This window comes from Leuciscus leuciscus (genome assembly GCF_965113295.1).
Source record: "Leuciscus leuciscus genome assembly, chromosome: 5".
Taxonomy (NCBI): domain Eukaryota; kingdom Metazoa; phylum Chordata; class Actinopteri; order Cypriniformes; family Leuciscidae; genus Leuciscus; species Leuciscus leuciscus.
The window spans coordinates 46,533,822-46,678,000 of record NC_138729.1 but is presented as its reverse complement, the minus strand read 5'-3'; the positions used below and the strand labels follow the sequence as shown (position 1 = coordinate 46,678,000).

General features: G+C 38.6%; 1 protein-coding gene across 3 annotated transcripts; it reads right to left on the bottom strand.

Moving 5' to 3' along the window:
• Nucleotides 1-45,703: 45,703 nt before the first annotated feature.
• On the bottom strand, nucleotides 45,704-134,327 carry rtn4r (reticulon 4 receptor). Of its 3 annotated transcripts, none has more exons than XM_082170845.1 (2): nucleotides 133,739-134,327; nucleotides 45,704-47,816 (listed from the first exon to the last, which is right to left on the bottom strand). In XM_082170845.1, the coding sequence occupies exons 1-2, from the start codon at nucleotides 133,758-133,760 to the stop codon at nucleotides 46,399-46,401; spliced, it is 1,440 nt and encodes a 479-aa protein (XP_082026971.1). In that variant the 5' UTR covers nucleotides 133,761-134,327; the 3' UTR covers nucleotides 45,704-46,398. The 3 variants fall into 3 exon arrangements, with proteins under 3 accessions (XP_082026971.1, XP_082026972.1, XP_082026970.1); XM_082170846.1 differs by lacking the exon at nucleotides 133,739-134,327 and adding an exon at nucleotides 49,836-50,044; XM_082170844.1 differs by lacking the exon at nucleotides 133,739-134,327 and adding an exon at nucleotides 49,871-50,044.
• Nucleotides 134,328-144,179: the final 9,852 nt, after the last annotated feature.

Below are 144,179 nucleotides of genomic sequence, written 5' to 3'. Positions count from 1 at the left end.
ATTGGTTCAGGGGGTTGGTGAATGAGTTACATGTTGTGGTCATTGTGTCTCAAGTATCAGAAAATGTGTGTAAACAATCGAGAAAAACTGTAAATCAGGGGTAGACCACTATCCTTCAGAGTTTAGCTCCAACCCTGATAAAACTCACTTGAATAAGCTAATCAATGTCCTCAGGATTAGAGGAAAGCAGGTGAGTTTTATCAGGGTTGGGGGTAAACTCTGCCATGTGGCTCTCCAGGACCAAAGTTGCCCATATATGCCTTAAATGGCAATTCACTGCTGGAAAAGTGGGCTTTTGATAAAATTTTTGTCTGTCTAAAAAAAAAATGGTGCTACATGACTAGAGATAAAGGACAGTCGCATCTGTAGTTTTAACAAAAGCCCTGGAGCTGTCAAAAGTTCTGGATGCAGGCAACACTGTAAACAAAATCTAACCTCCCCAACTCAAAATTTTCTAGTGACTGGTCACATCTAAATTTTTCAATTGGCCCAGGTGAAATTCTGTCAATTATCAAATTGAATTTACAGAATTTCACTTGGGCTAAATGAACAATTTTGATGTGATCAGTCACTAGAAAATATTGAGTTGGGGAGGTTAGACATTGTTTTATAGTGAGAAAGAGTACCAATTGTTCATTTATATATTACAGACATTGCAACAATACAAAGCTGAAAATCAGCAAACTAATAATGTGCACTTACTGATAACTTAAAGGATTAGTTCACTTTCAAAAAATATTTTTGCTGATAATTTACTCATCCCGATGTCATCCAAGATATCCATGTCTTTCTTTCTTCAGTCGAAAAGAAATTAAGGTTTTTTAGGAAAACATTCCAGGATTTTTCTACACAGAATGGACTTCAATCACAACCAACTAATTTATTTTCGACTGAAGAAAGAAAGACATGGGATGACATCGGGGTGAGTAAATTATCAGCAAATTTTTTTTTTTTGAAAGTGAACTAATCCTTTAAGCAAGTTTCACCACCAGCCAAAGTTTATTTTTTGAACATTTATGTTTCATGATCCTAAAAACCTTTTGATCTAAGGCTATTTAATACTAATAAGGCTATTTATTTTATTTTATTTTATTTTATTTATTATTATTTTTTATATATTTTTTTATTTTATGTTATAGGACAGTTAAGGAAAAGCACCTGAGTTTCTAGCACAGATGTTGAGAGTTTTCAATACAGTACTTCCATTTGTTTTAGCTAATATTTCTATGACTTTTAAGCTTATTATTTTAAGCCAATTGTTTGTTTTCTTATTTAGTGCTTACTACAATATTTTGTATTAGTGTCTTTTGCTGGTGTCTCTCTGGAATACTTGATTGTGATTGATTGATTGATTGTGATTAATTGATTGATACATTATTCGTTCATTAATCATGTAAATTGCTCAATAGTGAAAGTCTCTGACGGAAATATACTAAATATGAAACATTTAGCAATTATATGGATTGTAGATGTCTTATATGCACATTCCAAAAATGCCTTATTTCCACCACAACAATATGTGATATACTGTTATAACCCTTCAATCTAATAATGGATCTAGCATGCATCCCAGTCTACTTCATCTCTATTCATTCTGCTCCATCAGTCATTTCATCATTCAGATTCTTGTCTTGGCGTGACACAGATGTCCGTGACATTTTCTGTCACAAACGATTTGAGGGCAAAACCTCATCTGAAGTTCAGAGGCTGGGCAAGGAATGCATTTGAGCAGCCAGACTTGTGAAAAAAAAAAAAAATCTTTTTCAATTCCTGCTTTCTGCTTAGCTAACAGTACTTTATCCAGATTGGCAACAAAACTGCTCCTCACCTCCTTGTCTGTGGTCATGGAGTGAGCCCAACTCCACAATAAGGTTCTGACCTTTCCGGAAATTATCCCAGCGTCCCTCCTGCACCCCTGATTACCTCAGCTCTTGTTCAGACCCTGCTTTGACCTCCTGCTTTACAGAGCTGGAAAGGTATAAGGATTGTACCCAGATCTAGAGTTTACTAAAAGCATGTGATAGAGGACTTTTCTCACTGCGTGCAGTTTCAATGACGCTCTTATCTTAATTATATATAATTTATATTTTTTTTTGGTGCGTGTGTGCGAGTGTGTGTGTGTGTGTGTGTGTGTGTGTGTGTGTGTGTGTGTGTGTGTGTGCGTGTTGGTGTGTGTGTGTGTGTGTGTGTGTGTGTGTGTGTGTGTGTGTGTGTGTGTGTGTGTGTGTGTGTGTGTGTGTGTGTGTGTGTGTGTGTGTGTGTGTGTGTGTGTGTGTGTGGTGTGTGTGTGTGTGTGTGTGTGTGTGTGTGTGTGTGTGTGTGTGTGTGTGTGTGTGTGTGTGTGTTGTGTGTGTGTGTGTGTGTGTGTGTGTGTGTGTGTGTGTGTGTGTGTGTGTGTGTGTGTGTGTGTGTGTGTGTGTGTGTGTGTGTGTGTGTGTGTGTGTGTGTGTGTGTGTGTGTGTGTGTGTGTGTGTGTGTGTGTGTGTGTGTGTGAGAAAATATTTATTTATTCATTGACCCCTGGATAGTGAAGAAAAAGCTTCACTATAAAATAAATTCATTCATTATAAATAATAAAAAAATAAAGAATTAATTCATAAAGAATAAGTATATGTTCAAACTTTTAACTTGTAATGAAAATTATACTATATTAAATGATTACTGCATACAAATACTTGTATATTTTGCTCCTGCACAGATTGTTTGTTCAGAATTTTTATTTTATTTTGTTATGTTAATTTATTTTTTTATTTTTTTATTTTACTCTGATGCCATGGTTATTGTTCAAAAATGTTATTATTATTTTATTTGTTATGTTACAAATACTATCAATTTCAAATATAAGTGCAATTTTCAAAGCATAATTTGCTTTATTTAATTATTAATATTTAACATTTACAGTTAAAGTATGTCAAGAGATGTTACATCTCATGTTACAGAGATGGCTTACAATATAAAAAAAATATATACATAAAGGTGAATAGCAGTCTTTCCAAAAACTCAGGATAACCCCATTTCATACTTGACCTACATTCATCTGATGATAGGAATAAGATTAAACTTCAAGATAAAAAAAAAAAGATGATGAATTATTTAATCATGTCATTTGTAATGCACATATGAGGCATGTTACAAAAAAACATGCCAGTCTTAAATTAAACTTTGACAAAGTGTTATAAATGATAAACAAAATTACATGACAACTAAGTTTCTCACTGAATGATTTTTATCTTGTATGGGAGCTGACAGCAGCTCACAAACATGTCGGCGGTTTCTCGAAACTCAACTCTTCAGATTAGTGACAAAATCGAGCTGTGGATGATGCGTTCATAAAAAAATAAATTAAAACAACCTTTTCTCTTTTCTGCTTCAGGAATCAAATTTCTTATTTTGATTTTTGTAATTCAGTGTGCATGTCTGAAAGCATCTGTATAGCTCAATTAATGTGTAGTTATTATGCACAAAAGCATTAAAAAGCATGAAATAGTATTATGCTTTACCTGCATATTTATAAGTGGGCAATCAGAAGAACTGAAAACTTCTCTGCTACTAAACATATTTCAGTAATATCACATCATATCAGTGTTTGATGTTATATGATCTCATCTGTGATACTGGCATGAGTACAGAGGCTTGTGATCATGCTCTGTCTATCATTCAGGGAGATGTAATGGGGAATTATGAATCTGCTTGGACCATACGTAGAGGATCAACCATATTATTCGGGATAAGCCTCAGCTTTAAAGCTGCTTTGATGCTTTCCACAGAGCTCAAATCACAAGCCATATGGTTTTAAATGATCTGTGGTCATTTTGGGGTAGTGTAAAGCCTTAATCTGTACTATTTTCATGACATAGTTGTAAAAAGTTCTGCTTTCACTATAATGCAAGAGGTCACTCAAATCACTTCGTTTTATCCATATACAGTAACAGAGACGAAACTGACCTAATACATATCCTATTCACAGCCCTTATCATATAGGATATACTGTATATAAATATGCAACCAAAGCACATTCATTTATAGTAATTTTTTATTGTGGTGCTCAAAGAGGCCATATTATGCCCTTTCACAAAGTCTTAATTTTGATTATTTCCCCCACATTTTACATTCTTGTCCTTCCGAAAGCACAATGTGCTTTACTTAGTCGGCTGGATCAGTGTTGTGATTGGTCAACCTCTTTGAGCGTGTTTCAGAATTGTCAAGTCCTGACCCTTACCTCGCCCCTTATTTTGCGAATGCTTTGGGCGGGAATTATTTAAATGAGAAATATTGTGACAGAAGAAAACTCAATACTGCAATCGAGGTGTTTCAGGGAGTTCAGAAACAGTGCGCATTGATTTGGAGAATAACTCCCTTTGGAGTGAATTTGTGCTTTTTAAATTTGCAGACCTTTTTAATGCTCAGACAGCAACATTACACACTAATAAAAAGTTGAACATGTAAGAACCATAGGTTGTCTTTAGGGCAAGCGTCATCATTTGAATGAAAATCATGATCACATATTACTTTGCTGTGTGACCAGACTTACATTTTTTGTTTAAAAATCTACTTCATCTATAATGACAGAGAACACTCTAGTTTTTGTATTGCAGCAGTTTGATACTACATTGCTAACTTTATTTTGAGTTAAGATTTCATCTGCACCACAGGGTGGATTGAACATATAGATGTTTTTCAACACTCCCCAGGAATCAGTTTATGCAACATGTAATTATTTATAACGTGTGAGCTGTAAAACTGACAGCGTGGGTCTCTGGCATTGGCGTTTTGATCTTCCAAAAGTGTTGATTGTGAGGTACTTAGTTTAAAAATGATTAATCCATTTCATGCTGCCTGGCGAAAGGCCATCTCTTTGTTTTTGTTGCCAATAAACACCTGCTTTCTGCATGATCTGATTGGCCAATCAATATAAAAGACTTTTTGGAATTGTGTGCATCAAAGAAACCCCTTTGTAACACTAATTGGAATCTATTCCTGCAAGTGCAATTGAGAAGGGAATGCTAATGTATTTCATTCTCCAGGGTTTTACAGACAGTGCAACTTTACTTGCAGTGCAACTTTATATATTTTAAGTATTATATTGTCAGAAATTTGTTATTATTGTAAAGAGAGTTTAACTCACATGTACTTGATGACCTAGATAGAAACAAGCTTGCTGTCCTATCTATGAACCTCCATGAAAACATAATTATTGTAAATGCTTCAATTCACATCATTAATTTTCCTGTCAAAAGCATTGCAATAGCTTAAGATTGCAGGTCAGAATTGCTAAACAAGATTTAAGTTTGTACTCTTTGATGATATTATAAAAGACCCGTAGTGACGGTGTTGAAGGTTCTTTGTAAAAAATAAAATAATTATTATTTTTGTGCAAAAAGGGACAATGCATATCTGAGAATCGAATACAAGCCACAACACATCTCAACAATTCTTCATTTAGACTTCTCAGTTTGCCAATGTCACAGCACTCTTTTGAAATTCAGTTGTTTCCAGCCAGAATAAAAGGTTTGTTTTTATGTTTAGTATTTGGTTGCCAACTGATTACAGATTTTACATTCAATTCAATTATTTCTATAGCGCTTTTCATATAGTGCATATCGTTTCAAAGCAGCTTTACATAAAATTTATTTTTCTACATTACAATTTAGCATTATTTCCACATCATGATCTGTATCAAAGTAATGTCCATATGACAGAATGTACAGTTCTTAGATAATACAAATCATGCAATTAAACATCATGTATTCATTTAAGCAGAAAACAATGAGCTCATTAAAGTAATTATTACAAGTTGTGATCATAATGATTACAATATATAGAACATTTGGAAGTTGTGTATGTTGATTAAGAGTTGACGTCATCTGAAGTCCTGCGTCATCTTTTCACAGATGTTGGGGCATCTGAAATCTTCGTGAGAGGCAGGATCCAAACAGGAGCTGGTGTAATCTCTAGTTAGAAAACAAAAAAGAAAAGCAAATAGTGTAGCTGCTGTTCATAACATTTCAAGCAATAGATAGTCATGTGCATTTGATCTGATATAACTGGAGTGCAAAGTTATGAGATGCATTATGTGAATGCTTGGCTAAAGAGATGCGTATTTAATCTAGATTTAAACTGGGAGAGTGAGTCTGAGCACCAAACATTATCAGGAAGGCTATTACAGAGTGTAGGAGTCGAATAAGAAAACGCTCTCCCTCCTTTATTGGACTTTGATATCTACTACCAAAATTCCAGAGTTTTATGACCTTAAAGAGCGTGATGGATTGTAGGGTGATAGAAGATCGGTATGAGCTAAACCATTTTGGGCCTTATAGGTCAGTAGCAATACTTTGTAGTCGATATAGAACTTAATAGGTAACCAGTGTAGAGTAACCATCAGTACAGTCAGATCAATAATATTGTTGAATGTTAAGTGTTACCAACTAAGCAAGCCAGAGGCGACAGTGGCAAAGAACGTAGGTAGTCTTAAGCGTAGGTAATAAGCCTAATTTACACAGACATGAGCTGTATTTGCTCTGAAAAGAATGACAATTGCATTATTTAGATAGTTGTTTTAGTGAATGTGCCCCAAAGGATCCAAAAGAAAAGATCCTGTGACATATTATATAGTTGTCACATCTCCAAAATATCTAATACTGTAGGTCAAAATACAGTTATATAGCCTATATTAGCTTAATGACTGCAGCTAATGTGAGTGTTGGATGTAAAATGCCCTCATTACCTTGATAAAATGGCGTGTTAAACTGTGCGCTGAGGATTCACCTCACGCAGAAGACTCCGACAAGTCGCCACACAAAAGACACACCGGTGCATGAATCTGATTACTTCAATCTGTGTGCATCTTTTATTCATGATGGAGACGGATATTTTACCAGACACTGTGTGAAATGGCATTAACATGATTTGAAGATCGTGCACATTATTTCCACATCATGCATGTTTTTTCTTCTTTTTTTTCTTGGCCAGGTCATTGCTAATGTAGCGGATTGCATCCCTCCCTCTGGTCTGGTTTAAATTGAGTGAGTTCTGCTGATTCAGGACTGGCTTCCCTCAACGGATCACTCACCATAACTCATCTGAGATCTACTCGAACAGGTTATATCTGTCAAAACATTTGAAAATGACTCAGATATTCTCATGATACCATAAAAGATTAATTAACTGGAGTCTATTCACAGATATTCATAGTGAGGTAACTACTAATTCTAATTCTAATGGTTTGCTTAGGCTATCATCTCTATTTATTGTTCTCATACTGAAGGTGAGATTTCAACAACACAGTATTAAATGTACAAATATTTTTTCTTACCGAATGATCCAAAATTGCACAACTTGACATGTGTTTTTGTTGTTGTTTTTTTTTTATCGATTAGACTATACATTTGTAATAGTAAAAAAATGAAAGGAGAAATATGATCCATATCTAGAGACCAGAATATCATCAGAAACTTTCTTCAGTAAATGTGTTTCTATCTTAGTTTATGACCATGTTTTGTTATTTGATAAAAAATGTATCTGCATCAATTGAGCACATAGGGTTTCTATGCACATTTTTTGAATTTATGCGAATCCTGGCATTTCCATCCAAAAATTTGTATGCGATATCCCATGCATTAAAATAGGTGGATGGAAACAAAGCTTGTGAGAAAAGAGGTGATGCTGCAATGTATAAAATGAAAGTGTGTTTGACCTTGGATGCATGTAAACCTATTGTGAGAGACTTTCCAAAAAATGTGGAACCTTTAAAATATCAAAATAGGGGAACAATTTTTTTTTTTTAGGAAACTGTGATTTTTTTTTCAGTGTGATTTGATGAATGTAAAGTTCAAAAGAACAGAATTTATTTGAAATGTAAATCTTTAATGTCACTTTTGATCAATTTAATGCATTTTTGCTGAACGAAAGTATTAATTAATTTTGAAATGATATATATCATACTGACTCCAAACTTTTGAATGTTAGTGTATATCCTATTTTTTCCAGATAGCCAAACACTGAACATAATGGCTCGGGTGCAGCTGTTTGCGTTTAAAAATTGTAAGCCATTACAATGAATGTTTTATTATATTTACAGAAATATCTGCGCTGCAGTGTTTGTCCTCACACAGGCAAACATCAATTCATTCAGTAGCAGTCTGGGGTGGGATTCCAGTACATATGATCAGACCCCTGCTGAACTGAAATGCTTTGTATATCTTGCTTTCAAATAAATATGTATAAGATGAATATTGCACTTGACATTTCAGTCCCCCTTTCCAGGCTTTGATCTTTCTGTAACATCTTCATTTCACAACAAGCATTACCCAGAAGACCAGAAGTGACGGTTAATGGTACTGAAACATTATTATTCTAAAATAAATTTGAATAACTAATAGGACTGTTTATCTGTTGTCTTTAAGGTTTGCTTGTTTTTTGCATGGGTCCATTTGATGACAATAACAGTGATTGCTATTTCATTGCTTGTCCTTATAGCATGGATTTCAGTTGGTTAATGTAATTGCGCTCATCGACAACTCACTGATTTCTAATCAGTTTCTTTGTGACGTCTTTGATTACATTTGAATGCAGATGCTTGAATAATCTGACACTGATGAAAACTCAGCATAAACTGCAGTAATAACTGTATAGATGGCAATAAATGTCCGATTTGCACATATAGATTAAAGCAAAAGGCCATTCGAGGCTGTGTTACAGTGATTTTACCATGGTAAAGCGGTGGTAAAATCGCCTCAGTACCTTTTACATTGATAAAATCACTGTAGAGTAATTCTCAGCATTGAGATGGCAGGTTTTGAAATGGTGCAAGAGTAATATAAAATACACCAGCAATAAGCAATTAAATTGATTAAACAATTAAAGTGTCCCTATTATGCTTTTTTCCCCAGATATTACCTTTCATAGTTATTATCTTCCAAAAGAAAGAACCGACGACGACGAGTCGTCAGTAATTCTAGTCTTACTTCCTGCACAAATTCATTACATTTATATAGCGATTTTCTCGGTTATATGATTTTCATTGGCTGCCAATGAATGTCAAATAATGTCTACTTTGTCCCGCCTTAAAACACTGTACTGAGTTCTGGAAATGTTGTTTTGAGTTGTCAACATGTCGAGAAGACCCTGTTTTCTGTACTACGAAAGCAAATCCACTTTGTCTGCACTTCCAAAAGATGAGGACTCGCGCTGGTTGATACAGAGCAGAAATTCCAGCCTGGTCTCATTAATACGTAGACTTAATACGTAATTTTCAAAGATAGAAAACATACTTTTTTGTACGTTTGGATAGATGTTGAAACGTATACGTATCTGCAACATGTAAACGTAACATTATTACGATTTTACAGCTAGACCAACAAAACATTATCAGTTTATGAATATTTCATATCATAAAGATATCTGTATTTCCCTTTTACCATTTTATAGATAAATGTAAGATCCCTCAACCCTATTCCCGAACCTAAAGATACATATTTTATACAGAATATAAAAAGGATAAAACGTAATGGACAGAGATGTGTAGGGTAATGGCAGTTTTATTAACAATATAGCATTCAAATATATTTTGAGCCACTAATCCTACTCCTACCCCTAAACCTAACGTTACCCATAACCATTTCTTAAAACTACGTAGACTACAATTATGAAGAAAAACATAACAGACAGACAAGTGTAATCACAATAATTTTTATTATTTGTATTGCGAAAATGTCAAAACCGGTACCAAAAGTCATTCACATGACTGCAGTCCGCTTTGGCAGTATATAAAAGTTTTGTATGAGGTACAGATCAGAATTTAAATTATTAATCCATGAAAAAGTTAATCCGGTTTCGTTCTGTGAAGGCGCGCGCGCTTCTCCATTTCAAATGTAGTACACCAGAGCTCGTCTACGGAGAGCCTTGGCACTTCCTATTAGCCCCATTGTATCGATCTCGGTTGCAGTTCCATTAGAATTCCACTGGAGGTGATCACGGGCGAGTGCAGACTGAATGGGAGTAGCTAGACGGCTAAATGTATCTCTTTCTCCTGCTTGTCGTTGAATCAACGTAGATTTTATTGTTGATTCCGCAAGTTCAATATAGATTATAGTCCAAAAGTTGAATGAATGAGTACTTATGTCCTTTCGATTGAACCGGTTGGGCCGTTGTTGGCCGTAACACGCTTGCATTCTGCTAATGAATGCTGATTGGTCAGTGACGGACTTGCGACTGATTACGACCAGAGACCCCGTTTGATGGCACCTGAAGCTAAAGCAGAATCAGAAACATTATCTTTAGGAGGACTTTCTGTATAATAGAATATATTATAATTTCTCAAATAGCAGCTGGTGTTGTCGTTGCCGATGCCACGAGAAAGGAAGCAATGAAGCGGAAGTGCCGAAGTGACTCAGAAATTGCCGTAAAGCATCACCTCTGGCAGTATGAAAATATGTGACGTCATCACATATTTTGAACGGATTTTTAGAACAGATAAGTGAACTTAAAAATGCAATTTTCAGCTGAGTGTATTATCTTAGCCCCCCCTTTTGAATGCAACTTTTATGTCAAATTACTTGACAAAAAATTACTGGGGGTGAAACCCGATAGACTCCCATTCATTCTGCACTCGCCTGCGAGCGCCCCCGCATGGACAGAGACATGTTACTGCAGCCAGTCCAGAAACCGGAAGTAACCAGAGAGTGCCAATTCTCTTCCTATTAGACATAGGCCGTTTCTCAATATGCGTTCTTGTCTGTACTTGTGTTCTTGTGGACTTGTGTAACGTCATCAGTCGCTGCCCAAGTACTGTCCCAATACACAAGTTTGCATTTTGACAAGAACGGTTAAAAATCCCGGAGTGTTCTTGACACGCCCATTTTACCGAGGATGCATAGGTTGGTAACCATAGATCTCATATAATAAAGGCTAGATGTCTCGTCCCTGCTGCTGGCCAATGGAGGTCGACGTCCGCACACGGTGGCCATCTTGCCACAGGGAGCTCGCTCATGCATGGTGCATGTACTTTTTAAATAACCATAACTTGCTCAATTTTCTTGGGTTTGGTTTGTTATAAACGTCAGAGATGTAGTTATGACACTGCATACTTACCAATACATATAATATTATATATTATATATTTAAACATGTTCAAGCATCCAGAATTATAGCCACGTTAATAACGTTTGTAAGAAACCAAACCGTTTGTAAATCCGTCAAGATTTCAGTGAGATAATAGGATTTGTGTTTGTGCTGATCACTCACCTTACTTCAGATACCACAGAGCTCGCCAGAAAGCTTCCCTGTGACAAGATGGCCGCCGGTGATGCCGTTCGAGACTCCGCCTTAAGACATCTAGCCTTATATGGATATCTATGTTGGTATCTTGTGTGAACTTGACGGCAGATATATCCCAGCATTCATTTCGGCATTCGAGGAAAGAGAGGCAGGTCAGTACAGCAAGTAGTTTTTCTACAATTCCGTACGCTATTTCATCACTAAATTCACTTCTGAGAACATTTGATGCGAGAAATCAACTGTGTAGATTTCAAATATTGGCATTTTTACGAAAATGTATGGCGAATCGAAAATGTGCTCAAACGATTTTGGAAGTGAGAATCTCCATAAGCGTAGCTTTATTGTTATGAATATACATTACATTTTAGTGTACAGTTGTAGAGTAATCCCTTGTGCTGAGGGTAGGCTTGGGCGATAAAGCCTGGCTGTTATCGTCAATAATTCTCGTTATGTTTGGGTACTGCAGACGGCGTCTGTGCGGGGGTATTATTGCGCAATACCAGCAAGAACACATCGTCTCAAACTGTCAGCAGCGTTCTGTGTGCTCGTCACCTTGTGAGTTCATTCTTCCAAGAACAAATAGCAATGAGCGTTCTCCCCAAGAACACAGGTCCGTTCTTTGCATTCTTGGTTTTGAGAAACACCCATTCTTTGAGTACACCTACTGAAACACGGCATGTCGCAATCTGTGACGAAGCAGGCGAGAGACAATGAGCGTTTGATATCACTGCCATAAAATATGTCGTAACGCTTCTTGAGGGCGCATTTTTAAAAATTTGAATTCATCACGAGCGCGTGATTTGACGTGAACGGTCGCTGCTGAGAATGGAGATGAAGATCGCTGGATAAAGGGCTGAATTTGGATCTGTTTCTTGCAAATAACGTATGGATTCTAAAAATCTGGATTACATCAAACTAATAAAATTGATGTCTTTCGTGAATTTATGTCGTGTTTTATTGTATTATTATGGTTATATAGGAGAAAACGCCTTTTGTGTCTCACGGTAAATAAACTAAATACAAAATGGTTAAACGATTAAAGAAGGTATTTTTAAGGTTTTAAAGTGTATTCTTGTTTAACACCATGTAGGCTAATCCTCCGAAAAGAGTTTGCAGCAGAAGGCATGAACAGAGCGAAATGTTATTATTTATGAGTATTATATGAGTAAACTGCATTAATAAATGCGACTGAAAACGTAATTGTTAAGACAATTGAATGCAATAGTCAAAACATTAATGCCACGATTTTAATATGCACAAATAGGAATACGTTCATTTGTAAAGTGTATTTGTACGTTCATTTGTAAAGTTCATTCTACATCGGTAAAGTTGATCATACGTACATAAATTAAGTTTTTGTGCTGTCAATGCTTAAATGTTTTACGTTTTAGTGCTGTAAATACGTCAGTGTTATACGTTTCTGTGTGAATAAGTATTCTCATGAGATCACGTTGCAAATTCAGATGTTAATAAGCGTTTCGTTTTCCGACTGTAAACTAGATCACAACAGACTGGGCCATCTGACCTATCAGAGCCGTGTAGTCTCTTGGGAAGGAGGGGTTTAGAGAGACTGAATCCTCTATTGAATAGTTTCAGACACGGTGAGAAGAGAGGTGATGCTCTAATGTCTGTTATGAGAAAATAAAGTGGTGTTTTTGTTTTGTTTTGTTTGTTTTATACCTTGAATGTATGTAAACCTTTTGAAGGAGCCTCCCAAAAGAAAATTAGGAACCTTTAAAATAGCATTATAGTTGGCATTTATATAGTATTCAGTTGATGAATGGCTACAGGTGCTTGTGCATAATTTGCAGTGGCTTTGAAAGGGGCTTACCTAATAAGATTGAATAGGAATCATTCATTGTATAAATGCATATCAATATCCGGTCCAAGCAGGTTCAATCGGGCAGCACATTGACTGCATGTATATTGAACATGATGAGAGACTTTAAAGGGAATCCAACTGGCATTTCAGGAGTTTTGTGTACTTCTAAATAACTGATGCTGAGCCACATTCATTGGCATGAGCTGGCGTGTGCTAGCTAACCTTCTGGTTCACATGCAGTATGACGAATATGAACCGAAATATTACATCTGACAATATTTAAATGAGCATTTTAATGGAACTTTCTCTGTGGCAGTGTTTCTATTTGGTGTGTACAATTGCACCATGAATAATGTGTTACCCAGTGATGAGATATAAAAAAAAGTTGAATATGTAATTGGAAACCATTCATTCAAGTTGTTCTCAGTTTAAAATAGTTATATTTAATACATAGAAAACAAAATATACTGTTCACAGACTTCATTAGTTAAAACTTTAGAGGCAAAAACGGTAGAGGTGTTGTTCTAGTAATGCTAAAAAAATCCCAATACTTATTTTTATTTTATTTTATTTTATTTTATTTTATTTTATTTTATTTTATTTTATTTTATTTATTTTTTCAAATTGAAGTTATAAAGTGTATAATAACTGCCATATCATATTCACTTTCATATTCACAGAGAGATTATGGATAAAGCATATAAGGTACACCAGTCTGCATTAATAGTGCTGGTTTTTACTCCATAGTTAAGGTGAATCTCATTCATATTCCATATAGAAACTGAAATGTACCATTATTAATGTACTGACACCATCTAAAATGTGACTTTTGCAAATGCACAACTTTAGAAATGTATATATAGTGGGACTGAAGTTGAAGAAACTATTGAATAACATGACTGGAGAAACTTATAAGACCTGTTTAACGAAAAATGTATTTATAATTGTAACCCAGATCAGTGCTATTTTTGAATTATACTCTTATAGTATTTTTATTTTTATTTTATAGCTTTTATTTTTATATTTGATAAAGTGATTTTGTGCTTTTGGCTTTTTTTTTATATTATTTTATTTAATGTTTCTATTTAGATTTAATTTAATTTCATTTCATTTTTAGATTTAGTGATTTTAGTCTAGCATTTTTTTTCAGTTAGTTGTCTAGAAAGCATTTCTAATTGCTGTTTGTTTAAAGTTTTTAAATAATAAAATGTTTATGTTTTATTTTATTTTATTTCAATGACATTAAATTATTTTTAATAGTTTTAGTTTCACCTCACAATATCAAAAGGTGTGACTAATAAGTCATTTACACTCTTACTCTCTATTCATGAATTTAATTCTCATCAGCATTAAACCTTAAAGAACATTTGCATGCCTCTGAAGTTGTAAATGCATAAATATGTTTACGTTTCAGTGTCTAATTGAACAATGCAAAAATTTGCATTTTCTAAAACTACACTTTGCAAATTAATACTAATGAGTTTAAATAGTTTCCATATAGGCTGCATAATCCAGGAACGATCCAGCTCATGTGCCTTTATGCAGGACATCCACGGTCACCTCAAAATGAGTAAGTGAAGTTGCTACTGTTACATGGCTATGGTTTCATTGTTTTTGTCATCATTTGCTTGTGGGTAATGGAGAAACGAACACTGTAGTTGCCGTATGCACAGCACTCTCTAATGATTGCTACCAATTACTGGCAGCTGTGTTACTCTAATGACAAGGTTTTAAAAGTCAATTGGACTTTCAGATGGCAATACAGCTGGAGGATTGAGTCGAGGAATTCTAATACCTGGAGAAAGCTGTCCGTTAGCATTCCCATTCATTTCCATGGCAGCTGCTCGACTGGTGAAATGACAAGGCCTGTGTACTTCTGCATTTGATGCAGTTGGTTTTGGAAAAAAAAAATTGTCAGCTGCTCACCAGAGGCCGGGTACACCAACAGTCTATACGTTACAACTTATCCTAGTACTACTACTGAATATTTTAGTTGCACCGTTAAATAAGTTAAAGGGATGGTTCGGAGTAAAATCAACCTAGGGTCCTTTGCACCATGACCTCGAGCCAAACACCCCCCCAGAAGCTCTTTTTCCCTTGGTCGAACATTATTAAAGTTAGAGCTTATTTAGAGATATCAGCCGAATGGCTTAGCGCAGACACTAATGGATCCTATGATGTATCTTGTAAATGACCCCACTAATAGGCCTAATGCCCGGAATTGTACCAAACGTCTACAGTAGTACAAATAGTTTATGTACTCATAAAACGAGGCATTGGAAAGTTTGTAAGTACATCAGGAGTTTATTTAAATAACACTTGCCTGACGGCTCATGCTACCGCTAACCCGGACATCGAGGTCACTTAAAAGTCCTGGCAGAAAGTGATGCATATAAGGACGCGAATTATAATTTTTTTTACGAAGTGTTGACAACTTAGTGTTAACTAATAATTGTTGCAAACTGGTACTACCAACAAAATATTAGTGTATTCCTGGAACTGGGTGTTGTTACACTACATCCTTGCATCGCTTTCTGCCAGGACTTTTACGTGCTTTTCCTAAATCACAGAAGTGACCTCGACGTCCGGGTTAGCGGTAGCATGAGCCATCAGGCATAAGTTTACTTATGCCTTTAATATAATGACACTGATATTTACACTCTGGTGTTTTAAGAGAGAGTGAATAAACTACTTAGCGTTTTTTTTTTTTTTACCCTGAAACCAAAAAGGTGCACTTTTTTATGCATAACCCTGTGTCACTTATTACAATTATTATTATTCTTTTTTAAATGCATCAAAGAGATTGTATTATTCATTGTGTAGGCTATTATTGTTTTATACTTACTAATTATGAAGACAGTTCCAGTCAATGTATTATTTACATATTTAAATATAATTTTTCATATATTTTATTAATATGTATATATTGTATTTCCATAGAAATGTATTTTGCAATTAACAAGGTAAGTGGACATGCACAGCTTTTAATCACTGCAAAAAAAATTGAAGGCTGCTTAATGGTAAAATATATGATATTTCTTATTTAAATATTGTGATTTACGTTTCATTGCGTCATGACTAATAAAACAATTGACTTCAAGCACAACTACATAAAATGCTTTCAAAATCTTTAACTATTGTTTAATAATGTTTGAATAAAAGGTGATGATTTCAATTTTATATTTACACTCCTTTGTATATATGTAGAGAGTGAATAAATAACTTCTTAGCCAGAAGTCACTTTTGGCCTCTACTGTATCAACGCTATCTCACGACCAATTCGTACGAATTCGTACGAATGATAAAAAGTTGGCTAATTCGTACTAATTCGTACGACCTCACTCGTACGAATTTGTACGATTTGTCTAAACCCACGTGATGGGTAGGTTTAGGGGCGGGGTCAGGGGTAGGTCATTCGTATGAATTCATACGAATTGGCCAATTCGTAAAATATGTACAATTTTGCAAAAATCTTACTAATTCGTACGAGTCAGGTCGTATGAATTCGTACGAATAAGCCACTTAGTAGAATTTTTACGTTTTCCCGTGAGATCGGGCTGACTGTATATATAGTGAATTTCCCATGTTTTCCTTCCATCTCCTCCTTTCACCCTGTTTTCTTTTGTTTCTCTTCTGTTGTTGTGAGCTGTCAGTCTGAGTGTGGGTCATAACACTTGAAAATGAAACATACCTCTGTTTGTGTTTGAGCATTTTATGTGCCTTCACTTGTGTGTTTTGTGCTCAGCTCTATTTTTATAGGAGCATGGTAAAAACATGTCCCGGCGGTCTATGTCCCAAAATGTTAATCATGCTAAGCCAGCTCATTATTTGTACCCTTTGGTAAAGTACAATCTAGTTAAGAGAAATCCCTCTATCCTGTTGGATATCAGCCCGGCCTAACCTACAAATCCAAAATCCTGACAGCCTTTTAAGCTGTAGACATAAGCAGATATGCTTTATAGTATTTCCTTTCTTGGCCTTTTTATTGTTGATTTTATTATTCATCGTTCAAATGCTGGTAGCTTAAAAAAAAAAAAAAAAAAAAAAAAAAAAAAAAAAAGTTAAACACACAGAGAGGCTAAATGGATCTGGATGTTGCATTGTATAATCAGGATTATTACATGATTCTCTGGAATACTTGATTCTGATTGGCCGTTCACAATATTCTCTTTCTTAATTCATAATCAATTAATAAAAACTCAAATTCATATTTCATATTCATTTATTTATTTAGGTAAGTAGCAATGCAATAAGCAGGATAATTTACATGGTAAGCAAAATAAACCCCTACTGACTCGCAGGAATATATGGTAAGAAAGAAGCAGGTTTAGTTAATGTACAAAATATAACCATACTTCATCTTGGTTACAAGATAATTCGTCACAATGTCTGCCAGCAATGAAATGAGCAATTAATGTACATTAAATTCTGATGTTGCTCTACTGTAACTGGATGTAAGGAGTTGGTATTAATGTGTCTATATAACTCACTCACCATGTGCGTCTGAAGTGCAGAAACAGAACTGAGATAAATGGAACATTTGTCTGCCTTGACAGAAGACAGCAAATTGGGATTAATAGAAATATATGACAGTGCTAGCAGAGCCAGGTGATCAATTCCAGCCAATTTTCAGGCCTGGCTCACTGTCCTCACCTCTGTCACTGGAGGGAAAACATAGTTTTATTTCAAAATACTGTGTCTGCATATTCTAGTGTGGTTTAGCCCCTAGTATAGTGTATTTCAGATGACCTAAATATGTTATCATAATGATGTAACTGTGTTAGCATACACAGCTATAATTTATATCAGACATGTTCTGCACTGTAGAGTTATTTGAAATGCAGAAATGAATCATTTTATATCACCTGGCTTCTTGTACTATTACTTTTCTAAATGATCAGTCAGTTAAAACAGGTAAGACACGAAACAAAACATTGCATTCTGTCTAAGATCCGCCCACTTAAAAATACCATCTGACTAACATGTACAGCAACCAGTCATACTTTTAGTTGTTATGTGCTGTTTTAAGAGGCCGTTACTTGGTATGTGCAATATATAAGTGTTTTCCAGCCAAGTCATACAGTAGCAACAAGCTAAAAACATTCAGAACACCCTATTGACTGCATAGAAACCTCTCTCTTTTAGAAAATGCATACATTTTAATTGAACCTTTTTGATAATGTCCAAACGATGAACGTTGCCTTTTCTTTAGTTTACTGAAAAAAAAAAAAAGAAAAAAAAAAAGATGGCAGTCTAAAAAAATGCTGCTTATTGAGTTGACAGATGGATTCCTTGCCCCCCCCCCCCCCCATCTCCCCATCCCCCCATCCCCCCATCCCGTACACTCAGTGAAGGTTAATGGTGTTTCATGGCATCAAGATCCCTGGGCGTACATTCCTACAGCTCTCTAGGTGTCCGCCGCTGCCTCCTCCCTCACGCTCTGTTCCAGTGTTACGAGGTGACATTGATGAACCATCTGTTCAGTGCATGTCACCCCCAGCAGTGCCTGTGATGTGCGGCATAGGACGAGAAGCTTTCTGACACTTGTGAGCTCCTGTACTGCCTGCTCAGCTACTTTAAGCCCCCAAATAATCACCACCGACCAGCAGCAAGTCATCCGTCTGTCCTCGGAAACTCGCAGGAGGGTTTGAGTAGAGGCAGAAGATGGGATTCGAATGAGTCTGACTTATGGGAGCAAAGGGTGAATCTCACAAAACCTGCCAAGCACACACCATATTTCAAACCACAATTACTATTTAATAGGACCATTAAGATTTCTTAGAATTTCAGTGCTTCTGCATTATTATTCCGTATTGATTTTTATTGAAAAAACAATATATATATATGTACATTTTATATATATAAAAGAGGATATATAAGAGTGGATTTTATATATGTATGTGTGTGTGTGTGTGTCACGCGGGGTCTGAAGAAAATGAAGACGTACGACAGGAAAATAAAATAAGGTTTATTAAACTAGAATGCAGCAGGTGTAACAGCGTGCACTAACGCAAATAATAACCGACAACTGAAGAGTAAACAAAGAGGAACTAAGGGGCTGTTTACACGACACAGTTTTTAACTAAAAACGTAAAACTTTTTATGTGTTTTGGCCATTCTGCGTTTTGGGTGCCTGAAAACGCAAACTTTTGAAAACGTACTCGGTTACTAACGTAACCTCGGTTCTCTTACGAGAGGTCTCTCGTACTGCGTAAGATATCTTACGCTAGGGGAAAATCCTTTTCCGCGAGATATTGAAGCCAAAAATTATCCTTAATTTTGTAATAATGCAAAACGCGTTGCAGCAGCAATGCAGACATAGGCGAGACAGCTCGCGCGCCTATTGGCTGCTCTGCGGCAACTGCAGCAGCCTATCGAGCGAGGCCTGGCGTGACGTCAGACCCAATCAGGGCACTTCGCGCCCGCTGCGTCACGTCCCGCCGAAATGGGCGTGGTCTAGGCCTATAAATATCGCTCGCAGGCAGCTATTATCTGATTTTTCATCCTTCAAGCGAAGTACACGCATCGCTGGAGCTGGATTAGAAGCCGCGCCGTCTGAAAGAGAGCACCTTCAGCGGGACGAGTCACTGAAGTCGCTGGCCGCGCCGCCTTCCTTGCCTTCCTGCTGCGCTTTCCGGCATTATATCCTTTCTCTGCTACTGTGTTTATGTATGTGTGTGTGCTCGCCGCCGCGACACACACTCCCATTGCACTAAAAGAGCTGGGCGTCTTTTTCAAGACGCCCCTTTTCCTGATCACGCAGCTCTCGCACTCGCTGACGGCGACTGCCCTCACTGCGAGTTAGGTACTGCCTATGGTGACTCTGAGGACTCACCTGGCATCCTTCTCCGAGACTGCTCCTCCGCCCCCCCCCCCCCCCAACCCGCAAAGCTTGCCGGTTCGCCCGCTTGCCTTGCCTGCTTGGGGGACGATACCTGTTCTCCCTCTGTTCGAGCCGCGCACACCGCGCCGCTCACAGAGGATGTCAGGAGCGGGCGGTCACGGGGCTAGCTTTCTCTCTCCCTCTGTTCAAGCCGCGCAAACTGCGCCGCTCACAAGGGAGGCTGGAAGCGGACGGTCGGGGTTAGTTTTTCTTTACGTTATAAGAAAGCTACCCTGCCTTCTGCGCCCCATTCATGCGTCACTCACCGGCGAAAGGAGAAAGATGTGTTTTTTAGTCCCTCCGAGGATGGACTGACCTTCAATTTCTCATACATATTCCCAGTTCCCTGATCATGCGACTGGAAATATCAATATTGCAGCAGGCGAGCCTGTTTTAATACAAGCGCGCCTGCAAGCATACGCCGAAGAAAGCATGTGACGCTGTTATATGCTCGTGCATCCGAAAACCTTTGCGTTCCCCCCTGTGGCTCAGTGGCGGAATCATTGGTTTTTCTCACGAGAGACCGGAGTTCGAATCCCGGTCTAGCGGCAGTTAAAATTATGCCGCCAATGCTTCGCTCTGTCAGTTCCCTGAAAAGCGACTGCAGACGTGCATTTTGCAGCCAACGAGCGCGTTGCACAACCCGCTCGCCTGCACCCAAACACCGTTTCTATGGTTTCCGTGCGTCACTGGCGAAAGGAGAAAAGAGCGTTTTCTGGTCCCCCCGCGGACGGACCGACCTCCTCTTTCTCGTACATTTCTCATTCCCCTCTGAAGTTCGGGCGACTGGAAATGTCTGTATTGCAGTGAGCAAGCCTGTTGTAATACACGCATGCCTGCAAACAAACGCCAGCACGTTGACGCTCTCTTATAATACTCGCGCTAACTGAGTTACAATGTGTCTCCCCCTGTGGCCCAGTGGCAGACTCTCAGGTTTTTGCACGCGAGAGACCCGCGTTCGATCCCCGGGTCTACCGGCAGATAAAACTATGCCGTCAATGCTCGCTCTGTCAGTTCCCTGAAAAGGCGACTGCAGATGTGTATTTTGCAGCCAACGAGCGCGTTGTACAACCCGCTCGCCTGCACCCAAACACCGTTTCTATGGTGTTCCGTGCGTCACTGGCGTAAGGAAAAAAGGGAGTTTTTCTGGTCCCGCTGCGGACGGACCAACCTCCTTTTTCCTATACATTTCCCATTCCCCTCTGGAATTCAGGCGACTGGAAATGTCAATATTGCAGTGAACAAGCCTGTTGTAATGCACGCAGGCCTGCAATAAACGCCAGCATGTTGACGCTCTGTTTCTATGGCAACTTCTCGCTCGTTCAGTTCCAGTAAATGTGACTGTTCCAGTGTATCCTGCAGTAAACAAGTCGGTTCTGTCACCCGCTTGCCTGCACACAAACGCCGTTTTTACGGCTACCCAGATAAATCCCATAAGTGTGAATTTTTTCTGGTGTCCCGGCCACGGCCGATGGTGCTTTATGTGTAAGAAGAATGCCCACTGCCCAGTGCCCATCTCTACACACAAGCACAGCCCGTCACACAGGGCTCGCGCACATGAATCGGCTCAGACCGATTGCGCTTCAAACATGGTGAATGTGCCCACTAACACCACGTTATGCATGTCTCACGGTTTCTGTAAAAACGAAACCAACGTGCACTCGCTTCACGCAAGCGGACGATGCTTTCGGTGTGATAAATGTGCCCGCTGTCCCGCGCCCACATCCACACATAGACATGACAGTTCCCACGGGAACCGCCCAGCCCTCCCCCTCGCGGTTAACCACCGCAGAGGAGTCGAGCGCGGGCAATCTGCCCGCTGTCATCAGCGCGCCCCATGCCTCAAATGTCACGAGCGACACGCTTGTGTTACAGCACACCGAAGCTTCTCCATCGCTGAGCGAGCGGAGCGCGCTTCGTATTCGACCCCTAGCTATCCATGCAGACGCATGGGCAAAGCTACCCGGGGTTTCGAAGTGGGTGCTGAACATTATAGAAAGAGGCTATTCGCTGCAGTTTCGCCGACGCCCTCGCCGCTATGTGGCGCGCGTCGAGACCACGGTAAAAACAGAAGTAGCACATCTACTTCGAGCCGAAGTGACGAAACTATTGAGCAAAGGGGCCATAGAACCTCTCTCTCAAGATCAGAGCGAGGGAGGGCTATACAGCAGATACTTCCTGGTACCGAAAAAAGACGGGGGTCTCAGACCCATACTAGATCTAAGGCAACTGAACAAAGTGCTTGTGAAGCGTCAGTTCAGGATGCTCACGACCAGGCAAATCCTTGTGCAGATTCGCCAAGGAGATTGGTTTGTGTCAATAGATCTGAAAGACGCGTATTTTCAAATACAGATAGCGTCACGTCACAGGCGATATTTGAGATTCGCCTTCGAGGGCCAGGCATATCAGTACACAGTCCTGCCGTTCGGTTTGTCCCTAGCACCCCGTACATTTACGAAGTGCATGGATGCGGCGCTCGCACCCCTCAGAATGAGAGGCATGCGAGTGCTGAACTATTTGGACGATTGGCTGATTCTAGCGCAATCTCGCGCAGTGCTCATAGAACACACGACCATTTTTACTCGATCACCTCGAGGATTTGGGTCTGAGTGTCAATTGGGCGAAGAGCTCCCTGTCACCCAGTCAGAAAATATCTTTCCTGGGCACAGAACTGGACTCACTATCCATGATAGCGCGACTATCACAACAGCGCGCGGTAGACATTCGACGCACAGCGAACTCTTTTCGCTGCGGCGCGTCCGTCCCGCTCAAGAGATTTCAGAAGATGCTAGGTCTCATGGCCTCAGCATCGTCAGTGCTCCAGCTGGGTCTGCTCCGCATGCGCCCGCTGCAGTTTTGGCTGAAAGCGCGAGTCCCACGCGAAGCGTGGGCACCCGGTTTGCTTCGCCTCAGGGTCAATCAGAAATGCGTTACAGCTCTGAAACCCTGGAAAGCGAACGACTGGTACCAATCAGGTGTAAGCCTGGGGACTTCCTCGAGGGTGAAAGTGGTGTCCACGGACGCGTCCACCTCGGGATGGGGAGCGCTGCTCGAGGGCAGACCGTTCTTCGACCAGTGGTCAGAACGGGAGAAGCTCCTGCACATAAACTGCCTCGAAATGCTGGCAGTAGACAACGCGCTGACGCGTTTTTGTCCCCAAATAAAAGGTCACCACGTCTTGGTCCGTTCGGACAACATGTGCAAAGCCTACATAAATCGCCAGGGCGGCATCAGATCCGAGAAACTGTACAGGCTGGCAGAACGCCTCCTGGTATGGGCTCAGTGCAACCTGCGCTCGCTCAGAGCAGCGCACGTGCCAGGGATCATGAATATAGGACCAGACAGACTGTCCAGGAACAATGTTCCGGCAGGCGAATGGTCTCTACACCCACAGACAGTCCAACTGCTGTGGAAGAAATTCGGCAGAGCGGAAGTGGACCTGTTTGCGTCTCAAGAAAACGCTCACTGTCAAGAATTTTTTCTCCAAGAGCAGGAGCGCGCTGGCCCATGTGTGGCCCCGCCGCCCGCTCTATGCTTTTCCCCCGTCTCTCTCCTGCCTCAGGTGATAGAACGGATCAGGGAAGAAGGATGCTCAGTACTGCTGGTAGCACCGTTCTGGAAAAAACAACCTTGGTTCCCAGCCGTGATACAGTTAGCAAGTACTGCCCCGTGGCCAGTACCAGTGAGGAGAGATCTCCTCTCACAGGCCCACGGCTCGATCTGGCATCCTCACCCGGAACTATGGTCCCTTCATGTCTGGGCCATCAACGGGTACATGTTGGACTCCCTAAAGGAGTATTAAACACGATCACGCAGGCTAGAGCTCCGTCTACAAGACGACTCTATTCTTTGAAATGGTCAGTGTTTTCGGGCTGGTGCACAGCCCGTGGTGTGTCACCCACAAACTGTGATGTGACGGAGGTGCTTTCCTTCCTACAAGAGCTGTTGGATGGGGGCAGGGCCCCCTCCACGCTCAAAGTTTATGTGGCGGCTATAGCAGCGTTCTCAGAAACAACGCTTGGTCAGTCAATAGGAAGGAACGATTTAGTCATCCGCTTCCTTAGAGGAGCTAAGAGACTGAATCCTCCCAGACCTCCCTCAGTCCCCGTATGGGACCTTTCTACGGTTCTGGAAGCCATGAAAGGTGCGCCATTTGAGCCTTTACAGTCAATCGATTTGAAACACCTGTCTTTCAAAACGGTGTTTTTGCTGGCTCTCGCTTCAGTGAAGCGCATAGGGGATCTGCACGCGCTCTCTGTGAGCGCGGCGTGCATGGAGTTTGGGCCCAATGACTCAAAAGTTATACTCAAACCTAAGCACGGTTATGTTCCAAAATCCCTCAACACACCGTTTAGGGCGCAGATTATCTCTCTGTCAGCCCTACCGGTCCCTGATGAGGAAAGAGACGCGAGCCTCCTTTGCCCAGTCAGGGCATTACGAGCTTATGTGTCTCGCTCGTCTGTTTTCAGACAGACGGAACAGCTCTTTGTTTTCGTTTAGCGGACGTTCTAAGGGACTAGCCGCGTCGAAACAGAGCCTATCCAGATGGATAGTTGATGCTATAGCGCTGGCATACGCCTCCAAGGGCATGCAGTGCCCTTTGGGTGTCAGAGCGCATTCCACGAGAGGCATGGCCTCTTCGTGGGCCTGGTCAAGTGGGATTGCCTTGCAAGATATTTGTATGGCGGCAGGCTGGGCCTCCCCGTCTACATTTATAAGGTTTTATAACCTAGAGGTTCCCGCCCTGCAGGCCAGGCTGCTGTCGGTCTAAACTACCAGTATTATCTGACCTGATGCATTCAGCTCAGAATGCTGCGTTTGCTGAGCACAGCTCAATGTTCGACAGTTTAAAGCTGGGCAAACTGTGTAAGACCCACATTTTTCCCCATCAGTTCAGGCCGTACCCCGCCCTGTCTGTATGATGAAATTCGCGTCCCATCGACGCTACTTTATGTGGAAAAGTGAGGCTGCACCCTTCCTTCTTCCCGGACTCTCTGTGAGTTCACTGAGTGATTGTGCACTATATGTACCCCGGGCTTTCGCCCTTGGGTCTTTGGTGTCAGATCTCAGCATGCACGGCGTTTTACATTGGGTCCCCTAGCGTAAGATATCTTACGCAGTACGAGAGACCTCTCGTAAGAGAACGTACTCGGTTACTAACGTAACCTCGGTTCTCTCTAGAAGAGGGAACGAGTACTGCGTATCTTGCCGTGCATGCACACGCTCTGGTTGCTTCGATGATGAAAAACCAGATAATAGCTGCCTGCGAGCGATATTTATAGGCCTAGACCACGCCCATTTCGGCGGGACGTGACGCAGCGGGCGCGAAGTGCCCTGATTGGGTCTGACGTCACGCCAGGCCTCGCTCGATAGGCTGCTGCAGTTGCCGCAGAGCAGCCAATAGGCGCGCGAGCTGTCTCGCCTATGTCTGCATTGCTGCTGCAACGCGTTTTGCATTATTACAAAATTAAGGATAATTTTTGGCTTCAATATCTCGCGGAAAAGGATTTTCCCCTAGCGTAAGATATCTTATGCAGTACTCGTTCCCTCTTCTAGAGAGAACCGAGGTTACGTTAGTAACCGAGTACGTTCTCTCTAGAAGAGGGAACGAGTACTTGCGTAAGTATCTTACGCTAGGGGAAAACCTCTTTTCCTCGAGATATTGAAGCCAAAAATTATCCTTAATTTTGCAATAATGTAAAACGCATTGAAGCAGCATGCAGACATGGGTGAGACAGCTCGCGCGCCCATTGGCTGCCCTGCGGCAACTGCACCAGCCTATCGATAGAGGCCCCTCATGACGTCAGAACCAATGAGGGTGCTTCGCGCCCATTATGTCATGTCCCGCCGAAATCGGGTGGGGCTAGGGCTATAAATACGTCCCAGAGAGGCTGGTTTGGTCAGTTTTTCATCGCTGAAGCGAATCAGAACATGACGCATGCACGGCAAGATACGCAAGTACTCGTTCCCTCTTCTAGAGAGAACCGAGGTTACGTTAGTAACCGAGTACGTTCTCTTACGAGAGGTCTCTCGTACTTGCGTAAGTATCTTACGCTAGGGGAACACAATGTAAAACGCCGTGCGTGCTTGAGACATAACACTAAAGTCCCAAGGTCAGGTGCCCGGGGCTCATATAGTGCCTAATCACAAGGGACTCACAGAGAATCCGGGAAGAGGGGCTAGAATAGCATCATTCCTGTAATATGGAGCTCTGATAAGAGCATGTTATATCAAGTGTTCCACACAGCCAGGGCGAACTCGGCCTGGACTGGTAAATATGGGGGACTTACGCACTGCCCACAGAAGTATACAGACGATCAGTGATCGACGCTCTAGCAGTTTCAGCATCCTGAGCCGATAGCATCGGGCGGGCAATACTGAAAAATTAAACCGAGAGCAACCTAGCTTGCAAAGCGGGAACCTCGAGGTTATAAAACCTTATAAATGTAGACGGGGAGACCCAGCCTGCCGCCATACAGATATCTTGCAAGGCAATCCCACTGGACCAAGCCCACGACGAGGCCATGCCTCTTGTGGAGTGCGCTTTGACACCTATCGGGCATCGCAGGCCCCTGGATGAGTAAGCTAGCGCTATAGCATCAACTATCCATCTGGATAGACTCTGTTTTGACGCAGCTAGTCCCTTAGAACGTCCGCTGAACAAAACAAAGAGCTGCTCTGTCTGTCTGAAAACAGATGAGCGAGACACATAGGCCCTTAACGCCCTGACCGGGCAAAGGAAGCCTGCGTCCCCTTCCTCTTCAGATACCGGCAGGGCCGACAGGGAGATCACCTGTGCCCTAAACGGTGTATTGAGGGATTTAGGAACATATCCGTGCTTTGGTTTGAGTATGACTCTCGAGTCGTTAGGCCCAAACTCCATACACGTCGCGCTCACTGAGAGCGCTTGCAAATCCCCTATGCGCTTCACTGAAGCGAGAGCCAGAAGAAACACTGTTTTGAAAGACAAGAGTTTCAGGTCTATTGACTGTATTGGCTCGAATGGGACACCTTTCATGGCTTCCAGAACCGTGGAAAGGTCCCAAACGGGAACTGAGGGAGGTCTGGGAGGGTTCAGCCTCTTAGCTCCCCTAAGGAAGCGAATGACCAGATCGTTCCTTCCTAATGACTGGCCGAGCGGTGGTTCAGTGAACGCTGCTATGGCCGCCACATAAACTTTGAGCGTGGATGGGGTTCTGCCCTTATCCAGAAGCTCTTGTAGAAAGGAGAGAACCTCCGTCACCCCACAGCGTGAGGGCGGAGTACCACTCGCTGTTGAACACAGACCATTTTGAGGAATAGAGCCGCCTCGTAGATGGAGCTCTAGCCTGTGTGATCGTGTTTAACACTCCCGCTGGAAGGTTAACGGGTACCCGTTGAGACCTAATTTCTCGAGGTGATAGAGTAATATGGTCCTGTGTTCTATGAGCTCCGACTGTGATCGAGCTAGAACCAGCCAATCGTCCAAATAATTCAGCACTCGTATGCCTCGGAGCCTGAGGGGTGCGAGCGCTGCATCCATGCACATCGTGAATGCGCAAGGTGCCAGGGAAAGGCCAAATGGCAGGACTGTGTCCTGATATGCCTGGCCCTCGAAGGCGAATTTCAAAAATCGCCTGTGACGTGACGCTATTTGTATTTGAAAATAGGCGTCTTTCAGATCTATCGACATGAACCAGTCCCCTTGGCAAATTTGCGAGAGGATTTTCTTGGTCGTGAGCATTCTGAACCGTCGTTTCATAAGTGCTTTGTTTAGTCGTCTTAGATCTAGGATGGGTCTGAGACCCCCGTCTTTCTTGGGTACCAGAAAATATCTGCTGTACATGCCCCCTTCGCTCTGAGCTTGTGATAAGGGTTCTATAGCCCCTTTGCTCAGTAACTTCGCTATTTCGGCTCGAAGTAGGTGTGCTACTTCCTTTTTCACCGTAGTTTCGATTCGTGCCGCTTAGCGTTGTGGGCGTCGACCAAACTGTAGCGAATAGCCTCTTTCTATAATGCTCAGCACCCACTTCGATACCCCGGGGAGCTCTGCCCACGCTTTCGCGTGAGTGGCTAGGGGTAGAATGATATCTGGGCTCTGGTCGCGGCCAAGTGGCGAGCGGAGAGCAACAGTGTGCTGTAACATGAGCGCCGCGTTTGCAGCGTGCGAGACTGGGGGCGCGCTGAACACAGCGGGCAGCCTGCCCGCGCTCAGTTCTCCTGCAGCTGTGTGCTGAGAGAGAGCGAGCGTGGTGAGCCCCGTGGGGTTTAATATGTCTGTGAGCGAATGAGGGCGCGGGACAACGGGCCCATGCATAACGCTGAGAACGCCGTCTGTTTGTGCAGACTGTATGTGCGTTGGTTTCGTTTTTACAGAAACCGTGAGACATGTAGTGTGTAGTGTTTGCGGGCACTGGGACGTGGGCACAATCACTACATTTGATGCACAACCGACATGAGTCGATTTTATTTGTGCGGCCCGTGTGTGGCGGGCCGTGTCTGTTTGTAGGAATGGGCACTGGGCAGTGGGCATTTTTACTACACTCATAACACCATCGGCCGTGGCCGGAATACCAGAAAATACACTCTTTTGGGGATTTATCTGGGTCGCCGTAAAAACGGCGTTTGTGTGCAGGCAAGCGGGCTGTACTGCCGACTTGTTTACTGCAGAATACGCTGGAACAGTCGCAATTACTGTAACTGAGCGAGCGAAAATTTTTGGTGGAAGTCCGGCCGCAGCGGGACTTGAACACCGTCGCTTCCGTAAACTGGCTAGGAAGACTTAGAGGCCTCGGGCGAGATTTAACTCAATCTTCGGCCGTGGCCCACGCAGCGGGGGGCAGCGGCCGGCGGAGCGAGAGCGCGGTCTCTGATCCCTGGTCTGTCGGCGCTGTGGGGCGGCGGCAGCTGAGGGTTGCGGCTGGGAGCTGCGAGCAGACAGCTGTTTAGAGCGACCTGCTGCGGAGCTCGAGCGCTTGGGCAGGAAATGTTTCATGGCCTGCGATGTTTTCTGAACCTCAGCGAATCTGTCTGCGAAATCCTTGACAGAAGATCCGAAGAGGCCAGCGGGGGAGACGGGGGCGTCGAGAAACGCGGAGCGCTCCGAGTCCGGCATCTCCGAGAGCGTTAACCATAGGTGCCTCTCAGCCACAGTGAGAGAAGCCATGTTCCGCCCTATGGCCTGCGCGGCGGATTTAGTGGCGCGAAGGGCGAGATCCGCCGCGCTCCTCAAATCCGTTAAATTCACAGCTTCCGGTCCTTCCTCGTCCATTTTGTGGAGAAGGTTGGCCTGGAAGATCTGGAGTATGGCCATTGAATGAAGCGCCGAGACAGCCTGCCCGGCGGCGGTGTAAGCGCGACCGTGCAGAGCTGAGGTAGTGCGGCAGGCTTTTGATGGCAGCGCCGTCTTAGCACGCCGTCCAGCAGAGGGCGGGCAAAGATGGGCGGCTACCGCTTCCTCGACGGGAGGAAGAGAGTGGTACCCTTTGTCCTTAGCACCGTCGACTACGGAGAATGCTGCGGACACAGGAGCACGCACTCTGGCTGAAAAGGGGGCGCTCCAAGACTTAGCTACCTCTTCGTGAAGCTCAGGAAGGAAGGGGGCTGGTCTTGAAGGCTGTGAAGCGCGGTCCCTTTGTAGAAAACAGCCGTCCAGGCGGTTGAGTGCAGGCTGCTGGGGCGTCGACCACTCAAGGCCGAGGCTCTCGACGGCCTGCTCGAGCAAACGCATAAGCTCCGCCTCGATGCTGGCTCTTTTCCCAGAAGGCCGGTGAGAAGATGGTGCGAGGTCCGCGGAGCTCGACCAGTCCTCACTGCCCGACGTTAGGAGAGAGCAACTGTCGTCCTCCACCCGTACAACTTCCTCATAATCCTCAATGGCGGAAGCGGCGGCAGACGGCGGCCGCTGACCGGCGGTGAGAGACTGAGGTGAAGCAGGCGGCGAAGCTAGCGGGCGCACCGGCGAGCTTTCGCGGGATGGAGGAGGTTCAGGGACCCGCTGAGCGCGGCTCTTTTTACGGCGCGGCAGCTCAGCGGGCGAAGGCGCGGGCGCAGCTTCGCGGAAAAATGCCCGGCGTGTCCGCAGAGTCACCATAGACATTAATTCGCAGTGAGGGCAGCCGCCCTCAGCGAGCGCGATAGCTGCGTGATCCTCACCCAGGCAGGAAACACAGATGACATGGTGGTCCCCGTCGCTGAGTGGAGCTCGGCATGAGCCGCAGGATGAACGAGGCATCTTGAAAAAGACGCTTGTGCTCTTTTAGAGGAATAAGTGTGCGTGTCGCAGCGGCGAACACACACACAGCAATAAAAGGATATATGTACGCCGGAAAGCGTCAGCGGGAACGGCGACTGAAGGCGGCGAGTTGTCGACCGGCAGCTTCAGATGCAGACTAATCCCGCTGGGTGCTTGACTCAGACGGCGCGGCTTCCTCTCAGGATCCAGCGATGCGTAAGCCCGCTGAAGAGATGAAAAAACTTACCAAACCAGCCTCTCTGGGCCGTATTTATAGCCCTAGCCCCACCCGATTTCGGCAGGACATGACGTAATGGGCGCGAAGCACCCTCATTGGTTCTGACGTCATGAGGGGCCTCTATCGATAGGCTGGTGCAGTTGCCGCAGAGCAGCCAATGGGCGCGCGAGCTGTCTCGCCCATGTCTGCATGCTGCTGCAATGCGTTTTACATTATTGCAAAATTAAGGATAATTTTTGGCTTCAATATCTCGAGGAAAAGAGGTTTTCCCCTAGCGTAAGATACTTACGCAAGTACGAGAGACCTCTCGTAAGAGAACAGGTTTCAAAATGAGAGTTTTTGAAAACGGTCTCCGTGTAAACAACAAAAATGCAAATCTCTGAAGAAGATGACGTCATGCACATGTATTATGTGTTTAATTTATAGTTTATCATCGCCATCTAATGGCCTGGCAGCAGAATACAGCATTTTTTGTCGTTTTCGCAGATCTGTGTGAATGGGGATCGTTTTGACATTGGTGTCGTCTGTACACGGAAAACTCAAAGGAAAAACGTCTCCGTTTTAAGCATATCGTTGTTGCGTAAACGTACCCTTAAATACACAGTGGTGATGAACTAAATGATGAACAGCTGAGATGAATGATTAGTGTCCTTGGAAACAGATGAGTGGCGGGAAACAAAGACAAAGAACACGTGACTGATGAAAACAAACTAAATGTTGCAAATTACATGTCATTATTTATTTTAGAAAAAATTAAGACAAAATGGAGAAGCCATGTGCGACATTCAATTGCTTGTAGAACCACCTTTAGCAGCATTTTTTTTTTCTGAATGACCATCAGTCTCTCACATTGTTCTGGAGGAATTTTTGCCTCCTTTTCTTTACAACGTTGCTTCATTACTTTGAGGTTTGCGGGCCTTTGTTTATGCTCAGCTCTCTTAAGGTCCTGCCGCAGAATTTCAGTCGGGTTGAGGTATAGACTTTGACTGGACAAGTGCAACACCTTGCTTGTTTTCTTTTTCAGCCATTCTGTTGTAGATTTGCTGGTGTTCTTGGGATCATTGTCCTATTGCATGGCCCAATATCAGCCAAGCTTTAGCTGTCGGACAGATGGCTTCACATTTGACTCCAGAATTCTTTGGTATACAGACAGAGGAGTTCATGGTCGACTTAATGACCACAAGGTGCCCAGGTGGCTGAAAAATAAGCCAAAATCATCACCTCTCTGTCACCGTGATGGACAGTTGATATGAGGTGTTTGTGCTGATATGCTGTGTTTGGTTTTTGCCAAACGTGGCGCTGTGCATTTTGGCCAAACATCTCCACTTTGCTGTCGTCTGTCCAAAGGACATTGTTCCAGAAGTCTTGAGGTTTGTTCAGATGCAACTTTTCAAACCTAAGCCATGCTGCCATGTTATTTATACAGAGAAGAGACTTTCTCCTGGCAACCATTCCAAACATGCTATGCTTGCCCAGTCTTTTTCTAAATGTAATGTCATGAACTTTAACATTTTTACATGCTAACTGATCCCTGTAGTGTCTGAGGTGTAGTTCATGGGTCTTTTGTAAATTTTCTGAGCATTGCATGGTCTGACATCGGTTTCAATTTGCTGGGATGTCCACTCCTGGCAAGATTGCCAACTGTCTTGAATGTTTTCACTTGTGAATAAGCTTCCTTACTGTAGAATTATGGACTTCAAATTGTTTGGAAATGGTCTTGTAACCCTTCCTAGATTGATGGGCAGCAACAATTGCTTCTCTAAGATGATTGCTGATGTCTTTCCTCCTTGACACAGACCTGAATGCTCCAGACCAGCAAAAAGCCAAAACTTCTGCTTCAAGACATTTGGTTATCATGCAGCGTCCGACTGCTACTTAACCTAATACTTCCTATGGAAGCAGTAAGAGTGTACTTAGTTTGTCACACATGGCTTCTTTTCATTATTTAAACAAATATGTATAATATTATTTTATTGATGTAGATTTTGTGGTAAAATGTGACCCAGACATAATGAGATTCAACAGAAGAAGCTGTGTAGACGTCAGAGTTATGTGTGTTCAGTTATGCCATTTAATATTATTTTTATATGCAGGAACAGTTAAAGGGCTGTGCGAATGTGCATTTCACATCTAAAAAGAGAAATGTGAACCCCTCCAGTTTGAGAGTGGGCGTTTTGGCTTTTTTTGAAATGCTGAAGTTCAAATGCACAGCTCTTTCAGCTGGCCTACACACTCATGCTGGATGTACGGCTGTATCAACTGTTTGGCTGGTATGTAGTTCTGTAGGAGTTGTGCCGTTTTTTATTTTATTTTTGGATCAAATGCAGGAGAGAGGAGGAACAGCTTCAACCTCCACATGCGGGCCTACGGTTTCAGAAGACCATGAACCTTAAGAATTGAGTCATTACTGTTTGCTTTGTACACACACCACTTCCGCATCTCAAGTTTGCACCTTGTTGCGTGTAAGATCACGGAAAATCGAAACAACCTCTTTTAGGAGGTTGCAAATTTAAAAAAGTTCACTCAAGAAACTTATGATGAACACATTGCGCTACATGAAATCAAATCAACGGGTGAACTTTAATCTGCATTAAACACAAGCTCCAGGATTAATTCAACCACCAATAAATGTTCTTCCCTATTTACTCACCCTCATATTGTTCCAAAGTTGTATGCTGTAAAAAAAAATTCTGTAAAACACAGAAGTAGACATGAATGAATTGCATAGTGACCAGAGGCTCCATGAAGAGACTTGCAAACAGCATCTCTAAAGCTCAATTAAATGGAACTGCATTTTCTGCAGAGCGCATCGTGCCTCTTCCCTCTTCAGTCTAATTATGTTGGATGAGCTCAAGCATGGATGCGGAACTTAGATTAACTTTCTGAGAAATAAACGATGAAGTTCCAAAGAAAATGCATGATGCATTTAAGTTTCAAAAGATCTTGAAAAGACAGTCATAGTGCAAAAAATACATCTTTGGAAGTTGGAACAGGATGTGTAAGTCTGTTGAATTAGTCCTGTGCTGGTTATTCCTTGACTGCTTTTCTCTTTTCTGCTTTGTTCTAGAGCACTGAAGAAAATCTTGCTGACAACACGAACCAGAGAACTGATTCAACAGTATTTAGGTTATTTTTATTTTTTTTATATACATTTTGTAAAAATGACTTTTTGACAGTCTGATAGCATAGTCTTGATCATACTAGAAATGGAAGGTCAAGTTTATAACAGTGCATTGTAGGACATGGTATTTAGTGTGTCAATGTTGTATGCATGTTTTTGCAAATGTAGTCCGGTTTATGCACAGAAAACATACACACTGTGTGTATTATATCATGCACAAACAATATCAACAACTGTCATATTGTGAGGTATTATTTCAATTTAATATAGCAGTTTTCTATTTGACTATATTTAAAATGTATTCCTGTGATGGCAAAGCTAAATTTTCAGCATCATTACTCCAGTCTTCAGTGTCACATGATCCTTCAGAAATCAATCTAATATGCTGATTTGCTGCTCGAGAAACATTTCTTATTATTATCAATGTTGAAAACAGTCGTGCTGCCTAATATTTTTGTTGAAACCGTGATACATTTTTTGTAATGAATGAATAGAACGTTCAAGATAACCACATTTATTTGAAAAAAAAAATCGAAATCATTTAAAAGAACATTATAAATGTCTTTACTGTCACATTAATTAAATATAGGCTACTGCATCCTTGATGAATGCATTACATAAAAAAATTATACGTTTTTTAGAACAACACTTTTAAAGGGCTGGTATAATGCCCTTTTCACAAGATGTAAAATAAGAGTGTGTCCCCAGAGTGTGTATGTGAAGGTTTAGCTCCGTTTTTGTGTCTGTCCCTTTAAAGGCAAATGAGCTTCTGCTCCCGTCACAGAGGGCGGAGCTTTAACAGCTTGTGTCCTTTTACCTCACACAGACATGCACTGACAATTTCAAAAATGTTTAGCCCTTCTATGTTCAAACCGGAGTCAGACAATGATGGAGAGACTCAAGAAGAAGTGACAACATGTAGAATCCAACAGGACATTTCTGAATGGTTAGTTGATGAATTTATGTAGCTGATGTGGAGTTAACTATCTTCTAGTCATTGATTAGCATATTATATCATGACAATCTATAAATCGTGTTCCCGGGGGGCAGGGTTTATGTAAATTCTACATAAAACCCGGGAGGAATGTCCTGTAGTTCCTACCTGCCATTTGTTGTAGTCCTTAAAAAATGATTTCTTTAAAAGCAAATATCTTCCTTTGCTGAGAACTCTGTATAGTAACTTTGCAGATGTTGTTTATGCTCAAAAATCTAAATTACACACTAACTAAAGTTACCACCCCATTAAGCAATTAGTGAATGAGAGATATTTTCTCTCTCTCTATTTGTTAACTCACATTACATTTGTATTCAATACCCACACGTTCCACTTCTTGGCTCAGCCTCTGTAATCTTTGCAGCTTTGCTGTGCCATTTGGCACAACCATACTGTTGATAAACTAAAGTTCAAATGGCCCTCAATGGTCATGCTCTTATGGCCACAGGCTAAAAGCATGTGAAATGTGTTTGCAGTCTTTAGCCAGATGGTCATATTCCTCCCATGCTAAAATAATTCACTGCTAATCTGCAGCCTGAACATATAAAAACATGAAATTTGTGATAAGAATATTTAAGGAATAGATCAATAGTTCAGAAAGGATGCAAAAGCAAAAGGTTCATCAATGTGATCCAAATGACTTGTGTAATATTTTTTTTGAAGAATAAACTGATTCACAGATAATCTTGCCATGTTCAAGTAGAGATTGTTAGATATGAGAACAAATTGCTATTTTGAATTGGATCTTATCAGTGAATTGATTGAGCTGGTTCACAAAAATGGGCAGAATGATTTGTTTGGGAGATGAACAAACAAACCATTTGTCTGTTGGTCAAATCAACTTAAGTAATAATATTTGCCTTAGATATCGATTTTATTTGTTTGTCTTATTTTGTCCTCTCACATTTCGCCATTAAGCCTCTCGTAGCACTTGATTGTGCCTTTAGAAGGTAACATCAGTTGATGCCTTGTTATTACAAAAAAACCAAAAAAAAAACACGTATTAAACTGCGAGACAGAATGTACTAAAATCAATTTAAATGAGCATTTTAGAGCCATTGACAGAGTAATTGACATATCAACAACATTTGTATAAGTCCCTTGAGTCACATTTTTTGCCTATATTGAGATGTTGTGTCGCTGCCAAATTGCCAGTTTGCTGTGGAATGAGTCTGTGGTGCAGATGGGAGGGTGATATAATTAAGCCTAATTTTCTGTTTTCCGTTCTTATGATAACAGGGTATACCGCAGACTCACAACTCAGTCCCAGCATAGCAGAATGTCTTCAGAACGGTGCGGGATGCCTACAGATTGTCATAGACGCAGAGACTGTTATTTCAGGCAAGTACAAATAGACAACTCAAAATGGTTGCCTCCAATGCCCAGTGAGTTTATACACTGCAAAAAAAAATATTTTCTTCCTCAGTATTTTTGTTGTTTTTCATTACAGATATCTAAACATTCTTTGAGAAGCAAAATCACCAAAGATATTAAGTCTTGTTTTCTTAACCCTATTTTGCATACCTCACTTTTAAGCATAAACTTTCTTAATTTGGATACATTTGTCAGTATACAAGACTTAATACCTTAATATTTAAGAATTATATTTTAAGTTTAGATATTTGTACTGGAAAACAAGACAAATGCTGAGGAAGAAAATCACTTTTTGCAGTGTAGAGAAAGGGAAAACATTTTTTTTGATATTTTTGTAGTCAAAGTCTGCAAACCCCAAAACGCAGCCACTCCAACTAATGTCTTCTCCATCCCAGTCTCTCACATTCAGAGGATGTTCTCTGGTGTCCCTGAGGGAACTGTTCACTTATTTCCTGTCTCTTGACCTCAGCTGCAGATCAGTGTCTTTTAAGCGTTCCTTCAAGCTATTCTGCTTGTGAAGGTTAATCGGAAACAATGGCTAGCTGCTGGGATTTGCAAAGCTTCTGCATTTAATCCCCTCATTCACTGTGAGATAAACTCTGGATTTTCCACAAGATCTTCTCTTAATTTGTGCAGATTATCTACAGTGGATGATTCCCAGCAAATATACCGACACAGCTTGTGGTCAATGGCTTAAGCAGGAAGTAGCCGCATATTTGTGAATATTAAAACTGCACAGCGGCATCCAGATGTCTGAGGCCACATTGAAATGGTAGGGTTTTTTCAAACAAGGAGAGTGTCAAGCATTTTTTTCCTGAATACATTTAATGCTACAGTGCCCCTAAAGGGACATGGTGATCCTAAAAAAAATGCATCCTAGACAGCAACATAGTGTCGGATCACATCTGGCTCACATCTGATACACGCGGATTCCACACAGCCCAGATGTGGGCCGGATCTGGGCCGACACTATTTTGCTTTCTGGTATTTCAATGCTTTTGTGTTCACTTACCAAATTTCTGCATTCCTTGAAAAAAATTTACATTTGTTGCATTCCCCCTGAGAAACGTTGGGTTTGCTTTAAAAACTTTTTTGGTTGGAGGAAAAACTATATTTCATGCTGCTGCATTCGTTTGCAAACTTTGCATTTTCCTCCCATCTCATATTAAAAAGGTTTGCTGAACATGAAGTTTTGGGGGAATGCAAAATTTTTGCAAACGAATGCAGAGTTTCCTGAGATGGGAGGAAACATATTTATTTGTGTTTTACCTTGCAAAACGTTTACGTTCAACGAGAAACGTTGCAGTCACTCGCAAAAGTTTTGCATTCCCTCAAGAACCTTTGCATTCTCTCCAAAAGTATTAGGGTACAACGGGCCTAAAGTCGCACCGGGGTAAAAGGCGCATTTGACTTTATTCTCTTTTAAACTACTAGATGGCACACAAATTAAGTTTAGCACTTTTTTTTACATTTTCTTAATTTTTGAGTCCACATGGATGGTGCGGATGGTGCCTTTAAGGCACAATAAGTAACATGATATTAAATAGCCGGCTGACTTTTCCATTTGTTAACATGACATGGTTAGATTGAAAATGAAACAATCACATTTAAACGTATTAATCATATAATAAAATGTCATATTTATGTGTTACTACTGTAAAGGTTTATTAAATTATTATAGGATCTCATGCAATGCTTTCAGAATCTTTACTTTTTAAAATAATTTTGTTTCTGTATTTTTTAAATATATTTTTTAGATATTTTAATTTCTTTTATTTATCAAAATTAACCGAAAATAGTGCAAATTTTGCTAAACTTTGATCGTTTTGAACAAGTATTAACTTAGACATTATTAAAAACATATTATTTTAGCTAAAGTGTTTGTATCAATACTTTGTGCATTTTACCCCATGCTGGTATTACCCTGTGGTATTACCCTGTGTGTGGGGTAAAAGTCCTCCCTCACCACCTCAAACATTTATACGATTTTTAGACCAAAAACCTAAAACCAAGACCCTTGTATTATTCATTTTCACACAAAATCTGTTGCTCCATCAATGTTCAATACAAACATATACTTTTCCTGTAATCATACACTATGGGAGAAGTGAAAAGCACATTTTTCTTAGGGTGTGCCTTTAGCCTCGTTGTACTCTGCTCTCCCCCATGAACCATTCGCTCGCAAAAAGCCTTGAAATATAAATTTTCCTCCCACCTCATATTAAAAGTTTTGCTAGCAAACAAAGTTTCTCAGGAAAATAAAAAGGTTTTATAAGTGAATGCAAAAACACAAATTTATTTCTCTTTTTTTATCACCATGTCTCTTAGGCACTCTATATAATGCAAATAAATTGCAAAAAAAGTTTTTTCTTTATGTCTTTTCTTTAGGATTAATGCATACATGGTTACACTTTATTTTAAGGTGTCATTGTTACAGTGTAATTATATATTTTATATATTTAAGTACTGAGTAATATTAATTAACAACATGTACTTACTATAGTCACCGTTATTTATATAGCGCTTTTTACCATGCAGATTGTATCAAAGCATGCAGCTTCACAGTGATAACATGAAAATATTTCAACAAAGTTTGTTTCTAGAAGAAAATTGCGTCATCGTCCACCTTAAGTAAGGCAGATCAAAAATATTGTTGAATATTAAATGTCCCCAACTAAGCAAGCCAAAAGCCAAGGCAACAGTGGCAAGGAACCAACCAAGGTGACAGAATGAAGAAAAAAACCTTGGGAGAACCCAGGCTCCGTCGGGGGCCAGTTCTCCTCTGGCCAACGAACAAACAGTGTATGATTGTGATCCAGGCAGCATTACAGGTCAGAAGTCAGACTGGATCAGAACATTCAGAATATTATCCAGTTCCATCTGGTTGGAAGTTGGAGTCATCTCGCCGGTATGGAGGCGACTTTGTTGAGGATCAGTGCCAATGGCTGTCGTGTCGATGAGGCCTTCACAGGGCTGATGGGATGCGCCGTGGATGGGTCCAGGCGCAGGTCCAACCATCTGATCTGGATACGGCACGGATCCGGCTGACTTCAGAAAACCTCGGAATAAACAGAAAGACTAACATTAGCGTAGATGCCATTCTTCTTATGATGTAACGAGTACATCAGGTGTTATGTGAAGTGTCCCCGGTTCCGGCTGACCTGATCTAGGCAGCCCAATAATCAATTAACTGATTTAAATAATAGAAATGTAATATTCTATATGAATGCCAGGTAAAAGAGATGTATTTTTAGTCTAGATTTAAAATGACAGAGTGTGTCTGCCTCCCGGACAATGTTATGAAGACTGTCCCAAAGTTAAGGTGCTAAATAGGAGAAGGATCTACCGCCTGCAGTCGATTTTGATATTCTAGGTATTATCAACCGGCCGGAATTTTGAGATTGCAGTAGATGTGAAGGACTATAATGCGTTAAGAGCTTGCTCAAGTACTGCGGAGCTAAACCATTTAGTGCTTTGTAAGTAGTCTGCAATATTTTTTAATATAGGGTTAGGGTAGGATTAGGTATAGGTTATAGTCAGCAATATAGGATTAGGATTCGGTTGAGGTTTAGTTGCATGTAATTATGCATACTTTACTGTTATTACTATTGTAAGTACAGTAAATGTAAAATATGTAACAAGCACATTGTAAAATAAAGTGTCACTGAGTCTTTTTATTTTATTTTATTTTTTGGAAAATACCATAATGATCCATGTAGTTTAACGGCTTCATGCACTACAGCCATTTTCATTCTTGTGTTGAAAGGCGGCTGCAGGTTAACAACAGAAGTTGATTAAAAGACATCAAACGACCTTCATTTACATCACAATCCAATCAAAACACATAAAGCACGTCTGATTGTTGGACACTCATCGGCCCACCGCGTGTGTGATTTTCCTGTGGAGATTCGTGATGAGTGATATTGTGCGACACTAAGAGTGGGTGGCGTAAATAAACTCAATTTCATCCTCTCGCAAGGCTGCGGCAGAAGCCCGGGGCAGATGATGTAAATACAGCGGCTCCTCGGCTCGGCGCCCGGAGAGAGTAAGACTGATAATTACCACTGCACATTATGACAGAGACACTTTCCCCTCCCCAGTGCCATCACTTCCCACTTTCCTCCTTATTACGACGTGTAGACGGCCCTCATAAAACTCATACGCAGTATTCCGGCAGAACGTTTTTCCTGTGCCGATAAAGGTTAAATGTGGGCTTTTAAGTCATTTCTGTGGACCCAGAAACCTTGCAGAAGATGTGAATTCTCTGTAGTGACAGTGCAGTCCTTTTTTTTCTTTTTCTTTTTTGGATAAATGATGGATGGTTTTTACTCTGGGGTTTCATTTAAAGCCACAAGCTATGAAAAACTTTGAATGTCAGTCACCCCGAACAGGTCATTGCAAAACCAGTGACCTTTACTTCTAAAAAGAATAGAGGAAGCACATCAAACAACCGTTCCCCAGACAGCCCTCGCTCAACGCAAGTCAATATGTTTTAAAAAAACAACATCTTAAGACTGTATTTTCTGCTTTAACCTGTGGAGTTCATCCCAGCGATGTCCTTATGTTTAAGTTCCTTGAATACCTTCGTTTTAGGATTGAATTTTAAATAATGCTGAGTGGATGCACCTTGTAGTGCATATCGTGTGGTTCGTGTGGAGACGCTATTGCCACACAAATATGACATGTAGAGAAGATGCCGTTTTCTGTGCTGTGAAAAGCAAATCCACTTTGCATGCATGTACTCCAAAGGACGAGGACTCGCACTGGAATGGAAGCCATCGTTACTGTTTGTATCACTGTATCAAGAGCTGAGAAAGCCTTCAAAAATTGCAATAGGCATTTAAGGTGTGTTCACACTTGGCATGTTTGGTTCGATTAAAACTAACCCTGGTTCATTTGAATAAGCGTGAACGCTGCCATCCGAACCCTGGTGAGCACCAAACAAGCTTCCAAACGAACTCTGGTGCGGTTCAAATGATATGTAAATGAACGCAACACGGACCAAAGACATGTTTACGAACCAAAAACTGGAAGATGCGACCCTAAAAAGGACAGAATACTCAAGCATACCTGTTTTTTCTCATCATAGTCGCGATGTTGTCCATCACAATTCGGTACAGGCATCAGAACCGTGTCTCCTCACAGCAGATCTTCTTTTGTGTGGCGGAGGGATTCCTGCCGCTGTTTTGACTCCTTTACAAGCTCTTCACGAGTTCTCAGCTGGTCAAAATACCATCATATGAAGGCTAAGCACATACAATACAACGATCAGATTTATCCCAGAACCAGTGGCGGTTCTACATTGAATTACACCCTGGGCGAGACCCCCTTCGAGCGCCCCCCAATTCCCCCCCAATTTGGACATAATTTTTCTAACCCCATTGGCAGATCATGTTTTGCTTGTTTTAAGCAAAAACTCAATTTTTATTTATTTCCACCAGAAAACAAGACTTAATATCTTATGTCATTTTACTACTTTAGTAATATAACGTTATGCATCTTTATTTAAGAAATGTTTGATATTTCGACTGGAAACAAGACAAAAATACTAAGAAAAGCATTTTTTGCAGTGTAATAACTGAACTTGTAACAGTTTTGTTGCAAAGCACAATATTATGGTGAAATTAGATCTCGTGTTTGAGTTAAAACCGAATTATTGTTAAGCATAGCAAAAATCATAGCAAAAAGGCTAACAAATAAGAGTTATACGCACCAATTAATATTGCCCCTTCATTCATGACATGGAGACCGTAATCATACAGAGAAAACATAGTTGCATACCTTTATCTTTCGCTCGTTTCTAAATTGGGCACCTGATGGCTTTGACCTTTCTTGTCCATGATCCATCTCTTATTTGGCACGTACTCGACATCGACAATCAACAGATTTCCCCTGATCCCCTCCATACCAACTGTCACTCACGACGAGTCACGACCAGAAGTCAAGACTAAACCAATTCACCTTGGTGGTGGTGACCAAGTAATCGTTTTGTATTACCTATTTTTATTAGCCATGCAGACAATTCAGAAAAACAAAAATGTGCAGGAAATATAGAGGCCTGTATTTATAATATTCTGAATGAAATGTGCGTTATTTGGAAGAAAGTCTAAGTGTGACTGACTTAGATAACTATATGGATCCCCCGTTCTCCCCCCTTGTCCGTTCCATTTGGGAGAGACCCAGAGTTGAACTGTCATCCGCGCCCGCGCCTCCGCGCCCCCTCCCCTTTCCCCTTCTCAAACAAACAGCTTCTGTGCACGGCATCTTCTCAGCAAGCAGGGGCGCCTGCAGCTGCAGGGGGCGCAAATTTGCCAATTCCCCACACAGTGAAATGATAGATAATAGAAAACCGCTTCGCGGCGCAGATTTATTTTTTGTATTTTTATTTTCTGCTCGTGCCGGCGGCGGCGCCCCCCCAAAAATGCCGCCCCGGGCGATTGCCCGGTTCGCCCGTGCCAAAAAACGCTACTGCCCAGAACACAGCATTGTTTGGGATGTTCGGTTAGTTCTGTCACAAAATATATGTAATAAAAGCCGACTAATCAGGTTGTGAACATATCCCTGTGCCTTTAGGTTTGGTATCTTTAGGTTTGGTGTTAAAATGGCAATATGAATGCTTAACAGACCAGGACTAAATGTTTTTTTTTTTTTTTTTTTGGACCAAACGAATCAAGCGAAACGAACTGCAAGTGTGAACACACCATTAGTTTCCGACATGCCTTATAAGCGGTAGACCAATCACAACACATTGGGCCGTCTGACCAATCAGAGCAGAGTAGGCACTCAGAAAGGAGGGGTTAAGAGAGACTGAATCATTGATCGAACCGTTTCAGACACTGTGAGAAAAGATGTGATGCTGCACTGTATATTATGAGAAAAATAAAGTGTTTTTTTGTCCTTTTATGCATGTAAACCTATTGAATCTATCAAATAAAATTAGGAACCTTTAAAATAGCATAATAGGGGCACTTTAACATTAAACATTTTATCATGAAATTATTATCTAGCATTCTGCCTTTATTCAGTAGAGCTAAATGTATTAAATAATTAATTCTCCTTTGTACATCCAGGTTCAGTTTATTCTATTTACTTTATGGAATTTGTACTGTTTTGTCTGTTGCCTGTTTTGACTAGAAATAAATGTGCAGGATAAGTTATTATTTTTGCTATAACCTGGAAAATGTACATTTCTATTAAACCATCAAAAGTTTGCCTTTACATCTGTAATTAAATGAGTGTATTGTTGAACTTCCAGATGAACAAAAATCAATGAACTTTATATTCTTAAGTCAACGTAAAAGAAAAATGGCTTTGTTGAGTCTTATTGTGAACAGCGTTGTTATTGTCAACTAAAACTATTCAAATAATGTTAATTAATTGAAATAAAATATAAATATTAGATGAAAAACTTAAAAAACTTAAATGAGAATTAGAAATGAAATGACTGAAATAAAATAAGTTGAAGCTGAAGTACTAAAATACAAAAAAACACAAAAAAACTAAAACTGAAATAAAAGTAATTTAAAGCTCAGTAGAATTAAATATAATAAAACAAAAAAAAGAAGAGAACAGGGTTTCTGAAACTTTAAAAAAAATGTTTATAAAAACTGAAAATATATAATAAAAGCTGGTCAATAATATTAAACAATACTAACATTACACTTATTGTGAGTGACATATTCTATATACAAGTTGAGGGACCAGTTTACAGTTAATGTCAAGTTTAGGCTTACAGCCAGGGTTAGGTGCTTCTACATCAGTGTTATTCTCTTGTCATTTCCCTTTTAAGGATAAGTTATGGGTAGGGTTAGGTTTAGGGGTATTTTTCTGCATCTAAAATGACTTTCTTTTTCTGCTTGTGTCACCTATACTACTTAAGTCTAAACCAATGAGTTCTAGCTGTGTTTTAGATGGGGCGTCGTCTGGTTCTGTTCTAATATGAAATGCCTATTTTTCTTGAACCAATCCATTCCCAGTGCACACAATGCTGCACAACATTGTTTTCTCAGTAAGTAAAAGATTTTATGAATACTGTTGACCTTTTAAACCTCAAGTGTTTGTCCTCATAATTGCACACCATCTACACTGCAAGTGTGCAACAGCAGCAATACGATTACACTCCTATTATAACCAACAAAGTATTTTCGTCAGTGCACGCCTACTGTATGTAATTTAGATTGCTTCTTTGATTATAACCTGAGTGTTCTAGGTTTGTTGTGTCACAAGCAGTGTAGACGGGGCGTAAGTGAGCTGACAGGAGTGTGTTTAGTATAACATACTACTGTTGGCTAAACCTCTCCCTACTGAAGTGTGCATCGCTGTCTTATGCCAGACTCCTGCAGCGCACGAGTAGTTGAAGGCATCGGACGAGGACTTGAGCGCCGGCCAGAATTGACAAAGCAATGGGTCATCATCCGCAAACAATCCCAGCACGCTCCGCCATCTGTTTATAGGAGAGGACAGAACATGGATTCCTACAGTGTGATAGTCTATGACCCATACTTGAGCACTTTTCAGTGCACAACTGATTAGAGGTTGTTCATTCTTCACGTGATATTTCCATTCCAAATTTGGCATATATGGTGCAAGGTTTCTCTTTTAAATGAATAAATATGTAAGAGTGTTTGGATCCCTGTTGAAGAGGCTACTTCACTAGATGACAACAAAAGTCTGAACTGCTAGTTGATGTCTTTCTATATGTTAATTATGTTAGAGTATTATGGAATATGAGAAAATTGAGTTCTTGTGTTTTTCAAGTTGAGAGAAACAATAGCATCACTTGATAATAAATGAGTGGATGCACTGTGTATATTAATAATGTGGCATATGGTTCACATTAACATATTGAATGATTTTGACATTAAATTATTTTTTAAATAGCATTTAATCTTCCTTTAGTTTAGGAAATGTATTATCACAATAATGTGTTGTCATTTGTCCATCCAGTTTCAGTATTTTCTTTAAATACAAATTAAAAATGAGTTTTTTCCATTTACTCTGAATGTGAACGATTGCATACAGTAACTATAAAGGTTTGGGAGAAACTTGCACAATATAAAAAATATATATATATAAAAAAATCCCATCACCTTGTTGCCCAAACCTATTATAATATCTTAATGAAATGCATAATTTTTTTTATTATTATTATTATTTATAATTACATGCAATTCTGTGGTGGTTAGTCTTTAAAAAAAAATGTCTAGTGCAGTGCTGTAAATCATTGCAATAAAATTTTTTCAACTTGATGCCAGACGTAGCCAAAGGATGTGATTTTTTTTACTGCTACTGACGTGCAATTTACCATACAAATTTAATCACTATTTCATCACACCACAAGCAAATGCTTCTTAATATTCTGCTTAATATTATGCTTCTGTCATAATATTATTGAAAGTCCTTAATAGTGAATGCCAAGTCGAAGAAATGTGTACTATGAGGAATCTTCTCAAATTCAGTCAGTGTCGCATCCATTAATTTGGTAATGAAAGATGCCTGGTTGTTTTGGCACTCTTCATGTTGTGAATTTCTGAGCTTCACACATGGATGAATCATTAGTCATTGTGTTAAAGTTCATTAATGAGCAGCAATATGCGCCTTTGAGGTTTCAATCCTAATGGAATATACACGAAATAGACATTCAGTTCCCCTGGGTTTAATTTAGTATTTGTATTGAATTGAATTGAATTAAAAACCTTCTTGATCACTAATGGATCTTTTAATATTCAATATAACTATATGCATGCTGTTGTTCTTCAGTCACTTGAGAAGTCAATCTGTAAAAAATGAGATATTTTATTTGTCATATATTTATGCTCGTACACCAGCAAAATAAAATGCATATCTATAATTCCATCGCAATGTCAGTGAACAAATAGACAGCATTCCTTCCCAAGATGCCACCTGCAGTGTGTCATGACGCAAACAGAACATAGCACATATTTGGGGAGAATTAAACATGTGTCTTTACTGAAATACTTAGAAACATAAAAAACAGCATCAAACAAATGTATCACTTTTAAAAGAAAGAAAAAAAAAATATTGGGAACAAAAATAAATAAATGTCATTTCCCTTCGGTTTCATATCAGCAACATTCCTGGGTGCTTTCGGCGATCTGGTTTAGTCATGGTTTAAGGATTTTTCTTCTTTTTTTAAGTGGTTCATCTACAATAGTCACTTTCTGGTCAGCTTTTTTGGAGGTGATGTGGGAATAGGGAGCTCTTCGCAGTGTTGCTTAAACACAGCACATTAAAAGTACATAGAACAAACATTTGGGCACCCAGTTTTATATACATTAGATTTCATGTATTCTGTAAAGGCATCCATTTCTTTTAATGCGTCATTAGCATTGCAACTTTATTCTCAACCATGCGGAGCAACGTCGTAACCCCCTTTTCAACGTCTTTTGTCTGTCCACTCAGGCTACTGCAGGTATTTTGTGTCATTGTCAAGAGCAAACTGATGGATGAGAGTATGAACTAGGACAAAACCAGAGACAACCAGAACAAGGGGAGAAAGAGAACAGCCAATACTTGAATGGTAGACCCATGACCCTTTAGGCAATACTGGTCTGATTTGGGCTTTTTGGAGCACTTTTTTTTCTTCCTAGATGGCGCTGTAGAAGGTTCCAGATTGTCCAGCAGCTCTGGGTCAATTTTGTCCAAGGTCTGGTCAAGGTGGTTGGACATGGTTCCCAAAGGACCATCATTGAGACTCTGCTTATTACGAGTGTCGTTTTTCGTTTGATCAACCTCCCGAAACTTGGTCTTGGAGATGTTCTCCTTTTCTTTCAGGGGATTGTTGGTGATCTGCCGGCTGTTGTAGGATGAAGGATCTGGGTGGGACTTGCTGGAGATAATGGAGGATTTGTCATTATCCGAAAGACAGCACCTGGGAATGCTTTCGACAAGAGGATCTTCAAGGGAGAGGAACTTTCCAGAGCGTGCCTTGGTGTTGAAGATACTGGTTTGAACCTGTGCTGGAGAGTCCACGCACCCCTCCAAATCGTCACTTTTCAGTCGTTTCAGGTCCTTCCCAGTCAGAGAGGTGGGAAGGTGGCACTCCAACTCGGAGCTAGACCCTTTGAAGCGTTTGAACCAGTCCCACAACGGCCTGGCTCGACAGTCACAAATCCATTGGTTCCCATTGAGCCTTAGGTACTGGAGGGACACCAGAGGGTTCATGGCCTCCCCTGTCAACATGGTGAGGTTGTTGAAAAAGAGAAACAAGGTTGTCAGCTTGCCCAGATCGTTGAAAGCCCGCTGCTGCACGTGTATAATGCGGTTCTGGTGCAGGAGCAAGCGGTCAAGGTTGGTGAGACCACGCAGCATGTGATCGGTCACCACCTTGATCTTGTTGTTATGTAAGAATAGGTAGGTGAGGTTCGCCAGGTCCAGGAAAGTGTCCTCGTGCAGGGCCAGAAGGTTATTATCCTGCAGGTACAGATACTGGAGCGAGAAGAGTCCTCGGAAAACTCCCACCGGGAGCTCGGACAGCCCGCATCTGTGCAGGTGAAGGGTGTGCAGCTTGGTCAGACCGCGGAATGCGGTGGGACTTATGATGCGAAGGTTGCTGTTGTCGCCGATGTCTAATTCTTCCAGTCTCTCCAGCCCGTAAAAGGCCCCCGCCTCAATATGGCTGATATTATTCGAGTACATCCACAAGACCGTGAGGTTATGCACAGAACTAAAGCTGGTTGATCGGACCACTGTCAGTTTGTTGCTCTGGAGGAATATTCGCTGGCTACGGACGGGGATCTCAGTGGGAATGGAGAACAGACCCTGCTGCTGACAGGCCACGGTTGGCCTCGGCTCGCTGTAGCACACACACTTCGCCGGGCAGCCATTCATCACTGGCACCATGTTAAGCCATAACACCAGGCAGAGGAGGCGACCACCTGTTGAGAAGAGACAGATAGGCAACTGGTCAGTTTGAGGTCAAGACAGCAGCTACTTCATTTGGCAGGTGACATCATTTCATGTTTGAACAATTTTACACAAGCTTGAAATAAGAATGTTAAACTGTGATCATGCATCATTTACATCGCTCCCAGTTACAACTTGCTTTTAATACGCTTCAACAGAATCTTTATGATTTAAAACTTGTTTTAAACGCAGATAAAACTAAAGTCATGCTTTTTTCAAATTCAAAATCTAAGTCAAATCTCCCATCAATCCTTACTTCCCAGGGTATGAAAATTGAATGTGTTTCTAAGTATAGATATCTTGGTATTTTAATTGATGAATCTCTTTCTTTTAGCCTTCATATTCAGCAGCTAGCAAAAAGATTAAAACTTAAATTAGGATTTTACTTTAGAATCAAATCCTGCCTTTCGTTCAAATCTAGAAAGAGGCTGGTCGCTGCCACGTTTATGTCTGTACTTGACTATGGTGATGTTTTATATATGCATGCGTCATCTCAAAGTTTACATGCACTGGACACTGTATACCATGGATCTCTGAGGTTCATCACTGGTATGAAGGCCCTCACTCACCATTGTGAATTGTATGAACGTGTTGGATGGCCCTCTCTATCAACACGTAGACTTCAACACTGGCTTATCTTCATCTACAAGGCTATTTTAGGTCTCCTCCCACCCTACCTTCTGACCTATATCAGTATAAATAGTACCGGGTCCTATAATCTTCGTTCCCAGGATCTTTTCCTGCTATCTGTCCCAAAGGTCAGAACTGAGCTAGGAAAAAAGGCTTTTAAGTTTGCGGCTCCCTCTGCTTGGAACAATTTACAGAAATCCATGAAACTTACTGAGCTCGTCTCATTGGTCGCTTTTAAGAGGTTGTTGATTGACATGGAGGCAGACACATCTGGCTGCAGATGTTTTACCTAGCGTGTTTTTAGGATTGTAGTTGACTTTGAAAGATTTGCTGTGTTAGTTGTTTTATGTTTCTAGTGTTTTTGTATATTTTGTATGTACTGTATGTGTGGTATAGTACTGCTGCCTGTCTTGGCCAGGACACTCTTGTAAAAGAGATTTTTAATCTCAATGAGTCTCTTCCTGGTTAAATAAAGGTTTAATAAATAAAATAAAAATTTACACTGTCGTTCAAAAGTTTGGAGTCACTAAAACTTTTATTCAACAAAAAGGCAGTAAATTGATCAAAAGTGACAGTGAAGACATTTATAATGTTACAAAAGATTTCTATTTCAAATTAATGATGTTCTATTGGACTTTCTATTCGTAAAATTAGAATAGAAGAAAAAAGAAAAACAAAGATTCCACAAAATTATTGATGATAATAATAAGAAATGTTTCTTAAGCAGCAAATCAGCATACTTAAATGATTTCTGAAGGATCATGTGACACTAAAGACTGGAGTAATGATGCTGAAAATTCAGCTTTGATCACAGGAATAAATTACATTTAACAAAACATTTAAAAAAAAAAAATATTTCACAATATTACTGTTTTTACTGTATTTATCATCAAATAAAGACAGCCTTGGTGAACAAAAGAGACTTTTTTCAAAAACATTTAAAAACCTTACAGCCCCCAAACTTTTGAAAGGTAGTGAACCTTTTTAACTTGCTTTGGAATTATATCTCTTATGGAAAGAAAATGTAAAAATGTATTTAAAAATAAATCTAAATTAAAATATGAAAGGTCATAATGGTACATTTCTAATGTACATCTAACATTATAATTGGTAGAAAAACTTAAAAAGTAACTTAATACAAAGCAAATATTAAAAATATCTGTTCACATTCACACATCACATACATTGTAATGAAAGAAAAGTCTCTCCAAGAAATTACTTAACCTTCAAAAAGTAAATATTTAAATATAACTCAAGCCATTTCAAATGAGTTGAGTAAAAACAGCATGCATTTATTTCAGACACAGCTCTTCTATAGATTAAACAGCTCTAAAATGGCTGCCTGCCTGTGAGAGCAGGACCTGTCTGTACTTGCGCCTGCATGTGTGAATGCTACCGGCAAAAATTTGTGCCGCGGGATCCATTCCCATCCATCAGCCAACGCAAGCGAGAAAAGCCGGCCAAATGAGAGAACCGATAAATGAAACATAGGAGGGAGGCTTGAACAAAATTAGCTCCATCATTGCTATTAGCACTAGCTAATCACATTCCAGCATGGTGTAAGGGTTGACATTTAGTCTGTCCAGGGAAGATAAATGTGCTGTGGGTGTTCGATACGTGGTTGGGGGAGATGGGGCCAGGGGGAAGGACTTAGGATGTTGGATCTGTGTCTCATGGGAGTGTAGCGAGTGTGAACATGCTTGAAGTGATTCTGGACTGTTACAGATAAGATGGCCTCTCTCATCTCTGATCTGAAGCCCATGGTCTCTGTGTGTGGATGTGGCACAGATGCATCTGAGGGTGGGTTTATCTACGGGAGGCACACAGATAAGAAATGTTGTTTTTATTCAGCCATTCTTCAATTCAACCATTATTTAGAAGAGCAGATGAAAAGAAGTGTCTGTCTATGAGATCTCTATCATACACCACTGTGAGATGAATGCAGGGAAACATTCATCTCTGGACAATTAATGCTTCACATGTGAACAATCCACAACATCTCTACAAGCCTCTATCTATCTACAGTAGGTGATGGATATCTGTCTATCTGAATAGATATATCAACAGACAGATAGATGGATGGATAGATGGATAAATGGCCAGCAGCCATATCACCCTGTAGCCCAAGACTGGTTGCTCACTGAAGCTAAGCAGGGTTGAGCTTGGTCAGTACCTGGATGGGAGACCACCTGAGAAAACCAGGTTGCTGCTGGAAAAGGTGTTAGTGAGGCCAGTAGGGGGTGCTCACCCTGTGGTCTGTGTGGGTCCTAACGCCCCAATATAGTGACGGGGACACTATACTGTTAAAGAGCACCGTCCTTCAGATGAGACGTTAAACCGAGGTCCTGACTCTCTGTGGTCATTAAAAATCCCAGGATGTCCTTCGAAAAAAGAGTAGGGGTTTAACCCCGACATCCTGGCCAAATTTGCCCCTTGACCTCTGTCCATCATGGCCTCCTAATCATCCCCATATACTGATTGGCTTCATCACTGTCTCCTCTCCACCAGTAAGCGGGTGTGTGGTGGGCGTTCTGGCGCAATATGGCTGGCGTTGCATCATCCAGGTGGATCTTGCACATTGGTGGTGGTTGAGGAGATTCCCCCTTTCATGTAAAGCGCTTTGAGTACCCAGAAAAGTGCTATATAAATGCAACAAATTATAATTATTATTAAATGGATGGATAGATGGATGGATGGATAGATAGATAGATAGATCTATCACAATCACAATCACAATCTAGCATTAACATCTATCACAATGCCTCAATATCATGTGACCGTTCACCAACTCCTCCTTCAACCATGTTTACATAATCAAACCCATGTGAGATATTTTCACGTGCACATGCAGAAGGCAGAGGAGCCTGTAGATCCTCTCGCCCGGCTCCCTGAATTCTCCTCCGTCCCTCAATCTTGCAGCTTGTTAAATGGAGCTTGCTTGAGGCTTGACAGCATCCCTGTGTTACACTTTCCCTCAAATATCCTCCCTCTCCCGCTCCCTCTCCCTCTCCTGTCATCTTCCACCAGTGAGCTGTCAGCCTTCCTCTCCGTCTTTCTGCTTCACAGCACTTCTCTTTCACCCTCGCTGCCGATAAAAATATTCCATTGCCGCTCTTTGAAACGTTAGGCTTCATGAATCTACCAGACCTTCTGTTTTATCTTCAAGTCATTAGTGGACTATCCCCACCCACACAATGCACGTCGGAGATCCGTTTTCAAAGCTCCTTTTTTTTTTTTTTTTTTTTTTACCCATAGCCGACCGTGCTAACCTTGCGCTTCCTCTGTGTCTTTCATCTGTTTAGTGCTGAGTAAAGCTACTCAAAATGTCATACGCCATCCTCCCAATTATTTTGGTGCATTGTCTCGTCCTCTGGACAGTCACATACCCATGTCCTTTATTGCTGGGCGCCCTTCACTGTAAAGGCCATTTGTCAGACATGGACTACATACTAGCACTCAATATTTTTCTACCTCGTCTCCATCAGTATGCCGGTCATGCCTCTCCTTTCTCTAATCCCAGTAAGGAGCCCCGCTTTGCCTTTTTTTATATTTCTGTTTTTCTCCTTTTCACTCAAGGGGAAGCCCGTATCCTGTCGTGCCATAGAAAGAACAAGCCTGTTTCATAAAAGGTTATTGCATTGCAGACCACAATCTATATAACTGTTTACCGACCTATTAGTTTTGCATTACCTCTGGTATTTTTCTAAACTCAAGAGAATCCCTCATAATAACAGCACTCCAGTCGACCGCTTACTCATTTCACAAAGAAGCCAAGCTGCATTTTCAGATGACGAGCTTATTAGCAGCGCGCCGTTCGACGTGCTGAGGACCACCCTCTTGCAAAACTGACAAGCCGAATGGTGTTTTCAGCTTTGCATAAAATGCACTGATTGCTGCTTGTCTCTCCACTTGTGTGAAAAGCTCTCATCCTGATATAAAAGACGCCACAGGAGAGCGAATAAACCATTGATAAACAAGGAGGCGAAATCAAGGATACTTCTCTACTGTCTAATTTAATTATTTGTATGGAAAACAAAAGGAAACAGAATACTGAACATGGACTTGAGATAATTGTGCAAAGAGAGAGAGAGAGAGAGAGAGAGAGAGAGAGAGAGAGAGAGAGGGGCAGCAGGGACGAGTGGCAATCTCTGACTTAGCACATTTGCATACAGTATGTCTCCAGCATATGGAAAGCATGTAATGAGATTTACAACATTTTATCTCAACCGTACAAGTGGATATGGAAAGTAATGGCAGCCCTTGTTTTGAGACCAACAGGGGTGTTTTGGACATGCTGTGGATGGATTTGAACAAACTCTCAATTGTAGACATTGGAACATACTGTAGCTCATCCTGCATTATTTGCACTGCAGACATGAATGATGCCTCAAATTGTGTGACTTAAAAGTGATCAAAATGTTCACCTTGCAGACACTGAAAATGGGTGGAAACATCCCACAGACACATATCTAACAAACTTTTTGTCTTGGTTTCCATTAAAGTCCCCCATGTAGTCAATAATTGTATCACTTAAAACTCATCTTTGGTCACCAAAACGACATATTTAAATGTTTTTTCCTTGAATTTTTTTTCTTCTTCATGCCTTAAAATAGCTTGAATGTAACTCTACACCCTTGCCTAATTTAGTAAACGCGGTTCTATGAATATGCAAATGAGCCCCGTCTCCATTCACTCACGCCAGCTCAGAGATCCACTCGTTGACGATCACACGTGGATGTGATTGGTTACAAGGTCGTTTGAGATGTCAGAAACACCAGTGATTTCAAACTGCGTTTTTGAGACTCTTTGGTTCACTGCAGTTTTAAGGAGAAAATACTCAGCAATGGTGTTGACTTATGAATTTGCAAATGGTTTGTCTTAAAGCATATTAAAAACACCACATAGACATTTAAACAACATTAAAAACTTTATTTTCACCACAGGGAGACTTTAAACCCATAATTAAAACTAGATAAATTTGCTTTTTAAGTAAATACTGTTGTAAGATAATAAAAAAATTGTAATAGCATTGAAAAATATTTTATTTGACCACATAAACAAATTGTTTTGATTTGATTTAAGCTTAAACCTCACTAAATTTTGTACGGAGCCCTTAAAGGGACATAGTGAAGGAAAAAAATATGGGATGGGTGGAAAATGTATGCGTCAATATTTTTCTGTTTATTTTGCTGAGAAACTATGCGATCACTTGAAAAACCTTTGCATTCCCTTGCAACACGTTTGTGCTCCCCCGAGAAACATCGCATACACTCGCAAACAACACGAAGGTTTTGCAAGCGAACGTAAGGTTTTTCGGGGGAATGCGAAACATTTGCGAGATGTCATTTTTCCTTCTACCTCATATTTTTTCCATCACCATGATACCACGCTCCAAAATTTAAGACATTCTCTGAAAACAAGTCTTAATATTTTATGCAATTTTGCATCTTTATGGATGTTTAGATATTTTTAATTCAAATCAAGACCAAAATATGACTTAAGATTTGCAGTGCAAAATAACGACGATTGCACTGACAATGTATTGATTAGTTTTGCACAGGCGAACAAACTGACATTATGTTCAGAATTGATTTGAATATTATGTGAGAATTGTTCAATATTTTGCACATTTGCCCATGAGTAAAGAATAAAAAAATGAATGAAATCATAATCTAGTGGCTTCATACTTCATGTGATTTTAGAGGGCATCTGAGTTGCCCGCCAGTTCATTCCCCATCAGCGCCATTTTCTGCATTACATGAATATAGAGGATTACTCATTTCCGGAGTTGACATTAATTACACTCATTACCACTGAATAAACAAATGAGTGACAGTGCCAACATCTTAATCATGTGGCAGAATATAGAAATAAATTCACCACATTTCAAGCCTCTTTAGCACCCACTGGTTCCGCTTCGTTGTGAGCTTTCTGAAGGCCAATTAACCACAGAATTAAAGCACCAATTAAAATCCAGTGCCAAGTTTAGATGTAGAGAGAAAAAATAGTGATCGAGACTTCATCTATTTTTGTTAACTGTTGATGTATTCAACTAGACACCACACTGAAATTAAATTACTAATTTCAGAGACTGGCGTTAACACATGGATTTTTGATTTTACTCCTTAAAAATAGCAATAAGATTAAAAAAAAATGTAAAAGATAAAATAATATGACTCAGAAAAAAAGTCTAGTATGTATTGATCAAGAATATCTTTGAGATTAACCTAGATAAAAAGGTTAAAATATAAAGGACCAGCACACCAGCAACTCATGCTGTAGAAACCAATGGATGAAACATCAGCTTTCTCCTGACTGTGACTGTATGGACATACTGTAGTTTCTGATCACCCAGCAGGCATTATTGACCTGTACACATGGACGCTCACATATTTAAATGTATCAGGCTCTAGTTCCTGTACATCTGATCATAAGCAGCAATGGTGTTGGCACGTGTGGTGGTATAGGTTAAAGCCAGAGAGGAACAGTGTGGATGTGGAGGTTAAAGCCAGTGAGGAACAGTGTGGATGTGTGGAGGTAGAGGTTAAAGCCAGTGAGGAACAGTGTGGATGTGGAACAGTGTGGATGTGTGGAGGTAGAGGTTAAAGCCAGTGAGGAACAGTGTGGCTGTGTGGAGGTAGAGGTTAAAGCCAGTGAGGAACAGTGTGGATGTGTGGAGGTAGAGGTTAAAGCCAGTGAGGAACAGTGTGGATGTGTGGAGGTAGAGGTTAAAGCCAGTGAGGAACAGTGTGGATGTGTGGAGGTAGAGGTTAAAGCCAGTGAGGAACAGTGTGGATGTGGAGGTTAAAGCCAGTGAGGAACAGTGTGGATGTGGAGGTAGAGGTTAAAGCCTGTGAGGGACAGTGTGGATGTGGAACAGTGTGGATATGTGGAGGTAGAGGTTAAAGCCAGTGAGGAACAGTGTGGATGTGTGGAGGTAGAGGTTAAAGCCAGTGAGGAACAGTGTGGATGTGTGGAGGTAGAGGTTAAAGCCTGTGAGGAACAGTGTGGATGTGGAACAGTGTGGATGTGTGGAGGTAGAGGTTAAAGCCAGTGAGGAACAGTGTGGATGTGTGGAGGTTAAAGCCAGTGAGGAACAGTGTGGATGTGGAGGTTAAAGCCAGTGAGGAACAGTGTGGATGTGGAGGTTAAAGCCAGTGAGGAACAGTGTGGATGTGGAGGTAGAGGTTAAAGCCAGTGAGGAACAGTGTGGATGTGTGGAGGTAGAGGTTAAAGCCAGTGAGGAACAGTGTGGATGTGTGGAGGTAGAGGTTAAAGCCAGTGAGGAACAGTGTGGATGTGGAACAGTGTGGATGTGTGGAGGTAGAGGTTAAAGCCAGTGAGGGACAGTGTGGATGTGGAACAGTGTGGATGTGTGGAGGTAGAGGTTAAAGCCAGTGAGGAACAGTGTGGATGTGGAGGTAGAGGTTAAAGCCAGTGAGGAACAGTGTGGATGTGGAGGTAGAGGTTAAAGCCAGTGAGGAACAGTGTGGATGTGGAGGTAGAGGTTAAAGCCAGTGAGGAACAGTGTGGATGTGGAGGTAGAGGTTAAAGCCAGTGAGGAACAGTGTGGATGTGGAGGTAGAGGTTAAAGCCAGTGAGGAACAGTGTGGATGTGGAGGTAGAGGTTAAAGCCAGTGAGGAACAGTGTGGATGTGGAGGTAGAGGTTAAAGCCAGTGAGGAACAGTGTGGATGTGTGGAGGTAGAGGTTAAAGCCAGTGAGGAACAGTGTGGATGTGTGGAGGTAGAGGTTAAAGCCAGTGAGGAACAGTGTGGATGTGGAACAGTGTGGATGTGTGGAGGTAGAGGTTAAAGCCAGTGAGGAACAGTGTGGATGTGGAACAGTGTGGATGTGTGGAGGTAGAGGTTAAAGCCAGTGAGGAACAGTGTGGATGTGGAGGTAGAGGTTAAAGCCAGTGAGGAACAGTGTGGATGTGGAGGTGGAGGTTAAAGCCAGAACAGTGTGCATGTAGGTGTTGTCACTGATGACAGGCTGTTCCTCACACTTTTCTCTCAGCTCCTCTCAATGCCTTTCCTAATTGCTACTTTCTTTTTTCTCCCTGCGGTAAAATCTGTAATATTATTTCACCTCTTTTGTCTGCTTTCCCCTTTTCTTATTTGACTTTGTTTTGACTCTTTTCTGTTCTTTTTGTGAGCGACTACAGCATGGGTCATAGTATTCATTAGTATGGTGAAAGAAAGCCACAGAGGCTAAGAATAATAATTTTAGCAAGCGGTTTAAAAAAAAAAACAAGCGTGTTCATGTGACTGCTTTCTCTGCAACTAGCTGAACTAAAATAAGTTTATTTTCTTTAATAAATAAATAAAAATCGCATCTAAACTTGATAAACTGGTTCTCAAGTTTAGATGCAATTTTAATTTATTAATTAAAGAAAACAAACTTTTTTTTTCAGCTAGTTGCCAAGGCAACATACCTTATTTTCATTTAGTATAACTAGATGTACTAACTAAAACTAAAACTACACACCTATTCATGGGTTTCATCAGGTCCCTTTCCACAGGTGTATAAAATCAAGCACCTAGATTATGAATGGAGACTGCATTGTGCTTGATTAATACACCTGTGGAAAGGGACCTGATGAAATCCATGAATAGACTGAACACGGTATATGCATGTGCATGACGTCATTGTTTTCACAAATTGAAGTTTTTGTAGTTTACACAGAGACGATAACGGTCTCGTATTCAAATCCCTTTTTCAAAAGTTTATGTATAAAATTGAATGTTATCGTGATCAGCCTGATAAGAAAATTTGGCCGTTATATTAAAGCCGATAAATAATGGATTATTTCCTTCAGAATAGAACTTCAGATGCGCACTGTTCTCCATGATGGTTTTGGATTGCTTGAAATATGACTGGAATCACTTCAAAAAAGGAAAATACAGTGCAACATGTGCAGCACTCGTCTACTAGGCTACAATTATAATGAGAACATGTGTGCTTGAGACATGGCTTTTAATGGTGAGACATTTGTTTTTGCAATCAGGCTCTTAAAAATTATCAAAAAATTTGGGATTTAGATTTATCGGCCAATATATTGGTTATTGGCTTTCAAATATAAAGAATGATCGGTTATCTGCCAATTTTTTTATATCGGTGCATCCTTAATAAATACGCTACCATTTCATCCTTTGTGCCCATCTTCATCATTATCGGACTAGAACGTGACACTTACGCTCAACAAGGCTGCATTTATTTGATGAAAAATATAGTGAAATGTTTTTTATTTTATTTTAATATATTTAAATTGTAATTTATCCCTGTGAATCAAAGCTGGATTTTCAGCATCATTATGCCAGTCTGCAGTCACATGATCCTTCAGAAATCATTCTAATATGATGATTTGCTCCTCAAGAAACATTTCTTACTATTATCAGTGTTGAAAACAGTGAAACCATTATACGTTTTTTTCAGGATTCTTTGAAGAATACAAAGTTCAAAATAATAGCATTTATTTGTAATACAACAATGTAAAAGTCTTTACTGTCACTTTTAACCAATTTAATGCATCTTTGCTTTAAAAAGTATTTAAAAATGTGTAAATTGTACAAGCTGTTGTAACTACAAGCAGTTAAAAGTGTTTTCTTTCTCTAGCCATATCTTATTACACCAGGACAGTGGACAGTGGACACTCTACGTCCCTGACCCCTTTAACATGTAAACATACAGTATATTTACCACACGTCCTGTGGACATAAAGGACTAAAACACCAGGAAAAGGTAAAGGGCAGAAGAGAGGGACATTTAGAATAGAAATTGGCTGAGAGTAAAGAGGCAACAGGAAAGGTGACACAGATGAAAGGTGTTGTTGGGACAGAAAGGTAAAGATGGATGCTCAAGGAGAACAGATGCCTGAGGTTTCTGCAGTAACATTGAGTATAAGCTGTGGAATGCAGATGATTTTATTGATGCTGGAGCAAAGCGAAGCAGATCAGGACTTATTTGTGTCTGCCTTCTGTACCACATGCTCAAAGTTTGCCAGATGGTTCATGAATAACAGAGAATCGAGCAGGTTGCGGGAAAAATAAATAAAGGAACGCACGCAGACACTTTGGTTTACTACTGAGGCCAGAAACATACTTAATGCAAGTTCACAAATGCAAATAAATCCTAGGCCAACACATTCCCATAATACACAAGTAAAAATACTTCTTCTAAAAGCAGCTTAATGTGGATAGAGAACTGTAAGTAAGTCAAGTCAAGTCAAGTCAAGTTTATTTGTATAGCGCTTTTCACAATACAGATTGTATCAAAGCAGCTTCACAGTATTAAATTAAAATAATACAACAAAGTTTGTTTCAAGAGGAATTTATTGATTGATAAAATTAAATTAAATATCCCCAAAATATCCCCAACTGAGCAAGCCAAAGGCAACAGTGGCAAGGAACCGAAAAACTCCATCAAGTGACCTAATGGTGTCCTAAAACTCCATCAGGTGACCTAATGGAGAAAAAAAAAACCTTGGGAGAACCCAGGCTCAGTCGGGGGCCAGTTCTCCTCTGGCATTTATGAGCTAGAGGCCGGATTGTAGTTTGAACTGTAGGATTATATGAATGCCTGGCTGAAGAGATGCGACTTTAATCTAGTTTTAAACTGGGAGAGCGAGTCTTACTAAAGTACTTACTAAAAGTAAGCCATTTTAGGTTGAATTCTCAAATTTCTATATTTCATATACAGCTATTTTTACAGATTTTTATTTTATTTTGTGCCTTTAGGGGGCAGAAATGACACACTTCACTTTATTTTTGCATTACTGTGATGACAATAAACCTCAAGGGTGAGCTAGTGTTACCAAGAAGTGTTGTTTAGGGAGCATCTATAGACACTTAAAGGGGCTATATGTAAGATTTTATAAATTAATATTTTTTTTATTGCCAACGTGTGAACAGCTTGTTACAAGTTCACTTAACGGCCACCGGTGTCACCAATAATAAGGGTTTCTGAATTCTATATAGCTCCTTTAAAAATTATAGTATTGGCATAAATGGGTCCATGAAGAACCTTAAACATCCATGGAACCTTTCCATTCCACAAAAGGTTCTTGAGAGAGGAAAAAAAGTTTTTATTTTTATTTTTAAAATGTTCACTAAGAAAGAACAAAGGTTATTTTAGTAACTGTCCACTGAAAGGTTCTTTGGAGAAGCAAAAGTGGTTATTCTATGGCAGGGGTTTTCAACCGGTGGTCCGCGGCCCCCTTGTGGTCCGCGGCGGCATTGCATGTGGTCCGTGACATGCATTCCAGCCTACATAATTTCATTATTAACATCACTTTTTTTCCATAAAAAAAAAGTTTGTCTTAAAAAAAAGGCAAGTCAGTCAGTAGCCTAATAAATACATTGGCATTCAGTAAAGTGTCGAACCCATACAAAGTAGAACCATTGTCCGCTTTACATAAAACAAATCACAACATGACCTTGTGTGAGTGAGTGAGTGAGTGAGTAGCGTTCACACCAAACGCGAATAGAGCGTCTGGCGCAAGTGATTTGCATGTCAAGTCAATGTAAAGACGCGTTTACGCGCATCTGGAGGTCCTGCAGCGCGAATGAGGCGTTTAGCGCGGCGCGGTCGCGCGAATGAGGCAAATTGAGCATCTGGCGCGATATGCGGGAGTGATTTGAGGGTGAGAGAGCGAGAGAGAAAGAGAGAATTCTGATTAGTCGAGAGGATGTATCGCGTTTAGGCTAAAAATAGGTTTGGCGCTTATCGCGATTGGGAAAGAAACTGCATCTTGCAGTACATTTTAAACAAGGAAATATAGCGATTTGGCATGAAATGTTGATGGAGCCCGTGAATAGGTTCAGTACACAGCAAAATGACATGACAAACTCATTTAAAAAAAAAAAAAAAAAAAAGCCATTTCCTCAATTCGACGTCTGACTGTGCTATCTGACAAAGGAATCCACACACTATATGTTGGGGATATTTTGGGGATATTTAATTAAATTTTATCAATCAATAAATTCTACTAGAAACAAACCTTGTTGTAGGCTATTATTTTAATTTAATACTGTGAAGCTGCTTTGATACAATCTGTATTGTGAAAAGCGCTATACAAATATACTTGACTTGACTTGACTTGACACTACACACACAATAGTGGGCCGCCGATTACTTGTTAGTCAGAATGGTGGTCCCTGGCACAGAACCAGTTGAAAACCCCTGTTCTATATCACTGTTATTTTTAAGAGTGTATGAATGTTTAACAGATCTATCTTACTCAACAATATTTTGTTCAATGCTCTACCCTCACAGTAGTTATGTATTTTTAATACCTGAAAGAGAGAAAAAAAATTCAGGATTCTTTGATGAATAGAAAGATAAAAAGTACATTATTTTTTAAATATAAATCTTTTGAAATATTTTGAATGTCTTCACTGGCACTTTTGCTCAATTTAATGCATCCTTGCTGAATAAAAGTATACATTTCTACAGCATTCTAACACGTTTAGGAACCAACAAACATGAAATTGAGCTTAGAGGCTAAAAGCATCTGTTCATGTAAGATTGTACATTGTGTTTCAGGGCTGAGACTGTTGCGTTTAAATTTATGGATTTTCAATAAAGACACCGTAATAATTAATAAACTTTAATGTGAGTGGTTAATAAACTAAGACTTTGGGAGGTATGGTTTCAGGTCCAAACCACTTGACCCAATCTGATTAGTAGCCTACGTATTAAAAAAAATATGAATAATTTGAGTACTTCTAATAACACGTTCCAATTCTCTCAAAACAATTCCCATTGCTTAACTCTGAATTTCCCTCCTCCCACCCATGCAATCCACTTCTCTTGCTAACAATTATGATTTCCCAGCCCATTTCTCACAAACCCACATGCTCCACCTGGATTATGAGCCAAAATAAACACAAACACAAGTATAATCATATTATATTCATAACTATTCCCAAAGCTTCTTCTTAAGTCAGCATAGTCATACTAGTTTTAGTACTCAGAGACTAGTAGCTCAGAACACTCATCATTCACAAAGTATTACAAATTCCCTGCCGCTTAAAGACCCCTTAACATGTCTTGTTTCATTTTTTTTATGTTTTATTTTTTTTTGTCTACATCACAGCTTCGAACCATGATTTGATGGTGATACTTAATCATTCTAAGCATTTGGATAAGATGAGCCATAGAAATTTGGTCAATTTTTTTCCTCTAAGAAAAAGACAATACATTTTGAATATTTTGTTAATCTGTATAGAACACTAGAGCAGTGTTATTTAGAATTTTTGTTTATTTTATTATTAATACTTTATTATTAATTAGCTTTTGTTTTTATTTTAAGTTTTCATTTTAATTTTAGTTTACGTTTTAGTCACCTGTTATGCATTTGTGTATTTTTTTATATATATTTCAGTTTAGCTTTTCTCTATATTTTTTTTTTTTTGTTTTTTTTGTTTTAGTACTTCAACTTATTTTTACTTCAGTTAGTTAGGTATAATTTCAAATTTTTTTTATTTTAATTTTTAATTTTTTTATTTCAGCCTTATTTCAATTAACTGAAACACACTGTATGTATGTGTATACACACAGTATATACACACAGTATATATATATATATATATATATATATATAGTTTTAGTTAAGTGTTAATAACAACACTTAACAATAACAACACAAGCATGCTAACATATGTAGATTTGTATGCAGTTCTGTTTAATAACAGCTAGAGCACCAAAAGTTACGGACTGCAGCTTTAAACTATTAATACATTTGAATATGCTTTCAGATATAGATACGAATGTAATACTCTCAGCTCTGTTCAACATGTTTAAAGCCATTATGCAAAAGTCCAAAATGTTCTCCTCAAATCAGCACTGAAAATACTAAACAAGTAGTTTCTGTCTGGACACGCTCATATGTTTCCATGCTACAGATGATTTTAGGATTCAGTATCTCAAATGTCACGCTACATCATCAGTACATAAACCACACCATACTTTTCATGTACCTCGGATCCAGGATATTTACTTACTACAAAGACACATTTAGTTTCAGATAGCTAACCCTGTGGACAGATCTGTCAAAATAAAAAAGGCTCCTCTACGCCTCCGTTCCAATGAAAAAATAAATAAATTCAGCGACGCGCCAAACGCGCTGCTTTCATCACAATGTAAACAATTTATTTTCTGTGAGTCGAGACGTGAGCTGGAAATCCCCCAACTTCACCGAGACTGACAGTGGCATCTTTTAGGTGCCTAACTTAATGAGATCCTGGACTGGCGGATAAACATTCTAATTCAGTTTTGGGAGGCAAAGTGATTCGAAATGCAGTCTAGAGTAGAAACATCTGCGAGCTTAAATAGCTGCACGTTGGAAGCAAATTGAAAATTGGCTTGGCGCACAAAGCGCTGTCATTCATTCAGGCTTTTCTCACCCAATATATAAACACGAACATGTTTGTTGCTGGAACTGTATTTCCACACCTTTAATTACAATGGAAAAATCCTTCAGTGCAACAGTGCAACAGTGCTAGAAAGCAGTGTTTTCTCTGCGCATTTAATCTTGATTACAGATAACTGAGGACGGGCTGTCATCTAAAGAGGGTCATCAGCTGGCCATTATCTTGAGTACACAAATAACACTTTTATCCAAATAAACGGCTGAAAGTGGCTCTAGCTGCAACTGGAGGGCAGGACAGAGAAAATTTGAATGAATCGCTTGCTTGCTAGTCTCATTTTTATAAATATCCATGTACATTTTACTCTGTAGTCAGCAATAATTCCTTTACTCATCTCTCACGTTGATGTAATCGCTGAGTATTCCTTGTTAGTACATTTATTATGCAATTTCGTAACCCATAGTTCATATAGTAACAGGCCCTGTGGTGTAGCTTCCACCTAGAGACCAGTCAAACCTATTTTAAAGGCCCTTTTTAAAACATTTTTATATCTTTAATTCAACCAAACACAGTCAAATCAAGTTTTGCATGAGAATTTTTCTTCTTGAAATGAAATATGGCTGTTGTACCTTCCAAGACTCATTATGTAAATGCCTTCTGTTGTGATAGACTAAACCATTTAGAAATGAAATGAGCAACAATGTTAATCCCTCCCCTCCAATCACCATTTTCTACACTCCAATCAATTCCTGATGATAAAAACATGGTCCACCATACACTTTTTATTCCTTGTTGAATATCCAATTTCTATGGAAGCTTATATCCACCACAGAAAAAAAAAAAAAAAAAAAAAAAAAAAATTATATATATATATATATATATATATATATATATATATATATATATATATATATATATATATATATATATATATATATATATATATATATATATATATATTTTTTATATATCTTGCAATTGCGAGTTATTCTGACTTTTTCTCTCAGAACTTTGAGTTTTTAAAAAGTCGCGATTACCTTTTTTGTGTTTTTATTCCACTTTGTGGAGATAAGCTTCCGTATATACTTCTATCACATTGTGAATATAAAATGGGTTGCAAATGTTTACTTTAACATGGCACCAATATCAGGATTATTTCTGAACTATTACAAAATTTTGCAGCTTTTGGAGGTTCAAATCCCACTTATTAGTCCCTGTTAAAACTTTCCATGCTCTTTCATTGGATGCAGCAAAGCTACTCTGCTTGCTCACACATATATAAATTATATTTCACATCATTACCTTTTTAACCTTCTTTTCCAGCTGTACTGGACCGTTAATAACTGCAGTGATAAGATTTGTATCCACCTGTAGCAGTCAGACTAACACAAGACTCAACGACGACCTCTCAAATTTCGATGAACTCTGGATAAAAATAGCTGAATGGCACCGTGGAGCTGACAACTGTCAATATTGAGCTTCTGTGATTAAGTGTTTGAACGGCAGCGTCTCGCTGTCTCGCTCTGTGGTCAGCAGTAGGTCAGATGATATGGCTCAGATTCTTCACAGACACAACACCGTATAGATGTGCAACACAAGCTTTCTTTTGTACGTTTCAGTGAAAATCATCTGTTCTGGAGATACAAGGGTCTCTTCAGAACACACTCCTGTGTTTTGGCACTGTAATTGTGTGTGTGTGAGTGAGTGAGTGTGCGTCTAGTTATGCTGCTTTAAACCCTGACAGTTTATTTTCTGTCCTTGGGATAAAACAATGGATTTGTCCCTTGTTCTACATGCTGGAAATCAACCACGCCATGTAAACGTGTGACTAAAGCAGTCCTACATTTCTTTGGGATTTTAAAAATAGCCTGCATCACAGACACACTAAAATACACAAACAACAAAGGCTTTTCTTAAAGGCATGCTGGCATTTTATCATTCTGTCAGTTTTTAGCTTGGTGCATACATTATGTAACTCATGCGACTAGATAATCCATATTCTGCCAGCGGAGACCCAGTTTCTCTGGTCTCTGTAGGAGGAGGTGGGGTGCATGACTTTTGCATGACTTTGCTCAGAATGACACTTCCTGCTGGCATATGTCAAGTGTCACAGCTCAGCCTGTATTTCACAAGAGCAGCTAAAAAAAAAGAAAAAAAAAAGACAAAAACTGGGAATCCAGATTGACACCTACTAGCTGATAGTGGTGGTTAGCACTGATAGAAAATGATAGAGCGAGAGAAAATGCAGTGGTATCGAAAAGTAGTCGAAAACCATTTATATGTGCAAATGCGTTAGATGATCTAGGAATGATCTCTTTTCACATGAGAAATCATGAACAAGATCTATTTAATATCTCAATTATTTCTTGTCTGTCTGTCTGTCTGTCTGTCTGTCTGTGTGCGTGCGAGCAAGTGGTCCTGGTAAACCCTACGTTATGAGAACAAAATGTCCCCACAAAGATGGCAATATCTGAAATCCTAGTCCTTGTTGGGACATGTTTTGGTCCCCATGAGGAAAGCAGCTTATAAATCAGACTAAATGATTTTTTTGAAAATGTAAAAATGCGGAAAGTTTTTTTTTTGATGGGTACGTTTAGGGTTAGGGGATAGAATATACAGTTTGTACAGTATACAATTCATATCTATAGAAAACATGAAAACACAATGTGTGTGTGTGTGTGTGTGTGTGTGTGTGTGTGTGTGTGTGTGTGTGTGTGTGTGTGTGTGTGTGTGTGTGTGTGTGTGTGTGTGTGTGTGTGTGTATACACTATAAAACATGCCAAATCATGCAGACACAATTTTTTAACAGGCTGTCATACACAGAAATTAAACAAGTGAGAGCCAACAAAATATTAATAACAGATTTTTTTTTTGCTGTAAGCTTTTTGTTTTTCTCAGCATTTTATGCATACAAAAAAAAACAAAACAAAACAAAAAAAAAAACATGTAGATGTAGGGCCCTATCTTGCACCCAGCGCAATTGACTTTGTACACCAACGCATGTATCATTCCTATTTTGCACCCGCGCAAAGCGCGCTTTTCCCTCCACAGAAGCACGTCGCTAAACTAGGGAATGAACTTGCGCTCCCTGGGCGGTTCAGCGCAAAAAAGGAGGCGTGTTCCGGCGCAAACGTTCCTTCATGCTATTTAGAAAACAATTGCGCCACTAACCAGGAAAAAATAGTTTAAAGTCAGTGGCGCCTTGCACATGTTATTCATATGCTATTTTAAGGGCGCATGCTTGGCCATAATCAATGTAGCGTGTGCACAACCGGCACTTTGATTCTCTCATCTACACAGAAGCAGCAGTTTTCTTTTTTGCAAATCATACATTATTACGATAGATAGATAGATAGATAGATAGATAGATAGATAGATAGATAGATAGATAGATAGATAGATAGATAGATAGATAGATAGATAGATAGATAGATAGATAGATAATTTATTATAAAAGCCATACGCCTTTTTAACCGAAGTTAATTTGGGTTTCTCCATCCCCAATGTCCCTGACGAGAGCGTTGCTCTCCTTGGCTGTGAACCGCTCCTGGCGCGCGCCTGGCAAATCCGCCATTATAATAGGAATCCGCTTTAGAACAAACGCACCTGCTCTTAAAAGGGAATGTGAGATGTCGCTCTGATTGGTTTATTTCACGTTACGCCCAAACCACACCTATGAATAATGAAGCTACTTCAGACCAACCCATTTTAGATTTGCGCCTGGCGCAAGAGTCATTTATCCCGCCGGGAAAATAGCAACAGCGCCGAGACCCGCCCACAAAGTTACTTGCGCTTTGCGCTTTGACACTTGCGTTTCAGATCGGGTAAAATAGGGCCCGTAGTGTCTTATTTGCCCCCAAAAAATTGTCCGATAAATTCCTCGACCAACTTTAGTGTTTTGTTTTTCCTACATATTTAGAATATTATAAAATATAAAAATATACGAATTTGTAGGGTCATAAAAAAAACAATATCGCCTCCAGACATCACTTTTGACCACTACTGTTGAAGTGTCCCATTTGGGATGCAACTTGTTCTGTCTTAATATACCAGAATCTGTTTCATAACAGCTTCTGTTTTATGTATATGTTTACTGTTCATCAAGCATTAGGCTACTCTGACACTAAATATCTGGAAAAGTCAGAAGAGCATGAAGTAAGCAGAGTCCATTCATCGCAAATGCAGCGAATTAAGAGTGAATAAAAGTGCATTCATCGTTATTAACCAGACCCAGAAGAGTTTATTCATCGTGTGTCTCTCAAAATGAGAGTTTGGAAGGCTTAAGACCTGCGGTTGCACACAACTACTAAATATTTCATAGTCAGACATTGACTTGTCAGGAACTGTCTCATCAGTTTAACATTTCGATCCCTTGTGTTGACTCGCTCTGAGGATTTGTAGCTGGCTCTAACTCTGTATTTGCCAGCATTAAGAGTTTTTCATTCAAGATTAAAAGTACTTTGATCATTTAATTTGTTTGTTTGGAGAGCTTAGAATGCAATGATGAATTTGCAAGGATCTTTTACAAGAAACTTTTTATCACATTCAACCATACTGTTCTTTCTATTTATTCAGTGTACTGTACATACTGTGCACTGTATGCACGGAATGCCACACATTTGCTATAATGAGCAGTATACAACAGAACACACTGTATCCCACAATGCAATGCACATGACTTGACCTTCCACTGTAACAAATAAACCATAAGTTACTCTAAAGACTTAAGATATACAAAGACAGCACACTCATAATACATGGAGAACGGGAGGAAATTCAACACGCAATATGCCGGAATAAGTCCCGCCTTCTAAATAAAAGAGCCAATCGCTGATTGGTAAAGTCATCGCGTCACTGCAGCTGCCGTTAGAAGCTCCAGTTGCTACAGAAAGACACTTAGGACTGCACATGTGCATTGGTGGATCTAGCCTGAAAAACCTTTATTCAAAAAAATTCATCAAATTGATCAAAAATGACAGTACAGACATTTACAGTATAATGTTCTAAGTATAACTTTGTATTCTACAGAAAATGTATCACAGTTTCCACAAAAATATTAAGCAGCACAACTGCTTTTAGCATTGATAATAAGGAAAATATCTTGAGCAGCAAATCAAAATATCAGAATGATTTCTGAAGGATCATGTGACTCTGAAGACTGGAGTAATGATGCTGAAAATTCAGCTTTGACAACATAGGAATAACTTAAATTATTGTTTAATATGATTTTAAAATATATTAAAATAAGAAAACAGTAATATTTCACAATATTACTGTTTCTACTGTATTTGTGGATCAAATAATTCCAGCCTTGTTAAGCATAAGAGACTTCTTTCATGAACATTTACACATTTTAACAGTAGTGTATTCAACTTTCAAATTCATTTCAAATCCACATGGTGCTTGGTAAGAATAAACAAAGCCACACAAAAATACGTAAATATGTAAAATATATAATATCAAATATTCAACAGTTCTAAGATGTATAAAAGCAATGGAAGATTTTAAGATAAAAGTTACCTCAGGGTCATAAAGTCTCATAAACAGCCAAATTAGATATTTCAAGTTACCACTGTATGTTTGGGGAAATCCTTACGAATAGCGTCCCCTTTCCACAGTGTCCTTCAAAGACGCCACCTGTCTTCCCCCAAAGCCCTTCCTTTGTGTATTCAATCTGATTGAAGGCTCTCCGTGAGATCCTCCCTTAATTATACGGCAAATGAGCCATCACAACGCCATTAAAATGATGCTCTTTTTTCCCTTGCATTGACTAACTGTCTTCCCCCGTTTTCCCAGAGCTTTTATTAGCAATAAAATTCAATTTTGCGTTTCCAGGTTGCCAGCCTAAGGGAGTAAAAATGCATTACCCCAGACTGAGAGAAAGTGGGAGCTAATGATTCAGCTGCATACAATCCAAGAGGCTTTCCATCATCACTGCTGAATTATTAGCCTGATGCTATACAGTATCGTCCTGTCGGTGGAAGTGCGAGAATGCGCGTATATCTGTGAAATGAGAGCGCAGATGACTGAGCAGAACAAGTTAAAGTATGTGTGTCTGTGCTATTTTCAGGAAGATTAATTGGTTACCAACAGCAGTAGATCACAAGGGACCGAGTCAAACGTGTGTTTTGTTCTTCTGTTTTGACATTTACAACAAATAGCAAGTTTAAGCTAGTCAGTGAGCGCATCTCCCAATCTGACCAGCTGAAATGTTACCAGAACACCCTTTTGGGTTGTTCTAACGTGCATTTGGGAACGTAACATGCTCCAAACATCCACTCATACTTGTAAAGAGAAGCGTTTATCAACAAAATACAAGCTTTAAAGGTGCAGTTAGTGGTTTTTGAGAAATGCTGTTGAAAGTGGATCACCAAAACACTTGTAGCCAATCAGCAGTAAGGAGCGTGTCCGCTCATAAGGGGGAGGTGCCTGTACTGCATAGCATGTTGTGAATGCGTGGGCGGGGCTATCAAGATAGGGGTGTGGTCCTTTTGCGTAGGAGCGTGTTTGTTTTGGTGATTTCAAATATCAACAGCATTTCTCAGAAATCGCTTACTGCACCTTTAAGGGCTCCCTGCAGTTTTCTGTCAAAATAAAAGTTTCATGCTTTAATATTAGAAAATTAATAAGACAGCCATAATATTAGTATTGTAATTTTACAGTGGTAATGTAAAATATAGAATGTAATATAAAAAGAGCCAAGCCAAACATAAATATTAAGTGCTCTTTTTATGGTCTTAACCATTTTAATTGCAAATCACTGTTTAGGAAATTAGCAAGAATTGCACAAATACTGTTGTTTTCTTTAAAAGTTCAAGCCGTGCAGGTAAACTTGTTTTTTTTACAGGAAGAAGAGTCAGTGTTGTTCCACTCAATGTTAATTACTTCAAACAGTTCATGAGTCGTTGAGAAAATGTCTCCCAGTTCATTTGAGTTTAACATGAGACCAAATATACACTTTATGGTTCAAATCTGGACTCTGACCAGGCCAAAACATGAGCCTGTTTAGCACTTGTCTTTATCCTTCTTTAGGAAGTTTCTGAATCGATGCAGCCAGTAAACAAAGCCGTTATGTTAATGGTTTGAGCGTGTATAAAGTGAGGACACAAAGTTGTGAAGGAGCTGACACAGTTATTTAAAGGGCTATGCGAAACGGGTATTGAAAATCTATTGTCTTGATTTTAGTTAGCAAACATAAACCACATTGCAGTCATTGTGGATTCAGCACAAACATCAGAATCAGAATCAGATTCAGAAAGAGCTTTATTGCCAAGTATGCTTGCGCATACGAGGAATTTGTCTTGGTGACAGTAGCTTCCAGTACACATACAATATAAAGTGACAAGACAAGTGACAAGTAACATAGGTATTTAAATAAAAAAAAATAGAAAAAAATAAAAATAAAATAAAAATAAAAGATTATAAATTATAAATATATATAAAGTTATAAGGTGCTATAATGGAATGTCTGAGGGAAGTATTGCACATGTTTGTTCCACAGTAGGGGAACATTTAAGTGTTCATGAGGTAGATGGCCTGGGGAAAGAAACTTTTCCTGTGTCTGGTTGTTTTTGTGCTCGGTGCTCTGTAGCGTCGACCAGACGGTAACAGTTCAAACAGAAAGTGCCACCTCATTTCTGAGCTAGTAGTACAGGGCTCCCACACTTTTGACCACTGGATTTCCATGACCTTTTCAGTCGCAAATGATTAGTGGAAACGGGCTTTTTACAAATCATTTTACAGAGCTTGCAGGCCAGATTTCCATTATATGCCAGTACCAATCTTTTGAGTTACTAGATTTAGATGATTGCTCTGATTACACTTGTTAATGTACAAACGTCTGCATCAATGGCCCCTTAACGGACAGACTAAACGCTCTTATCATGCTGGAGCAAGTGCTCACAAAGACCAATGTCTAGCCGATTAAATATTTTGAAAGCTGAAAAACGGAAAAATGTACATTAAATAATTTGGGGTTGGTCAATTTTTTTTATGTTTTAGGAAAAAGAGCTCGCCAAGGCTGTATTTCATCAAAAATACAGCAAAAAGTAATATTGTGAAATATTATTACAATTTAAAATAACTGTTTTCTATACATACATACATACATACATACATATACAGTATATATATATATATATATATATATATATATCCCTCTGATGGTCTTCCTTTAGCAGTCACAGTGGGGGCCTTCCCGGTCATAAATGACCGGACACCTAAAAATCAAACTTCCTCCATCCCAGTAAAAACCAATGCAATTTATTTTTGTTCTATAATATTTATTCTTTTTAATTTAGAATTTTGAGACAATTTGATTGAACTTATTAATATTTATGCAATATTTATAGTCCATTTTTTGCCATTGGAAATAATGATTTTTTTTTTTTTTTTTTGAAAAAAAAAAATTCTATGCAGTATTTTCGGGTAAAATAGAGACTAGGCTTTCAGAAAAAAAATTAAACATGTTATTGCATGGGTTTACCACTAGATGCCTGTATAGCTCTAAATGGAGATGTTTGTGAATTCTAGTTGTTTTTGGACCAAATTACTTACTTTTAAGATGTGGATTGAATGTATTTTTTTAGAAATTCTCAAATAATACTTTTTGCCAAGGTTTATAACATTTTATTAATTATTATTTTAATAATTTTAATAATTATTATATTAATTATATATACATATATTAATTATAATTATTAATTATGTCATGTTTTTCACTCTTGATGTTTTAGAGCTTCACCCCTTCATAGCTGAGCACTTTTTTTCTGCATCGTGGCTGATTTGTAGAGAATTTTTGTGTTTTTGTCAATTTCCCATTCATTTCCTATGGGGGTCATTTTTGACCGAAGACCAAAATCGTGACTAATTTTTTTACGACCACTTAGCATGCTCGGATCATGAACTCAATTTTTTTGTGTGTTCACATACCTAATGCCAGAAAAGTCACCAAGTTTCGTAACATTCTGATGAAGCTGTGATTTTTAAAAATTCAAAACAGATTTTTGTCATCTGAATTTATTGGTGTGTATGTGTATAAACGTGTGTTTGTATGTGTGTGTGTGTGGGTGGGTGTGAATTTTTTGCACTCTTGATGTTGTAGAGTGTCACCCCTTTACTACGGTGTACTTTTTTTTAGAATCGTGTCCGATTTGTAGATTGTACAGACAAAAATTCAGAGAATTTTTGTGTTTTTGTAAATTTCCCATTCATTTCCTATGGGTCGGTCATTTTTGACCGAAGACCACAAGTGTGACTATTTTTTTTACGACCACTTAGCATGCTCGGATCATGACCTCAATTTTTTTTTGTATTCACATACCTAATCCCAGAAAAGTCACCAAGTATCATAACCTTCCGATGAAGCTGTGATTTTTAGAAATTCAAAACAGAAAATTATTCGGTCAGAAATGACCGAGGACCATCAGAGGGATATATATATATATATATATATTCATGTGATGTAAAGCTGAAATTCAAGTTTTCAGTGTCACATGATTCTTCAGAAATCATTCTAATATGCCGATTTGCTGCTCAAAAGAAATTCTTATTATCAATGTTGAAACCATAATTTTTTTTTTGGAAGCCATGATGCAATCTATTTCTTTGAGGATTAGGGTTTGCCTTCACAACAGCCTTTATTTGAAATAGAAATGTTATGTAACATTATAAATCTCTTCAATTTCACTTTTGAGCAATTTAAAGCTCTCTTGCTGAATAAAAGTATTACTTTAAAACTTTTGAAGTCATGCACTACACACTTTTCCTTCAGAAAATGTAACAAATCTAGATTATAGTAGCGTATACTGTTTTGGAGAAAGCAGAAGTTCTCTATAATGCAGTGTGCTGCTGATAAAGCAGACCTGCATCAAATGTGTGTCATCTACAAACAGCTGAGTAATGCTGGCCTCTGCCCTAAAACACTCTAATGAGACACGGGGAGTGAGAGTGTGCTGCTGTAATGAAGTGTGATCTCAGTAATGAGACAAAGGCAGTGTGTGTAGAGAGATGGAGGGATAGGCCCTGTCCCAAATGGCACACTTCATATGCACTTTTGGTCTTGTGGACTTACAATGGCTGCCGCATGCGCGTTTCCGTTAAGTCCGTGAGACCGTAGGGTGTCCCATTTGTCATTTTAGGCCTCAGAAGGGTGCTCGCAAGCGCCCCCTTTGTGGTCGATATGCGCCCTCAATGCACACTTTTGCAGAGCCCAGCAGATTTCTTCCCGACAGTCAAAGCGGCATTACGTCACGAAAGTGCGGATTCGTAGGAAGACCATGAGTGCTTAGGGTGCCATTTGGGACAGGGCAATAGAGAGAGAGAGAAAGTGATTATGTGTGTATGTGTGTGTGTACCTGGTAAACCCTTTGTTATGAGGACCAAATGTACCCACAAGGATAGTGATAGTGATTGTTGACCTTGTTGGGACATTCATAACGTCCTCATAACGTACCAGGTACACACACACACACAGAGAGAAAGTTTTCTGTTATGGGTAGGTTTAGGGGTAGGGTTAAGGGAGAGCATATTTGTACAAGTTTGTACAATATAAAAATCATTATGTCCGAAAGTTCCCATAAAACATGGAAACCTGTGTGTGTGTGTGTGTGTGTGTGTGTGTGTGTGTGTGTGTGTGTGTGTGTGTGTGTGTGTGTGTGTGTGTGTGTGTGTGTGTGTGTGTGTGTGTGTGTGTGTGTGTGTGTGTGTGTGTGTGTGTGTGTGTGTGTGTGTGTGTGTGTGTGTGTGTTTGTTTGTGTGTTTGTTTGTGTCCAGGGAATATTAAGGTCAGACTGCAGTCAAGTTCATTTTGGCAGTATGTTTAATCAAATCTTGTTTTCAAGCTTGTACTCTGCCCATATACACAACATATATTGAAATATTGTTCATAATATTTAATCAAAATCTAATTAAACAACATTAAGACAACATAAAAAAAAAATGGTGTAGAATTTACTTAGAATTTTTTTTTCAGTAATGTCTGAAAGTAAATTTCACAAATAATAAAAAAAACAAAAAACAAAAAAAAACAGGAAGTAACACATTGAATTGTAATAATAATAATAATTATTATTATTATTATTTATAGCCATATTCATAGTGGATTAAAAATAGCTAATATGTCCACTCAACCTACAATCCAATTCAATCCTAATGGATAAAATGAAGCTCCACCCTAAATTATCTCCTTCTAAATATTCAAAATATGGCACATTACAGATTAAATACATTACCAATGCTTTTTCCTGCTGCCTTTCAAATGTCCTCAACTACAGGATATTCCAAATTGTGGGTGGTTGATTCATCCCCACAAGCATCCATTAATAACTCTGTTGCAGAAGTAAACATGCCCACACTCAAACACAACCTTCTTTCCATATGCTTCTCTTGCAGTCATTTCTCCAGAAATTGTTCTGTTCAGTCTAATTTATAACCAATCCTCCTTTGAGGTTTAACACATCAATATGTTTGTGTGGAATAAAGGCCCAGAAAAAAGGTCTCAAATTTTATCTCAGTTATATTCGTATACTAGAAAGTTCAATTTGTGGACTTTCTGCGGAGTGACTTTGGACATTTAACCTAAGCAAACATATCTGTTCATGTCTTTGGATATGAACAAATTCAGATGAAAACACTATATCTCATTGCTCATGTTGAAATATGATCTAGAGCAGAACTGCACACACGCCACACGGCTGACTCAGACGCCCTTGAGCGGAGCATGTGTTAGAAGTCGTGTTCTCCATCAACACATCTGGTATGAAAAACTCCTTTTTGACTAAAATCTAGATTAAGCTTCCACCTTCCTCCTTGTACACATAATTATGATGAGAGGAAACATGAGCAACGTCAGAACAGCATGACACACGGCCTTTAGCAACACCTAGACATGCTCTCAGCTTTCTTATAAATCAAGCCGGAGACTCCTAATTATCATACAGGGAATTCGATTCTGGTTATGGTTTCATTTCACAGTTATGTTTTAAGTTTCTAAATTATCTTTGGAGCCTTTGGACAAATAAAAAAACACACAAATAGCACTAGCTATAAATTTTAAGTATTTGCATAATTGAAATATTGCACCAGAACTTCCATCTGATGTGTTCAAGAAAACAAAATCTTCACTTTAGTTTGTTAAAAAAAATCTATAATAAAAATGGAAGTCACTGCAGTCGAGAAAGCCACTGGTGCTCTTTTTTATTGCATTATAAAATACTTGCCTTTCATTACAGAATGATCAAACCAACATTTGAGATGCTGTGCTATGAAATTGCATTGCATTATGCACTTCTTATTGGAATAAAAGTTATACGGCTCAATTGAGTGCATATGCTTTTTATACAGATTTTTAGAATTTATGCACATCTTGGTGTTTCCATCCTGTGTTTTTTTTATGTGATATCCCAAAATTTTGCGTTAAAATAGGTGGATGGAAACATATCTACTGTCATTAGGGATGTGCCCAAAGCCAAATACAATGTTCATAAAATGAAATTACACATTTTACGGAGCCCCTAAAGAGACATGGTGTTGAAAAAAAAACAAAAAACGAGATGGGAGGAAATACAATTTATATAATGTATATAATTTGTGGGAATCAAGGAGCCACTATACATATGCAGGGTATTGAAATCGCTTTTGAATGCACGCTTGCTTTTCACTTTAATTTTTCGAATTCACAATCACACGTACTCTGTGTATAGGTAAGTCAAATCTGATGTACTGTAATGTAACCGACTACCACAGCAAGCCTAACCATGTCCCTTTAGGGGCTCCGTAGAATGCGTTACTCATTTTCCGTGCCTTTCTGAATTCGGATTTTTCACATCCTGTAATTTTATTGTCAACATGAACAATGGACTCATTTGTGCCTAAGAAATAAATGTGGATAGAATAGTCAAGATTATTTGGTCTTTGAGAAATGTTTTGAAATGTTCAAGAGAAAAACATTTATGATTTTTTATTTTTTTTATGTGGCAAAAAAAAAATATATTTTTCCTTCAATAAACTTCAGTTCCTTACCCCAGCTGTTTCAACAAAGCAACAATTTTGCCTTTTCAAAATGGCTCAATGGCAGGCTAACTATTCCATCATATCTCACACACTCATGCTCAAGTTATCCAGGTGACCAAGCAAGCCACGTTTAAAAATAAAGGCACACAACACTGCTCTACAACTACAAAATATAGTTTTGATCGATCAGATTTCTCAACTACATCTTATAAGCGTATTTTCTCCTGTAAGACTGGGTTTTTCTCAGCTGTAAAATGATTCAAAGGTTTGTTCAAATCTATTCAGATATTCAGATGCAATGCAACAAAATGCATAAATGAGGGAGATTCACCATTCCATCAATGTACCTTGCAAAGAGTTCGAGTAGTTTTTCTGCCCTCACTGAAAGTGAAATGCTGCAGTAAAACAACAACATCCAGTCGGAACAAATGAGATGCTTAAATTAAAGCTGAAATACAGTGTGATTTTGAACCAGTGATATTTGGGGCGGAGCTCCACAGCACAGTGCAACAGAAATAGAAACAGAGTGACCTATAAAACTTGTCTGATTAGAGCAAAAACTATATCGGCATTGCTTGTCACTTTACAGCATCATGCCTGGCTAAGACAAGGTGTAAGAAAGCTCAAAAAGAGACTTGAGAAAAGAATGCACACAACTCAAAGGCAACAGTTGTGAATCATAGCTAGTAATAGTGATGTGTGTTAGTATTCAAGAGATCCCCTGGTTGTGCGGTTGAGGATGTTGGATTGCTCACACCGATGCACAGATAAGCCAAACACTGTTATCATCCGTAGATTCTAGCTCAGCCTTTACTGATCTATTTCACTTTACCAGGCGTAAACACCCTGGAGGCAAAATGACCTGAAAAAAAGCAAACTCCTTTCATCTCTTCTCAGTTTTCTGCACAGGCTGCAGGGTGCATTAAGTCTAGGCCGTGCTTTTACACACTGTTTTGCCGCAGTTTCGGTGCCCCAAGTTTGAATCGTTACAATTGGAGCCTTAATGTGTGTGATGTTTCAAATCTGTTTGTCTGCACACTGGATATGATGCTCACTAAGGCAAAACATTTAAGTTTAAGTATCAAGTCAAGTCAAGTCACCTTTATTTATATAGCGCAAGTAGATTGTTTCAAAGCAGCTATACAGTGATAACAGGGAAATTATGCATTTTTTTGTTCAGCTGAAGTCAGTTCGGTGTCGATTCAGTTCCGTTGTGAAGATCGTCAATTATTACATTAGTTAATTTCATCTATAAAGCAGTTCTGCATAAAAAAAATTATGCCATCGTCCAGCTCAGTTCAGTCCTCATTGCTGGATATTAAGCAACTAAACAAGCCAGAGGCCACAGTGGCAAAGAACCCAAACTCCATCAGGTGACAGAATGGAGAAAAAAAAAACCTTGGGAGAAACCAGGCTCAAACTTATGGCAAACCATTTGTGCAACAGATGCGATGACGCCTCAAATCACGCAGCTTGTTGAGATGACATCTGATGTTGATTTTTGAAGCAATCAGATTTACGATTTGTGCCTGACAGATGATAAAACTGGGACCAGAATTTCATAGAAACATGGCTGGACTCTTTTTGACTTGGGCCAGCAAGTAAAAACAGCAACCACCCAGAACATTCTAGCAACATGCTGGCAACCAATAACAATGCAACACCCTAACAACCACAAAGCAATACCATGGTAACTACTTAGAACAGCATCGAATTGTGATATTCGACAGGCTTAGCAATTTTTTTCTTCTTCTTGGTAACACTATATTGCCTACTTTTCTGCTAACTATAAGTAACTATGCAACCAACTACCAGTCATTAGAGTATTAGTAGCAGTGATGGAGTACTCGAGTCCTGGACTCGGACTCGAGTCCCTATTCTCTGGACTCGACTCCGACTCGAGACTCTATTCTCAGGACTCGTGACTTGACTTGGACTCGCGGACTGATGACTCGTTCTTGGACTCGGACTCGAGGATATAAAATCGGACTTGAGCATTCATCAAATGAATGACGTTGGATGAAATTTCTGACTAAATAGGATTTAAAATTTGATATAAGATGTTACACTTTTCCTGTTTTGGGCTCCAAGACCGGACGGGATCTCTTTTTTTCCTGCATATATGAACGAGCAGAGAGAAAGCCCCAGCCGCGCGCGCGCTCTCACCGTCTTCAAACAACACGAGCGGTGCTCCCTCCTCACGCATATTAATCAAAATCAATTGACACGATAGTAAAAGGTCGGAAGACCGAAGTTTCACGTAGATCATTCAGAGATTTTTTTTCTCCTGAATTACCGCGAGGTGTGAATTGTGCTGAAAAAAAACAAAAAACGTTTGCCTTATCTTCTCTGAAAAGCGTTCCGCACATTCAGCTGACATTAGCCACAATTTCAATAAACGAAAAGACCTATCTAGTGATGAAATGTTTTCTGTGTTGACACAAATCTTGTCCTGTCCTAAACTGCCGAGATAATCACACAAGGCGTGCCGTATAGGCTACACGTCCATTAATGACACGTCCGATTCGCGAACTAATGACTCATTTGAACGATTCACTTTAATGAATGGTTAAAACAACTGACCATCTGTCCAACAACGAACTCACGAGACGTCTGAATCGGTGTATAACAAATCGGTAACACTTTACAATATGTTCCATTTATTAAACTCTAGTTAACTACATTAGTTAACATTTAGGCTACTATTAATAAACTGCACTTCTACAGCATTGTTAATGTTAATTTCAACATTTAGCCTACTAATAGCCTACATTATTGAAATCAAATTTTTTATTTATATTTATTTATATTGTATTTATTATTTATAATTGTCAACACAGTGGTGTCATTTTTGTTTAATGTAGACCCTCTTTTATAATTATATCAGCTCTTTAAAGGTGCCAGAGTAGAGAAATGTTGGCAGTCTTGAAATATAACACAGACTCAACCTTGATGACTCGACTCGGACTCGAACACTGGGGACTCGAGACTCGACTCGGACTCGAACTCAGGTAATGGTGACTCGACTCGGACTCGACTCGGTCTCTTCTTTGGTGACTCGGACTTGGACTCGGACTCGAACACGGGGACTCGAGACTTGACTCGGACTCGACAATTGGTGACTCGACTACAACACTGATTAGTAGAGTGTCTGCTTAATATCTGCTAACACTTTATTTTAATGCTCTCCCAACAGACATTCGACTAACTATTAGTAAATTTGCAAGTACGTAAAATTTGTTGAGATAACTTAAATATCCAACTTAACTAAAGTTAACTAAACTTAATATTTTAAGTCAAGCATGAACACATACTTTTTAAAGTTGAAACAATGTTGGATTTTAAGTTGTGATAAATAATCACAGCAATTTTTTTACAGTGACCTAACAGTCTACTAATACTCTAAATGAGAGTTAGTTGACATGTAGTTGCAAAGTTACTTATAGTTAGTAGAATGTAAGTGGACTACACACACACACACACAATTATATTACTAGATGTTTAACAGAGGCAGTTCAGTTCTGCAGGGACACCAAATGTGAGGAAGCAGGGTGGCATCGTTTGTTGAATGACTGTCACTATGATCAATGAAAGGAAAAAAAAGGGGTTGTAAGGGAATGGAGAGAGGGCAGAAAGGGTGGGAACAAGGATATGACAATGATAAAGAGCTTAAACACCATACAGTGAGAAGGTGAGGGAGAAGGAAGGGAAAACGAGGGAACAACAACGATAAAGAGCTCAAAAGCCATACAGTGAGAAGGTGAGGGAGAAGGAAGGGAGAAACAAATGGCCGTGTGAAAATACCCTCCTTCCTATGCTGGAATATGTCATGGAGGCAGCAGGCAGGCTTAGAGTCCCAACACTTGAATTCAATCAGCCTGCGTGCTGAATCCCTTCCAAAGAGGGATGTGAGAGGCACAACCATCTGTCTCTGCTCTGATGTTTCTGCCGTCCACGCTGTAAGCCAGCAATTACAAGGCAAAGCGGCAAGCTGGCCTGGACCGACATAGGAGCATGGACAAGCCTCCCCCACCCTTCTTCTCTTATCCTTTTAACAGGCCTCTCAACCACTTAGTAGAACACACTAGTTAAGAAATCCTGTCAAGAAAACTTCTGTATTTAACTCAACCTGTTTGAGGCATCTCTACTATTACATGTGATGCACTATCGTTCCAACGTTTGGGCTCGGTAAGAATTTTTTTTTTTTTTTACTTTTAAAAGTCTCTTATGCTTATCAAGACTGCTTTAATTTGAACAAAAATACAGTAAAATAACAGTTTTCCATATGAAAATATTTTTAAAGGGTAACTAAACCCTAAACCAACTTTTTTTAGTTAATGATCTGTGAGAATGGTGCTTTATTAGTGCTGTTCATTGATTCGAGTAACTTTTTTGACATTTGGGTATAAAGTATTTTAATTCTACAATATATGGTGTAAAAACGTCTGAGTGCTGCCCTCTTCAGGTTGAACGGTGGCTACTGCAGTTGAATTTTCCTATTGGATGTTTGCGGTACTGCGTGACGTAAGCGGTACTACGTGACGTAAGCAGGTTCCAGCTCACCACGCCCTTGGTACGAGCTACCACGCCCTTGGCGGTACAAAAACCATCTTGTTTCATCAAAACCACTGTAGCGAGTCAGGAGTTGGAATTGCGAGTATTGAAAACGATCAGGATAGAGTAGAAATTAGCTTCTCCACACAGCTCGCGCTGAAAAGCGACGCAGTGCCAAACGCTGCTCCTCCTGCATGGACTCCACCACCGCAGCGGCGTCTTGATGTGAGTGATCATATATATTTTAATCACAATTTATGGTTAGGCTAAAGTTAATCCTCTGGGGTCGACAAACGCGTCGGCGCATTTTGCTGGATTTTTTCACATAGCGGCAAAATATGAATATGCCTACAGAGAGCGCGCGCTATTGGCATCAACTCGATAAAACTCATCAGATGCATGTACTTTACGTCGTCTTGCGTCCCTGTGAGGAAGTATTTATTTTCACTCAGACACTGGCCCCATTCTCCCTTGCGCGGCCGATCGCGATGCTGGAGTTAAGACCCTCGTTTCGTCCCCTCTATCTCCGCTGGGGTGTGCCCACTTTTCCAGCATTTTTCAAATATTGCCAGTGGGTGGAGTCAGGCTCTGACCAGGGGTTTAGGCCACATCCACACGAAGCCAGAGCTTTCCCTATCCGATATTTTTTTTCCCCGTTCAAAAAAAAAAATTCCGTAAACACGGCGTCGTCTCAAGAAATATCTGCGTACACACGAAACCACTGAAACCGACTCAAAACGATGTAGTATACATGCCAGACCAGTATGTGGCACTGTAATTCTGCCACAGACATACACAAAAACGGAGAAGAAGACTTAAAGCATGCGCATAAACCTTGCGCGCTGTATACAACAATAATATTAGGCACAGTAGCTTATTTTTTTCTTTTCTTTTTTCTTTTTCTTTTTTAATCAAGAACTTTGTTGAACAATATGAAAAACCATAAATGTAGTTGCTGTGACTAGTTGACACTTGGTGTGATGACATCATCGTTTCACAAAATGTACGGATTGGCCGTACACACGAAAACGCAAGGGCGGCGTTTTCAGATTTATCCACCTTGGGACCCGGTTTAAAAAAATAGCGGTTTCAGTCTCCGAAAACGCCGGATCCGTGTGGACGAAACGCCAATACGATAAAAAATGTATACGTATACAGCGAAACGCGTCTCCGTGTGGACGGGCCCTTAGCTACCCTTTAAAAAACAGACTCCAGTCTCCAGTGTCACATGATCCTTCAGAAATCATTCTAATAAGCTGATTTGCTGCTCAAGAAACATTTCTTATTATTATCATTGTTGATAACAGTTAATATTATATGCTTAATATTTTCATGGAAATCATGATACATTTTATTTCAGGTTTATTTGATGAATAGAAAGTTCTAAAGAACATCTGTACTGTCACTTTTGCTGAATGTAATGCACCCTTACTGATTAAAAGTAAGATTTTTTTTTTTTTATCATTCAAAAATCGTACAACTAAAGAAAACTCTTACTGATCCCAAACCTTTGAATGGCAGTGCAGAAGAATACCTTTGTCATTTTAGGATGTAATCAGCCATAAACAGGTGGGTTTGTATTTCACGATTTTTTTTCAAAGGCAGGCATCGAGCATTATTGCTTGTTTAAGGCATAAATCAAAGAAAAAGTTTATGCTTGAAAAAAGAAAAAAAAATGTCAAAGGGGTACAAAAAAGAATAGGCTTCTAGCTTAATGCAAGATGTGTTCTTTGCAAAAAAATTTCATTATTTTGCTTATGTAAACGTACATTGCACAAGGATATTCAGACTGAAAAAACAAACAAATAAACAAGACAAAATACTGATTAAGAAAATTACGAACTTAGGAGTGGATTGTAGTATGAAAGCAATATGGCTCATGGAGGTGAACTGATACTCACATCTTTGCATGCTTCCAGTTACATATATTATAGGATAATGTATTTCTTATTGCTGTTTGTCTCCAAACAAAATACCTTCTGAGAGCAGCTCACATTCTCATGCAACACATGCTGCAAATGTTGTTCTATGCAAAGTTCTGGTTGCAAATCCAAAGGGAAAATACTTGAATAGTGAAAATGGTGTCTTCTCCTCCTGAGTCGTGACCTAGCTACAGTGGTAAACAGATGTCGCTAGTTCACATTGGTCCTCACGTTGATGATGCAAAGTACCATGTTTGGACACAAAAGTACAATGTGAAAAAAGTCCTGTGGGGGTAAAGGGAGGAACAGAACTCTCTGGTTCAGACCAAAACAAGTGTGAAATACAGCAACTTGAGTAGCTGTGTTCCTTTCCTTTCTTCTGTTCAGAGCACAGTCCCATCTCTTGGGATAGTTTTTGTCTTTGAGATGGGCCCTGTTTCTGACTAAACCCCAAGAAAACAAGGACAGAAATTTGCACTTTTTTGTAATAAGGGCACTTCAGAGAGTAAAGGCTGAGCGTGTGAACGCCTCTGCTAAAAAAGAAAAGAAAAGCATATGCATTATTTACTACCTGCCTGGGTTCCTTTGCTCTTCACTGCTCAGACAAAGCTCACGGCCCACAGCAGAGAATTAAGTGTGTTGAGAAAGAGATGAAGCTTGAGCAAGGCCTCTTTTGAGGCCCTTTTTCATTCTAACGTCATCTTTAATGCAAGTCAGTCCACTTGGCCGCCATCTTGCATGCTATTTTAAAGGGGCTCTATGTAGAATTCAGAAACCCTTGTTATTAGCAACACCGGTGGCCACTTTTTGCATGTGCTCGCACTCGTGCATACATAACGTATAAGAGACCGAATGTGATTGATTCAATGCCCCGATCTACTCACAGTGAAGTTTTTGCCGTTTTTTGCTTAGAAGTAAAAATAGCTGGAAAACACCTTAGCAGTGATATACTGTTAACAAACATCCCAAAGTCATCCACACACTGTAAACCCAAATAAGTTGGCAAAACTCAAAGCATTTGAGGTAATCAGTTACCTCAATTTTTTTAAGGTAAGAAATTCAAAGTTTAAGTAAGCAGAACACACATTTTTATTTTGCACTATACATGTTAATTGCTCTTAACTTGGAGTATTTGAGTAAGCTAACTCATACATTTAACTTAAATTATCATGTAATCTCAACTTAAATATTTTTAGTAGTGGAAACATAACTAGCTATAATTAGCTAATTCAGTAAATGCTAACTTGCTAATTGGTAACACAAAGCTTTGATTAGCATAGCAATTGCTGAATGAGTACAACAATATAGAACCTTTAACATATAGCCTATCTGTTGTTAAACTAAGCTCATGCTCCACTGGTCATCATGATGGTTACATCATGATTAAAATGTGTCAGTTTCATGAACTCAGAAGAAAAATAAAGTTCTAAATACTCAAAGTTAATTAGTTTGAACTAATTTGTTTAATTTAGGTTTGCCCTACTCAAACCAACTAATTCTTTTGAGCATTAGAGCTTACAGTGCACGTTTGAATTATGTAAATATGTGCTACAAGGTTTTCTCTCAATAAAAAAATAAACAAAACAAAAATGACTTTGTTGAGATGCATCATCGACTTGTCCTAAGTCCTTTGCATAAAAATAAGTCTACAGGATTCCATAGACATCCTCTCGTTTTTTTGTTTGTTTATTATTATTATTATTATTTTTTTAAGTTTTGTTGCAGGCTGTTCATACATTGGCAATAAAAAAAGCGATTAGTGCATGAGACGTCTTACATATAGACCCTTTATGTCATGTAGGCACAGTTCTTGTGATTAAAAGAACAAAATCGCCCAAAAGTCCTTGCCAAGTTATGCATCAATGGTTATACTTTAGTTTAGGGTCCAATTCTCACTATTAACTAACTATTAACTATGACTTTTGCCTCAATAAACTCATAATTACTGCTTATTAATAGTTAGTAAGGTAGTTGTAAAATGTAGGTATTATGGGATTAAGGGATGTAGAATCTGGTCATGCAGAATAATCCATTAATATGTGCTTTATAAGTACTAATAAACAGCCAATATCCTTGTGCATGCTAATGATCAACTACTTCATAGTGAGAATTGGACCCTAAACTAAAGTGTTACTGTATCAATATACAGTGGGTACGGAAAGTATTCAGACCCCCTTACATTTTTCACTCTTTTTTATATTGCAGCCATTTGCTAAAATCATTTAAGTTCTTTTTTTATTTTTTATTATTGTATACACAGCACCCCATATTGACAGAAAAACACAGAATTGTTGACATTTTTGCACATATATTACAAAAGAAAAACTGAAATATCACATGGTCCTAAGTATTCAGACCCTTTGCTGTGACACTCATATATTTAACTCAGGTGCTGTCCATTTCTTCTGATCATCCTTGAGATGGTTCTACACCTTCATTTGAGTCCAGCTGTGTTTGATTATACTGATTGGACTTGATTAGGAAAGCCACACACCTGTCTATATAAGACCTTACAGCGCACAGTGCATGTCAGAGCAAATGAGAATCATGTGGTCAAAGGAACTGCCTGAAGAGTTTAGAGACAGAATTGTGGCAAGGCACAGATCTGGCCAAGGTTACAAAAAAATTTCTGCTGCACTTAAGGTTGCTAAGAGCACAGTGGCCTCCATAATCCTTAAATGGAAGACGTTTGGGACGACCAGAACCCTTCCTAGAGCTGGCCGTCCGGCCAAACTGAGCTATCGGGGAAGAAGAGCCTTGGTGAGAGAGGTAAAGAAGAACCCAAAGATCACTGTGGCTGAGCTCCAGAGATGCAGTCGGGAGATGGGAGAAAGTTGTAGTAAGTCAACCATCACTGCAGCCATCCACCAGTCGGGGCTTTATGGCAGAGTGGCCCGACGGAAGCCTCTCCTCAGTGCAAGACACATGAAAGCACACCTGAAGGACTCCAAGATGGTGATAAATAAGATTCTCTGGTCTGATGAGACCAAGATAGAACTTTTTGGCCTTAATTCTAAGCGGTATGTGTGGAGAAAACCAGGCACTGCTCATCACCTGTCCAATACAGTCTCAACAGTGAAGCATGGTGGTGGCAGCATCATGCTGTGGGGGTGTTTTTCAGCTGCAGGGACAGGACGACTGGTTGCAATCGAGGGAAAGATGAATGCGGCCAAGTACAGGGATATCCTGGACGAAAACCTTCTCCAGAGTGCTCTGGACCTCAGACTGGGCCGAAGGTTCACCTTCCAACAAGACAATGACCCTAAGCACACAGCTAAAATAACGAAGGAGTGGCTTCACAACAACTCCGTGACTGTTCTTGAATGGCCTAGCCAGAGCCCTGACTTAGGGCCCGTCCACACGGATCCCAAGGTGGTTAAACCGGGTCCCAAGGTGGATAAATCTGAAAACGCCGCCCTTGCGTTTTCGTGTGTACGGCCAATCCGTATTTTTTGTGAAACGATGATGTCATCATCACACCAAGCGTCAACTAGTCAGACACCGTTATGTCACAGCAACTACATTTATGGTTTTTCATATTGTTCAACAAAGTTCTTGATTAAAAAAGAAAAAAGAAAAAAGAAAAAAAGAAGCTACTGTGCCTAATATTATTGTTGTATACAGCGCGCAAGGTTTATGCGCGAGCTCCAAGTCTTCTTCTCCGTTTTTAGTGTATGTCTGTGGCAGAATTACAGCGCCACATACTGGTCTGGCATGTATACTACATCGTTTTGAGTCGGTTTCAGTGGTTTCGTGTGTACGCAGATATTTCTTGAGACGACGCCGTGTTTACGGAATTTTTTTTTTGAACGGGAAAAAAAATATCGGATAGGGAAAGCTCTGGCTTCGTGTGGATGTGGCCTTAAACCCAATTGAGCATCTCTGGAGAGACCTGAAAATGGCTGTCCACCAACGTTTACCATCCAACCTGACAGAACTGGAGAGGATCTGCAAGGAGGAATGGCAGAGGATACCCAAATCCAGGTGTGAAAAACTTGTGCATCTTTCCCAAAAAGACTCATGGCTGTATTAGATCAAAAGGGTGCTTCTACTAAATACTGAGTCTGAATACTTAGGACCATGTGATATTTCAGTTTTTCTTTTTTAATAAATGTGCAAAAATGTCAACAATTCTGTGTTTTTCTGTCAATATGGGGTGCTGTGTGTACAATAATGAGGGAAAAAAAAATGAACTTAAATGATTTTAGCAAATGGCTGCAATATAACAAAGAGTGAAAAATTTAAGGGGGTCTGAATACTTTCCGTACCCACTGTAGATATATCATGTCAAATCACCAATAAAAACAAAAAAATGTGACAGCATAGGGATGCCCTCAAGTGACTTCCCAGTACAGAGACGAGCGACATGCAGCAACAAAGTCGTTGATGGTGTAAACGGGGCGTGAGAACCTTTTTAGATGCAGTTTGCATGACCAACCGTGCCTTAAACAAAAAAGCTCCGTTCACACTGATAGCGAAACAGGAACTTGATGTAATTAATTTCCAATGAGTGCGACATGGGGTGTTGGCAACTTGACAAAGTTCCAAGTGTAACTTTATGCAAATAAAGAGCCACTTGTCTCACATGATTCATCTGCTGTGAGTGCAGACAAGATGTTAATGTTACTGTAATCAACGTTACTGTTCTATATGATTTGTCTCTGCCCAGTGTAGATACATAATTAAAAAATCATTGTCATTCTGGAGTGACTTTGATTCATGCACTGATAATCGTTTATCTTAATCATGATGTTATACATTATGCACTGCTGCAACTTGACTACAAGCATTTTCCCTTGTAGAATGTTAAAGGGATATTTCAATTCAAGTTAAGCTTAATCGACAGCAATTGTGGCATAATGTTGATTAACACACACACACACACACACACACACACACACACACACACACACACACACAAATTGAAATTCGGCTCACCCCTCATGTTTATAAAAATGCAAAAATCGAGACTGCAGTGAGAAACTACAATGGAAGTGAATAGGGAGGATTTTTTTTAAATTTCAGAAATTGTTGCTTTGGATAAAAGCGTATTACTAAATGAATAAAATGTAAGTAATACAATTTAAAGCTTATGATTTTATAATAAGCACTTCAATTCTTCTGTTAAATATTTTGTATTATTTGAGCTTTAAAGTAGTTCTTGTCATTCTTACACAATTTTAACATTTATGATGTTACGCTGTCATGGCAAAAATTTGTTAAATTGGTTATAATTTGGGATCCCCCCCGCCCCACACCCCACACCCCACACTCCACCCCCCACACTCCACCCCACCCCACACCACACACACACATTACATATAGACTATTAGCCTACATTGTAATGTATAGTTTTCATCTTGTGGCTACAGTATTTTAACATTTATGAATTGGCCCCATTCACTTCCATTGTAAGTGCCTCACTGTAACCCAGAAGTTTTGCTTTATATTTTATAGAAATAAAACAAGAGACAAGTAGAAATAATGTCTTGTGATAATTGAGCTGAGTGTGCTGTAGATTAAAGTTTACTTGTATTGGACCAGGACTATTCCTTTTACTTTTAACATCAAGAAAACAGATTCCTTGCCAAATTACACGGACACATTATTTCTTCTGCCGATACATCTCATCATGCCAATTGCTTTGCAATTCCTCCCATTAATTCCACTAGGAGTGGCCCATCTCCTCCTCAAAGTGCTGCTGAGCTCTCTCCACTCTCCTTCACATCTGTCTCTTGAATCTTCAGCTGAACAATCTCAACTTGTATCTGAATCTAGTGCCCTTTTCACAAGCATATTTCCTCCTCCTCCTCTCTCTTTGTCTCTCTTTTTCGCTGATGAAGTGGTCGTCCTCTATCAGTCCTCTCAATGGATCACTCACCCTTTTCTCTTAAAGGTCATATCTGCAGCGCGGAAAGCTGATAAGCTGTGTGTTTGTCTCAGCTGTGACAGTGAAACAGAGGTGGAGGCAGATGTGCTCTCTGATAGGTCCATGCGGTGAGGGATGAGGACGATCGAGAGGGACTGCGTTACAGGGGTGGCCATCAGATAAGCGGCGCGATACGCTGGCGAGACAGATCGGTTAGGGATATAAACACTTGGGGATGATACCGGCATGCTTGACTATCTGCACTCTGTCTGTGGCATTTCCGAGAAAATAAGTAATCCGGAAATGTGGTACAAAGGTTAGCGCATGCGCTGCAGACTTATTTATTATCTGAAGGAAGATTCAGCAAGGGTGCAATCAATTGATCAAAAGTGACAGTATAGACACTGTCACTTTTTTTTCTATTCATCGAAGAATCCTGAAAACATATGTATCATGGTCTCTACAAAAATATTAAAGGTATAGTGGAGGATTTTCCCGAATTTTAGATAAGAACCGCCCTCTCCACTTTTTGAAAAAATGCACATGCGCAACACTCTACCTGCTCCCGGAAGGGAACGCCTATTAAACGTGTGCACGAGAGATGGCTAGCATCGCCAATCATAGCTTACATTAACTTCTACTAGCAGTGATTTTAAATGGATTTCTCCAAATAGCATGCCAAACTTTACCTGTCGAGTAGAAACTTGGCGACTGAGGCATCAGTGGGAAGCCCAACCTGTGCTTTTAGCGCACGCCAGCGTGTGAAATATTCTCCCAAAAACACTCTGGTCTTGTTTCATTCTTCAGAGGCCTTTCTCTTCTTGTCATACAATTCGTAGACACTTTTTCTCTTGCGACCCTCAGACATTTTGAAAAAACCCGGTGAGAACGGCGAGCTTCAATGAATGGCTGAAACCATAGCTCACCACACATATACACCTGAAAGTGCGCATGCGCAGAAAGCGAAAACTACCTAGGGACGAGCACGTACAACAGCCTTACGTAAACATATCACCAGAATGATTGACAATTAGGAGGACCACCCGTCTTGATGATCCACCCGGAAAAAGAAGATTTGTTTGTTTTCAACACTGTTAGTAACAGGGCTTGACTAACTATTTTGCTCTTCAGCCACTGTGGCTAGTGGTTTTCCAAAGTTACTAGCCAATCTGCATTTTCACTGGCCATAATTTTGACATCAATACAATGAGGAAAAACTGATATATAGATATTTTTTTTATATTAATTTGGCAGCAGGTATATTAGGCTGCTGTCACATTAAGACCTGACGCACGGATCCATTATACAGTTACACATGCGTTTTCTTTCTCAACTCTTTACATTCAATTAAAACATAACTGACTGTGTTTACGTGAATACTCGCCAAGACCGGCATTTTGACATTATTTTGTATGTATTTTACTGTTTAAGCGCAATAAGCAGCGAAAAATAACAATTTGGAACTGAGAGACGGCTTTATGTGTTGCACTTTGGGTGCGAGCACAGCATCTGTGGCAACGAGTAAAATTATGTGTAATCCCACGCCGAAATTCAAGCCTGTAATACCAACAATATTCATCCGGAGCAAATTAAACGAGTGAGTTAAGGGAGGCGGGTTTGTGTGTCACTCGCTGTCGGAGAGAGAGAGAGAGAGAGAGAGAGAGAGAGAGAGAGAGAGAGAAGAGAGAGAAGCTAGTATCGTGTATCTATTCTGCGGAAAATGAGTATGGGAAGTGTTTCAGATATTTCAGTATCGACATGTATAGAAAAATCTATATTTTTGACAACACTACATTGCACTTAATTTATTATGTCAGATGCCTTTTTTAAAAGACTACATTTTAAAAATTTATATAGGTACAGATCAAATTTATCTGTCAACTTATTCTACTTACCTGAACCCTATCCTTACAGTCTACTAATACCCTAATGACTGGTAGTTGACATGTAGTTGCAAAGTTACTTAGTAGAATGTCTATCAAAATAAGGTAACCAGATTTTGATTCTGATCCCACTTTATCTGTCCAATAAATAAAAATAAAAAAAGGTGAGCAATGCCAAGGTGGATCAACAGTCTGGCTGTCCAGTCATGATTTCAGCTCACCTCACACTGTTTGGCTACACTTGCATGAACTTCAGCTCCCTGCGGCTCAGCATGTACAATCATTCTGCCCTCAGCTGTACTCACAAGTTAAATGTGTTTTTATATCCAAAAACAGCTCGTTGTCAGACAGCAATTTCAGTTCATCTGAGAGCAGTGAAAACAAAGCTGAGCATTTCAATGTCTTATTAATATTCATTGCTAATTGAGTATTTACTCAACAAAAGCGAGAACTATCCTGCTAGCATCCCCATTGCATTTTCACTTCTACATTTTGAATCATTTGCAGAGCAAAGTATTTGCTAGCTAAACAATATTATAGAGGGTAAAACTGCTCTATAAAGATGTACCACAGTCGCTTTCTGCCAAAACAAAATAAATTAAATCAGTTATTGTTACTACTAAGCCAAAACGGATTTAATAAGAGAGGGGGAGTCTATCAAATACATGCTTGGGGACACATTTTACAGCCAAAAATCTGAATAAAATAAGAAATTGTTTTAAGAAAGATTAAGACACTTAACATTAAGATTTTTTTCCCCATTGTGACATTTTATGACACATTTTCAGACAGAGAGACAGATAGAGATAGATAGATAGATAGATAGATAGATAGATAGATAGATAGATAGATAGATAGATAGATAGATAGATAGATAGATAGATAGATAGATAGATAGATAGATAGATAGATAGATAGATAGATAGATAGATAGATAGATAGATAGATAGATGGATGTTTACCCACATATTATTACTAAGACTGAGGGCATGTGGACAGGACATACTTTCACTCTGTCAGGAATAGTTTGTTCCTTTTCTTGCCTTGTCATCCTTAAATGTGTTTCTGCAGTACCTGTTTTCGTAATGACCCACATGACTGAGGGTTTCTGCACTAATGTCTCACTAATGAGTAGCTCAGCCCATGAGAACAACAATCTGCCATGTTTTATCCAGCATCTCCAAGTAGTTTCATCTCTTGGGGAAGGTGTGTGCTCTAAGGTGCAGTGAAACTTCTTTTCACTAGCTAATTCTAATAAGCCTGCCGCATCATGGAATTAAACAGACATGCAAATCAGCACTAAAAAGGCAGACACGGTCCGCTTTTTGCAGCTCGCATTAGCATGCGCTGCTCCACTGAGTGCTGTTAGGTGTAGTGTAGCTTCTAATAGCAATGAGCATCAGTGGAAAGTGCAGGCTAGGTTTGATTTATGCTAACTAATATGGACGCTTGTTCGACCCAGAATTTGATAGTGGAAAGTCAATTTGCTGCACAGTGCTGACTTGTATAACAGATATGTACAGTATTACAGCCTGATGACAAAGAACACTTTGCTTGTACTGGTGCTTTTAAAGAATCCACAGAACAATATTCTGATATGAAGCAGTGTTATTTTAGTATCAATGAGATATTGTTATAGTTTTTATTAATGTTTTGAATTAGTCTCTTTTTTTCATTTTTACTTTAGTTCAAGGTTTAGTGCTGTGTTATTGTCATTTTTATCAGTTAGGCTATTTTAGCACATCAAATTTAACTAAATGAAAATGAGAAATTTACCTTGGCAACTAGCTGAAACAAAATACGTTTATTTTTTTATGTTTAGTAATGATTTTTTTAATGGCTTTTGTTTTAGTTAACTATAATAACCCTAAAATTACCCTGAGATAACCCTGAAAATAAGGACCTATAATGTAGCCTACCACCAGCTACCATGTTACAAAGAATATTAAGCTACAGTAGATTTACTAGCAGGCAGAGTGAAAAATGACCTTCGTTAAAGATCTCTGGTCTTTTGCTGAACCTTAAGATTTGATAACCTTTTTGTGTGTGAATAGAACAAGCCTGTGGTTGAACATAAGGTTGGCAAACCTTCTCGACCGTGTCTTTAATCGCACCACGCAAGAGCACACATGGTAGTGTTTGTTTAGGTTCATTTTCCCCCCTATATACTATTGATTTCTCTTAAACTGTTGATATTGAATATCAGTGTATAGCACTCTTAAAGGGATGGTTCACTACACTGAAAAAACTACTTTACTTGAGTTCTTGCTTGCATATTTTTAAGTAAATTTCACATGTGGAATTAAGTAAAATCTACTTAAGTTAAGTAAAATTAACAAAGTAAAATAAGTACCTTTAACTTAGCCAGTTAAAGTTTGAGTAATTTTAGATGTAGTTTACTTTGCAATGCTCAGTTTCAAGTACATTTTACTCAAACAATATAACACTGACTTAAGCCATTCTTTTAAAGTGTATGCTTTACTTTTAGCATTTTAAACATTTAAGTACTGTAAATAATACAGTAGATATTAGACAGCAGATCTACATAATAGAAGCATGGTACCCGCCCGAACACAGAGACCTTAATACTTGTTACAAAATACACAATAACATTCGTTGGATCATTTTTGTGTAGAAAATGAACTCCAGATGTCACAAAACAACAAGTTACTAAACCTAACAACAAAATCAATGATAAAAGAATGTAAATACAGCTGGAAAACAGTGACAAATGCAACCGTATTAATTCATGCCCCAGTGCATGGTGGGAACAGAAATTCTGTAATCGTTTACTCATCCTCATGACGTTCCAAACCTTCTTTCATCCGTGAAACACAAAATGTGAATTTATGAAGAATATTCTGTTGTCTCTTTTCAATAATGAAAGTGAATGAGACGGTCAAGCTCCAACATGATAAAAAGCGCTGTGAAAACGACATTACCACTCTAAACGCATTTAGTTTCTTCCTGACATTTAGACCAGCTGGAGTGAAGGAAGCCAAGCCACGGATAAAGACAAGGACAACCAAAGTTTAGTTTAAATATTCCATACTGTTATTCATAGGTAAATTAATTCAGAGATTAGTGGAAAGGTTAGGCAATCGTTTTGTTATTTTGCATTGGGAGCAGTTCCCCGGATCTTTTGAGCCATTAAAACGTAGTCAAGCTTCCCCTGTGCCTCTAATATGGGCGACTCCTGTGACTCTGTTTAATGAACCTGCGTTCAATGCAGTGGAACACTCGGGGTGATTTAATTAGGTGTATTTGCTTTAAAGTTTGCATTTCTCTGCAATTAAATGTGCAATCATACCCAGCCAGGCCAGACTAACCACCTTAGCCAAAATATCACAGTCACAGCACGTTTAATTATCCTGTAAGCAATTTACAAAACTAAACAACTGGCTCTGTGGGGTGAAACAGGATATATTTGAGTAAAGGCTGCAATTATTTGATAAAAAAAACAGAAACATTTCTTATTATCAATAGCTATGTTTCCATCAACCTACTGTGATTTTATGCGATGTGCATACATTCTAAAAATGCGCTAAATTGAGGCGGATCATTTGTTTTATCTAAGACATGCGCATAGCTACGATGGAAACACGTTTACTGAATAAATCCCTCGATTCGCAGCAAAACACTGACTTTGCCTCAACAGTGGATGTGATTGGATAACTGGACTAACCAGCGGACCATTTTCATCGCATAGCATGTCAAATGTTGGTTTGATCATTCTGAAATGCCTGAGCAAATTCCGCCATCCCTCCCAGAAGCGTCTCACATGATTGCGTTCCCAAACACCAGCATCCAAACACGCAAGGTAGTATGACAGCGTTTACTGCATTTTGTCTGCGCACTCTGGAGATTTGAGTCATTTATGATATAGGATAAAAGGAGTTTTCCCAGGAAGTGAAAATTTGGTTCTCTTGAAAACACGGAATGGAAACGCTGCTTTATTTGCTAATGTTCTATGCAATATTCCAATTTTGCACACAAGTTAAATTCACAACTTTGGGCCCTATCATACACCCGGCGCAATGTGGCGCCAGAAAAGACGCAAGTGTTTTTTGCTAGTTTCAGGCAGACGCAGTTATCTCACGTCCTGCGCCACATTGTTCAAATAGCAAATGCATCTGTGCCCATTTGTGCGCCCATGGACTGCTGGTCTGAAAATCAGGTGTGTTCAGGCGCATTGTTGGAGCGTTGCTATTTTGAGGCAACTGAAATAGACTGTGCCATTGACCAACAAAACCTGGTGTAAAGTCAATTGTTATATAAAGGCCGCATTAGTAATGTGCGCCTTAAGGTGGGTCCACAACGTATGTACACTCTGCTTATTACACACAAAGGGAACTTTTAAAGGGAATGGGAGATGAGACTCTGATTGATTTATTGCACGTTACACCCAAAACACACCCATTACTCATTAAGAGAATAGGGACAACCCTTTTAGACCATGTGCTGGCCTACCATTTTTCCCGTGGTTAAACTAGCAAAAGTGGATTCGGACAAGCCCTAAGTGAACTTGCTTTAGACCATGCGCTTAGTTTGTTAAAATAGGGCCCTTTGTGTGCAAATATAGCTATTGACTCGACCAATTAGTTTGGGACAGAATCTTTTAGACTGACCTACAGCAAAAGTGCTTGGGAAACCTGTATGAAAAAAAAATAATATTTTTTTTCAATTCCGACACCAGTGGCATAGAAATGACACACTTAACCTTTAAACAGAGAGTGCAGTAGACAAAGTCTGTTGAGAATTTGATCAGAGCCCTGAGCTGACATTGCACATCCAAGATGAATGCAAATGAAATCAGCCAGTGCAAACGCAAACCTAGACCTCTCAGTCAGGCTTCAACCGTCATGCATCTATAATGCTTGGGAAATCCAAGTGACTTCTCCTGGAGTGCTACAGTTACACACACAAAGCCAACTGCTGAGAAAGACTACTACTGAGAATACTAGGAAGACCTAAAGAAGCAGAACGCAGAAAGAGGTTATGAATGTGAATCTATGGCAGGTGGAGCCACAAATTAAACAAAGCGAGAGGCAGAGGGCAGGACAAGACGGGATGTGAGAGATGTTCTGTAAGTGGCTTTTCCATTTCTTTCTGCTGCCATTCTAATTGTGTGCATGAAGCTCAAGTTTGCCCCCTAGTGTTCACGGTATTCCCCAGAGGACTTCAGTTCAAATATAAATGACCCCCTCCCCCGCGCTGCAATCTCCTGCAGATAACTTTCCCTCCGCTCAACATGCCTGATCATATGATTTTGTGCCTATGAATTATGTAATACCTTTGAGTTGGTGAGTTAGTGGTTTAATATGCAGTCACTCTATCCATTTACAGAATCTAAGCCACTTAATGCAAAACGTTGCTTGAGGAAAACTTTCATATGTCTCACGACACATGGACGAGAGTTATGCAAAGAATGACAAACTCAAACCCGTTCAGCTTATATCTGATTTGTACAATGTTTGATTTAATATCTCTTCCTGCTTTTAACATGTATAACACCTTAACCACAGTGGGCCTCATACTGCAACAAAGAAGTTAAAGCGTTAGGCATTATGACCTAACAATGACACTTTTTTTCTACAGAATTTATTAAAAATGCTAATCTTTAAAAAAGAATTGTTCACTGTTAATTCATGTTTCACACAACTTACACACTTATAGAAAGGCTGTAAACGTATTGTTCATTGTTCATGTTATAGGCATTGCAATAACTATTTTTTACATTTAGAATCTTTGTAAAGATTATCATTGTAAAGCATTAGCAAAAAAATATATATTATGGCACAAATCAAATCGAAACTTGTTGTTGCAGACATACACATACACGTTCAAATGCAGTGTGGGTAATTTTTCACTGAGCTGTAGCAGTACCACTGTGTTGAGCAGCAGGAGCTGGAAGTGGTTAGAAACTCCCATGGATCTGAAGCAAGATGGACTAGATCTCATTAGCAGACCCACATGGAATCTACGACCACAGAACTCTGCAGATTTCCATCAATTATATATATATATATATATATATATATATATATATATATATATACAATATTAACATTGTCTATCTATCTATCTATCTATCTATCTATCTATCTATCTATCTATCTATCTATCTATCTATCTATCTGTCTGTCTGTCTGTCTGTCTGTCTGTGTCTATCTATAACATATATATTCGTCGACAGAAGACAACCAACAGCACATCCTTCTCCAGACGTAACATTCACATACTCGAGATGTGCTTTGTTCATATCTTGATGCAATTAGATGCAGTGTGAAAATCACACCCATCACAGTCCTGACACATTCAGCAGTGGGAGCTAAAGCTTATGGATTTTATCTGCACTACCTCTGTTTTTCTAATGGCAAGATGGTGTCAAGGGAAGCGAAATGGCCTGCAGGGGATGACGGACCCATTTTTGACTCGTCCGTTCCTGCTTATTAGTGACTTCTTCAGCCTGTTGCAAACATTAAAGTTTCTTTTCATAGATATTCTCAATGCTTGTGACAGCCAGAGTCTAACTATGGGTATTCTATGCCCTCAGTCCATTCACTGACCGTTTGATGTTTTTTTGCACACAAAAATGGCAAGAACTGAAAAATAAATAAATGGATAGTTCCTATCTGACTGGGGTGTGTTTCCCAAAAGCATCGTTAGCCAACTATGTTCGCAAGTTCCGTCGTTATCAGCATAGTTCAACGAGTCAGTGTTTCCCGAAACCATCGTTCTAACGAACATTCGCAAACAGCATCGCAAAGTTGTGTAGTTGGAGCATAGTTAGAAGCTGATTAGAAGCATAGTTTCTAGTTTGCATGACATGTGGACTTAATAAATCCTTATCTTGAGCAAAATAAGCAAGCTGACATTCAGTACAACCTGTCCTTTATTTAGAATACATACAAATGTCATTTACGTCTTTTAGTTTGTCAAGAGATTTAAAGCACCGTTTTTGAAGAGTGTGCATGTGCGAACGATGTAAGAACGAGCCTATGATTGAATTTGGAAATAAAGCAAAATAACTGAGAAAAATGAGAAATAGTCCTCAGCTGCCATGTCTGTAATGTATAGCAAAACATCTAGCGTTAATTCGATCCCAAACAGATTCATTAAAAGAAGTTATTACTCCACCACGTGCGTGACGTCATAAACCAACGTGGTTGAACGACCACTTTGCAACAATACGGTTTCGGGAAACAGTCGTGACTAGCTTGATTTCTTCAACGATGCATCTTACTATGGTAGTTAAGAAGCGAGTTATGTCGTTGTTCGGGAAACGCACCCCTGGTTGGTAGTACACAATTTCTAGGAGTGTGGGTGAACCAGTCCACTTAAAAATGAAGTAATGCTTACAAGTTATTGAGTTTGAGGAAGAACTATTCACTGGATTTTGCCAAAGTTTACCAGGTTAGTGTTTGAAAAGAGTTTTGTTTGAGGCACTTAGGCTTCTTTTAGACTGCCAGCAAAAATCTTTCTTTTTTTTTTTTTTTTGCATATCTAGATTTTATCCATGGGTTTTTGAAAGTCTGCACAGCATAACAACAACCAAATCTGATTCAGACCACATTTGGAGGTCGTTTGAAATGCGATTCAAATCAGATTTTTGCAGATATAGCTCTGGCTGCTCAAATTGGATTTCAAACTGGAAGTCTTTTGCGTCAAATGGTGACAGAAATGCAAGGATATTCATACAGTGTTCAAATGGTATGTCAAAAGATTCCGGCGTATTTCTTTGTCACAGAGGAGTTCTGCACTGCGATTTGACAGGGCACTTATTTGGAGAGTGAGATGATGCACCTCCATTTTTCCTGCATCTGTTTTGAAAGCCTCGTCACATACGTGGGTACACCTTTGTCATTACAAAAGCAACGCATGCAGATCGTTTGGTTATGTCTGGACACACACATCGTATTTGAACACTTGCAATTAAAAGTGCGGAGAGTCTGCCTGAAAAGATTTGAGAAAAAATCCGGTCTGAACACAGCCTTAGTAGCAAGTAACTACATATCCATGTGCAGACATAAGTTATGTCTGTGCAAAAATGCACTACCGTTCAAAAAATTGGGATTAGTAAGAATTTGTAATGTTTTTGGTAGTATCTTATGCTCACAGAGACAGCATTTATTTGATACAGTAAAATTATTACAATTAATGAATAGAAAGTCAGAAATACAATTATTTATTTGAAATAGAACTGTTTTCTACCAATGTAAAACTCATTACCGTCACTTTGGTTCAGCATCCTTGAACAGACAAAGATTGTGATCAACATTTCCACAAATTATTTTAAGGTTTCTGTATATATTCGATTGCAAATCGACATTGCAGTTTAATTATTTGAATGAGATCATGACCAATTACTGTGCACTCTCAGAAAAAAAAAAATCTACCAAATCTGTCACTGGAATGGTATCCGTTCAAAAGGTTCTAATATGTACCATTTAGGTACTAATATGTACACTATTGGTGCCAATATATACCTTTGAGATATTAATATGCACACTTTAGGTACAAAGATGTCCCATTTGAAAGGGAACCACCCCAGTGACAGCTTTTGTACCTTTTTTGGCATCAACGTCTAACTAGACGTCTTGTAAAAAAAAAAGAAAAAAAAAAAAGAATAATAATAATTGGTTGCTTTAAATGTCAGTCAGGTGGTCTTTTCCTGTCTAAGTGATAAGTGATGTTGTTAGTCAAAAAATTTGGCTATGTGAGACTTGCAGTTACTCATCAAAAGAGTGATCCAGTGATCCTTGTGCGTAGCGTGAAATCACAGAGGCTTAACTGAGTCATGCCCTGAGTTACGGTTAAAAAACAAAAGCTTCAAAGCCCACTACTCAGTGTTTCGCATGCTTTAGGACCAGTCTCCGAGCTGTAGCCATCTAACTAATGAATGGTGTCGTTTTTACCAAGGAGGGCCACGGCAAGCACATTCACTGACTTCCCTCGCCCATTCATCATTATACCCTGCCACTGGCTTTGATCTAGAGGTAATAAATACCTTCTTTATGGTTTATTCATTGTAGCGAGGCCTCAAGTCCAGGGCAATTTGTTGGTCAGTGGTTCGGTCACTCAGATATAGGTGTGTGCAATAGAGAGAAAGTGTCCGGTGTTGCATGTCAGTTGTTTTGTCTGTGCTTAAAGACCTGTAACAACCTAAATCTCACATGCCAATAGGCAAACATGTAAACTAGACTTGTCTACATAAAAAAAAGGCTTTTCTTGACCTTACAAAGTGGTGTCAAGAGATGCTTAACACAATCAATATTCTGGTCAAAAAAAATACGATGTGATCAATAATCACATTTCTCAGAAGACTCATGGCCACTAGCGACATAATGTCTTCTTCTTTTGCAAATGCACATATAGATTTAGCATTAATTCTGCATAACTAAGTTTCACAAGCTAATATGAAGCACAAACTCCACTTTTAGCTTGCAGGACTGAATTTGACCAGGGAATTTTGCTGTGTCTGACTCTTCAAGCTGTCAGAAGTCTTCGTAATAAGGAGATGAATGCAGCTGGCTGTTAATTTCCTTTGTGGATCCTTGTATCCTAATATAATAAAGTAATCAAAAGGATATGCCTCAAATGCAAAGAAATTGAGTTCTATTATACATTTCTGAAGAGATATATTGGGGAATGAGCACTTGTTTTCAATAATGCGGTACTGAGCCTCTGCGCTTCAGTGGAGTCGTATATCACCTAGAAAATACTCTCAGTCAATAATTCATAATTTCTTTGTGAATCAGTCTTGAACAGCTCAATCCGTTTTATGAATATGAATGTCCCTGGAAATATTCTGTCTGTAATTGTGCTTTGAATGGAGGGGATGCTGTTGCTTTTTCCCTGACAGCTTCATCTGTTCCACTGTTGTTTTTCCTTAGTGGAGAAACAGATACCGTCCCTACAGAAAGACACTCAGAACCCCACAAACAGGGCAGCAAAAACTCATAACACGTAACCTGTTCATCTCCAAAGTCATTTATGAAGACTTAAAAACGTATATCACATATTATCACATTGGCAACCATTTAAAGTCCGTCAGGGCTCTCAAGGCTCATCTATCAGTCATCCATCTATCCATCTATCTATCCATCTATCCATCTATCCATCTATCCATCCATCCATCCATTCATCTATGATTATTTGACCCTCAGAAGCACTCGAATGTGCCTGGTTCCCTGCAAACATGATTTATTTGTGCACTTTCTGAAACAATTAAATTCTCCAAGCTGGTCTTTTCCAAACTACTTTTTTACCATCGAAGATTCCAGTACTCATTCTCTCTGATCGTGATGCAAAAAGTGAAAATTCATAACTTTTCTCGTGTTTGAGATGCTCTCTCGGATACTATTAGGGTTAGGTCTATAATTAGATATCAAGGGAAATGCTTGCCAAACTTGGCTGTTTTTGATTCTCCTCCACCAGGAAGTGAGTGATTTTTGATCAGCGGTTATTAATGGGCGCTCAGCCATCGTTCTCCATCTCTAGCCCTCATCTTCTTCTACTCATTATGATTCAATAAAGCATAGCAAACAAAGGCTGAGATTCTCTTCGTGATACCTAAACCTATTATCTCAGCATCTCTGCCGTGACAAATTGGTTCAGCTGAAAAAAGAGGGGAAAATATTTCAGAAAGTACTCAGATGAAGTGCATCTGGTCAATAAAGCTTTAGCAAACTTCGGTTGAAAATGATTGTTTTATTCAGCGCTTCTTTAATCCGCAGAGATCATGCAAATCACCATCAGTCCTATTTGATTAACCTGAATGGCAAAATCAGAGACTATTGAAAGGCACACTAGTCTTTTCTTTTCCTTTTATGCTAAATGGATGGCACGCTTCTGCGGAACACTGGCGCTGATCTGAAAAAGCCCTAATACAGTCCATCCTGAAAGAAGCACTTAAATCTCATACATGAAGGCACAAGCCGCTTTCACACAAGTCTTGCCGTGTTTGAACGGGAACTAAATCCAGTTCACGAAATGAATGTGATTACCTGCCCTTTCACAGATTTCAGAAGGGCAATTAGGCTATTAGGTCAAGTTACGGTTCACGCCTGAGAGCAACTAATCCGCTACAGAGCACACATGCACATCAGAAAAGAGAAGAGCGAACGTGATAATCCAGAAAACAACTGCATGATTTATTTAAGTGCAGCAGGAAGATAAACAGACCTATTTGTTTGCTCCGCTGCAGGTGCATGAGTGTGTGCGACAAGGGATTTGCATCATTGTGGTCGATGTTTCACGCAAAAACACCAGGTGGATCAGAGAGAGATGGATAGAAACAAAATATAGAGAGAAGTGTTTAGGGTTGGTAAATATCTAAAATTGTTCATCACATATTCACAATGATTTTACTGGAAAAAGCAAACTACTTTTTTTTTTTTTTTACTAGCAAAATGATTTCAAACTAAAAAAAGTTCAAGGAATATTCTGAATAGTATTTGTGTGTGTGTATATATATATATATATATATATATATATATATATATATATATATATATATATATATATATATATATATATATATATATATATACAATGATACAAATATATAATATAATATTTCAGTGTGTATGAGTAAAAATATTTTATTTATATACACTGATTCAAACAATATAATTAACATAATCATGTGACACTGAAGACTGCAAAAAAATCAGCTTTGCCATCACAGGAATAAACTACATTTTAAAATATATTCACATAGAAAAAAAATATAATATTATTCATAATATTACTGAATTTACAGGGTTTTTTTTTATCAAATAAATGCAGCCTTGGTGAGCATGAGACTTCTTTCAAAATCATTTGAAAAAATAAAATAAAATACTGACCACAAACTTTTGAATGATATTATAAATAATATTAATAAAACAAGATAGTGCATAATTAAGAAGATAAAGAAATAAATAGATTTATCGACATCCAGAATAAAGGAGAAAACACTTCACGTCTTTTGTTGTTTTAGTCCAATTGGATGCAAATTTACAACTCAAAAATATAGATGACAACATAAAATGATGTCATGTTAATTATTTAGCATATTGGTGTCAATGCATTATGGTAATATTGAATGTCTGATTGTGAAGGCCATTTTTTTTTTTCTACAAGTAGGTTTTGCTATACCCTGAAGCAACATTATTATGAATTATTTGCATTCTCTTTGTTGCTTAAAAGCAATTAAATATCCACATCCACTTGCTGCTCTTCAGATTTCTATCATGGAGGAAATGTCTGAGCAGACTCCACTGCCTGGGAAGACTCGGGTCATTTAATGTGTGCAGCAGCCTGTTAGAGATGTTATATCGGTTTGTGAGAGCCAGAGTACTTTATGTAGTGCAGAGGGAGCAACACTAGTTCAGTTTGAGAATCCGTACAAAGTGATGAAGAAGGCCGGCTGTGTTATCAGACCTCACCTGGGCTCTCCGGAAGCACTGGCACAGAAGATGATGCTGGGGAAATTCAGTCCATCCTGGAAAATGCAACACTCCGTCCTGGAGGACCTTTAGCCACTGGCTTGTTCGACAACAGTGTTATAAAAAAGAAAAAGCACTACTGGGGAACTTTTCTGCCTCTTGCCATCAGACGTTACAACACTTCCTTCTCTCCCAGTTGTGCCCGCCCTCACATTACTTTGAGCTGTCAACCGGGCCTGGAGTAACACTGCACGTGTCTCTTTTATCTCGCTCTGTGATGTCTTGCACAAGGAAGACTGAGCTGTGTGTTTTACATTTGATGTTTCCGCTATTTTGCTCTGAATTTCCCATCAGGGATCAATAATGCACATCCATTTCTTGCAAACTCTTCACACTTTCACTGAAAAAAAGAGAAGGCGAGGGCGAGATAAGACCATCCTAAGACACGGCAAAGTCAGGATGAGTGCAGTACGTGCCCGGAAGCTTTAGAGGAACGAATAGAGAGCCACACAAGGAAAGTCAGTTAGCAATTAAGATTCTCTAATTGAAGAATTGAAGAAACCACAGAGCAGTGGTTCTCCATAGGCAGACTCTGTCACATTGATCTTGGCCAAATTGAGATTTCTTTTTGTCCTAAAGGGAATTAATTTTGGTACTGGAAGACTAGTTTAACTACATTTCGCCTGTTAGAGTGGCCTGTAATACTTTACAGCTTCTCATGAGGGAAAGCTCTTGTAGATCAACTGATAAAGCAAGATGTTAACAAGACTAAAGTCATGGGTTACTATCATAATATACTATATAATACATGGGTTAATATAACATATTAAATATACTTTATTCCTGTGGTGGCAAAGCTGAATTGTCAGCATCATTACTCCAGTCTTCAGTGTCACATGATCCTTCAGAAACCATTCCAATATGCTGATTTTCCACTCAATTATTATTTTGGATCAATTCTGAATAATGGTTCATATTATTATCAATGTTAAAAACAGTTTTTGCTGATTAACATTTTCGTGGAAACTGTGATGCTTATTTTCCCAAGGTTATTTGATGAAAAGAAAGTTCAAAAGGAAATTATTTTGTAACATTATAAATGTCACTTTTGATCAATTTAATGTTGAATAAAAATATTCATTTTTTTTATGTACTTACATTTTGAATGGTAGTGTAAGGAGGTTTCAACAAAAATATAAAGCAGCACAGCTGCTTTCAAATTAATAATAATAATAAATATTTCTTGAGCAGCAAATCATGATATTAGAATGATTTCTGAAGGATCATGTGACACTGAAGACTGGAGTGATGATGCTGAAAATACAGCTTTACATCACAAAAAAAAAAAAAAAAAAAAAAAAAAAGTATATATATATATATATATATATATTAAGCTATTTTTAATTGTAATAATATTTCACAATATTACTATTTTACTGTATTTGTCATCAAATAAATGTAGCCTCGGTGAGCAGAAGAGATTTCAGTAACACTTTAGTTTAGGGTCTAATTCTCCCTATAAACTAGTTGCTTATTAGCATGCATATTACTAGTATATTGGCTGTTTATTAGTATTTAAAAAGCTCAATGCCTTATTCTTCAAGACAATATTCTACATCCCTTAACCTTATAATACCTAAACTTAACAACCTTACTAACTATTAATAAGCAGTAATTAGGAGTTTATTGAGGCAAAGGTCATATTTTTGTTAGTTAATAGTGAGAATTCGACCCTAATCTAAAGTGTGACCGAGATTTTAAAAAAAAAATAAAAAAAAAATAACATTTTAAAATCGTAATAATTTCAAACTTTAGACCAGTGTATGTTCATTCAAATTCAGCTAATTCCTATTCTGAATGCACTGTGTGTTGCATTGGATAAAAGCAGAAGCAAAGTGAAAAAATCAAACTTACAGATTTACTTCCGATTTCAAAAAATCGTATTACTTTTGATTCTAATAAGAAAAGTTGGAAAGTATATGTTTATTAAACATTCATTCTGTATGAAAGAAAACTAAAGGTTTACACTATTGCCATGTCCAAGAACATGCCTTTTTTTTTTCTCTCTTTAAACAAACGAGTAGAGAAACCGTATGAGCATGAAGTGTATGAACTACTTCTACAAGTATATGATATTCTATACTATATTCAATATTCAGATATCATATTCTAGCTAAATTAGTCACATATCTGACGGAATACATAATGAAGTATGTTTTTGCATTTAGCAGGTGTTTCATTTTATCGGTGTGTGTGCGTTCCCTCAGAATCAAACCTTCCCAGCTTTGGCATTGCTAGCAGCATCAGTTACTGAGATCCTTCATGTACCTTGAAATACACACTGTGATCTCCAGCCAAGCAATCTGTTCTTAATCATCAAACTCTATCCACCACCAGATCATTACCTTCACATTAAACCACCACACCGAAGAAAGACCAGTCCACAACATCACGTCCTCACAACTCAATCAAAAACACTCACAATTAAATCCGGTGGATTTTCTCTTACAATGGAAGAGATTCAGCCATTATAATGGCGTCAGTGAAATGCATCAGCCCAAACAGTGAGGAGATAATGGAAAATATCCTGAACCTTCCAGCATCTCTGACTCCTGAGGTCTAATGCACTGGGGTGTTTTACTGTACTAGCTAAAACGTCAACTGCTGCTCGAATACTTTCGCCTTCTACGAGGATGTTTTCCCCCCTTTAATAATTCTGCTGCTTGATGGATAAACAATTGGTTCTGTGCTCATGCATTCACAACATTTATTATGCAAGGACACTCTCAAGGAATTTCAAATTAATGCGGAGCTGTTTTACAGCTTTAACTGGGATTTTTGCATCGAGGAACAACAAATAAACTCTAAGAGCCCTGATAAAAGACTTGACTATGTGTGAATGTGTGTGTGTGCCTCTGATAAATGAATGCTGCATTCTCAGTTGCATGTTCTGTGTATGTAATGGTCCCCTTCAGTGTTACAGGATAATAGATCAGTAATTAGCCAGAGAGAGGCTTTCTCTACATGTTCGCCGCAGTGGCGCACTGTGAATGTGAGCTGTAATGGTGGTTTAGACTGCATTGTATCAATAGGTAGATATACGACTTTTAAAGGTGGTGTACAGAAAGAGAGGGAGAGATAAAAGCCAAGTGTTGTATAAAGGAGTGGAACATCAATATTCAGTGGGCTCTGGAGAATCCTCTTTTGAGAATTTCTCTTCTGGACCTGAGCACACACGTAACATAAACACACACACACACACACACACACACACACACACACACACACACACACACACACACACACACACACACACACACACACACACACACACACACACACACACACACACACACACACAACACACACACACACACACCTACTCTCTCTCTCTCTCTCTCTCTCTCTCTCTCTCACGTTTCAGGACTGTTTACATAATCTTTGTATCTCTCAACCACAACAGAAAAGTAGGTTGCACTTTATTTTACAGTGTGCGCACTTTTGTGTACTTACAGTGTACTTACCCAAGTACTGGTTAATATAAGGTAACATGGGTTAAGGTTAGGTTTAGGGGCAGGTTCAGGGTTAGTACCTAGTTATTACCCAGTTATTAACTATAATAAGTACATAGTATGTACATGGGGAACAGGACTGTAAAATAAAGTGCAACCAAAGAGTATTTCTATGGTTTTCTGTGCATTTACCGTGATAATATAATGGTATTATATGAAGTGTCTTGGAATAAGAAAGTTATTTTGACAGTTACCATAGTAAAATCATGATTTTATTTAAAGTACCTTAAAACAATGTTATTTTGGACAGTTACTGTAGTATTACCACAGTATAATTTGATGTACCTTGAATAATCATGTTTTTTTGGACATTTACCACAATAAATAATAAAGTTCCGGTGAATAAGAAGGCTATTTTGAATAATTAATCATTTTGAACATTTACTACAGTAAAACCACAATTTTATTTGAAATACCTTAAATAATCATGTTTTTATTATTATTTGCACATTTACCGATAATACTATGGTTTTATTTGAAGTTCCTGTGAATAAGAAGGCTAGCTTGACAGTTACCACAATAAAAAAGCATGATATTTGAAGTATCTTAAAAACAATGTTATTTTGAACATGTATTATAGCAAAAGCACAGTATTATTTGAAATTTTTGGATATTTACCATAATAACACCATGGTGTAATTTGAAGTATCTTAAATAAGAAGGATAGCTAGACAGTTACCATGGTAAAATCATAGTATTGAAAGTACCTTAAAAACAATATTATTTAGAACACTTACTATATTAATACACTGTAAAAAAAATTGCTGCGATTATTTATCACAACTTAAAATCCAACATTGTTCATGCTTGACTTAAAATATTAAGTTTAGTTAACTTTAGTTAAGTTGGATATTTAAGTTATCTCAACAAATTTTAAGTTGTTATAACTAATCGCAGCCACATTTTTTTACAGTGTACCACAATTTTATTTGAACTATGTTGAAGAATTTTAATACTAGAGTATTATTTGAATTATGTTGGAGTAAGGAGGCTCATTTGACAGTTAACGTGGTAAAATCATGATATTATTTGAATTACCTTAAAAACAATGTTATTTCAAACACTTACTATAGTAATACCGCAGTATTATTTGAAGTACCTAAAACAATTACTAAGGTAATACTATGTTTACAGTTTAAAGTACCCTGGGGAACAATGTTTTTTGGACATTTACTACTTAAAACCATGGTCTTTTCAATATACTTCAAATAATACCATGTTTTTTTATGACATTTACCATAATAATACTATGGTATTTATAGACTTCAATACTATAATTGTCAGTGTGAATGCCACTATATCAAAGAACAATTGTATAGCTATCTGATACATCACCTTACCATGGTACTTCCACTGTATTTTTAAGGTATTTTGAGTAATAATAATTAAGGCACTGCTTTGCTGTATTGTCAATCAAGGACATGTGTTTAATTATTTAATTATCATGATTTACATACATGCAATTTCTAACATTTGGAATAGATATCTTCATTTGAAGGCCAATGTCTTCATTAAAATATAAATGCCAAAAGATGACTAGTATGCAGAGCCAAAGTTATACAATAGAAATCCATAGATGTTTACAAGTGCACTATGTACATGCATGCAAAGTCAAAGAGAGAACAATCCAAAGGTCAAAAAAAGTCTAATACAACAGTCTAACTTAAAAGAAAAGCTGCTATAAAATATGAATGCGTGTTTGAAAATGCAAGCCGTCTCTGAGTGCAGCTGGTATTTGGGTTATGTTGTGGCTGTTACACAACCGTGTGCGCATACACATAGACTTCACTAAAATAGAATATTATTCTCAGGTCTACACTGAAAGTTAGCAACACAGAAAAACTAGACTGCTCTTATTATAATCAATACAGTCGTCTACTTAGAATCACTTAGTATCAAGTAAAATATATCCACTAGTAAAAAGGTTTGCTGCATCCATATGCGAAATATTCTACCGAGAAATTCTGGTCATACACACTTTCTACAAACAGTTCTGCTCGCGCACATCTATTTAACAAGCTCCAAGTAGAACCTCAAGCAAAACTCTTTCTTTCAAAATTTTTGATATCACAAACTTTGCCAAATCCAGTAAGGCAGGTTTCAGATGTACAAAAAAATGGACAATCTCAGCTTGTGCTTGCCAATTTTTGGGGGCAATAGAGCGCAACAGTGATGGCCCACTTTTCCAGCGTCCTTGATACCGCCTCAAAGTATTTCCCCATTTTTCAAAAAATATATTGAAAAAATGACTTCTAAGTCCTGAGCCAAACCAACCAGTTCTGAGGTGAATCACAACATTTTCTAACTGATTTGAAGCAAAAAAGATATATGAAAAATGACAAATGTTCAAGGCTATGTACTCAACGTTTTTCAGAGGAAATTAAATCATGCCATTCACAATTATTCATGTAAACAGCCTATGAAGAATTGTGAATGGAATATTAAAGTCCCCCTGTGATAAAAAAAAAAAGAAAAAAAAGAAAGAAAAGTGTCTAAAATTGATGTCTATGTGGTGTTTTTATTATGCTTTGAAAGGTATAGTGGAGGATCTTTCTGAATTTTAGATAAGACCCACCCTCTCCACTTTTTGAATAAGTTTGATTGATTCACCAGAATGATTGACAATTAGGAGGACCAATAGTATAGGTGATCCACCCGGAAGTAAAAAATCCTCCGCTATACCTTTAAGACAAACCATGTGCAAATTCATAAGTCAACACCATTGCAGTCTCAAAAACGCGGTTTGAAATCGCTGGTGTTTCTGATGTCACAAACCTTGTATGGTGTGAGTGAGTGGAGGCGGGGATAATTTGCATATTCATAGAACCGCATATACTAAATGAGGCAAGGTTGTGAGTTACATTCAAGCTATTTTAAAGCATTAAGACATTTTTTTCAAGGAAAAAAACTTTTAAATATGTACTTTTGGTGATCAAAGATGAGTTTTAAGGGATGACATTATCTTTGATCATCACAGGAATAAATGATATTTGAAAATACATTAAAATAGAAAACAGTTATTTTAAATGGTAATATTATTTCGTAATATTTCTGTTTTTACTGTATTTTTTCAAATAAATGCAGCCTTAGTAAGCATAAGAGACTTCTTTCAAAAACATAAAATATTTATTACTGATATCTCTATGGAAAAAAAACGAATAGGCCTAGTGTTTTTTACTTTCCAGAAATTATATATATATATATATATATATATATATATATATATATATTTATATATTTATATATATATATATATATATATATATATATATATGACATGAAATGTAGGCGTCCCATCTGAGGATGAGTATTGTCAAGTAATTTCTTCTTAAAGGGATAGTTTACCCAAAATGAAAATTTGTCAATACTTCCCTCAAGTTGTACCAAACCTGTATAAGTTTATTTCTTCTGCTGAACACAAAAGAAGATACTTAAAAAAAAATTTGGTAATCAAACAATTGACTGCAGCCATTTATTTATGGCTGTCAAAATACAATGGCTGTCAACTGTCAGGTTACCAAAATTATTATTATTATTCTTTTTATATCTTATTTTGTGTTCAACAGAAGAAAGAAAACTCATACATGTTTGTAACAACATGAGGGTGAGTAAATGATTCATTGTCGGGTGAACTATCCCTTTAAGGCATTTTACTTTATTCTTTCATATAGTAGGCAGAGTTAAGAACTGAGTCACTCCTGCAATCTGAACTCTTGACGATCATAATCTCCACCCGATCCCGGTAATGCCGAATCCCACATCCCACCTGCTGCTTCCTTTGACTGTGGCTCGGGTCGTAATAAAGCAGAGCTCATTACGAGCACGCTTGCTTCCTGAGCACCATGGGCTGCCTGTTTCCTCCTCGCCCTGTTTTCCTACCCTCTCTTTGTATATTTTTAGTCTTGTTTCAATATCGCAGTGTTTTAATTTCAGCTGGCATCCTTGAAATTAGAGGAGAGATAAAAGAGACCCGGCGCTATGTTAATATCTCTTTGAAGATGAGTCGAGTTGGCCGTAGAATCCCTGGCTTTTCTCCTCCGGAATACCGAATGAGTCGATCCTGCTTCGTCAGCTCCGTCAAGACGCGAACATGATCCATCCATCCATGTATCCATCCATCCATCCATCCATCATGTGGCTATTCTCCTCCTTTATTTATTTACCCTTGTGCTGAATTACCTCGACTTTTTCTACAAAGGCGCCTCTCTTTCTGCCTGCCTGCTTCGATTCGTCGATCTTCCCTGTCCTTGCGTGTCACTCGGGTCGGTGTGCGATGTGATGGTTTACCGTCTTAAGCCCCATTACTTCTTAATGGCCATGAGATATTTGAAAATAAACCCCGGAGGCAGATCTCTGCACTTCTCTGGTAAATAGGCCAACACATACTGGACTTTAACAAGACATGCATGAATATTCACACTGCTACGGTCTTTGATCAGATTCCTGACATCCTGTTCTCCTCCACCCTTTCTTTTTATCAATTTCTTTCTCCATCTCAAACACACAATCGCTAATTTCTTCTCTCTCTCTCTCTTCTTCTGACACTCTTGATTTATTCAAAAATGTGCGAGCTGCGTCACTGTCTGCATCCTAACTGGAATGGAACCTCATAAGTGACTGATTTGGAACGCTCTCGACAGCGACTCAGCATGGCACATATATACTCCTCACGCGATGCCCACAGGAGACTCCACTCAAAATTGATGTTGGCATGTTACTAAACTAGCAATGTGATTGTTTACTAAGCATAATAATGTAAAATTTTTGTTTAAAATACATCAGGGATTCCCAAACTGTTTTTGTCAGCCAATCCACTTTATGATTCTTAAGTTGAAGGGATCGTTCACCTAAAAATTCTAATTCTGTCATCATTTACTCACCCTCATGTTGTTTCAAACCTGTATGAGTTTCTTTTCTCTGTTGAACACAAAAGAAGTATTTCATTGTATTTTTATTTTTATTTTTTTTCTGCTATGGAAATCAATGGCTACTGTCAAAAGTTTGGTTACCAACATTATTCAAAATATCTTCTTTTGTGTTCAGCAGAAGAAAGAAACTCATACAGGTTTGGAACAACTTGAGGGTAAGAAAATTATGACAATATTTTCATTTTTGGGTGAACTATCCTTATGTCATCAAATTAACAACACATTCACATGTTCATTTCTTTTATGTCGGATAAGTCATATCGGTATTTGACATACAGGTGAAAAAAAAAAAGTGAAAAAAAAATTAAATAAATATATATATATATATATATATATATATATATATATATACACACATAATTTTAAAGTGTTATTATTTTTAAATGATTAATTAATAATTAATTATAATTTTTTCATCAACTTGCCGAAATCCTGCTCTACATAAAGTATACATGCAATAATGTCATAGGGGGTGTTTACACTTCAACATTTTCAACTAAAAACGGAAAACTTTTAATGCGTTTTGGCCATTGATTTACACGACAACAGCACTTTGGGGGTAGCCTGGAAATCCAGACCTAAATCTAAAAGATTAATGGTCTGGAGTCGACTAATGAAAATCGGCCAGCTCGAGGGGTGGCACCAAGCGTGCATTTGAAAATCTCAATGCACGCAATTGGATAACACTACGACCAATCACAACAATAAACCCCATACGCTTAGCTACCAGAGGAGCTAACTGGTAGATTAGACTCTTACCGTATCCGGTCGGCAAAACAGCAAAAACGTCCTTCTTGCAAAGGAACGATTCGAGTGCCGTCTTCTGTTCCTCTTTTAGATAAAAAGCCAAGTCTAACTCGTTCATTGTAGCGGCCAAAGCCGTTTCAAACAACTGGTGTTCATCCATAGCCATCTTGCAATGTTTACTAATGACTTCGACATCACAGCGCTGTCGTCATCTGTTTAGCTCGCCTCTAGCCCGCCTACATCAGATAGCCCGATGTGATTGGTGCAGCTCAGATCAACGGGCATATTTAATGAGCATCATTACTCGACACCAGAGTAACTCGCTGAGCAAATTCAACTTGTGCTCTCGTGAGAACTCTGGATTACCAGGGTACTTTGGGGGCCTAAAAATGCTAACTTTTGAAAAAGGGTTTCAAAGTGCAAGTTTTTGAAAGCAATAACGCTATCTTCTCCGTGTAAACAACAAAAACGCAAATTTGTGAAAAGGGTGACACATGCACATGTGAATTACATGTTCAGTCTATAGGCGCATATGACGTCGCCAACTACTGGCCAGGCACGCATAATACAGCGTTATTAGTCGTTTTCGTGAAATCGTGTAAAAGGGACTTTTCGACAACAATGTTGTAATCTGTACGCAAATGAAAAATGTTTACGTTTTTAGTGCATCGTTGTCGTGTAAATGTACCTTTAGAATTTGTTGCGTGCCAATTTCAATTCAATTCCCGATTCTGATTTCAGTGAGAATATGTTAATTTAAGTATCAAACAGGAGGCTCAACTAGAAAAGCAAACTTGGTCAAGATAGATGTTTGAAATACAGAATGTATTTATATCTTTGTTTTTCTCATCATTTTATATACATTAACGTCTGCAGAACGGGGTTGGAAGAACACTTAATTTCCCAGAATGCATTGCCTGTGTAACATTTATTTGAATTGCAATTCATCTAGCCATTCCAATTCAAATTCTAATTAAACTTTCTGTGGGTGTAACGAATTCACTCTCATTTAATGAACAGATGCCAATTCCTCAATTCAGAATTTTGCCAAGTTTCCAAGTATCTACCATTCGAAACAGCCTTCATGTCAGAAGTATGCCTAAAAATGCTGTCTAGATAGGCAGTTCTCAACAGTTTAGAAAAGAGCTTCAGTCTGCGTTTACTAATCTTGTCTGATCAGATCAGCTTGTTTATCGCTGTGCCTCAGTATCACTCCGTCCTGATGAACAGCCTGACACAAGGAGATCAGCCTGAGACGAGAAACCCCAGAAGAAAACCTCAACGTGTCGGAGTACGGTGTAAAGCTCTTTACATTTAACATGACAAAAGCAAGGGCTGCATCAATAATTGACAGACTATTTCAGAGACAAGATATGAATTCAGCCGTCCCCGTGGATCACACATTCAACTTGACTTATCTTGAGAGTGTCTATAATTAGCGCCAGTTAAGCATTTTAGACTGGGTGGTATGACCTCAATCACACTACGAGTGACTTTATATCATGGCATGTATCATGATGATATATTTATGTGTGCTGGTAATTTAAAAAAGGAAAAGTTATATTTACTGTGTATTAAATATACCTTTAGCAACGTATATGTTTTTTGTTTTGTTTTGTTTTTTTTACTTAGAGGTACTCAGAAATAAATTAAAGGTACTCTGTCTTATTTAATATCTTTTTACTTTTAATTTAGAATTTGATGGACATAAATATTTCTAGTATCATATGGTCTTAGGAACCAGTTAAATTGACTTCATATAAATCAGGATAAATAGCAAAACCATTCGAAATGACTTTTACTGGTGTAACTCAAATTCAATTTTATGACTTAAGACATCTTTTTTAAAAGGCCCCTTGAACTGAATGCTACTGTTGCTAGCACCCATTTTACCCGCCTTTTATTACATAATAAATATTCATGAGCCAGATTTTATAATTATTCATAAATTTAATGTATTTTTACATCCTTGCTTGAAGTTGACTTTTTGTTGGTTAAGACATCTGTAGCAAAGTTTAAATAATGTCTTTTGATTGTTCAGTCTCAAATGAGTTTTGCCAATTAAAGTTAATATTTAATTATACTGTAGCATTGTGATGGTTAATTGACAGGTTTTGTCTTTTTTGGCTTGCTGTGTCTGATATCTCCCAGCAAAAATGTGTAAGCAGATTGAATTTGTGCAGCACAGCATAGCGGCATCCCACTGGATTTTTATAATACTGAGAGACACAAACACATGAGGCCAGTGAACACCTGGCTCACCTCATCCAGGTGAACATACACCCGCAGTCTCACACACACACACACACACACCTCCCTCTCCCTGGAGACCTTGCTACAGAGAAAGAGGAAGAGAGATACACGTGAGTAGAAAATTAGATGAGAAATATTGTATATGCAAACAAGAACACCTACGACTGTGAAGCTCAGATTAGCAATCACACATTTCCTTTTTTCCAGACTCCCTTATTCTCTGCAGTTTATTTTTTCAGCTGTTCATCCTCATATGAGCTGTGTAAAAAAAAAAAAAAAAAAAAATCAATAACACCTTTTTTCTTTATGGTGACCATTTTCTCTAACACTGATAGGTGTTCTCTCTTCTCTAATATAGATAGATAGATAGATAGATAGATAGATAGATAGATAGATAGATAGATAGATAGATAGATAGATAGATAGATAGATAGATAGATAGATAGATAGATAGATAGATAGATGGATGGATGGATGGATGGATGGATGGATGGATGGATGGATGGATGGATGGATGGACCAACATTTTCACCAAATTCGTCAGAAAATCTCATTATTATCAAACCATTGCCTTCTATTTAAGTCGTTATCAATTAGCAGCAGATCAGGCCTTCCTTCATGACTAATTAAAGCAATTAGAGAAAGCTTGAACTAATGCGTTTTATACAGATAGCAGCACCAAAGCGACTCCTTTCGCTCACAGGTCAAGAGCAGAGTAATTAACTGACGATTACACCCTCAGCCTAGTGTGCTTCAGAGGAAATGAGGGGGGAGAGTGTGTGTGCGTGTGTGTGTGTGTGTGTGTTCATGCCAACATGCATGGCCTGGCGTGTGGTGTTTGTGTTTTCATGTGTGCTCGTGCATTCAGTGTGTGTGTGATTCTATATTGACCTCTGAAGCGAGACATTGTGCTTTTGTAACTTTCCTTGATATCGTGGAAACATAATTTATGGCAAAACATTTCTTACTTTCTGTAAAAACAAAATCTGTTGTTTTTACGAAATAAAACTGGAAGCTATGATTGCCAGATTAATTATGTAAAAAATACAGTAAAAATGTAAACATATTTACAGAACAACCTGAACATTTTACAATTTAAAACTGTAATTTACAAAGCAAAAATATTTTTAAACCGGTAAATCCAACCCTTTTCTGCTGCATTAGCAAGGCCATGTTGCTACCTAAATCTGTTTTGAACATATACTGATATCCACCATAAAAATGGTGGTAAAGAAAAAAAAAAACACATGATGAATCAAAGTTCATCACAAGTAGCTTTTCCACACGATGGGGTAAATACTAGTACAACAGAATGTGAGGAACAGATTATGCAATTTATAAAATCTGGATCATGAATATTGATTATGTAACATTTACATTTACATTTAGAAAAGGGTAAAAATGTGCAACCGTTATAATGATGGAGGGATGGAATTAGAAAATAGGTATTTCACTCTTAGAAGAAAAGCTTCTATATAGAACCTTAAATGGTGAACCTTTTAGGGTTTCCCATCATGGGATCATTTGAAGGATTTAGTTTTAATTAATTAATTTAGTTTCGAGTCATTTTTATTGCATCTCATAAACATTTAGCACTAGAAAAAACTGAAATAACATGTTAAACATGAAAGTATTATGCAATCATAAGACATTTATCAGTATATAGAACCTTTTTTGGCATAAAGGGTTCTTCAAAATTTAGTTAAGAACCCATAGGGTTCTATTTAGAACCTTATTATGACCGCCGCTAGCGTAGCTAGCCGGTCATATAGGGATTGTCAAAGTTTTTTTTTTTTTTTTTTTTCGTCACCTTACTGAATTTTTCGTCAACGATACCAGGGACACCGAAGCACCGGGGAACATGAAATTTGGTGGGCATGTAGCCCCACTAGACTTCTAAGGAAAAATTTCGTTTGGTCCCCGGGGGCCACTCCCCCCCCGCGCTGGGCCCCCCCAAACCCCCAAAAATGCAGTTTTTCCTAAATAACTACCTGAACCGTGGCACCGAGGATGAAGAAATTTTTATGGTATGTTGGTCTACTAGACTTTTACGGAAAAATTTCGTTTGGTCCCTGGGGGCCACTTCCCCCCCCGCGCTGGGGCCCCCTTAAATTTTTCGTCAACGATACCAGGGACACCGAAACACCGGGGAACATGAAATTTGGTGGGCATGTAGCCCCACTAGACTTCGAAGGAAAAATTTCGTTTGGTCCCCGGGGGCCACTCCCCCCCCGCGCTGGGCCCCCCCAAACCCCAAAAAATGCAGTTTTTCCTAAATAACTACCTGAACCGTGGCACCGAGGATGAAGAAATTTTTGTGGTATGTTGGTCTACTAGACTTTTACGGAAAAATTTCATTTGGTCCCCGGGGGCCACTTCCCCCCCCGCGCTGGGGCCCCCTTAAATTTTTCGTCAACGATACCAGGGACACCGAAACACCGGGGAACATGAAATTTGGTGGGCATGTAGCCCCACTAGACTTCTAAGGAAAAATTTCGTTTGGTCCTCGGGGGCCACTCCCCCCCCGCGCTGGGCCCCCCCCAAACCCCAAAAAATGCAGTTTTTCCTAAATAACTACCTGAACCGTGGCACCGAGGATGAAGAAATTTTTGTGGTATGTTGGTCTACTAGACTTTTACGGAAAAATTTCATTTGGTCCCCGGGGGCCACTTCCCCCCCCCCGCGCTGGGGCCCCCGTAAATTTTTCGTCAACCATACCAGGGACACCGAAACACCGGGGAACATGAAATTTGGTGGGCATGTAGCCCCACTAGACTTCTAAGGAAAAATTTCGTTTGGTCCCCGGGGGCCACTCCCCCCCCGCGCTGGGCCCCCCCAAACCCAAAAAAATGCAGTTTTTCCTAAATAACTACCTGAACCGTGGCACCGAGGATGAAGACATTTTAATGGTATGTTCGTCTACTAGACTTTTACGGAAAAATTTCGTTTGGTCCCCGGGGGCCACTCCCCCCCCTGCGCTGGGGCCCCCGTAAATTTTTCGTCAACGATACCAGGGACACCGAAACACCGGGGAACATGAAATTTGGTGGGCATGTAGCCCCACTAGACTTCTACGGAAAAATTTCGTTTGGTCCCCGGGGGCACCATATTTCATGTGTATGATTAACTTGACAACCTCTGGGGGTATCCTCTGCTAAGTTTTGTAGAATTTCATCCATGGGGGGGTATAAAATAAATTCATTTATGTGCACATTTAGTGACTGTACACTCATCGGCCTGTAGATGGTGCTGTTGAGCGAAGGGTTGCTGGTTTAGGATGATACTGTCACACACACACATGCAGGAATACAAACAAACGCAAGCATGCACACACACTGACATCCACACGCACAGACACACACCCATACACACACATACAAATCCACATGCACAGACACACACACACACAAACACACACGCGCACACATGTACGCACACATACATACACGCACAGACACACACACACACACACACAGACACACACATACACAAATACACACACATACACACACACACACACACACACACACACACACACACACACAGACAGACATGCACATACTATTACTTTTTTTAGGTATATACATAAACACGCAATACAGCCAAATTACTCCACGTCATTTATTTTTGTGGAAAGCCAGTGCAGGCCTGAGCGGCGGTCATATTTTGTACCGCGATGCGGTACATCTAGTTTAACCTTTTTTTTTCCAAGAGCGTAGACTTCAAAAACAATTATCCAGGACGACTCATCTATTCTATATTGCCAAGAATAATATCTAATCAGATAGAAATGTAATTGATCAAGATGCATGAAGTGACTAAAGAGTAAACATCCCAGAATTGAGCTGGTTTTTAAAAGTCAAATCTTGCCTGATCACCACAGTTCAATGTCACATCAAATGCTCTACACTACTTAAAATAGCTTGAATGTAACTCTACACCCTTGCCTCATTTAGTATACGTGGTTCTATGAATATGCAAATTAGCCCCGCCTCCACTCACTCCCGCCAGCTCAGAGATCCACTGGTTGACGATGTGGTAGTTTGTGACGTAAGAAACACTGATGATTTCAAAACGCATTTTTGAGACTGTCTTTTTGGTTCACTGCAGTTTTAAGGAGAAAATACTCAGCAATGGTGTTGACTTATGAATTTGTACATGGTTTGTCTTAAAGCATATTAAAAACACCACATAGACATTTAAACAACATTAAAAGCTTGATTTTCACCACAGCTGCCTGAGGAACGATGCTGGCTATTTAAAAAATACGTAAATATGTAAAAGCCATCCACAAAGCTGTTTAGACATGATAAGAATGAAATGGATTCTTTCTATAATAATTCTACTTTGAATGACAATGGAAGATTGTTCACATGCAGAAAATGAGCTGCTGACAGTGGACGTTTCTCGTTCTCTGATGTTGATTATTGAAATAATTGTGTTTCTTGGAGACTTGGACAGACAATTAAACAGAAAGTGAAACACCAACAGCGTACCTTTCTTTTGTCAGTACATTTAGAAGAATGGATGACCTTCGAGCTTAAAAACACACACTGAGTTAAAAAACAAACGAACAAAAACATATTCTAAAGCTCACATGACTGGACCAGCTTCCTTTTGTGACGTGTGGACAAACAATGTCATTCACTGTTGGAAAATCCATAAAACTGTACCAATGGCAAGTTTTAAGAGACAGATCTATAACCTGTCCTGCCACCACGTCCTTGACTGCACTCGTGAGACGTAAGCGATTGGCGATAACATTATCATGGACATTCCACCAGGGAAAGTATGGTCACATTTAATTTGTCATGTTATGGTATACATACAATAATAGTCTGCACAAACCACACCAAGTCCTGTCAATTACTGTCTGGTAAACAGTCGCACACGCACGCACACACACGCGCACACACACACACACACACACGCACACACACACACACACACACACACATTTATTTTATTTTTTTGTACTTTATACATATATATATATATATATATATATATATATATATATATATAGAGAGAGAGAGAGAGAGAGAGAGATAGATATATATATTTATTAAGTACAGTATACAATATCATATTATTTTCTATATTTGTTGTGTGTGTATATATACAGTGCTGGTCAGAATTATTTGCCCCCATGGTAAATATGATCAAAGATGGCTGTAAAAAATAAATCTGCATTGTTTATCCTTTTGATATTTTATTTTACAAAAATGCAAAAATCTAACCTTTTATTGAAGTAAAATAATTGAAAGTGGGGGGAAAATCATATTATGAAATAAATGTTTTTCTCCAAAACACATTGGGAACAATTATTTGCCAATGGTCAAAAAAAAAAAAAAAAAAAAAAAAAAAAAGATGATATATATTAGCTTTTTTGGCAGAAAACACTTAAGATGGGTTCGGTCATGTGTAAAATGAAATACTCTGCTGTATCTTTAATGCTCTGGGCCTAATTTTCTGCCAGAGGTCCTGGACATCTTGTTCAGAAACATGGCATCATGGATTCGATCAAACACCAACAGATAAAAAATCAAAACCTGACAACCTGTGCTAGAAATCTTATAACGGGCCATGTTAGGATCTTCCAACAGGACAGTGATCCAAAAACAAACATCAAAATCAAAACAAAAATGGTTCACTGAGCACAAAACCAAACTTCTGCCATGACCATCCCAGTCCCTGACCTGAACCCTATAGAAAATGAGGAAACTGAAACTGAAGAGAAGAAGCGCCAACATGGATCTGGGAATCTGGAGGATCTGGAGAGATCCAAACTCATCCGGCATTATATGAGAAGACTCAGAGCTGTTATCTTGGAAAAAGGAGGTTGCAAAAAGTATTTAATAAAAGGGGGCAAATAATTGTTCCCCAATGTGTTTTGGAGAAAAAAAACATTTGTTTCATAATGTGATTTAAAAAAAAAATTAAATATCAAAAAGATTAACAATGCAGATTTACTTTTTACAGCCATCTTTTGTCATATTTACCAAGGGGGCAAATAATTCTGACCAGCACTGTATATTAATGCTGTCAATCAATAAAAAATTTTTTTAAAACAATTAACCGACTATTTTTAATTAATGGTGATCACATTCATTGAAATGATGAAAGATTCAACATAACATCAGGAACATGTAATAAGAAAGTCAATGTGGTCAATTTTGATTTCTTGTTGACTTTAACATCCGTACCCTTATCGACTGCTTCTGCTGCCCCTACATCGCTCCCTTTCACCCCGCTTGCAGTGGATTTGAAAGCCAAGCACTGGATTTATCGAGCTGTTTTTGACCCCATTAGAGGTTTGAGAAGAGCTGAGTGATTTCACCTCCCCTCTCCGGCTATGTGGATATAATCTCCTAATTACTGGAAGTCTACGTGATGTTTTTCAACCCTGCAGTTATCTGGCTTTTCTTTTTTTTTTCTTTTTTTTTTTTATCTGCATGTGTGTGTTTCATTCAAGACTTTTGAAGTAGCATCTGATGATGTGTTCAGAGAGTTCATTAATGGAATAAAACATGCCAGTGTTTCATTTATTAGATGTTTGTCATGTTTTTCTTCGGCTTAATGTTACTTTTGTAAATGAGCTGTCGTTTACTGTCTTTTTACTTAAATGTATTTCTGTCTTGCCCATTTACTGTTGCACATGATCTCAGTATTGAATATTAAATATTGAATATTTCCCAAATTATCTGGGCTACACAATGATCAGTTTTTGGGATTGACACCGCATTTACTTACAGGTGTGAGTCTTGAAATGCCCCGTTCACACAGCAACTCACAGTATCGTCTCAAATACTGTCTGTTTGAATGTGCAATGGGAGCCAGGCTCATATTCTCTAACCAGTTACCCTATAGCGACAGTGGCAAAAGTAATATCAAAGATGGCGACATCCATTAAACTGAAACTTTAAACTCTGAAACTTTGTCTTATCACTTTTGACACAACATAAGTCCAATCGAGCTGCGAGTTCATCCGTCAAATCTTCATTATCCGACAGCAGCTTTTATATCTGGATGGAGAGCGGAGCATTTGAGTCTGACGGGAGCAGTGACTGGATTTTAAACCTTCAGATGACACACAGCTCATATATCCATATATCCATCCATCCATCCATCCATCCATCCATCGCTTACCGAATTTACCGAAAGCACACATGAAAACACACAACACACATTAAACACTCTCTCAAACATGACGTGACAAATAGTCATCCAGTTTAGTTCCATTCACACAGCGTGGGTTTTCTGACACACTTATGCTGGGTGCACACCAAAAGATTTTTTCATGTCCACAAACATGAGGACAAAAAATCATAGATTTAAGCGTTTTGCTCCTATAGTGTGTGGTGTGCTGTCTTTGTCACACACGAACAGATTTTCAACCAGAGTCTCGACTGTGAACACAGGAAATCTCGCAAAATCTCGCGAGACTTCAGAATAAGCATGGCGGATTATATGCGGGAAGAAATTGCAATGATAGTGTTTGGAATGATTTTCACAGAAAATTCACGTGAACAAACCCATTGTACCCACCATTATATATAACCTTTTATACAGAAATATATTCATTCTTTATTGTCTTTATTTATTCTTTATCGGATTCATTGTCTCTTTAGAAAAAGTTATTTAATCCCTCTATAGAACCTCACTGAACCCTTAACACTCAGCTTCCTGCAAGTGTGTGTGTGTGTGTGTGAGAATGACCGTGTCTTCCATCATCTCGCTTTCTGATTGGATATTTTTTTGTTTCACGTGATAATCTCCAGAACGTGCGCGCGTTTGTCCTCGGAGTTCCCCCCACACATCAGGAATTCTGATCGTAAATATTAAACATGTTGAATGTTTACGATTCGCGATCGGGGCGGCTTCGACGTTCTTCCGAGCAGGTTCGGACACTCTTAACACACCTCACACCAAGGGAAAATCTGATAAGATAATTTGTTGAACCATCAAGATAATCGGGACATAGCTAGGATTGTCGGAAGGGGGGAAATCGGCCCAAAATCAGCCCGATTATCTTTTGGTGTGTATCCAGCATTAATCTATGTACATAAAGTAAAGTGTGCCTGTTAATTTTCAAGTTTATTTTGCAAACCAGGTCAGAATCAAAGTGTATTTTATCTAATACGTAGGTCACTTTCAGCTTGACATTTGTGTCCCACTGGTTCTCAGTAAACAAGACTTCACACTCGAACCTCACATTCAAGCAGCAGACATGAGTTTCTGAGATTCTTTACAAACTGGGAAACAATGTGTTTTTAATTCGTGTGGGGATAAGGGCATAAGGTCAGAAAGTCTAGCTTTAGAAAGGTGTTTCTAGCTCATTTTGTGTGCAGCAAAGAGCACAGCCTGTCCGTGCGTGTCTGTACGTGTCTGTACCTGTCTGTCTCTGCGCCCAGGCCGTGTTCGTGGAGTCTGTGCACTGTCAAGGCTTTTCTTGGTTCAAGGCTGGTGACAGTAGACAGCTTTTCCACTGTGCATTCTCTATTTAATGAAAGATAGAATTTTAGTTGACTGTTTTGTGCAGAATTTCCAATGGATGGTTGGTTCTATAGGCTCTAATAAGTAACCAATCAGCCTGAGCAACCACTCAAAACATCCTAGCAACAGCATAGCAGCACTAACAACCACCAAGAATACACTAACCACTACCTAGCAACCATCCGGAAAATCATAGCAACACTGAGGCCGTGTGTCCACGTTGTACAAGTAGAATGTGACGGTTGGTCAGTGATGGATTTGTCCCGCCCCTCCTCCACTGTGATTGGACGGCTGGGTAAAAAGTGACAGTGATAAGTATTGCATTTTATCCAGAGTTACCCAACTCCCGGCGACTGGTAAAATAACGCTGAGCACTCAGCGTGAAATAGACGCTCAGCGCCTCGTCATGCTGCTGGCATTTTGAAAACATGGCGCTCCCATTGAAAACAACCGGAAAAAAATAAAAAACATTTCCATTTTTGAAAAAATACTATAGCCTCAGGAAAAAAAACGCTTTGGTGGACACACAGCCTAAAAACAACCATCCAGAACATCCTAGAAACAGCATAGCAGCTCTATCAACCACACAAAGCTTAGTAACCACATACTGTAAAACACGCTAGCAACAGCATAGCAGCCCTAACAACCACCCATAATACCCTAAAAACTACCTAGCAACCACCCAACACATCCTAGAATCAGCATAGCAGCTCTATCAACCACACAAAACTCCCCAAAAGCACTTAGTAATCACATAAAACACCTTAACAACAACATAGCAGCCATAACAATCACCCAGAATACCCTAACAACTAACTAGCAACCACCCAGCACATCCTAGAATCAGCATAGCAGCTCTATCAACCACACAAAACTCCCTAACAACCACTTAGCAACAGCACAGCAGCCCTACCAACCACTTAGCAACCACCCAAAACAGCAACAGCATAACAGTCCTAACAACTACTTAGCAACCACCCAAAACAGCAACAGCATAGCAGCCCTAACAACCACATGTAGAATACCCTAACAACTACCTAGCAACCACCCATAACATCCTAGAAACAGCACAGCAGCGCCATCAACCACACAAAACTCCCTAACAACCACTTAGCAACAGCACAGCAGCCCTACCAACCACTTAGCAACCACCCAAAACAGCAACAGCATAGCAGCCATAACATCCACGCAGAATACCCTAACAACCACTTAGCAACCACCAGAACACCCTAGCAACAGCAGAGCAGCAACAACAACCTCCCAAAACACACTAGAATTGTGTTTGTGGGTTTTGCATAGGCCTAGAAAAGAAAGGTTTCTTTAGTTTTCTTCAGAAACTTGGAATTGTTTTGACTTTTAGAGTTAGATTTTTCATTATTTTTCATTCAATCTTATGTCTGTACAGATGCATTTGAAATCGCCCAGAAAACTCTATTGCCATGCACCAGAATATTTGCACTGAGTTCATCTCATTCACTTCCCACAAGCAACCTAAGTGAACAGTGTCTGAAAAATCACCCATAACAATGATGCCATTAGTTCTATCAAGGTGGTTATCTCCGTAATCGTGTGTAAGTCATTTGCTCGGATCCAGTGAAACATCCGTGTTGTTTCTCACTGTCAGACGTTGCCTTCTCATCTGCCACGCTTCGGTCCTCTCCAACCAGACGAATGACGGTCTGAATATATTTCCCCATACAGGCCTGACTCCTAATGTAGATACATTGCTTGTTTCAAACTACACTTATGATGAAATGCAAGATCTTTTGTCTTCTATTCTGTTTCACACTTTTTTGTTGTTTCATTTTATTAGTGTGTTTTCGTCCGATGGGTATATCAGCCATTCACTTTGTGCCTTTGTTTCTCTGTCTAGCCATCCGTCTGTCTCTCTCTCTCACTGTCGATCTGTCTGTGATTCTTTTTCTATCTTAATCATAGATTTTTCTTTCCTCAATGGAAAAAGATGAGCAATACTTGCACTTCTGAATTTTATAAAGAAGAAGTGTAAAAGGAATCAGTATTGTTGCTGTTCTAAAAAAAAAAAAAAAACTCTTTATAAGGGGCTTCTTCTCCAAAGAAGCTTTAGAGAATGTTTTTTTTCCCCCCATCTAAAGAGATATACTTATTTAAAGCCGGAAGAAAGAAGCAAAGAAGATAAACACAGTCTTTCTTTGTCCATATTTGATTAAATTCCCAGTGTTATTGAGCAGTATCAGTTAACACAGAAAGAATCAATATCAGTGTGATACGCTAAGGTTTTATGTGATATCTCAAGTGAGTTTGTTTAGCATTTGAAACACATGCTAGTCTCCGATCCAGACAAGAGCCAACTCTTTCGCAACAATAGTCTAATGTAAAATGATACTGTGGTTGACTGTGCCTTATCTCCACTGCATCCTTGAGCTCCAGATGAATATGTTTCCGTCATGAAAACTCTTGGAGTGTTTGTCCTGGTAATGGATGTGACAGTGTTGATATGTTTGGTCTTGGCGGAATAGATCTGCTAAACTATTCAACAATATTACCCATCTGCTTGCATTGGCATCATTGTATGAGAATTGAACTGAGCTGGACGATGACATTACTGTTTCGTCCAGAGCAGCTGTATAGATAAATTAACTAAATTAACAACTTTTTTACAACAGAAATTAATCAACACTGAACTTATTTAAACTGGAAAATGACACTATTTTCTTCTAGAGCTGCTGTACAGCCAAACAAACTTTATTTTCCTGTTATCACCGTAAAGCTGCTTTGAAACAATCTGTATTGTTAAAAGCGCTATAGAAATAAAGGTGACTTGTCACAGCTGCTGCTGCTGAGCAAATACAGGACTTGCTACTGCCAACATGACATGCTACTGTGAGCAAGAAAAACATGCTGCTACTGTACAATATAGAGTACATGAATTACTGTACCCGTTGCAGATCTATACAGGTGGAGCTGGGGAAGGTGGAGGGTTTCTGAAAGTGTGTTGCAACTGCTACAGCAAATGCTGACCAGTACTTGAAGTTTGAGCAGCGAGCTCATTGGCTACTGATACAGCAGGAACCAATCAGCTGTGCCCTATAGAGAACGATGTGATTGCAAGTAGATTTGGGTTAGAGTTTCATAGCAGAACTTCATATATGGGTGAATCTCATTGAATAAAAAACGTCACCAAAACAAAAAGAAGACAAATAAGTAATTATATTTTGCATTGGTCCAATATGATTTTTTGGATAATATATATATATATATATATATATATATATATATATATATATATATATATACAGTATATATATATATATATATATATATATATATATATATATATATATTTTTTTTTTTTTTTTTTTTTTTATGAGAATAAAACATGGAAAATTATTTCCCCCACAAATTCAGATTATTGTAATACACAAATGAAGATTTTAAATAAATAAACAAATGGTTATTCCCATTAGATTCACAGTACTGTAATATAAGTATCGGATCATTTTAATATTTATAATAATTAGCTTATTATAGCACTTTCTATCAATAAAGTAATTAAAGTTTATTATTAAATTAGAGTTTTTTTTTGTATTACATAAATGCATATATATATATATATATATATATTTGATTTTCTTTATGAAACGTTTTTTTTATTATTATTATTTGTATTTTTTTTATTGTGGTGAGATACTGTGATCCAGATATGTTCTTGAGATGTTGTAAAACATATTTATACACTTGTAAAACTCTGTTTCCCATTTACTTATTATCTAGTGGGTTATTTTCCAAAGTCAGTTTTGTTTTGACTAGGCAAATATAAATGTACACACACTGTGGCCCTCTAATTCTATTAGATATAATGAAAATCCTCAAAACCAGATGAATAAATCTATATCATAACGACCTTCTGTCAAAGTCTGAATCCAAAGCCTTGTGGCTCTCACACTCTAATAGTGCTGATTTCTAAGAGATATGCTAAAAGATTGTCACTAATGGATCCGTGGTGTTAAAGGTCTGAAAAAAATCCCGGTTGCCTGAGTGATAAAGAGAAAAAGGTGACAGCGAGCAGAGAGAAACAGAGTGTAAAGGTGGCTGGATAGGAACAAACAAAGAAATGCGAAAAGAAAAAAAAAGATGAGACAGATGGAAGAAAGAAGGAGGAACAACACTGACTTATCATCCAGACAAAGGCTCCAGTCATGCACCTAATTTAAGGTCGTCCTGTGCTCTGTCTAATTAACTATTTACCAGCTCATCCATCATGAACTCTATTCAGCTTCTTACAGAGACCTCCTCTCCAGATTAAAGAATAAATGTTTCATTACCATGGGCGTGTTCAGCTAAAAATGGCGTTCTGTAGCGTTCATATTCGAGTTTTGTATAATGAGAAAATAAAAGAAGTTGAACATGAATCACCATGAATTCTTTTCCTAAGAAAAGAGAATGGCCACCGCAGCTTGAAAGAAAAGCACAGGCTCACTAGTAGCTTAAAGCTTTATACGTGTTTGCTTTGAAAGGGAGAAAGTGGTGTTTGTCTAGAGATAGAGTCGTAGTTAATCCTCAGAGGGACGCTTTACTGCATGTCCACCTCTTGTCAATTACGCTGTAAGTTCCAAGGCACCGTGTTCACCGCAATTAGATCCTCCTCACAGGCAATATCTGAAATACATTTACATATGATCGTTTATGCAGACTTTAATGCAGACAAAAGTTGTTGATCAAACAGTACTGTACCTGCCCAGGAGGAGCACTAATTAACAGAGCTGGACGGTACGATGTGTTCAGCGCAGGTAATGGGGAAAATGTGCCAAATTTGCTTTACCATTTATAATGTGGTAGGTGTATTTATGAGGTTATCAGTATGCAGGCGTATGCTTTATTTTACAAATGACAGCGAGGTACATGCACAAAAACAAGGACACAGGATGAGGAGGATGATGATGTTTACAATAGTTTTTCACTTAAACAAGAAGTGAGAAATCACAAATTTATGTCTACATTATTGGAATTATGGAAGCTTGTTTCCGCCACTGAATAAAAAAATAAAAATGGTAATTGCGACTTTTTATCTAAACATTCTGACTTTCTTTTCTTGCAATTGTGAGTTTACGTCTCGCAATTCAGAGGGGTTTTTTTCCTCAGAATTGCGTGATATAAAGTCGCAATTGTGTGTTATAAAGTCAGAATTCCAACAATCGCAATTGCGAGTTTATGTCTCACAATTGTGACTTTTTTTCTCAAAATTCTGACTTTTTTTTTGCAATTGCAAGTTTATATCTCGCATTTCGGCAATTTTTTTTAGTTCTAGTCTTTCTATAGGCTACGTTTTTTTCCCCAGAATTGCGTGTTTATATCTCACAAATCTGTTATAATTTTCACAATTGCGTGTTATGAAGTCAGAATTGCGAGATATAAACTTGCAATACTGAGAAAAAAGTCAGAATTGCAAGATATAAGCTCGACAATTACGAGAAAAAAAGTCTGAATTGTGAGAAAAAGTTGCAATTACCTTTTTTATTTTTTATTCTGTGGCAGAAACAAGCTTCCATTGAATTACCACATGATCCTTCAAAAATCGTTTTATTATGCTGATTTTTCTACAAAAATATGAACTGTTTTCAACATTTATAATAATAAGAAATGTTTCTTAGCAGCAAATCAGCATATTAGAATTATTTCTGAAGGATCATGTGATGCTGAAAACTGGAGTAATGATGCTGATTGCATCACAGGAATAAATTACATTTTAAAATAGATTACAATAGCAAACAGTCATTTTAAATTGTAATAAAAATGAAGTATTACTGTATGTCTGATAAAATAAATGCAGCCTTGGTGAGCATAAGAGACTTCTTTAAAATAAATATAAATATTAACTATAACCATTCTAAACTTCTGACAGTAGTGTGTGTACATACATACATATATATATACATATACAGTATACACACAGACAAACATGCACATATTCACAGTATACACATATGATGTAAAATTATATAAAATTACACATACTGTGATTTTGATCATACTGCCCTATAATTCAGGAAATATAATTTTTTATCCAGAATAATAATGTTTGGAACTCTGATATTAAAAATTGCACAATGGATTTTCATAAAATGGTCCACACCCATTACGACGATCCTAAAAGATTTAATTTCTCCTCGATTTCAATTTGAAATCACGCAAAAGTTAATCCAGTTTCATTCCACGCTATAGCTCAAAGCATTTTAATAGTCAAAAGCTGCATAAAATGAGAAGTTACAGCAGCTGGAAACGTGATTTCATACCTTCAACTATGACTTTTAAGCTTATTTTGCTAAGAATAACTTCAAATTTAACAATATCTTCATTTTGTCATTCACAAGACATCCTGTGTCGATGAAAGACTGCAAAGCATCATTAAACTGCATCTAGGAAAGGTCACTCGATTGATGCGGTTCGGTCATTCGGTTGAACACAGAGCTTGTCTGATGCAATAGTATGTGAGATTACCTGGATAAATGAACCTATTGCAGTGGATTCAGTTCATTTAGAGGGATTTGATGAGCGTCTATTGAGTCTCTCACCACGCCTGTAATACTTTCCCCACTATATGCGATGGAATTATTAATTTTTGAGAAAGATGGAATCCACAAATGTTGCATAACGCAGCATCAGCCACATACAGCTTTGACAGTTTGAAGCCTACAAGATACAGGAAGCTGATATTTTCAGTATTCTTATTATATTATTCAATGTGTTTCCATCATCCTGGAATCCATTCAATTACATAATGTGTCAGGGACAAACCCACACGAAATTTGCTCTAAGGTTGCTCTTTCATAGCTCATGAGAATTAAGTTAAACATATTTTGAGAATTCCATTATGTATCAGCGACATCCCTCCTAAAATCCTAAAAGAAATACAAAATAGACACAATTAGAGTCAATTGTTAACACACAGTATGAGTATAGAGCAATAAAATCAAAGCCGCACACTCACAAGTTGAGTTCATGTTGAAATCTCATTAAAATCAGATCTCATTTTGAGATATTTTTGAGATCACTTCAGAAACTCACACGTGAGATTTTTGTTTTCTCTCAAAATCTGAGATACTGGAGCAAAACTTTATTTGATCTTTCTTTTGAGAGAAGATACTTTATTTCCTTCAGGAAGTCACCAAAGTGAAATATATGCATATTGGTTTTATGTTTGGTAACATATTGTTGTTTATTCTCATAGCTGTTGTTGTTTTTCTATGAAAATATACATACATATAATTAATGTATTCCCCATTATATTTATTCTCAAAATTTGAGAATATATTTGTGGGGGTGTTTTAAAATGAGGAGGCAAAGTATGTATGCATATATATATATATATATATATATATATATATATATATGTGTGTGTATGTGTTGGTGTGTGTATGTGTGTGTGTGTGTGTGTGTGTGTGTGTGTGTGTGTGTGTGTGTGTGTGTGTGTGTGTGTGTGTGTGTGTATATATTAAATTATGTGTTTACCTATACTATATTTTTAATTATGAATATACTCATTGCCTTGTGTTAAATACCAAAAATATATATTTTTATTTAAATTTAATTAAGAATAAATACAATTAAAAACTATTTAATTTAACAAATAACACTGATTCTAACTACACAGTATAAATGGCAGGTGAAAATCCAGGTGACTTGATTGGCTGACTCTGATGCTTTCGAAATTAAGCAGACGCACACATCATTGCACACAATTGAAAAAATATATATCGCCCAGCCCTATTGTGATGTTTGAAATCCCAGCACTATCCAGACCATAGCTAGCATGATTCATCCTGTCAACCCATGCGACTTCATAACAGCTGATCCTCTTTCTTCACACCTGCGAGTAGCAGATGAAGCTCTGTATCAGAGAGACCTCTCAGCAGAATGAGTCTCCTTCCAGCAGAGCGCTCTCTGAGAGTCTGCCATATATTCTGATCATCCTCATCATTTGGTTGGATAATAGGAGACTAGAGTGTAAATGACTTGTTTGCCGTCTGTGTAAATATGTATGGTTCTGAAGAGGGTCTGGTTGAGAGTGACAGTCTAAAGGAAAGTTATTACACAAAGCCTTCTTCTGAAAGCTCACCACAATGAATTAGCTTCCCCCGCTCCTGCTGGAGAGCTGCAGGCTGGAATGTTTTCCGCAGTTTAAATACGTTTTCTGATGGACTCGAGGAAAACTGCTTTTCTGAAACAAGAACATCTTGGAGAAAAACACTATTCTGACAAGCTTAAAACACACACACATCTCTGTTAACCATGTCTACTGACTGAAGTGCTTCTAAACTCACTATAGAGAACCATCTTCACCAGGTTTCTGCTTTTGTCTTTGGTGTTGATTTGTATTATTTGCCACTTACTTTACAGAAAGATTACAACACAAATATATGCACATTCTTTAAAAATAAAATTCCTTAAAATTCTGTCATTATACTCACCCGTATGTCCCGTAAGTCATTCTAAGCCATTCTAATTCTCCTTCAGGCAAGAATCAATGGCATCGGTGTTAATGATATCAAACCTGCTGGGTTGTCTCAGAATGTGCCATATTTTAATTTGAAAGCAAGTACAAATTAAATTTGTGAGTTGTAGCAGATGGGAAGATTTTCAGTGGATCATTTAAGTTTTTCTTTCTTTATTTTGAAGCTTGACAGTCATGTCATCAGGAACTTGGGCATTAACTAATGGATATTTTTATAATTGATTAATTGATCAAGTATTTATTTGACTAATCAGATCATATTCAGATCAAATCAGATATTCTGCCAATGCACTGTGCAAGTCTATAAAAATAAAAAGATAGATGTGCACATAAGATCTAGCTACAATGCATATTACAAACAAAAACATACAATAAATATATATTTGTGTCAAGCATTTTAAAGCCAGAAGTATTTCATTCACTTAATTATGAGTCAGAAAACATTCATAAAGCATAAACATTCAAAACAATTTTTTTTTTTTTCTACTGAAAAGATAACAGTTTGACGTGGGTGAGTAAATAATAAAGTATAATAAATAATAACAAAGGTTTTTCTATATACTATTGTTCACTCATTAATGAAATTAATCATATACTTTATAGATGACTACAGCTTGTAGCTAGATCTTAAGAGGCAAAAATCAGACAAACAAAGAGAATGAAAGAAAAAGCTTTCTGAGTGGGCTGTCACCATTTTGCCCACCATTTTGCTCTTACTTTAATTACAGGATTCACAACAAAAAAAACTAAAACATATGTCATTTATCATCCAAATACCAATACCTTCCCACAACACTGTACGGAAATGAAGACATCTTATTCATTTTCCTCTCTCTACCCCAGCAAAACCATCTGCGCGACTAGACTACCCCTCTTTCTCATCCTTAACGCTCTCCGTCTCTCTATGATGGAATATTTAATGTGTTTTCAGTTCAATCAGGTTAGCTCAGCGAGACGGGAGGGGCCACGGAAACCCAATGGGTCTAAACAGTGAGAAGTACGTGACCACCTGGCATCCTAAACAACATCACAACTCCTGTGAGAAAGCACACCGTGAGGAAACACACAAGATGGGTCACGCATGAAACACAGCACTGCAACATATTTTTATTTATTTATTTGTTTTACTTTAATTAATGCAATACCTTTTGCATTGTGGCAAAGAATGACACTATAGAATGCATTGCGCTTGCCGGATGAGAGTTGTGCAGTGAGCTGCTTCCATCCTTTGAGCTTTACGGATTTAGTCGCTGCTGTATGGGTGGAGCACTGCTGTTTTTCAACACCTCCCAGAGCTTCTTGAGATGTGATCTTTAGTTAGATCTGCTCACGAACTCACAAGTGCAAGCACAACAACAAGCATCATCAAGTTATTTGTTAAATCCTAATTAGACCATGGATAATGCAGAACAAATGTGTTGCAACCATTTTCTACAGTGCCCTAATAAAGCTCTGCTGTCCTCTTTGGGTTGAAAACAGCAAAACAGGAAGCTGAACTAAACTCAAGTCTTTATGTTCTTGATTTCAGGACCACGGACAGCGTCTTTCTGAATTACTGTCTGATGTAGGATATAAACCAAATGTGAGACTTAACACTGATACAACTTGATAGAATTAAATTAGTCAGTAAATGCGTGATCCCCTTGACATATTCGTCAATAAATGCAAGGGCAAACTAAAGAATATTACACTGAAAATACCTTTTTGGTTTTACTATAAATGAAATTGATTTATCTATAACAGATATCTTGAGCCTAACATACTCATGTTTAGATATATAAGCTCAATTATAATAAAGTCAGCATATCCATTCACATCTACTTGTATGACACTTTTTTTATGAAGTATGTACGCAGTTGCATTGGATGCTGATAAGGAAAACGTTCAAAATGTTAGATTAGCGTCCCTTTCTTCGGATACTGGTATTGAATGTGCAAACATACCTATTGTAACCTAGGCTACGTTTGATAACTATAATAATATTGTAGATCAAATCAAATACCAACATAGACCGCAAAACAGCATCAACAGAACCGTACGCGCCACTATCAATTTCAACAACAACTATTTCCAATCTTCATTCGCTCCATTCATTGTCCAGCCCTACGTAATTAAATATTCGGGTGTAAAAGCCAATGGCCACTCCCCCAAACACCATATGCAAATAAGTAGACAGGACCACAGCTGAAACAACTCAAAATGACACAGTTTTTATATTTAAACCCCTTTCTTATTGCTCATTAGTAAAACGTTTTCAGATAAATAAAATGATGTACTTCACTCTCCTTTGAGAAGAGTCTCGTCTCCGGTAGGAAACTACTAACCTCAACCATGCATTAACCTATTCAGGTGCACCCAAGCTCGCGCATCCCTTCATGAACGCGCATTAACGAGTTGAGAAACATGCATAACTGCACGAGCCATAGCAATTGTGGTTCTCACTGACAGACTGTTTTCAGTGGGACAGACCGACGTGTCAAACTAGGATGCTTTAAAAACGAAGTGTACGGAAGCAGAAAATGATCGTTTTCTATGGAGAGTTCTGAATATATGACCAAACCGATTCAATAACAATATGTTCCGGGATACAAGCAGCCTTTTCGTCCGTGACAGACATTTGGGGATGCGCGCGGCGTAGCGTATAAATGCGGCAGTTAAAATATATGTAGATATGAAATAAACAATAACGAATTCAACAAATATAACTTTTTAAAAATCATTTCCGTGACTTACCCTCAACAATTAAAGTCTTCATGTTTTATTAATATATCCAGTAAATGAGTAATCCCAGAAAGAGGTCCCCGTTGGACTGGAGAAGACGGTGTTTTCCTCGCTGTGGTAAATTTGAATAATTTGCAAACCTCACGGAAGATGAACCACCATCATCCCTGTCGTTGAAACTTTAGCCGACGGTCGCCGGACAGGCGCGGGACGGAGAGCAGCGTCTCCCGGTGGTTCCTCTCTCAGTCATTTGGGCAGAGACACAATCACAGTAATATCCAAACTCAAATATCTGCTTCTGCCGAAGAGGACCTGCCCGGAGGAATGCCGAAACCTGGCGAAAGTCACACTGGAAGAGGATTAACTACTGTCGGGATGAATCCATATAGACTGTATGGCACATTTCCGGTGAAAGCAGAAGTATTCCAACGACCCGAGTGTCCGTGCAGCCGCGCGGGAGGAACGGGAAGAGGCTGTGGCGCCGTGCGTGCGTGTGTGTGTGTGAGAGAGAGAGAGAGAGAGAGAGAGAGAGAGAGAGAGAGAGAGAGAGAGAGAGAGAGAGAGAGAGAGAGAGAGAGAGAGAGAGAGAGAGAGAGAGAGATTGGGGGGTGGGAGCTAAGAGATGAATACGGGTCATTTTTGCAGACATTTTTATAAACACATCAACAAAATGTATGTAAAATTTTGATAAAATTATATGGATAAATAATTTGTTGTGCCTCCACTTTAGGTCAAACCTTTTTTCCCTATATTCCCTTTCTACAGTAATAAGCTATTCAATCAATTAATCAACCAATAATGACAGCAAGATCTTTTCAAGAGATCCTTGTCAATATTAAGTTCTCTTTTTAATGTGTCCTAACATTAAAATGGCCTTATTTAACTTTATTTTTAGCTTGAGATTGCACAATTAACACATTTTATTAGTCATGTCGAATGCTTAAAATGTACTTTAAAAATCAATGTAAATCACTAAAATGAAACTAGAAAAGCACCCGTTTTACAGAATGATCCATACATTGAATCGTGTTTATTGTCCACCCAAAAAGGAAAATTCTGTCATCTTTTACTCACCCTCAGGCTGTTCCAAACTCTTATGAATTTCTTTCTTCTGCTGAACACAAAAGAAGATATTTTGAAACCAAACAGTTGGGAATCCCCATTGACATCCATAGTATTGACTTCCATAGTAAAAAAAAAAAAAAGAAAAAAGGATGTCAAAAGGGTCCATTTTGGTTTGGTTACCCATATTTTTCAAAATATATGTTGTGTTCAGCAGAAGATAAAAAAAACATACAGGTGAAATATCCCTTTAAGATCTTAATATTCTAGTGTTTTCTTTATCTTTGTTATATATATATATATATATATATATATATATATATATATATATATATATATATTTTTATTATTATTATTTTTTTTTTTATTATTATTCATCTATTATTGTTAAAATATTAGTATAATACTTGACTTATCTTAAAATGTAATTCCACAATATTGTACCCAAATAGTAGTGCAAATAAAGCTCAGCTGAATTAAATAAAATAAAAATAAAAATGTTATAAAGGGAGAGGGTATTGTGGGTTTTTTTAGTCAAAGATTGAGAGAGAGAGAGAGAGAGAGAGAGAGAGAGAGAGAGAGAGAGAGAGAGAGAGAGAGAGAGAGAGAGAGAGAGAGAGAGAGAGAGAGAGAGAGAGAGAGAGAGAGAGAGAGAGAGAGAGAGAGAGAGAGAGAGAGAGAGAGAGAGAGAGAGAGATTAATGTTTTATAGCACAGGAGCAGGAATAGAGCACTAATGAATCTTTTATAGATTTCAGATGCTTTGACGTGCAGAGAATCCATTTGTATAAAACGAAAGCATTCCTGCACATATACACACAGAATTATAAACACAGACACCTGAGGACATACAAACTTTTAGAGAATTATCTTTTATTAACAAAGTTCGGGAGGAGCACGTTCAGATAATCTAACCAATCAGTGCGAGAGGAGGCTTATATATAGAGCCGACTTACCTCGGTTTCACAGCAGTTTTCCAGCATCCCTCCTCAAACCCAACTCCTCACTCTCCATTATTCCTATCCCAGCCAGGGATGGGGGGAGTACTTTGGGTCCGGGCCAGATTCTGAGCTCGGAGCCCTCTCCCCGCACACCATGCCAAATACGCATATTCCATGTACTGATTATTTGTAAGTACTGGTGAATTGCTCCTGCATTTATTTGACCTAAACATATTTGACTGACTGGTTTTAAATACTAATACTAATACTCACTCTACTAACTTTGCAACTTGTCAACTAACTCTCATTAAAGTTAATAGAACGTGTCAGCCACAAATCATTTAATAGAACGTGTCAGCCACAAATCATCAAATTCCTTTGCCTTCATTTAACACACTGCTCCATAAATCAACTGTCTCTGTTAAAAAAAAACAAAAAACGTACAGGTGTGAAATATGAGATGTTCGAACCAGAAAGATGACATTCGAGTTTAATGACTTTGAAGGCCTCTTATGTTACAGTCATACGAAAAGATTTTTGGCTATCCATAGATCTGTTTTCTCACCTCACAGTCTCGTGTGAATTATCCACTGGTTAGGTGTCTCCAATGAGCACAGAACAAAAGAACAAAAGCTATTTCTAAATCAGGCTTTCACTTTCACTTATTTGCATTTCTGTTGGGGTAAAGCATTGCCAAAGCACTGTAAACACAAAGCTTATACGTTTATATATGCATTTGTTTCAAAATATACAACAAAAATACTATGCTCTAAAAAATAAATAAACAACATCTTGATAATGCAAAGAAGAGCTCAGACTTTCTGCAAATGTCTCCTTGAGTGTTCCCCACCAGAAAGACATAAGAATGAATATATAAGTGCTTTCATTTCAGGTGAACGCTTTATTTAACAGTGCACAAAACAGTTACGGTCGATTTCTAGTTGTTTAGCATCTAGGCATTCGTTTATATATGGCTCCCAACATGCAATTATGCAGCATCCAACTAATTTTGTCCATGCATACACATTACCTTGAAGATTCTCAGAAGGTGTTGATTGTGCCGTATTTGATATTGCCTTTAATACTGAGCAATAATTAAGCCTGTGGCTACCAAACACATTTTGCACTAACAAATTAGTGCGGAGTGTAATGAGCAGTGCCAGATTGTGGATGCAATACAGTGTGTAAACTTGAACAGTGGATGAAATTAGCATGTTAATTCAAAAAATAAATAAAATAAATTAACCTGATTAAAAAATTAGGGATATTGTTTTAGGCAGAACAATAGATGCCCCACGGTGACCAAAGAAGATGGAGAAGTCCGTTTTGGATGCTGATTCCCTCTCTTATTGTGTGATGATATATGTCTTGTTGTAGGGCATGTTGTCACATAATGACACAATGGAAACCTGTTGTTTAATGACACAGATTTGAAAGGGATGCCTTTGAAATATGAAATCAAATGCCATCTTTCGACAGTTCTGTATTTAAAATTCTGGGTGATTAAATGGCTTTTTAGCTATTTATTTAAGCAAAAAAAAAAAACACACATTGAAAAAGTTATATACAAAAATCTCAATATGTACTGTCATACAACTGCAACATATAAAGTGGTATTTCATATTAATTATTTATATACCTTGTCCTGATTACAAAGAACAAAGTTCAAACTCTGTTCCAGTCTACATCTATTATTTATTTGACTCTTGTCTGAATGTATGTCCTTGTGGCTTTGTTATGTTCACTTTTCACAATACTATTTTTAGTCTCTAGACAATTACCATGATATTGATATATTTTATTTTGGGGAAAAGTGACTGTTTTGAATTAAGAGTTGATTATAACTCTTGTGACAACTTCCTATTGTAACAAGCCATGTCTCCCCTAGAGAGAAATCCTTGAAAGGATTTAGAAAAGAACATCAAATATGCACCACAGGCGCATGGCATGCTAAATTACTTCTTAAAGATTGTTTTAAACGCAAACATACATTATTTACGATGGCCACAATTTCAGACTTATCCCTTCTCAAGTCTTGAAGAGTTGAAGTGATGAAGAGGCTTTAAGATGACAGAGAGAGCTTTCATGCTGGGAGCTGTTTTTAACCATTTCCATCAGGAACGTCCAGAACTTCCTGCTGGCTGTTTTCTTTATGTCAAATCACAAATCAAATTGTATTAGTTAGGGATCTGCCTGCATGCTGACATGTGAAGAAATCAGGGTTGGTGAAAATATTCTCTGTGAATCATGTATTTATAGTACTTCTGAAGCTCCCGTCCAACTGCAAATTCCTCAAGAGATCTCCATTTATCCAATCACGCAGCTTTTTTAATATTTTTTTTTTTTTACAATTTTGATTATATCACATGACACATCAGTCGAAGTATTAAAAAATCTAATAAAATACACAAGCCTAAAATTCAGGTAGTAAACTGCAGTTTTTATGCACGACGGACAGACAGACAAGCAGACAGACCGATAGGTTGAACGGTGGACAGAACGATAGAATGGTAAATAGAATGACAAATAGAATAAACGAAAGACAAATAGACAGACCGAACAAACAAAGGAACAACAGACAGATAGATAGATAGACAGACAGACAGACAGACAAAAAAAAAAGAATAGACAAATAGACAGACAACAAACGAACGGACGACAGAATGACAGATAAACAAATAGAATAAACGAAAGACAAATAGACAGACGGAACAAACTAACGGTCAGATAGATAGATAGATAGATAGATAGAGATAGATAGATAGATAGATAGATAGATAGATAGATAGATAGATAGATAGATAGATAGATAGATAGATAGATAGATGGCTTCGTTCCAAATCACAAAACTACTGACCACATTTACACCATACACCCTCAGTAAACATGTAAAACAGACCAAAAATGGAAAAAATATTTGCATGATTTGTCGATTTCAAAAAAGCATTTGATTCTATTTGGCACAACGGATTATACACAAACTTTTTAAACAGACATTATAAAATCAATGTATTCGAACAACAAATGTGCAATACAAATTGGCAACAAACATACAGAATTCTTCACCAAGAAAAGAGGAGTGCGGCAGTGCTGTAGCCTGAGTCCAACGCTGTTCAACATCTACATTAATGAACTAGCGGTGCAGTTGGAACAGTCTACAGGCCCTAAACTCACTCTACAGGACAGAAGCATCAAGCTCTCAAAGATAAAGCTTGAAGAGCTCTATACGCCATTAAGAAAAAATTCCAACAAAATGTAATTACCAATTCCAATCTGGTGTAAAATCTTTGATTCAGTAATTCAGCCCATTGCGCTGTATGGAAGTGAGGTTTGGGGTCCACTCAGTGATCAGAGCTACACTAGATGGGACAGACATTCAACAGAAGCCCTACTGCAAAATTATTCTAAAACTACAGAGGAAAACACCCAATAATGCATGTAGGGCAGAATTAGGCCGATTCCCATTGATTGTTAATATGCAAAAAATAATTTGCTCAAATTCTGGATGCTTCTAAAATCAAGTCCCACAGAATCGCCACATTTTAAAGCACTACAAACCCAAGAACTGAATCCCGAAAAAAGTCCTCTCAGTCAGCTGGTTCTGATACTTACTAACCGGACTAACTCTACTAACACTAAACCGTCTCAGACCAGCACTGCTTCTCACACAAACATCAAACTAAACCAAATTATCACCAGTCTAAAAATACATATCTGGAACATTGGGATCAGGAAACTAAAACACAAAGTAAATTACAATTCTATCGAACTCTGAAATCAAATTATGAATTGGAAGAATAGATAACAACATCATATTAGGAGAGGGACAAACAGCAGCACTGGCTGCCAGATATGTGTGTGTGTGTGTGTGTGTGTGTGTGTGTGTGTGTGTGCGTGCGTGCGTGCGTGCGTGCGTGCGTGCGTGCGTGCGTGCGTGCGTGCGTGCCACAGACTGAGAGATAGCAGGTGAATGTGTGTGTAATGTGTGTGTCTGACCTCAGTGTGTTTCCCTACTGCCCAACACAGTGACCCTTAGTAATGTGTGTATTTATTAAAACACTGTGGTATCAAATGTTCACACATATTTTAATTTGTTACACTGTTAATTTGTACAATTCATTTAATTTGTACATTTAAATTTAAGCTATGTTATAATATTATTTTGATGTCTTTATATTTATTCTATGTATTCCAAGCTTTGGCAATATTGTATTATGTACAGTCATGCCTAGATAGATAGATTAGATAGATAGATAGATAGATAGATAGATAGATAGATAGATAGATAGATAGATAGATAGATAGATAGATAGATAGATAGATAGATAGATAGATAGATAGATAGATAGATAGATAGATAGATATTCTGACATGCTGACTCACATATTTCCACTGTCCTTTAAAAAGCTTTTCCAATAACACTCATACAACATAAATATCATAGGACAGGAAATGCAGGATCAATGGTGAGCGTTTCTGCACTAATTACAGGCTCTGTTCCTCCACTGCAATCCTTTTCGTTTAACAAGCATTCATACACAATCCGATGAGACAATCCCATCCCCCATCATTTGTCGACATGACACAGATCCGCCACGCAAAGCTCCACTATCATGGCTTACTGTGCGCGGTGACCTCTGCACTGAGTCCAAGCCCAGATATACATCCTCCTGCACAGTGACACTGTTACTGTTAAAAGCCTGTGACAGCTCATTCTCATCAGCGGCCTAGAAAGACAATATCCATGATGGAACTGCCCCGCGTTGCTGTCCAAAACTCATTAACACATTGGAATAAAGACAATGTAGACTTGTTCACATTAAGTTGAAATTACACCGCCCCTGTCTTCCTCTCGCTCCCTTTCTCTCCTTTTAATTTTGTCTTTTTAATTAGATTTTCAATTGCTGCTATATAAATTAGCTTACCTTGAGAAAAATGGCCTGCCTTCGTCCACTGCATGCTTCAAAAGTTCTTCTATAATGAACTTAGTATCAGACAGATTGGACACTTTGTATTCTACATATACACATTATACTCTAGGGAAGGTTGCACCAGCTGTGGCTAAGTTACAACTTATACTAGTTGTGATGAGTTGAGAAATATATTTGTGTACATATAGGCTTATGACCTACTATTTACGTTCTGCCTTAAGAACAAATAATCAATTAAGAATATAGAAAAAACACTCAGAAAGGTACAAAAGCTGTGTAACATGAGACTGAACCTCATTGGTTCTTGGAAGCTCAAACGTGCTGCGTAACACGATAATGAACCTCATTGGTTCTTGCAGAAGCTCAAACGTGCTGCGTAACACGAGAATGAACCTCATTGGTTCTTGCTGAAGCTCAAACGTGCTGCGTAACACGAGAATGAACCTTATTGGTTCTTGGAAGCTCAAACGTGCTGCGTAACACGAGAATAAACCTTTTTGGTTCTTGCAGAAGCTCAAACGTGCTGCGTAACACGAGAATGAACCTCATTGGTTCTTGGAAGCTCAAACGTGCTGCGTAACACGAGAATGAACCTTATTGGTTCTTGGAAGCTCAAACGTGCTGCGTAACACGAGAATAAACCTTTTTGGTTCTTGCAGAAGCTCAAACGTGCTGCGTAACACGAGAATGAACCTCATTGGTTCTTGCTGAAGCTCAAACGTGCTGCGTAACACGAGAATAAACCTTTTTGGTTCTTGCAGAAGCTCAAACGTGCTGCGTAACACGAGAATGAACCTCATTGGTTCTTGCTGAAGCTCAAACGTGCTGCGTAACACGAGAATAAACCTTTTTGGTTCTTGCAGAAGCTCAAACGTGCTGCGTAACACGAGAATGAACCTCATTGGTTCTTGGAAGCTCAAACGTGCTGCGTAACACGAGAATGAACCTCATTGGTTCTTGGAAGCTCAAACGTGCTGCGTAACACGAGAATGAACCTCATTGGTTCTTGGAAGCTCAAACGTGCTGCGTAACACGAGAATGAACCTTATTGGTTCTTGCAGAAGCTCAAACGTCCTGCATAATATGAGAATGAATCTCATTGGTTCTTGCAGAAGCTCAAACGTGCTGCGTAACTCAAGAATGAACCTCATTGGTTCTTGCTGTAGCTCAAACATGAGAATGAACCTTATTGGTTCTTGCAGAAGCTCAAACGTCCTGCGTAATATGAGAATGAACCTCACTGGTTCTTGCAGAAGCTCAAACGTGCTGCGTAACACGAGAATGAACCTTATTGGTTCTTGCAGAAGCTCAAACGTCCTGCGTAACACGATAATGAACCTCATTGGTTCTTGGAAGCTCAAACGTGCTGCGTAACACGAGAATAAACCTTTTTGGTTCTTGCAGAAGCTCAAACGTGCTGCGTAACACGAGAATGAACCTCATTGGTTCTTGCTGAAGCTCAAACGTGCTGCGTAACACGAGAATGAACCTCATTGGTTCTTGGAAGCTCAAACGTGCTGCGTAACACGAGAATGAACCTCATTGGTTCTTGGAAGCTCAAACGTGCTGCGTAACACGAGAATGAACCTCATTGGTTCTTGGAAGCTCAAACGTGCTGCGTAACACGAGAATGAACCTTATTGGTTCTTGCAGAAGCTCAAACGTCCTGCATAATATGAGAATGAATCTCATTGGTTCTTGCAGAAGCTCAAACGTGCTGCGTAACTCAAGAATGAACCTCATTGGTTCTTGCTGTAGCTCAAACATGAGAATGAACCTTATTGGTTCTTGCAGAAGCTCAAACGTCCTGCGTAATATGAGAATGAACCTCACTGGTTCTTGCAGAAGCTCAAACGTGCTGCGTAACACGAGAATGAACCTCATTGGTTCTTGCAGAAGCTCAAACGTGCTGCGTAACACGAGAATAAACCTTTTTGGTTCTTGCAGAAGCTCAAACGTCCTGCGTAACACGATAATGAACCTCATTGGTTCTTGGAAGCTCAAACGTGCTGCGTAACATGAGAATAAACCTTTTTGGTTCTTGCAGAAGCTCAAACGTGCTGCGTAACACGAGAATGAACCTCATTGGTTCTTGGAAGCTCAAACGTGCTGCGTAACACGAGAATGAACCTTATTGGTTCTTGCAGAAGCTCAAACGTCCTGCATAATATGAGAATGAATCTCATTGGTTCTTGCAGAAGCTCAAACGTGCTGCGTAACTCAAGAATGAACCTCATTGGTTCTTGCTGTAGCTCAAACGTGCTGCTTTAACATGAGAATGAACCTTATTGGTTCTTGCAGAAGCTCAAACGTCCTGCGTAATATGAGAATGAACCTCACTGGTTCTTGCAGAAGCTCAAACGTGCTGCGTAACACGAGAATGAACCTTATTGGTTATTGCAGAAGCTCAAACATGCTGTGTAACACAAGAATGAACCTCATTGGTTATTGCAGAAGCTCAAACATGCTGCGTAACACAAGAATGAACCTCATTGATGCTTGAGCTTCCATTTACCAGATCTAATGTGTGAGTTGATAAATGTTTATATGTGAATAAAAGCCTAAATTCAATCTGTTCATTATATAAAGTGACCGTGTCTCTTCAGAAAATTTGGAATAAATTGCCCGATTCATATGTATTAGTTTTACGATCTCATTGTGAACTTTTTGAAGCTTCAAAGTGGTAGTAGCTGTCAATGGAGGGAAAGAAAACTCTCAGATTTCATCAAAAAGATCTTCATTTGTGCTCCAAAGATGAAAAAGTCTTACGGGTTTGGAACGACATGAGGGTGAGTAATAATGACAGAATTTTCATTTTTGGGTGAACTAACCCTTAAGGGGTAAATAATGTAAAAAGGTGTGACTTTTAAAAGGGTACTGCCACAGTGACAGCTTTTGTATCTTTTTTCTGAGAATAGAGAATAGAGAATAAAAAAATATAGCTTCCCCTCCATTACTCAGTACCCAAAAAACACTGTCATGGCTTTCACTATAATAATGTAAGAGTCTTAGAACAAGGTATTCAATGGATATTTGAGTATAATGAGTTCATTTTAATCTTTTACTTTTCTATTGTATGTCAACGAAATCAAGCTAAGACAGCCTTGCTGTAAGAGTATCACAAACAGATTTCCTGGAATTAGTGCATAAATCTCCTGATCGAGATAAGACTCTTTTTAAAAGGTAAAATAAGGTCCAGTTTTCCATCTGCGATTATTCTGACATCTCAGGACTTAGAATAAAGAGCAAGTGAGGACAAGAATACCCCCTTCCCACCTTCCTCTACTTTCTTTCATGTTTACTCATCTTTTCTCTTTCTCTTCCCAGATTTTACACCGTTCTTCAGTATTAGTATCTATCAGATTAAACTCCATTTCTAGGAACAGAATTACATTTATTTGAATGTTTACTAGGGTTATCACTGCTACACATTAATTTAGTGAGATTAATTATGCAAAAAAATTATAATTATTCAATAAAAAATGAGTGCAATTAATCATACCCCCTGACCGGTACATAA

Coding starts and splice junctions, on each gene's coding strand:
- rtn4r (XM_082170844.1), bottom strand. CDS start 49,904: ATGGGAATGGATCCCGCGGCACAAATTTTTGCCG. Junction 47,817..49,870: donor CGCGGCACAAATTTTTGCCG/GTAGCATTCACA, acceptor TCTTCTCAACAG/GTGGTCGCCTCCTCTGCCTG.